Genomic DNA, 142878 nt, shown 5'->3' with positions numbered 1-142878 from the left:
CTATATTGTCAGGGAGGTTAATAGGGAGTTGAGTGTGGAACCTAGAGACTTAGTAAGACAAGGAACAGAGGGGCCCCCAAATCTGCAAACAAAATAACAAAAAATGGGCCAGGGTGCAGAAACAAAGCCATTTCCCAGAATGGGGCAGGGTATCTAAAACTAGCCCACAAACTTCTTTAAAGTTGCCTCTCAGAAGCAGTTGCAGAAGACCAGGCCCAGGGACATGCACAGAACATCCACCTGTGACTGCTGTGTGACCTTCCACCAGGGACAGTGAGGGGCTACAGCCCCAGCCAGGAATCGAACCTGGGGAGTGGGAGACTGTGCAGGTGCGACACCCCACAGTAAGTCCTGCTACGATCCCAGAGGCCTCTAGGACAGGAGCCATTTTGGAAAGCTACTGCGCGTGCACCTTAGTTAACATATCCCTGCCTGTGTCTATGAATAAACATGAATCTTTTCCCACCCAAGAACTTTTAAAAACTGGGGCTTGTCTTTTGTTCTGGGAGGTGAGAGCATGCATTTTTCTAGGCCTTCATCATCTCTGCTTGCAAGCGTCTTCAATAAAGCTTTGCTTGTGTGGAAAACTACGTGCCTTACCTGCTCATTCTTGACCAGTGAGAGGCAAGACCCTTATTCTGGTAACATTCCTACCCCAGGAAGGCAAATTGTATCTAAGAGGCGCTGTCTGGCCTGGAGCTGCCATAGCTGATTGTGCAGAAAAGACTGAGAGAAGCCTTACTCCCCTTTACACCTTCCTTAACTGATCAGAATCATTTTTTTCAAAGCACTACAACTCCGACCACGGCCAAAATGCCTGCGAAAACAGGCACCCTAGTAGTGGTGTTCCAGGAGTCAGATGAAGACGCTGAGATGAGATGCAACATATGGGGGTTCAACGGGACTGAATTTCTGAACCCATCCTACTCTATCTTACCAGCAGGTTGGATTCTGGGTCTTTAAACATAATTCCCTGTTCAGGTGAAGATGCCAGACCATGCCTAAGCTACCAACCTTGCCAGCCTGGACCCTTACCCCTCATTATGCCAATCCTGTTCAGGCCTCTGTGCTCAGTGTCGTAGGAGCATCTGGCTTCTTCTCCTCAAGGGACAGTCACATTCACTCAGCCATGACAGCTTCCATTCCTGCTAGGCGGCACCCTCTGTGGTCTGAGCTCAAGTCTTCCTGGCTCCTAAACAAGCTCAATGTGGTAGAACAGGGGAAGAGACACAGGGCGTGGCACAGCAGCACCACTTCCTGTCAAAAGGTCTGATGGCTGGTCACATTTACTAAGCGGGTCCTGAGGCACAGAAGTGGAATGAGGAATGGGTCCTAGGCTGCCCTCATTCCAGGCCCTTCCCCCCTCCCTCCTGAGACACCCAGAACCCAGTCATGTTCCTCAAGCCATCCTCAACCCCTGAGGTGGTTCAGCCTCAGCCCTTCCCGAACATTCAAGGATGGATAGGAAAGGATGAATCATGGAGTTTCATGTTTCATGAAGCCCAGGCTGCCAGAAAAAGGCTTCACTGAAAACTCCCTCAGCAACATTCGAGTGAATTAATCTCAAGGTACAGAAGGCTCTAAAACAACATTGTCCAATAGACCTCTTTGCAATAATGGAGATCTTTTTGCACTGGCCAGTACAGTAAGCTACTAGCCCCATGCAGCTCACTCAAGCACTTGAATTGTGGCTAGTGTGTCTGAGGAACAGAATTCTTAGTTTTACTTAGTTATAATTTAACTTTCAATAGCCACATGTGGCGGTGGTTCCTGTAGTGGGCAGTACAGCTCTAAAAGTCTTCTACTGTGAGAGAGGACTCACCAGGGTGGATGCTTCTGGCCAAGCAGCAGCAGCAGGTGACAGACATACAAGAGGCAGACACTACAGTGATGTCTCCCAGAACCTGGAGATCAAGTCACTCTACCCCTAGTCTTCCCAGGAAAACAGAACTGATGTTGTCAATGTATTGTTTCTGTTTCCATACAAAAGGATTATTCAGGAACTATTCTGGTATTTTAAAAATGTAACTTTCATACTTTGGACTTGTTACCAGGAGGGATCAGTCCCTGGAGAAGAACATTATGCTTGGTAACGTAGGACCCCACCAGTGAAAAAGAGGAAGACTCGCAATGAAATGAATTGACACAGTGGCTGCAATAAAGGGCTCAAGTATAGCAACAACTGTGAGGATGGCACAGGACTGTTGTGCATAGAGTTGCTATGAGTTGGAGCTGACTCGATGACACCTAACAACAAGAAAGTTCAATTCATTGGTATGAAAAAATTAAACTTTTAAGTTTAATTGTTAAATGTTATCATTGGGCTTGTGAATACAGGAAAATTTTAACATTTTTAAAGGGGCTCTTACAATTGACTAACCAAGTTGTAAAAAACTTTTAAATTGTGATTAGAAATTTAATATATTTGATTTTTTGTTTTTATAATTTATTTTGTTGTTATTGAGAATATACACAGCAGAACATATGCCAATTCAACCGTTTCTACATGTACAGTTCAGTGACATTGATTACATTGTCCCAGTTCCGCAACCATTCTCACCCACCTTTTCTGAGCTGTTCCTCCCTCATTAATGTAAACTCACTGCCCCCTAAGTTTCCTCCCTAATCTTTCAAGTTGCTCTTGTCAATTTTATCCCATATACATATATATCTGAAAAAAGCATAATGCTCAAGGCAGACATTCTTTACTAGTTAAGCTAAACCATTGCTTGATTTTAAGAAAACTTCAGGGAATATTTTTGGTTTAAGGTCTAAAGATTATCTTAGGGCAATAGTTTCAAGGGTTCATCCAGCCTCCACAATTCCAGAAATGCTGGATTCCATGAGAATTTTAAATTCCGTTCTACATTTTCTTCCTTTTGATCAGGATTCTTCTGTAGAATCTTTGATCAAAATGTTTAGCAAGGGCAGACGGGCGCCATCAAGTTCTTCTGGCCTCATGGCAAAAGAGGCAGTTATTCATGGAGGCAATTAGCCACACACTTCCTCCTCCTATTCCTGACTCTCCTTCTTCCTCTGGTGTTTCAGGAAAATAGAGATCAATTGTTGTGTCTTGGATGGCCCCTTACAAGCTTTTAAGACCCCAGGCACTACACAAGGAACTAGGAGGAATAGAAGCACTGAACATGTTATTAGGCCAGTTGACCGCGATGTTCCATGAAACCATGACCCTAAACCTCCAAACCAAGGAACCAAGTCCCATGAGGTGTTTGGTTGTACATAAGCAGTCTCAGCAGCCACTCTTTTTTTTCCCATTGTTGTAAATATATCTATCACACAACTTTGCCAATTCAAGTTTTCATGGGTATGTACAACCTATTGACAGCAATTACATTCATCAATATATCTGATTTTAAAACTATCCAGTTATTTGATTAACAAAGAAAATATCTCCAAATACTTAAGTATCACTTAAAATCCAATAAACTAAAAATTAATATGGTAAATATATTTTTTAAAGAAGACATTTATTATGAAAAATTTCAAAAATGTAGAACAGCAAAGGATAGTATGACAGACACCCATGTATCCATGTATCACCATATATCCACTACATAGATCGGAAATTGCTAACGTTTTACCATATTTGCCATATTCGTCATATTTAAATTCCAAAATTATGAAATAAATCCAACCATTATGTTAATATCTTTGTGTTAAGAAAAATTGTGCAAGTATTTGAAATGATTAAAGGAGCCCTGGTAGTGCAGTTTAAATATAAACCTACTCAGGTGTAGTGGTTTCAATTGTGTCCCCCGCCAAAATATCTTTAAGTCCTTACCCCGTACCTGTGAATGCAACCTTGTTTGGAAATAGGGTCTTTGCCAACATAATCAAGTTAAGAAGAAGTCATACTCTATTAGGGTAGGCCCTAAATCTGGTGACAAGTAGAGAGAAAGTTTTAGATACATAGGCACAGAGGGTGTTCCCGCAAATTGCAGGTTTCAGCCGCCTGCCTCAAAGCCAATACTGAGACAGGAGGAGGTAAGCAGTAAAAGAAAAAAAGGGCTTTATTGAATACCGGTATTCAAGAGACAGAGGGGGTTAAATTTCTCCCAAATTCTGTCTACCCTAAAGGGTTGATGGGAGGGTTTTATATGGGGAAGATCAGGGTTACCTAGTGTTTTGAGCACGTAGTCCACGTCACAAAACAACTACAAAATAACTCTTTATTAAACTAAGGATATGCATATCAGGCGTCTGGACTCTAATCAGTATGTTTGTAACAGGCTGAAAAACTCTCATAAGAATCTCTCAGCTAGTGGAACTGTTTTGCCAAGTCAAATGTGGCTGAGATAGGCAACAAGAAAGAAAGTTGCAGATTAAAAATGCCAGAGAGCCTTCCTGTGGGTTTACAGGCTGAAGGCCGTTTCTCAAGAGAACAAAGAAAGAAGAGAGACCAAGGCCACAGGAGCTGAGAGAGCTCCACACCCCTTTGGAAGAGACCAGTGCAGCTGGTGCAGTTAAAAAACGTTTAGAGATTAGAGCATCATCATGGCGTTAGTCATGTCAAGCTCTCAAGCACCTATTTTGAAGAGGGGAAAACATGTAGTAAGGTATTAGGGTGTTTGTTATGTTTAAGAGTGGCACAGGCTGCTCAGCTATATTTTGAACAGAGCCTGCACCATTTTCTAAGGACTAGAGATTATTCACAGTTTATACAGCTATACTAAAACAAATGAGAAAATATATTCTCTCTAACACTAAAACACTAAAGAAAATGCATTTTCGCTACTTCAAGGAGACACAGGGAAGGCTCTCATGTGGTGAAGGAGGCAGAGATTGATGACAAGAGCTATAAGCCAAGGAATGCCAAAGGCTGCTAGTAACCACCAGAAGCTAGGAGAGAGGCAGGGAACAGGTACCCCCTCACAGGCTCCAGAAGGATCTAACCCTGCCAACACCTTGAGTTTAGACTTCTGGCCTCCTGAGCTGAGAGAATAAATTTCTGTTGTTCTCAGCCACCTAGTTTGTGGTAATTTGTTATAATAAACCAACCAAACCAAACTCTTTGCTGCCATGTTGATTCTCACTCACAGCGACTCTCTAGAACAGAATAGGACTGCCCTGTAGGGTTTCCAAGGAGCTGCAGGTAGATTTGAACTGCCAATCTTTAGTTAGCAGCCGAGCTTTTAACTACTGCCCTGCCAGGGCTACAATTTGTTACAATATCTCTTGGAAACAATACTCCAGGGTTAAGAGACATTAGCTGCCATGTAAGTGTGTCTTCCAAACAACTGCGGGGTGGGCGGCCTCTCCAAGCAAATCTCTGAGGACATCTCCTCAGCTGGCTATGGTCGCATACTAACCAGAGATTTGTGGTCAGAAAGTGAGTCCTAAGCTACAGATATGAAGGATGATTTCTTCTCAGATTCCAGCTGCTACTCTTTTATATTTCTGTGCCATTAGCCTTCTAAATATCCACCCAAGGGGTGTTCTCCCAGCCGAGACCCCTGCAGGTAACCTGCACTTTACCCAATTGTCTCTCATAACTAATTTGCTGCAGGGCTTGGCTGTATAAATCACCTCCAACTGGACTCTGCATTTCTCTAGCCTGACAATCAGGCTTAAGGACATTCTACTGACAGATACAAGTTGCAGTCCAAGGGCCCGCCAGTTGCCAATGAGTTGACTCCGACTCAAGGTGGCCACGTGGGTGTCAGAGTAGAACTGTGCTCCATAGGGTTTTCGATGGCTGACTTTTTGAAAGTAGATCAGCAGGTCCTTCTCCTGAGGCACCTCGCAGTGCACTCAAACCTCTGAACGTTTTCTTAGCCCAAGCTATCGGTGTTGAAACATGTCTGAAGAAAGAATGCTCAAGGAAGGGGGTGAACAGTGAAGACTCATGAGGGACTTGAGGGAAACAGAAAACAACATCCATGGGAGTGGATAGCCTAGACCCCAAGAGGAAAATTCAACTCTGCATCCATCAAGTGTGTGGAAGAGAGAGCCTTATAGGCTGTGTTAGGTGAAAGGGTGATTCATTAAAATTATCGCCTGGTTCGGACTCACCACGTCATCAATGGATAACAAAAGTAATCTGGTTTCTCATGTTAAATTTCTTATCACGAAGCAAGTGCCTCATCCAAGCTGAACCTTGAATTCCAGTTCTCTCATCAGTTAACATTCAGCCTATAAGGTAATCGGCGTAGTGTTTGTCGTGGGTTGAATTGTTCACTCCCAAAGTATGTGTCAACTTGGCTACTCCATGATTCCCAGTATTGTGTGGTTGTCCTACATTTTGTGAACTGATTATCCCCCATTTTGTGATGTGTTGTAAATCCTAGCCTCTACGCCGATGGCTTGGAGCCCTGGTGGTGCAGTGGTTAAGAGCTCGGCTACTAACCAAAAGGTCAGGTAGGCAGTTTGAATCCACCAGCCGCTCCTTGTGAAACCCTATGGGCCAGTGCTACTCTGTCCTATAGAGTTGCTATGAGTCAGAATCTTTTCGAGGGGTATGGGCTTTTATGCTTGTGGTTATGGTCCCATTTGGGAATGGGTTGTCCATTATGTTAATGAGACAGGATTAGGTCATGTTAATGAAAATTAGGGTGGGATTCAACCCCCTTACTCAGGTCACTGCTCTGATCCGATGCAAGGGGAGTTTCCCTGGGGTGGAGCCTGCATCACTTTTCATCTTACAAGAGATAAAAGGAGAAAGAATTGAGCAGAGAGAGGGGGATCTCATACCACCCAGAAAGAATAACCCGGAGTGGAGCGTGTCCTTTGGTCTGGGAGTCCCCGCGCTGAGAACCTCCTAGGCCCAGGGGAAGATTATTGAAGACCTTCCCCACAGCAGGCAGACAGAGAAAGCCTTCCCATAGATCTGACACCCTGATTTCAGACTTCTAGGGTCCTAAACTGTGAGAGAATAAATTTTTGTTATAGCAACACTAGATAACCAAGACAGTGTTCCTATTCCAATCTCTTGTGATCTTGGTTAAAGGGAGCCAGACCTGTTCCCACCTGCCTCTCAGTTGCGTTCAGGCCAGTCCCTGCTCTGACAAAAGCAGGACCTAGCCCTCAGCCTCAGGATCTGACCACATGCCTAAGTACTGAGCCCTTGTGAAGTCCTAAAGAGTATTGGCTTTTCTGGCCAAAGGATGGGGGCAAGGAATGCAGGGGTCACAAGGCTGAACCCACTCTTAAAGATTCCATTAGAAGGGACAGTTACCTAATAGTACTAGGAGTTTCTTCCTAGGCCCTGGGTACTTCTGAAGATAGTGTTTATAGTCCTCATTGATAAAGGCATGGTGGTGGTGTGCCAAGCCTTTCTCCTTCACCCTTTCTACCATATCCTGGGCCTTGGGAGTGTCAGCATGCATTCCAGCTAAGTGACTCCTGCTGTAAGAGAGGTAGACCTGTCCCCTCACAAACGTGTTTCCAGAAGCTCTCAGAATTGCCATCCTCCTGGGGATCACAGCCCAGAGCCATCTGCAGAATGTAAGGCCCTGGTATCCCAAAGCCCCTCCAAAGGAGTGTTATTTCAGGCCAGAGTAATAAAAGATCCCATTTCCTTTTCCCTGGGCAGCATTTGGGCAGAGAGAACCTGCCACCCTTTCATCACAGAAACCTTAAAGGGAGGTTAGACTCCCTAACAGGTTCTAGACTTAAAAATGGGGATGAATGGGAGTCCGTGGGATCTACCCCTCCTGATCTTGTCCCCACCTCATTTCAGAGCTCATTTTCCCACTCACTCTGGCTGTTGTGCTTCATGGTGTCCCACAGCAACACTCTGGATTCCCATCTGAAGAGCTTCATATTCTTCTCCAGCTCCTCCCACTCCTTGGAGTCCTCCAGGACCTCCCATAGACCTCATCTTTGAAGGCTCTGGCTCCTAATGTCATATTTCAAAAAGTGGTTCATTCACTTATGCAAGGAACTGCTTCTGGACTGAGCTATGCTCACGTAGAGAATGTGAATACGAGCATGCAAGAGAGATGCTCTCTTCAGAAATGAATTCTCCAGCATGGGTGGTGGCAGCAAGAAGGAGTTGTCTCAAGATGGCAGAAGAGCCCACCTAGAGCCACACCAAGGACCTCTGATTTCTGTTCAGTGAGAACATGGTATCCCGTGATCCCATGGCCACCCCAAGGACCTCTGATTTCTGTTCAGTGAGAACATGGTATCCCATGATCCCATGGCCAGGACATATTTTCTTCCCAGTTGGATGTCTTGGTGAAATCATTCCTTACTTAATAGGCATAGGAATGGGTGGAGCTTTGGTTCTGATTCATCCTTCCAGGATGTAGAAACAGACTAACCTATATTAATAGAAGTAGAACTCTGAGGCCATTGGTTCCAGACAAACCTTTCTAAAATGCAACTGATCAAATGGCTCTCCAGTACAACCTGCTCTCCTGCTCAAAGGTCTTCAGTAGCCGTCTCTCATCTCCTGAAAAGTGTTGGCACACTTGATGGCATAGGACCTAAGGCCTAAAGCCAGGTGCAGCCGTGACCTCATCCATAAATGGTTTCCAGCTCTTGGTTTCTTAGTGCTGCTATAAAAGAAATACTGCAAGTGGGTCATTTAAGAAATTCATTTTCTCATAGTCCAGGAGGCTAAAACACAAAAACCAAATCCGTTGCCGCTGAGTCAATTCTGACACATAGCAACCCTACAGAACAGAATAGAACTATCCCATAGGGTTTCCAGGGAGAGGATGGTGGATTCAAACTGCCAGGCTTTTGCCTAACCAAGCTCTTAACCATTGAGCTACCAGTGATCTTCAGAAGGCTATAAGTCCATATCCACTGCACTGGTTATAGGGGAAGGCTTTCTTTCTCTGTGGGCTTGCGGGGAGGGGGAAGGTCTTTGTCTCTTTTAAGCTTCTGTTCATTGGTTCCCTGGTGATCTTCCTTTGGCCTGGAATCTATTTTCCCCAATCTGTTTGTGCTTCTTTCTCTGTGCCTAATTTCTTTTTCAATCACAAACACACCCTGTACTGTTACGGCCTCATTAATGTAACAAAGAAAACTCTATTCCCAAATAGGATTACATTCACAAGTATTAATCACAAGTATTAGGGGTTAGGATTTACAACACTTATTTTTTAAGAACACAATCCAATTTATAACAAGCTCCAAGATTCTATCTTTGCCTTCCCCTCAACTGTAATCTCAAATTGTCTGAGTTCTATTTATCATTCAGGGGGAGAAAAGAAAAATGAAATAAAATTTTCAGAATGCCAGCACTGAAGCAAGGATCCTGCTAAGCGGTTTACATATGAAAATCATATTTAAGATTCTCATCTTTTTGTTGAAAAATACTTTGCCCCTATTTTGCAAATGGGGAGATTGGAGTTTGGTAAAGCTGAGTTTGAATAACTCACAGACATAAATAAGTTTTTGCCTTAATCACTTAAAGACCACTAACGAAAGCTATCCTTAGAGAGAGAGGCCATGCCAATTTCAATAGATGGTACTTTTTATTCTACTTTACTCCTGACCTTTTTTTTTTTTTTGTCTTGCAATGCATCAGCTGGAAACCCTGGTGGTTAAAAGTTCAGCTGCTAGCCAGAAGGTGAGCAGTTCGAATCCACCAGGTGCTCCTTGGAAACCCTATGCAGCAGTTCTACTCTGTCCTATAGGGACACTAAGAGTTGGAATCCACTCGACCGCAGAGGGTTGTTTGTTTGATGCAGCCACGGGTATAAACTCAGGATGTTAGGAAAACTTTTTTCCCTTTTCATCTATTCGTCCACACAAGAAAAAAAATACTGTGCACTTTTAGGTGACCTTCACCACTACCCCACTCCTCTCCAAACCCCTTCTCCCAACACCTCCCTCCCTCCCTTTGACTCACTACTTGTGGTGGGGGGGGTCCCCTCCCAGTGGCTCCATCCGCCCTCTTACTCTCTTGCCCAGAGCAGGTCTCCTGCTCCAGCTGCCTCTGCCCAGCTCTTCCCAGTTTAGTCGCGGGAGAAATCCTGGACACATCCCGAAGAGAGGCGCGTAAGGAGCAAGGGACTTTTATTTATTTTTATTTATAATTTATTTTAAGGAAGAGGAAGGTGCCTCGCGGAGGAAGAAACAAAAGAGGCCTGGGAAAAGACGGCGCCTGCTGGAAACAGGACGACACAGGGGCATCCGCAGGCGCGGGCTCGGCCCTGGGCACCCGGGAAAGGGTGGGAAGAGAGCGAAGGGTGGCTACTCCAGGATTCACTTGCTCTGCCTCCGGAAGGGAATCGGTCCTTGAGAGGCCAGACCATGTCTCGGGGAGAAAAAAAAATAATAATAATTAAAAAAAAAAAAAACCAAGTCATTTTGGTGCAGATTAAATTTTCCCAAAGGAAGCGCTGCTGGGAGCTAGCGGGTGTGCTCCAGAGGGCGTTGTAATTTCCTTTCAGATGCCAGGAGATTAGCGCCAGTCTGCGAGCCTGCCCACGCTGGCAGCCACCTCTTACTTGCTCAGGGCCTGCACCACACCCACTAAGCAACTCCTCCCCAAAAAGTGGAACAGGTTGGGAGTGCTCAAATCGTGATCACTGGACCTCCGGACCAGTGTCGCCTGGGAACCTGTTAGAAATGTGAATTCCCAGGCCCAATCCCAAACCTACTGAATTACAAACTCTAGGGGTGGAGCCTACTAATCTGTTTTAAAAGGTCCTCCAGGTGATCTGATACACCATCAAGCTTGAACACCACTGCTTTTAAGGTTTCCTGTCATACTTGGGGAAACCCTGGTTGTGTGGTGGTTAAGAGCTACGGCTCCTAACCAGAAGGTCAGTAGCCTGAATCCACCTAGGCACTCCTTGGAAGCTCTATGGGGCAGTTCTACTCTGTCCCATAGGGTCGCTATGAGCCGGAATCGACACCATGGCAGGGGGTTTACGTTTTTTTTTTTTTTGATCATACCTGGAAAAGGTCCCTGGGTGTTACAGATTGTGTTTGACTACTAATCTAAAGGTTGGCAGTTGGAACCCACCCAGCAGCACTGTGGAAGAAAGGCCTGGCCATCTGTGGCCATAAAGAATGTAGCCAAGAAAACCCTATGGAGTGCAACTCTGCTCTGTAGGGTGAATCAACTCCGAGGCAATGAGTTTGGTTTTGTCATACCTGGGGAGCATCATGGGCTGGGCAAGACTAAAATTCCATGAAATCAGCTTCCATTCCCTGCCCACCTCTTGCTTCTGATGTTATCATTTCCGTATCGTTCCAGAAGTTACTCAGCCTTGCATCTTCAGCTCACACCACATCTCAGCTCAAACCTCTGACAGCCTTTGAAAATTCTACTACTTTTTCGTGTGCCAACAGACTTGGGGCATACTGCTATCATAGCAGCTGATTTACAAACTCCATACACATTTATAGGAAAAAAAAAAAAAAAAGAAACCAAACAAGTAAAAAGGAGAAAATATAAAGCACTTTCAATCTGACCATCTAGAGATAAACCTCATTAACATATTTGTGTTATTTTCTTCCAGTTTTTTTTAATAGATTAGAGCTACAGCTAAGATATAGATATATGTGTATATGTGTGTGTATAAACTTTATTTTCAAGAGAAAATGGAACCATACTGTACACATGGTTCTGTGACAGTTTTTTTTTTTCTTACTTCATACCACAAAAACTTTTCTCTGTGGCTAAAAATTCTTCTGCAACATAGTATTTCAGTGTATGAATATGCTATTATCCAATCCTCTATTAGGGAACTCTGGTGGCATAGTGGTTAAAAGCTATGGCTTCTAACTAAAAGGTTGGCAGTTTGAATTCACCAGGCACCCCTTGGAAACCCTGTGGGGCAGTCCTACTCTGACCTATAGGGTCACTATGAATCGGAATCTGCTTGATGGCAGTGGGCTTTTGATTTTTTAGTCCTCTGTGGTAAACAAATGAATTATTTCTAAATTTTTCAATATTATAAACACTATTGCCATTGTGATCCATATCTAATATTTAACCTAAGCATATTACAATATTTCCTTGGCCTACGCCTCTATTCATAACGGAATATCATTGCTGATGTCAGATGGATCCTGGCTGAAAGCAGAGAATACCAGAAGGATGTTTACCTGTGTTTTACTGACTATGCAAAGGCATTCAACTGTGTGGATCACAACGAATCATGGATAACATTGAGAAGAATGGGAATTCCAGAACACTTAATTGTGCTCATGAGGAACCTTTACATAGATCAAGAGGCAGTTATTCGGACAGAACAAGGGGATACTGATTGGTTTAAAGTCAGGAAAGGTGTGCATCAGGGTTGTATTCTTTCACCATACCTGTTCAATCTGTATGCTGAGCAAATAATCCAAGAAGCTGGACTATATGAAGAAGAACAGGGCATCAAGATTAGAGGAAGTCTCATTAACAACCTGCATTATGCAGATGACACAACTTTGCCCATTGAAAGTGAAGAGGACTTGAAGCACTTACTGATGAAGATCAAAGACCACAGCCTTCAGTATGGATTGCATCTCAACATAAAGAAAACAAAAATCCTCACAACTGGACCAATGAGCAACATCATGATAAATGGAGAAAAGATTGAGGTTGTCAAGGATTTCATTTTTCTTGGATCTACAATCAACAGCCATGGAAGCAGCAGTCAAAAAATCAAAAGATGCATTGCATTGGGTAAATCTGCTGCAAAGGACCTCTTTAAAGTGTTGAAGAGTAAAGATGTCACCTTGAAGACTAAGGTGCGCCTGACCCAAGCCATGGTATTTTCGATCACATCATGTGCATGTGAAAGCTGGACAATGAATAAGGAAGACCAAAGAAGAATTGATGCCTTTGAATTGTGTTGGCGAAGAATATTGAATATACTATGGCCTGCCAAAAGAACAAACAAACCTGCCTTAGAAGCAGTACAACCAGAATGCTCCTTAGAAGCAAAGATGGCGAGACTGCGTCTTACGTACTTTGGACATGTTGTCAGGAGGGATCAGTCTCTGGAGAAGGACATCATGCTTGGCAGAGTACAGGGTCAGTGGAAAAGAGGAAGACCTTCAATGGGGTGGACTGACACAGTGGCTGCAACAATGAGCTCAGGCATAAAAACGATTGTGAGGATGGCTCAGGACCGGGCAATGTCTTGTTCTGTTGTGCATAGGGTCACTATGAGTTGGAACCGACTCAACGGCACCTAACAACAACAACAACAACAACAACATGCCTCTACACTTGCAGTTGCTAGATCCAAGACTAGGGCTTGGATCCCAGAAAGACTGTGCTTATTTAACTAAAAACAGCATTGTGTTTATTCCCTAACAAAAATCCCTAAATCCTTGCTAATAGTCTCAAATATCAGATAAAAATGTCTTTCAAACATTGTCCAATTGTGTTACCTTGCATTGCTTAGACTACTTTTGAAGTTATTTTTTTCCATTTGACTTCTTATTAATAAATTGCCAGTTCATGTTCTTAGTTCGTTTTTCTTTGGAGGGAAGGTTGCCTTACTTAAATGATATGTATAAGCTCTTTATAGTTTACAGATATTAACCCTTTGCCATATGTTTTTGTTAGGTGCTGTCAATTTGATTCCGACAGAGTAGAAGTGCCCAGTAGGGTTTTCTAGGCTGTAATCTTCACAGAAGCAGATCGCCACGTCTTTCTCCCACAGAGAAATATTCATCTTCCTAGGTCACTGCACCATTGCAATGTCCTACATTGCTGGCTTCAGTCTCTACCCCTTCCAATCTATTTCACACATCACTACCAGGCTGAGCATAGCTCCTAGCATGTTGGACTCCTGCTAAATACTATTTAACTCAAACGATCTATCTAACCTTATCTTCCTTATATAAGTCTACCATCCAATAAACACAGCCCACGATTTTTCACTTCTGTGACTTTGCTGAATCTGTGCTCTCCATCTTGAATTCCCTCCTTATTCTCTGCACATCAAGGGCTGCGTTCCCTCAGATGTCTGCATGTCCTTCTCCCCATGGAGTGAGTCTGACCTCTGAGAGCTCATCACATGAAACACTTATACATCATCTACCATGCTTTATAAATTATTTGTGTATACACCTTACCCTGTTCCTGTACCATATATTCATTTATTTATTCTTTCTTTCATCCCATAGATAATTAAGGATCTGAAATGCTTGAGGAAATGTGCTCTTACTAGAGGAGTGTTGATGGAGAAATCAGACCTTCAGACCTGGTGCTTGACCCTCAAGTTTACTGTCTAGTTGGAGGGATAGACTTGAGATATACATACATACATACATATATATATATCAAGCATATATGTGTGTGGATGATCATATATACATATATGATTACATTTATAGGCATGTGTAGATCATATATATATTATCTGTTATTGATTGAATAGTGTACTCTGAAAAGATTTGTTGAAGTCTTTACCTGAGAGCCTGTGAATGCGACCTTGTTTGGAAATAGGGTCTTTGCAGATATAATTGAGATCATGCTGGATTAGGATGGGGTCTAGTCCAATAAGATTGGTGTCCTTAGAAGAGGAGAAAAGACAAACACACAGGGAAAATACCATGTAGTGATGGAGGCAAGCCAAGGAATGCCAAGGATTGCCAGAAATACCAGAAGCTAAGAGAAAGGTATGAAACAGATCCTTCCTTAGAGTCTTTAGCGAGAGCATGGCCCTGCTGATACCTTGATTTCAAACATCTAGCCTCTAGAACTGTGTAAGAATAAATTTCTGCTGTTTTAAGACATCCAGTTTGTGGCAATTTGTTACAATGGTCCTGGGAAACTAATATATTACCCATGAAAGGAAAGTTAAGGATTACAGGAGGATGGATAAGAGGGAGACCAGACACCTGCTAGGGAGATTAGGGAAAAGCGCATTTCAGCTTACATCTGAAAGATGAGCAGATTTAGTCAGGGAAGATAGAATAGGGATGGGCGTGGGAGTAATCCATGCAAAAGAAATATCACATGGGAAGGCCCAAGGCCTTAAAGAGAGCTTGGCTTATTTTAAAACACCTAAAGAAGGTGGCCAGTGTGGCTGGAAGTCATGAGCAAGGACAAGATTAGGAGGCTAGAGCAGAGGCTGAAGCTGGAGAGGTAGAGGGAAAGCCGTGTAGTCTGTGATGAAGACTTGAATCTGAGGGCCACGGGACTCTGTTTGAGGGTCTCTGACCACAGGACATTACAGCATTCCTCTCAAGGTTTCTTGTTAAATATTAGAGCACCTTGTGGTCCTACTGCACATGACTAGTACATCACTCATACTACACGTGACTGACCACACGATTCTGCAGCATCCAAACTAGCCTATACCTTGCTCAATGAGAGGAGCTCAGTGATCATGCACTTGGAGGTCTCAGCAATGTCAGATTGATACAATAGCCTCTAATTGGTTATTCTCAGTTGTTGTCCTTATTTTGTGGCAGGACAGTACTTCTTTGTGGATCAGCACTTGTCCACAGACCACGTTTTCGGTTGTGCAGGTGTAGCCTATCTATTTGGGTCTTCTTGATATATTCAGCCAAACTCAGTCCTAACTGATAAAAAAAAAAAAAAACTGATACACCTACAATAATCAGTCACTTCAACTGACACATGTTTACAGGGTGCTTATGAGTCAGAATCCAGGGGTTTTTATTACAGCATTTACTAATGAACATCAAAGACTATAGCCTTCAGTATGGATTACACCTCAACATATAGAAAAAAAAAAATCCTCACAACTGGACCAATAAGCAACATCAAGATAAACAGAAAAGATTGAAGTTGTTCAGGATTTCATTTTACTTGAATTCGCAATCAACGCCCATGGAAACAGTAGTGAAGACATCAAATGACATATTATATTGGACCAATCTGCTGTAAAAGACCTCTTTAAAGTTTAAAAAGCAAAAATGTCACTTTGAGGACTAAAGTGTGCCTGATCCAAGCCATGGTACTTTCAGTTGCTTCATATGCATGTGAAAGCTGGGTGGACAATGAGTAAGGAAGACCGAGAATTGGTGCCTTCGAATTCTGGTGTTGGCGAGGAATATTGAATATACCGTGGATTGCTAGAAGACTGAACAAATCTGTCTCAGAAGAAGTACAGCCAGAATGCTCCTTAGAAACAAGGATGGCAAGGTTTTGTCTAGTGTACTTTGCACATGTCATCAGGAGGGATCAGTCCCTGGAGAAGGGCATCATGTTTGTTAAAGTAGAGGGTCAGCAGAAAAGAGGAAGCCTCTCAACGAGATGGATTGACACGGTGGCTGCAGCAATGGGCTCAGACCTAGCAATGATGGTGAGGATGGTGCAGGACCGGGCAGTGTTTTGGTCTATGGTACATAGTGTTGCTGTAAGTGGGAACTGACTCTATGACACCTAACAACACCACCATTACTTACCAGGCACTATTCTAGCCTAAAACAAACCAAACCAGTTGCCATTGAGTGAATGACAGCTCACAGTGACCCCATGTGTGTCAGAGTAGAAATGTTCCCCTTAAGGTTTTCGATGGCTAATTTTTCAGAAGCAGACTGCCAGGCCTTCAGAGGTACCTCTGGGTTAACTCAAACCACCTATCTTTTGGTTATCAGTGAGCATGTTCACCACATGTATCCCCTAGGGATTCTACATAATCTGGTCTTAGTCTCCCTCATCTGTCTTATTTTTTTTCACTCCTTCATTCAAATTCTTACTCTATTGACACCAGACTCTTCATCTATTTATAATAGCATCCTTCAGACCTTGTTGCTCCTTCTTTGACTTCAACCTAGCCTGGAAAAATGTCTTTCAGGTAGAATATACTAGGCTAGTCACTGGCACCATAAAGTGTTTTTCTTGGGTTGAAATCCTTCACCCAGTTCCCAGCTACCTGGTGTACTGGCCTCTTGGGTGATAAAACAGTGACAAGATGACTCCAGTTACTCTTCCTAAAATGGGTTTGCCTGTCCTATCTCCACCTCTTTTACATGCTCCTCCCTCAGTTTGAGGTGTTTCTCTCTTCTTTTTCCTTCAAACTCCTCCTAGACAGGGAGCGCAGGAACCTTGTCTATTTTGTTTACCACTTTCGCCTGCCATGACTATGCACACAATAAATATGTGTATGCTGAATAAATGAATAAGTAAATGAATGAATGTTCAAGATGAAATTGGCTCCTCTATAAGCCAACCACAACCCACTAGAAAAACTTACTGGCTCTCTACTCTGTGTTCCCAGAGCTCCTTGTAGATATCAGTATTAGAGAATGAATTGCACTGACTCACAAATATATATTAATGTATAATAATATATTTAGCTCCCCCATTAGATTCCTCAATGTCTGGGGTCATCTGTTTTTTTTCTTGATAATTCTACCTCTAGTTCAACATTACCAAAGAAAAACCCTGTCTTCTGCTGAGGTTGGGCTAGGGCAATCGCCTGAGTGTCTGTATGGTAGGGAGGAGATCTGGGCATCAAAATGTTCCTCTCGCAGATTTCTAATGAATTCTCCCGTTTTTTTTTCCCAGCCATATCCCTGGTGTCATGTAGGGTTTTATCTTAGAAAATTAATGGAGAGATACTCAGGTTTGAATGCATAAACTCACTTCGTTTATTGCAAGATAATCACGTCAAGGCATGCAAGTAAGACCTCACAACATTCTTTCAGGACTGAAGAATCAGAATTAACAATTTCAATTACAATGTTAGTTCAATGGTTAGAGTTCAAGTCTTTAGACTTCAGGCTTTTACCTTTAATGAGAGGTTTTGGGAGGAAGGCTTAACCATGGCTCCAACTTGGCAGAGGTCCCTCCTACCTAGGGTCCAAGGTCGGCGGTGGTGAACAGAATCTCCGTTCCATCTCTGCCTTCTCTCAGTGAGTGAGCAGAAATTTAAAGTTTATTTGTGAATTTGTCACATTCACTCCACACAAGAAGGGCCAGGGTGATGTTATGTCTTTTCTCCAGAGTTAGTGTTCACCTTTTCTTCAAGGTCAGAAATTAGGGAGGCTGTTTAGATTTATGTTTTCTTGTGTTACAGCATGCCAGGTCAAAGTGAATTTAAAAGTTGTTTACATACGTCACATACTTCTATGTCTAAGTTCAAAAGTTTTCTCAATAACTTTCTCATGGCGTGTAAGTTACTGATGATTCATAGTTAATGTTAGTGAGTCTCCCAGAGGTAGGCATATTTCTAAGTTTATGAGAGCTTATACATATGTATTTTGAAAGCATAATGTGACTTATACCTTATGGGATTTGAGATCATTATAGAAACATAGGAAACGCTGGTGGCATGGTGGTTAAGTGCTACAGCTGCTAACCAAAGGGTCGGCAGTTCAAATCCACCAGGCGCTCTTTGGAAACTCTCTGGGGCAGTTCTACTCTGTCCTATAGGGTTGCTATGAGTCGGAATCGACTCGATGGCACTGGGTTTTTTTTTATAGAAACATACAGAACACCTGGCATCAGAGATACCTGGTGTCTAGCGTCCTGCAGCCGGAAATGCATTTGTGTCTTATTTGTTGTTCTCTCTGCAGTTGTAATATTCAGCCTTCTCTGGTCTAACGAGTAATCTAGCTGCCCTCCAGCTTCCAAAATTCTGTTTATATCTCTCATGGGGTGTCTCTTCTCCTTTCTCTTTGTATTTGAGGGTTTATGCCTTCTTTGTAAATCCTATTACTCTCATTTGGGTGGGGCTTAGAGAAGGAGCAAGACTGACGTGTGTTGAGTCATCATGCGTAACCACAAGTTGGTTCCTTTAAGTAAATACTAATAGTAAGAGATGTGATAGTGGTAGGAGTAAACGCTATGTTCCAGGAACCATGATAAACCCTGTGAGTACGTTGTCTCATTTCATTTTCAAATTTATCTTGCTTTCAAGGAGTTTATAGTCAGGCTGAGGAGATATGCCATAATACGTTAAATAGGCAAATAGCAATGACCTGGAATTCTATTGTATTCATGAGCAATAGCAGTGATATACTTCCGATCCTCTTGACAATGCTATTTCTTAGAACAAATATCATCTACTTAAGAGCCTAGGGCCCTGCTTGCTTCTTCCTGGCCCTCTGCTGTACTATGGACTTCCTCCAGCTTTTCTGAGCCTTAGTCCTCTCGTTTATCAAATGGGGGTGATAATTTCTGATCACCAAATCATACTTTATGAGAACAACCTCTCACAACCGTTAACAGAGATAGATAGCACTGTTGTTGGTGATAGTTGCTGTGGACTCAGCTCTGATCCATGGTGGCCTTAGGTATAACAGAACAAAACGTTACCTGATCCTGTGCCATCTTCATGATCATCGGTATGCTTGAGCCCATTGTTATGGCTGTTCTGTCAAACCATCTCATTGAGGGTTTCTCTCATTTTCACTGACCCTCTACTTTACCAAACATTATGTCCTTTTCTAGTGATTAGTCTTTTGTGATGACATGTCCAAAATATGGGAGTTGAAGTTTTGCCATCCTCAATTCTAAGAAGCATCCCAATAGACACCATTAAAGCAAAAAACAAAACCCACTGCCTTCGAGCCAATTCTGACTCATAGTGACCCTATAGGACAGAGTAGAACTTCCCCATAGGGTTTCCAAGGACTGGCTGGTGGATTCGAACTGCCAACCTTTTGGTTAACAATGCGCTCTTAACCACTGCACCACTAGGGCTCTGTACACCAATGCTGTTTTTAGGTGCCGTGGAGTCAGTTCCGACTCAAAACGATCCTATGTACAACAGAACGAAACACTGCCTGGTCCTGCACCATCCTCATAATTGTTGTTATGCTTGAGCCCATTGTTGCCGCCACTGTGTCAATCTATCTCGTTGAGGGTCTTCCTCTTTTTCTCTGACCCTCTATTTTACCAAGCATGACGTTCTTCTCCAGGGACAGGTCAGGCCTGGTAGATTAGGAATAAGCTGTATATAATACGATTTGGTTTAGAGAGTCATCTAAGAGCCTGGAGTCATATTAATATTAATAGAATAATATTAATAATTAGATGAAAAATCATGTTTGATAAATGAAACCCTTAGCACATTGCCAGGTATATAATCAAGGTTAACCCAGTGTTTGAGAACCTTGGTGGCGCAGTGGTTAAGTGCTGCTCTGCTAACTGAAAAGTCGGTGGTTTGAACCCACCAGCCTCTCTGTGGGAGAAAAATGCGGTGGTCTGCTTTGATAAAGATTAAAAGGAAATCCTATGCAGCAGTTCTACTCTATCTTGTAGGGTGGCTATGAGTTGAAATTGGCTCGATGGCAATGGTATTGGTTTTCTTTTGTGTGTTAGTTTTTTTTGTTAATTTACATGAGGTAGGGCTTTTGAATACTTTCCCAAATACTTGGAAACCCTGAAATGGGAGAATGGGAGAAGAGACATCCCATGAGAGATAGAAACAGAATTTTGGAAGCTGGAGAGCACGTAGATAACTTGTCAGACCAGAGAATGCTGAATCTTACGCCTGCAGAGAGAACAACCTATAAAAAACAAATACATTCCTGGCCACAGACCTCTAGACACCAGTTGCCTCTGTCCTACAGAGCCGCTATGAGTTGGAATCGACTGGATGGTAATAGAAACCCACTGTTTACCATTGGTATTATATTAAAAACAAACAAACAAACCAAACCCGTTGCCATGGAGTCAATTCCGACTCATCGCGACCCTATAGAACAGAGTAGAACTGCCCCATAGAGCTTCCGAGGAGCGCCTGGTGGATTCAAACTGCTCACCTTTTGGTTAGTAGATTTAGCTCTTATCCACTACACCACCAGGGTTTCCATAGGCACTAAAGGGCTAACCAAAAAACAACAACAACAACAACCAAAACCTAAAAAACAAACTCATTGTTGTCCAGTTGGTCTGACTCCTGGCATCCTTACGTGTTTCAGAGTAGAACTGTGCTCCATAGGGTTTTCTTGGTTGTAATCTTTATGGAAGCAGGTCACCAGGCCTTTATTCTGGGGTGCTGCTGGGTGTGTTTGAACCTTCAGCCTTCCTGTTTGCAGCCGGCTTCTTTAACCATTTGTACCATCTAGTTATCATTACTTCCCCTGTTTAATAATTGGGGGAGTGAATGAATCAACCAACTTGAGGTTCTCGCCCACTTGGCAACTTAATTATTTTATAAATAGTACTGACTCCAAAGTACAGATCAGCTGACCTGACAGCCAGCCTCCTACTTGCCGGCCCTGGGCTTTTACTCTAGACTCATGGCTTCTTACTACTGTCAATTGTGGGTGATAATCATTTCTGTTCACCAAGAAACTATATATATGGATGAGTTTTGAAATCTGCCAAGTGATGCAGTGTCAACCCAGAGTTAATAATTGATCACACAGCCAGGCAACCTGGGCTTCAGCTGTCACTCCAGTCAGTTTTAATTTGGAGCACCATCTAGTGCCTATGGGTACAAACAGCATGCCACTTTGTAAATGCTTTCAGCTGGGCAGCGAGTGTTGCGCCCAAAGCAAGATCTGTTAGAGGTAATTGTTATTCTTCAGCAATTCTATTCGCCTTAGAGATTTTAAAGGTAAAAAACAGTCTCTATATGCCATTCATTCTCTAAAACTCTTCAAAAGTACTAATTAGCAATCTGGGAGTTTTTAATTAAATTAATTAATATAGCGATTGCCTAGTGGTTAAGAGCTACAGCTGCTAACCAAAAGGCTGGCAGTTTGAATCCACTAGGCGCTCCTTGGAAACCATATGGGACAGTTCTACTCTGTCCTATAGGGTCGTTATGAGTCGGAATCAACTGGACGGCAATGGATTCTTTCTAGTTAGTTATGTTTTCAATTCATAGATGAGAAAACTATGGGTAGGATGGGAGGATCTTCTGTTTGACTTTTACACAACCTGCACTTTAGTACAATCTTCTTTTGGGGTCTTGATTGGGTTCCATTGTATTTAAGGGAATGTAGTTTACAATTGGAGTCCCGGGGTGGCGAAAACAGTTAAACGCTTAAATGAATAATTTCTTTCATAAGGATCAGCACAAATGTAGTTCTTATGAGGTGGAGGTTAAAGACGTCCCAAATGTCAAACTTTTCCTAATTGCCGTACCACTCCATGATCTCTTACATAAACTACTCCTCCTCCCTCCAGTTGTCTCCTTCCCATCTTTGGGTTCCATAATTTGGTGCAACATCTCACAAAACTCACAAACCATATTAAGGAAATGGCTCATGTGGTTGGGGAAGCCGGCAAATCCCAAATCCGTGGATCAGGCATAGGCTTCTCCTGACTCATGTGGTCTCAGGGGCTGACAAACCCAAATCGGCAGGCCAGATGACAGGTTGCTGGCTAACAAGGCTGTGTAAGCTGGTCAGTCAGGTCAGACGATAGGCTGCTGGCCCACAGGGTTGCATAAGCTGGCAAATCCCAGAACTGGCAGATCGGATGGCAGGCTGCTGGCTCAAATCCCAAGAACCAGAGGTCAGACACTGATGGGCTGGATGCAGGATCCAGATGCAGAGAGGGAGAGCCATGCCAGAGCAGCCACATGTACACAATGGATGCAGGTCACACCTCAGTGCAGGGCATGACTTGAGTAAGGGCGGGACTTGAGTCATGCCCTCCTGTAAGGCTGTAACTTAGATACAGCCCACACTAATCCTGCCTCACTAACATACAGAAGTTACGATTTAAGACATAAAATGAAGGATAATTACATCAATCACAAAATGGAGGATAGCCACACAGTAGTGGGAATCATGGCCTAGCCAAGCTGACACATAACACCAACTACCATACCTTGTTAAGGTTCCATACACCTTAATCGTTCCACCCAATCATAGTGTGGGAGTTACAAAGACTATGGCTAGAAGGGCCATTTTAAGTAAATCACTTCACTGCAACACTGTACTACTAGCCAAAAGGTTGGTGGCTAGAATCTACCCAGAGGCACCTCAGAAGACAGGCTTGGCAATCTGCTTCTGAAAGGTCACAGCCTTGAAAACCCTACAGAGCCGTTCTACTCTGCATACATGGGGTAGCCACCAGTCAAAATTGACTCGACGGCAACAAACAACAACCGTAGTTTACAATCGAGGTCCCTGCGTGGTGCTCACAGTTTGAGCTTGACTACTAACCTAAAGGTTGGCGATTCAAACCCAACAAATGGTGCTGTAGAAGAAAGACTTGGCAATCTGCTTCCATAAAGATTACAACCAAGAAAACCCTATGGAGTACTTCTAATGTGTAACACTACTCTATAGGAATGGGTAACAGGTAGTTTACAATTAAGGTACTGGTTTGGTCCTAGGCACATAGTAAAGTCACAAACCCCTTATATCTCTTTAAGTAGATACAAAACCAACCAACCAACCCACTGCTGTTGAGTAGTTTCCAACTCATAGCAACCCTATGGGACAGAGTAGAACAGCCCCATAGTGTTTCCAAGGAGCAGCTGGTGGATTGAAACTGCCAACCTTTTGGTTATTAGCTGAACAGTTAAGCACTGTGCTAAGAGTTGAAATCGACTTAATAGCAACTGATTCTGGTCTTTCTTCAAAACCACTATTACCTACATTTTTCCTACCTTTTTCCTCTGTAAGCATAAAAACCAAAAAACCAAACAAGCCGTGTAGAGTCAATCCCTATTCCTGGTGTTTCGGAGTAGACCTGCTCTCCGTAGCATTTTTATGGCTGTCACCTTTCAGAAGCAGATCACTGGGCCAGGCCTTTCTTTTGTGGTGCCCCATGGGTAGGTTTGAGCTACTAGCCTTTCAGGTAGCAGTCGAGCACTTAACTGTTTGCATTACTCAGTTCTCCTCTGTGGTGTAGAGCTTGCCTTATTAACTTTCGTATCTCCTGCACCCAGCACAGTGCTGGGCCTGTGGAAGTGCTGATTAATTCCTTGTGGAATGAATGGAATACCCAGCATTAATCTTCTAGACCACCTGACAATTAAGTTTCTCCTTGTAGATAAGCAACAAGGAAAGCCACTTATTTGTTCCTTCCATATTCTTCCCTGTCTTTGGATTTATTGCAATCTCATGGTTTCCCAGTGCTTGTCCTGAATCTATCTATTATCATCTGTCAAGTAGAAATAATAATTTCTGCCTACCAAAAGGGAAACCTTGGTGGTGTAGTGTTTAAGTGCTACAGCTGCTGACCAGAGTCAGCAGTTCAAATCCTCCAGGCACTCCTTGGAAACTCTGTGGGGCAGTTCTACTCTGTCCTATAGGGTCGCTATGAGTCGGAATCGGCTCCACGGCACTGGTTTTTTTTTTTTTTTTTGCCTACCAAAAGAGATGGAAAGCTGTTAGGGAATATAATGCACATTTTTTCCAGTTGCCATTGAGTTAATTCAGGCTTATGGAGATAATCACGTGCATTAGAGTAGAACTGTGCTCCATAGGATTTTTAATGGCTGCTTTTTTGAAAGTACATCACCAGGCCTTTCTCCTGAGGTGCCTCTGGATGGACTCGAACCACCAACGTTTCGGTTAGCAGCAGGGCGTTTAACTAGAGGTTAACAATTACATAGAGGCCAGAAGAAATTTGGTAACTCAGTGGTTAAGTGCTCGGCTTCTAGCCAAAAGGTCAGCGGTTTGAAAACAGCAGCTGCTCTGCGGAAGAAAGATGTGGCAGTCTGCTTCCATAAAGATTACAGCTTTGGAAACCCTATGACAGTTCTACTCTGTCCTATAGGGTCGCTATGAATTGAAGCCACTCGAAGACACCCAACCACAGGCTCCAAAATCAGCGTTGGTTGTTTCGGAGTGCCATCTAGTGCCCATAGCAACAAACAACACGGGGTACTGTGGGCAAGGGTGTATCTGCATGAACGTTGCCCTCCATCTCTCATAATGGCCTTTGACATTTTTTTTTTTCTTTAATCCAAAGCCTTTATTTGATGGAAGAAAAAAAGAAAGCACAGAGAAATTATGACTTTCTCCAGATCACACAATTAATTACTGGCAGAAGTAGACCTAGGATGTGATTTCCCTCTTACCATTTCCTTGGTAAAGCGCACTGCAATTTAAAAAGCACCGATCATAGCCCTCATCTCGACTAACTAAACTAATGTCACAAAACCCAAATTTGGCAACTGCCTACGTCTGCGATGCGTGTTTATAAGGCCGGAGCTAATCAAAGCTGTTGACGCGTAGCTATAGAAGTCATAATTTGGCTAAAGTTAAACTCTCAAGTACTCTATGTGTATAATAAGCATATTGCTCCTTTGCTAATTTCCTTCTAGTACTCACTCTTTACTGTTCCCACTTTCATTATGTAATAATTCGTTGAATGTTAAGCAGTTAGTTGACTTAATTACCTTGGCAGATTTTCCTATAACTTTTGGTTAAACAGTAGCCTTTATGCACAGTGAGCAAGGAGCCCTGGTGGCACAACAGTCAAGCGCTTGGCTGCTCACTGAAAGGTCTCTGCAAGAGAAAAGATCTCGTGATCTGCTCCCTTAAACGTTAAAATCCAAAAAACCCATTGCCTTCGAGTTGATTCTGACTCATAGCGACCTTATAGGACAGAGTAGAACTGCCCCATAGCGTCTCCAAGGAGCACCTGCTGAATTCGTACTGCCGACCTATTGGTTAGCAGCCTTAACTCTTAACCACTACACCACCAGAGTTTCCCCTTAAAGATGACAGCCTAGAAAACTCTGAGGGGCAGTTCTATTCTGTAATACAAGGGGTCCCTATGAGTCAAAACTGACTCACCCGCACCCAACAACAACCACCTCAGTGAGTAGCCCTGAATAGAAAGGAACTCTGAGTCATGAGATAGGAATTTGTGACAGTTGTCACTCATTTGTTTCTAAAAGAACTTGAGCAATTCATAAATGAGAGACTCTTAGTACATTTTCTGTATTCCTTCTGTCTTTCTGCCAGTGTGTTCACCCTTAGTTTCTGTTTTTTTTTTTTTTTTTTTTTTAATAGTACTTCAGATGAAGGTTTACAGAGCAAACTAGTTTCTCATTAAAGAATTCATACATGTTATTTTGTGACACCTGGAAACCCTGGTGGAGTAGTGGTTAAGTGCTACGGCTGCTAACCAAAGGGTCGGCAGTTCGAATCTGCCAGGTGCTTCTTGGAAACTCTATGGGGCAGTTCTACCATGCCCCATGGGGTTGCTATAGGGTCCCTGTGAGTTGGAATTGACTTGACAGCACTGGGTTTTGGTTTTTGGTTTATTTTGTTGCCAACTCCACAACATGTCAATAATCTCCTCTTCTCAACCTTAGGTTCTCCATCACTTTGCTGTCCCTTCCTGCCTTCTTGTCTTCGCCCCTGGGTTGGTGTGCCCCTTTAGTCTCATTTCATTTATGGGCCTGTCTAATCTTTGGGTGAAGGGTGAACCTCAGTAGTGACTTCATTACTGAGCTATAAGGGTGTCCGGGGACTATACTCTCGGGGTTTCTCCAGTCTGTCAGACCAATATGTGTGTTTTTTTTTTTAGTTAAAATATTGTTGTACATTTTTCTCCAGCTCTGTCCAGGGCCTTGTGTTGTGATCCCTGTGACCTTTGAAATTTTAACGGTGAAAATTCCTTCCATTTAAGACTCGCTGAAAATATTAGTAAGTCGTTAATAGTTGAGGATGTATTTTAATTTTCTGCACTTTATAGATAAGAAAAACAAGCCCGTGAGCAACAAAATCCTATTAAAATTTGCCTAAAGGAAAAAATTTAGGCTAAAGGTGTGGTCCTCCCACTTGGAATTCATGGTATCAAGATAACCCAAAAAACCAAACCCATTGCCCTCAAGTCGATTCCGACTCATAGCGACCCTATAGGACAGAGTAGAACTAACCCACAGAGTTTCTGAGGAACACCTGGCGGATTTGAACTGCCAACCTTTAGGTTAGCAGCCATAGCATTTAACCACTACACCACCAGTGTTTCCGGTATCAAGATAGCCACCAACAAATTGAGGACAGCCTTAAAATATTGCAATGCAATATATCGTGTATTCTCGTATTTACACACATTGTGAATATTAAGGGTTTTTAATTTTCTTTCCCACCATATTCTTCAGGCTCTGGAAACACTGGTGGAAAGGAGCATTTTGGCTCAGGTCTAATGGCCTAATTGTTGGCCATTTGCCTGCAAAATTTAAAAAGAGAACAGGAAACTTCCTCTGGGCTATTTGTAAGAATGGTTTTAGGGCAGAAGCAAGGAAGCTGACTAGAGGGCATTTAAGATGCCAGTCTTTCTTATACTGCCAGTCTCCTGAAGTCTCTTCCTGTCCACTTTTTCTCAGGCTGGCCTATGCTGTCTATCTCCTAGTGGATGGCAGCACTAGCACCACACTCTTTGAAACGGGCCCTGCCAGTGGTGTGGCAGCCTCATCCCTTGGTGAGTCTGGAAGATGCAGGTTTTAATCACTCCCAGCTGGGGCCTATGACAGGGATTTGTTTATATTAGGTTAAACTCATATGCACACACACAAAACAAAAAAACAGTGGCCTTTGAGTCAACTCCAACTATGGTGACCCCGTTTGTGTCAGAGCAGAACTGTACTCCATAGAGTTTCCAAGGGCTAGTTTTTAAGAAGTAGGCAACCAGGCCTTTCTTCCAAGGCTGTATGGACTTGAACTTCCAACCTTTCAGTTAGCAGCAGAGTGCATTAACTGTTTGCATCACCCAGGGAATTAGCTAAATCCCAAAGCAGACAGAACCCTCCTCTGGTACGCTTTAGAAGGAGAAAAGTGGTAGTAAAGTCAGCCGTCAGCCCCTGTTCCATACACCTCTTCCAGAAACTCCTCTCAGTCTCCTTTGAGTGCATCATGCTGTTTGAGCTTCTCCAGCTCCATCACAGCCTTTTGGATGTGACATTCTGCTCTGCATATTTACCTTTGTCCATCAGTGTTTCCAGAGCCTGAAGAATGTGGTGTGAAAGAAACTTAACTAATCCCTAATATTCATGATGTGTGTAAATACAAGAATACACAATATGTCGCAACACAATCTTTAAGTCTGTCCTGAATGTATTGGTGGCTACTGGAGCCTTGGTGGTACAGTGGTTAAGAGTTTGACTGCCAACCAAAAGGTAGACAGTTCAAATCTACCAGTCATTCCTTGGAAAGAAACCCTGGTGGTGTATGGGTTAAGAACTACAGCTGCTAACCAAAAGGCCAGCAGTTTGAATCCATCAGGTGCTCCTTGGGAGCTCTATGGGGCAGTTCTACTCGGTTGCTTTGAGCTGGAATTGACTCAATGGCAATGGATTTTTATCTTGATACCGTGAATTCTGAGTGGGAGGACCACACCTTTAATATAAGTTTTTTCCTTGGGGCTAATTTTAATAGAACTTTTGTTGCTCACAGCCTTGTTCAGTCTTACTCCAAAGCCTGACACTCCACAGGACACCTACTGGATCTAAGATCGCTTAAAGTTGAAGGTCCGAAAGTTGGTAGCTTCCACTTTTCAGAATGGCTTCTAAAGGTTCTGATTCAGAAATGAACCCATAGAACAAACAAGTCTAACTGACTAACCATATATAAAAGCATAATTTTCAAGAAGTTAAACATGACTCTCATACAAGTGTATCACTAGAGAGCTTGTGCACGTGTCAAAAAATGATATAAGTCCCTAATGAGGGAACAAAAAGGATGGCCAAGCTAGGTCAAAGAGAATAAACCAGACTTAAATGTGTATCTAGTCAGTGAAAGAAAGAACACTGGAAGATGACTGCAAAATTGGTAAATACAATCAGAACCCATAGGGTTCTCTCTTCTGGAAAGAATTCATTTGCCTCTCTACTGGACCAAAAAATGAATAATTTATTAATCTCCTGTAAGTGAAGAGGAAATTAATAAATCATTATTATTTTTTTGTCCAGTAGAGAGGCAAAGTGAATAGGAAAATCTGGTGGTGTAGTGGTTAAGGGTTTGGCTACTAACCAAAAGGTCAGCAGTTTGAATCCACCAGGTACTCCTTGGAAACCCTATGGGGCAGTTCTATTCTGTCCTATAGGGTTGCTATGAGTCGGAATGGACTCCACGGCAACTTTTTTTTTTTTTGGTATAAGTGAGCATGGAATTTTACATAATCTGTCTCTAATTGGAAGTAAATAATAACCAAAAGTTACCCTCCCTTAAAGCCAAGCTGTCCAATATGGTAGCCACCTGGGGCCAATGAGGACTCGAAGTGTGGCTAGTTTGAACTGAAATGTTCTGTAAATGTAAAATGTGGATTAATTTTAGAAGATATAGTGTTAAAAAATGTAAAATATCTAATTTTTTTGAAAATAATGATTAATGCTGAAGTGATAATATTTTGGATAGTTAAATAAGACATAATATTACAATTAAGTTGACCTTTTTAGTTTTTTCAATGTGAGTACTAGAAAATTAAAAATTACATATGCGATTCACATTGTATTTTATTGTATACTGCTGCCCTAGAGCATCAGATAACATGTAAGCGAAACTTTTAGACAATAATCTAATACAACCTCAAAGGACAAGCAGTAGTAGTTTTGTCGTATTTCTAAGTTTTGAATAAGTTTTGGATAGTTTTTCTCAGCAAAAACGAAAGGAATCTGAAGAAGGGTTGGAATCCCTGGGTGGTGCAAATAGTTAACATGCTTGACTGCTAACTGAAAGGCTAAAGGTTTGAGCCTACCCCAAGTCACTTCATAAGAAAGGCCTGGTGACCGACTTCAGAAAAGTCACTCATGGGAAACCCTAAGGAGCAGAGTTCTACTCTGGTCAACATGGGGTCGCCAGGCGTTCAAATTGACTAAACGATAACCGGTTAGATTTGGTTTAGTTAGCTGCCCTGATGACTTGAAGTCTGGTCTTCAGATTTGCAGGTAGAGAGATGTGATTTGATTGATTTATATCCTGATGATTTATAAATTGGGACACCAATTTATAGTGAAGAGAGATCCAGTGACCTAGCAATCAAGACTCCACTCAGCTATTTTCCTGGTGGATAATTTAACTAAATGTCAGGAGAAGGGAGCTTGTTACACATAGAATCAGTACGAAGTGGTATGTCCTTTTATTTTTTTAATTTTTTAGCAAAATATATTAATACGATGAAGGCGCTTCACCTATTTGTACACTTTGAATAATGTCTTACAATTGCTAGTGGAAAAGTGTGTCTAACACACTAATGGACAGTCAGTCTAAGGCGGTTTTTAAGGCTGTTAGTTCATCACTAATCTTATTAGGCTGCTAATTCCCAGAGGGCTGTTTTTAAATGTTAAATGAATGTTATTCAGTGAAACCATGGGGTCATTCTTAGTTAAAGAGAAGACACCCCATGTTTTGATTTATCACTCTGCCTTATTTGTAAAGCCCCTTTTAACTTTATCACAATGGAAGACCAGCGTCTTTAAGCCATATTTTCTTCTGTAGACACATATTTGAACAGGAATTTCTGGTGAGATGTAGTATTTCCTCTGTCTCTAAATCTATAATTATACTAAATACACAGGTACAACGTTTACTCAATCTTTTCTCTCAAGGCAAAATTTGCAATTGCTTGTGACAAAAGAGCAAAATACGAAGCAGCAAACCTAGCAGCAAAGCAAACTTCCGAACAGAATACAGACGTCCAACTTTAGAGTGGATGAGAAGAGGTGGTATCAGTCTCATCAACAACAGATGGCATAGCTGTTCCTATCTTCTAGTACTTTTCCTCTATTTCTCTTTAAAACTTTCTGTGTTTTTCTAGCTCCAGTCTATGGTTCATCTTATAAGTAAAAAGTATGCTTTATGAACGTCAGTAACTTTATTTTTCCATTCTGTATGTTTGAGCTGCCAGGTAGAGAGTGTCCTTCTATATACTATGATATTGTAAGATATTGTTACTGGAAGTAACTTAGAATTTTCATGGGGTGAAATCCATTTCTGTATTTCAGTATAGGAACGTAAATAAATAAACACTTCTTACTTTGAAAACAGATTATCTCAATAACTCTAGTGCCAAGTCTGTTGTGAAGGGGGGAGGGTTTCCCTTTTTCTCTTATTATCACTCTTTTTGAGGACCAGAACCCCTGCTTTGCACAGACCAGAAGGGACCCTGAGCGCTTTTTATAAATAGCTCAATTTTTTGCCTTTGGAGAAGTGAAAAGGCTGCCCCGCCCCCATGTATGAAAAGACGGAGTTGATAGAGTTTAAATGTCTTCCAGTCAAGGATTTAAGTCTCTAACCCCCCACCATCAACGACCACCCCCCAAGGTTTATGTACCCTCTCCCATCACGCCCTAATTGCTCTGGACTGGTCCCGGAATCCCTGTCCCAGTCCACAGTTCCTGTGGGTCTATACGCAGAATTCACAGAGGACCTGTGTTACTTCCCTTGCGAAGAAACAAAATTATCGTGAAACTTGATGTGGAAACCATTCCGTTTTAGTTCCTACAAGAAGGGAAGCATGTGCCCAACCACTCCTGGAAAGAAGAACTTTCTGGGGCAAAGGAGTGAACAGGTAATTTAGAAGAAAAACAGAAAGTGGTGTCTGACTGCCCTGGACTTCGCACAGAGTTGGGGGAGTTGGGGCCCCCTGGATGCGTTGTGTTTGTGGTTGCGGAGAAAATAACTGGAGAGCACGAAGCCTAAGGCTTCTCGGACCCTTTCTCGACCAAACTCTGGTGATTTGGTGCAGGGCATTTTGCTATTTTCCCCCTTTTGTGAGGTGGAACAAACACAACTTGGGCGCATCGCGGCGGCTCGGAGTCTGCCAGCCAGGCGGGCGACCAGAGCACCAATCAGCGCGCGCCTGCGCTCTATATATACGGCGGTCCGGCCCGGGTGTCTCTCCACTGGCTCTCTGCTACTTGTTTTCGAGTTCCAGATCTTCATCATGTCGGAGACAGCTCCCGCTGCCCCTGCTGCTGCGCCTCCCGTGGAGAAAGCCCCAGTGAAGAAAAAAGCTGCCAAGAAACCTGCGGGGGCGCGCCGCAAGGCGTCCGGGCCCCCGGTGTCCGAGCTCATCACCAAGGCGGTGGCCGCCTCCAAAGAGCGCAGCGGCGTGTCCCTAGCCGCGCTCAAGAAGGCACTGGCAGCCGCTGGCTACGATGTGGAGAAGAACAACAGCCGCATCAAGCTTGGGCTCAAGAGCCTGGTGAGCAAGGGCACCCTGGTGCAGACCAAGGGCACCGGCGCCTCCGGTTCCTTCAAACTCAACAAGAAGGCAGCTTCCGGGGAAGCCAAGCCCAAAATCAAGAAGGCTGGCGCTGCCAAGGCCAAGAAGCCCGCTGGGGCAGCCAAGAAGCCCAAGAAGGCGACCGGGGCGGCTACCCCGAAAAAGAGCGTCAAAAAGACCCCGAAGAAAGCGAAGAAGCCGGCGGCTGCAGCTGTAGGCAAAAAAGTGGCTAAGAGCCCAAAGAAGGCCAAACCTGCCAAGCCCAAGAAGGCCGTCAAGAGTGCAGCGAAGGCTGTCAAACCCAAGACAGCCAAGCCCAAGGTTGCCAAGCCTAAGAAGGCTGCACCCAAAAAGAAATAGGCTGTTGGTAAACGCCTGCTTCTAAAACCCAAACGGCTCTTTTCAGAGCCACCACAGATCTCAAAAAAAGAGCTTAACACTTCAATCTCCGACTCGATGGGGTCGTTTATGGGAAGGCTAAGGGTAGCTTGCGGGGGAATAAATTGTAAGGATGTTGCTGAACCCTCTTACCTCCTCCCCGGCTTGCCGATAAGGTGGGGTAGGCAGGGCAGGGTGGAGAGAACAGTGGCGGCCGTGAAGTTGTCCCTTCTACCTCTCGATCTAAAGCTTTCCCTATTCTACCCCGCTCTTGGTTAGCTTCCTGGTCAGCTGTTCCGAGGCTCGGCTGTTGCTGGTGTACTTGGGATATCCGCCAGCCCCGCCCCGCGCCAGTGAACAGCAAAACAACCAGAATTAAAGGAAAAGCTAGTGCTTTGGTCTTAAGGGAATCCCGATTGGACTAGAAAAAAATCATTCAAAAGTCCCGCCCTACGAACGGGTTGGCCCACACCTCCAGCCCCTGATGATAAACCTGAATATAATTGGATAGTGATAGACCTCCTGTCTAGTCTCTGTTTTGGTTCATTTGGGTTTAGAGAATCTGCCCCTTTCACTTGTTGCAGAAATGGGTCTGGTATTTCCATGTTCTCGAAAGTCAAGACACTGTTTCCTGGGGGCGTTGGCAGCATCCAACCCTGGGAAGGAAGTGGGTGGAGGCGTCTTTGTTTTGCGAAACCCAAAACCGCTGCCGTCGAGTCGATTCCGACTCCTAGCGACCCAGGAGCTGGGTTCCAAGGCTGTATGTAATCTTTTTGGAAACAGACTGCCACATCGTTCTCCCCGTGGAGCAGCTGGTGGGTTCGAACCGGCGTCGTTTCGGTTAGCAGCCGAGCAAGTAACCGCTGTGCCTCGAGGGGTCTTGCATTCCTCTGCTAATTCTCCTTTTAGGTGCCAACAAAGGACCTCTAAAAATAGCAGCTACAGCAGCAGCTATGACCCTTCCACCAGGGCGAGGCTGGACTCTGATCTTTCCGTTCCGAGTATCCTGCAGTTTTGCAATAGTGTAGTGAATTTGTGTGTATCAAAAAGAGAACTCTTAAGCGGCCATTTTGTCCCGCCAGGCCGGCCACCCATCCACACTTTAAATAGACTTAAGTATCTGGATATTGAGGTTGCTTTAACCGCATATTTGCGCAGTCCAAATATTTCAGCGCAGAAGTATTGATTAACTATTGAAAATATATGTATGGGCGGGGGGATGTCTGATAAAGGCCTTTAGTTTTCATTAGCAATACTCTGAATTCTTTTCATATCCACGACTTTCCTCTTGAATACGGAAAGTGCAGTTCTGCTTTTTATTCTGGTGCACACACATTTTCTTGAGATCCAAGTTCTGGGGACAGGGACTCTGGAGACCTGCAATTCAGTTCTTTATCCATTGTCCCACCGACCAATCTAGTGTGCGTTAATTTCCCCATTATAGCGGTGGTGCTGACCGTGGGGTTTACCTAACCGCTCACTGCAAATGAATTGAGACATTTTAATACTTTTTAAAAACAGTAAATAAGAAAATAAGGAACACCTCTTTACTGTCACAATACAAAAAAAGAAAAAAAATTCCGTTATGCTTTCTTTTAGTAATTTTGTGTTATTTATTTCATTTAAGTTTTCTGTATTTTAGTGTAAAGTTTAGTATACAGAGCCACCCCTCCCTCCCCGATCTTTTATGAATTCCTCCATCTCTGCCACCCTTCTCCATTTGAGATGCCAACTTCCTCATAGGCTAAATTCTGTGGACTGGTAGACTAATTCTCAGCTCTCTATTCTGTTCTTTTGGTTTCTCTGGCCATTCCTAAAGTGAGACTGCCCTGTTTCAAGTACTGTTTACAGTGCTATCTTCAATGCTGACTGAGAAGAATACCTCTTTTAGTAGCTACTCAAATAATGATGAAATGATTAATAACTGAGATGTTATAATACGTTTTTAATAGTTGATAAGGCTAGTCACCTTTCATTGCTGTTTTTCAGAATTTTCCTGGTTATTCTATTTGTTGTTTGACTATTCATTTTTCCATATGTACTTTGTACTGCCTTCACCTCCTACCCCCATCATTCATAAAAACCCTCAATACTCTATTGGTAGTTTGTTGGAATTGTGTTAAATTTATAAGTTAATTTGGGGAGAACCAGTACATTTATGATGCTGATTTTCCTATTCAAGAACATTTTATGTCTTTCCAGTTGTTCAAGTATTTTGTATTTGTTGGGAGAGTTTTAAATTTTCTCAAATCTTCTTGTTTCTTATTACACATTGACCTCCTTTATTGTTGGAAGTGGAGATAGAATAATTTTAGATACCTTGAGGTCGAGCATCCCATAATGTGCACATCAAAGATCCCCAGTTATGAGTGAATTAACAATCTGCAGAAAAGTACTGTCCATAGCTATGGACGGTGAGCACAAATGCAGCTACGTATATAATTTCAAACCATTTAGAAGTCACATGAGAAAGGAAAGAGATGAAATCAATATCAATTTTAATAATGTTATTTATTTAAACCAGTGATATTTTACTTTTTTTATCCTTGTACTAAGTCTTTGGAATATGGTGTGTATTTTACACTTAGAGCACATCTCAATTTTCACCAGCCCCTTTCAGGTGCTAAGTTAACCGGCTATGGTTTCTGGTCACCATAAGGCCATGCAACTATAAAATACTCTCTGGTCCCAAACATGCTAGTCTTCTCTGACCTCACCTTTGGTCCAAAGCTTGAGAGCCAATATTTCTCAATATAAACTATCTTTTGTGTACAACAATTTCAGAGAGGAGGGATGACTGACCTTAAACAATGGCTGATTGGTCCAGATAGAAACCATTGGACCAATTTGAGTCAATCAGATTTTCTATTAAATATTGAATTAAGTTACAGAAACTCAGGTGGCCTGTTCTCAGGGCTGAGAGCTGCCTTCTTAGTCATCACGTGGAAGAAATCAAGAGATCTGATGGACAAAAAGAGTAGCATGGAGCAAAAGTTCAATAAATAAATACATAAAATAAATTAAAAGCAGAAATGAGAGAGCTGGACAGTCTGGGTTTCTGACATCTCCTGAGTTTCCAGTTCTTTGGGCCATCTGAACTCTTATCCCAAGATCTGGGCCCACCTCACTTAGCTCAGTTTGGGTTAAGTTGCAGTACCAGATGGCCTAATTATGACAGTCCAAAGGTAATCACAATTAGTTTTATAATAATGACACCATACGCTTCTTATGTCCCTTTACTTTTTCAAATACTTTCAGGTTCATCCAGTCACTTGATCTTCACATCAACCCTATGAGTTAAATAGGGGAAGAATCAACCTAAGCAAAGAGAGTCAATTCTCTAATTTTCCTTCAAATCTCTTGGGAATGTCCAAGAGGTTGGGGTCTCAATCTGTTGGGTTTATATACTTTCAATTGATTCTAATATTGAATGTTTCCTGCAAGCATATTTACTTTAGATGCAAGATGTCCCTTACTTTCAAATTAAATGTACCCTTCAAAATCAATACTTGTACGTGTACGTTTGCATTCACACACATATATACATATATATTCACCCTTCATATATATACACACATATATATTCACCCTTATTGGAGCCCTGGTGATGTAGTGGTTAAGAGCTTAGCCGCTAACCAAAAGGTGGGCAGTTCAAATCCACCAGCTGCTCTTTGGAAACCCTATGGGGCAGTTCTCTGTCATACAGGGCAACAGGTGGGAGAGTTCATTCACAGAGAGCTAAAAATTATTACAAAAATCTCTAGATTTACCAGTTCTTTAGATACAATCTTCAACAATATTTTTGCTCAAATCTGTCCATGTTCTTTAATTTTGTTCCATTCACTTATAATTGTTCTGATAATTGACTGGCTTAAGATCACTGAGCCACAAAGTTGAATCTAAAAATTGGCTACTTAGAGAAAAACACAATTGATCCTTGTCTCAATTTTATTTAGTTTATACGACCTATACTTTAATTTGACAGTGTTAATTTTTATCATTTTCAATTTTTCATTCAGTTTTATAAAAAATATTAACAATGGCAAAAATAAACTTAAAGAATTGTCCAAACACTGCTAGGGAGCCAAAAATGGCAATGAATGCTCCATAAACTAAAGCGCTGACAGATAATTTAACCCCCAAAATGCTTTTTCATAGTGTATGAATTGTTCTAATTGACCATGTATGATAGAAGTGTGGATAATACAGAAATTTAGAGTTACTTGTAATGCATTACTCCAAACTTTATTTTTATTTTTTGTATATACACAGTGCTCTTGTGGCTGACAATTTAAATGTCCTATTACCTCCCTCCCCAGGCAAAGCTCCAGGTTTTTCTTCTGTTTTCCCTGAGGATATGTAGAAGGTGACTTTGTGGCTGAAATCCATGCCAGAGTTGAACAGGTCCAGTGCCAGACAGGATTACATCATTAGAGGATTTCAGAAGGGAGCAGGGATTTAGGGCACAGTGACAACAACAGCATTGAGAGGTAACATTTCTTGAGCACTTACAAGGTGCCAAACACTAGTGCTGAACACTCTACATTTATTTTCATACACTTTCTCGTCACAGCACTTTGAAACAGGTGCCGTTAACAAAGAACCAAACCCCTTTCTGTTGAGTTGATTCTGACTGACAGCGACCCTATAGGATAGAGTAGAACTGCCGCACAGTGTTTCCAAGGGGTGCAAGGCTCTAGGGAAGGCGACTGCCACATCTTTCTCCCCATGAGCTGCGAACCACTGACCTTTCTGTTTGCAGGCAATCACTTTAATTACTGCACCACCAGGGCTACTACTCCCATTTTAGAGATGAAGAAACTGAGGCTTGGTGATGGTAAGAAAAGTGCTCAAAGATGTAGAAAATAAGTTTCTGATCCTTGAGCCAGTGTGATTATCCACTATAAATACATGTTAGCACTGTTCTTTAGAAATATAAGGGGAGCCACGATATAATTTAAAAAATTTTAGTAGCTACATTTAAAAAAAACTAAAAAAGCAAAACAAAACTCATTTTAATCCACTTTAGTTGTAATATTATAAGTTTAGCTTGTTATCAATATGAAAATATTAATGAGTTTTTTTTTTAATTCTATATCTTTAAGATCTGGTCTGTATTTTATTCTTAAAGCACATCTTAATTTGGACTAGCAACATTTCAAGTGCTTAACAGCCACACATGTCTAGTGTCTTGGAGAAACCAGCTCAATAGTAAATAAATATACTTGTTCTGGAGCAGAATCTAGAAGTTTCTAGGGAAACAATTATTCTGACCTTGTTCTGAAGCCCTTGGAGCCCTGGTGGTGCAGTGGTTAAGCATTTGGCTGCTAACCAAAAGAAAGGCAGTTCGAATCCATCAACCGCTGCTTGGAAATCCTATGGGGCGGTTCTACTTTGTCCTATAGTGTCACTGTGAGTTGAAATCAACTTGAGGGCAATGGATTTGGTTTGGTTGTTTTTTTCCTGAAGCTCAGGGAGCGTCCCTAAGACCACTCTACCCATTTCACTTCACATCTGTTCTCTGGCCACACAACCGGATTTCGCCTAGGCTACGCCACCAGGCAAATGGTTTGCCCTCCGCTATTAATCTAAAGGTTGGCAGGTGGAACTCACTCATAGAAGAAAAGGCCCGGTGATCTGCTTCTTTTAAGACTACAGCCGAGAAAACCCTACGGAGCTGCTCTACTCTGCAGCACATTAGGTAACTATGAGTTCAGATCACGGGATGGTAACTAACAACTAGGTCATCACAGCCCCTTCCCATCTACCCTGATGCAGCCCTATGGGGTGTACTCCCACTTCTGAAATCGAGTTAGCCTTTAAGAGGAAACTCTAGATCTGATAAATCCCATGTTTGGGTAATCTTATTGATTAGAAGATATTAAGAGTGTGAGTGTGGCGTGAGATTGCCTGGGATTAAATCCTAGCGATGATATTTGCTAGTGGGATGACTGGCCAATTAACCAAAATATCTCAGGCTAAAGTTCCAGCTCTATAAAATGGATACACTGAGAGAATTTGCCATACAGTGTGTAGTAAGGATTATACATAATAATTCAGGCTTCGGATGGTACTTGACCCATGGAAAACTATCAAGGTTAGAGCTACTACACAGACTTCTCTAATGAATTCATCTCTATTATCTCACTTTTATGGTGACCTTTATAAAGGAAGGTCATTTTCAGGACAGAACGAGCCTATAAAACCCTGCAAAATTGTTATCCCAGGCAACTCATTTTAGCACTGAAGAGTTCAGGTTGCTTAGAGGTGACCTTATATCCTCCTCACTAATCTTTCTCCTCCTGATATCTCTGAGAATGGTACCACCAGCCATACCCAGTACCCAGAGCCTTCGAGTCGATTCCGACTCATAGCAATTCTATAGCCATAGCATCATGCAAAGCAGCGATACATCTGAGGGGTCTGGGAGTATCCCAGGCCAAAACAAAACAAAGCAAAACAAAAACAAACCCTTTGCCATCAAGTCGATTCTGACTCATAGTGACCCTACAGGACAGAGAAGAACTGGCCCCATAGGGTTTTCAAGGACCGGCTGGTGTATTCAAACTGCCGACCTTTTGGTTAAGCAGCCAAGCTGTTGACTACTGCACCATCAGGGTTCCAAAAATGCTCATAGTCAGCAGGAACCAAACCTGCACAGAGAAACCCCAATGGATTTCTAGCCCATCACCTTAACCACTAAGCCCCGACTACGCAGACACTCCAGACCAGAGATACTCAATTAATTCCTAGGGTGCTCACATCGAAGTGTATTGGACCAGACTGGCAGGGGGCAGAGAAACCCCATGTATAATTTTGAAAAGCATAGCCAGTTCTCATGAGTCAGAATTGACTCCATGGCACTGGGTTGGGGAGGGGTAATGGAAGCATCAGGCTCAGCAATTTTTTTTTTTTTCCCAAGGCCCTGGGAAAGGCCTTAACAGTGCGTTTACTTGGTCTTAATAGTTTTTGGGTTGTTTTTAATTTCGCAATAATAAGGTATTTTACTTACAGTTGTTTATGATGGTTGCTGATTTCCACTCAGTCTTCCCTTCCATTACAATTCACCTTGTGTCTGATTATATTGGAACGTTGGTGAGTGTATTTGGGATTTGTGTAAGAGAAAATTTAGTTGGAGATACGTTTAGTTTGGGGTTAATGAGGTAAGTGATTTATAGGCGTGCTCCTATATAGCTCAGTTTTTGTTAACTAAACTGATGAAAGAATGGCTTCAAAGAAAACTACTATTTGCTGGGATACCTGGAATGCTCACAAGAAGATGCAGGGCAAGATGTCACAGCAAGACATCCACATACCCGTTGCGCCCCCCACTGGGAGTAAGTGCTTAGTGCACAGGAGAATTAAGATTTAAAATATACTGACCCTGTAGCTAATCTGTGAAGAGTTCTCCCGATTTTTTTCATTCACATAGGAAAGAAGCTTGATACAGGATTTCCTAAATTGGAAAAAAATCCTGAAAATTACTGGACACCCAATAATGTTTTAAAACTGAAACTTCTAAATTGTCAATAACAGAAAAGAAGCTGTGATCAAACATGCTAGGAAATATCTTCCCATTGTCCATGTAGAAAATACAAATTAATTTTGAAGACATAATCTGAGTATACAGACAAAAATACAGAAAAACACTGCGGTGTATTCATAAAATATCCTCTTTCTGAATATTGTGGATACGAACTTTTTATAAATTGGAATGTGAACTTTCCATCCTAAGGGAACACTAGATTTTACAAACTTTAAAAGCCCTAGGGTGTCCCCGCCAATCTACTTCAGCGAGACAGAAGCTCTGCAGTTTAATACCTCGTCAGCCATCAAACCTTAACAGATAGTGGCCTCTTTTAAAAAGAAACGGTTGTCTTTGACTCAGCTGAATTAAGCTTTCAGTGGGCATTTACATACATACAGGTGGCTAGTAAGCAAAATAGGTAAATTAAGAGTACAACCACTTTTAAGTGAAAGTGTGGGTGGCTCTGAAAAGAGCCTTTTTTAAGTCAAAGGGAAAAGTGGCAATTTACGCCCTCTCCCCGCGGATGCGGCGGGCCAGCTGGATGTCCTTGGGCATGATGGTGACGCGCTTGGCGTGGATGGCGCACAGGTTGGTGTCCTCAAACAGCCCCACCAGGTAGGCCTCGCACGCCTCCTGCAGCGCCATGACGGCCGAGCTCTGGAAGCGCAGGTCGGTCTTGAAGTCCTGCGCGATCTCGCGCACCAGCCGCTGGAAAGGCAGCTTGCGGATCAGCAGCTCGGTGGACTTCTGGTAGCGCCTGATCTCGCGCAGCGCCACGGTGCCGGGCCGGTAGCGGTGAGGCTTCTTCACGCCGCCGGTGGCCGGGGCGCTCTTGCGGGCAGCTTTGGTGGCCAGCTGCTTGCGGGGTGCCTTGCCGCCGGTGGACTTGCGGGCTGTCTGCTTGGTACGAGCCATCACGGAGAGACTGAAGACAAACAAAAAGTCTAGCAAACTGGTGGTAAAATTGCCTTTAAATATAGTTTGAAGCGACCTGATTGGCTTTATGAAGTTTCAAAAGTTCCGCGCGATAAAACCATTGGCTGATGGCTGACTGGTGATTGGTTAATAACTAGAGACTGTGATTGGATGAACTATTCCACTTCATCATCCGGGATTCCTTTTGTTAATCTCAGATATTTGTAGGGGATTAATTTTCTAAAGTTCTAGTTCTGCCCGTCTCCATGTACTGTGTGCATGAGGAACCCTTTAGGGATCTTGTTAAAATGTAAATTCTGATTCCATATATCTGAATGGGACATGAGATCATGAATCCTTAACATGCTTGCAGGTTATGTCAATACTGGTGGTCCCCACATATTAAGTACAGTTTTATCGTCTGCACTTAACCGTCTGTTTTCTTTTCCAGTTAAATTATCGCGAGTCGCCTGGACTGACACAAGCCCTGGTCATTGTAGCTCCCCTAATCCTGAGTTTGTGAAACCTTTGTGATCTACATGTCAATGTACCTGGGTGGAATATCTGGCGAAGCAGTTAAAGCGACGGTTTCAGATTTGGCGGGTACACACAGAATAGCAACAAATTGTCACTGGTTAATGTTGGACAAGATTATTTTTCTAGATTCAGAATTTGAGGAACTAACACTGCTTTATTATTGGTTAAGGACGTGGTGAATTTCCTTACTTCGTTTTTCGAGCCCCAACATTTCTCGGCCCCGCCTGTTTTGTAAAACACCTTATTTTGCTTGTTAGGTTTCTTTTTATACAAAATATTCTGAACGACCTACTTTCCTGGTGCTCTTTAAACTAATGTATCTTATTAGTTACGACACAGGCTTTTCTTATGTTACTTTTAAACACTACGTAGTTTAGGAATATACAAACACAGAGTTATCAGCTTCTCTCTTGAAAGTGTGGATGGCTCTGAAAAGAGCCTTTTGTCTAGTTGAGAACAAGGAAGTGTTTTTACTGCTTATTTGTGGGCTTCACTTGCCCTTAGCCTTATGGTGACTCTCGGTTTTCTTGGGCAGCAGCACGGCCTGGATGTTGGGCAGGACGCCACCCTGCGCGATGGTGACTTTGCCCAGCAGCTTGTTGAGCTCCTCGTCGTTGCGGATGGCCAGTTGCAAGTGGCGCGGGATAATACGTGTCTTCTTGTTGTCGCGGGCCGCGTTGCCCGCCAGCTCCAGGATCTCGGCCGTCAGGTACTCCAGCACCGCCGCCAGGTACACCGGTGCGCCGGCTCCGACTCGCTCGGAGTAGTTTCCCTTACGGAGCAAGCGGTGCACTCTGCCCACCGGGAACTGCAAACCGGCGCGGGAGGACCGAGTTTTGGCTTTGGCGCGAGCCTTACCACCCTGCTTTCCCCGTCCAGACATCGCCCTTTACACTAAAACCAACACGCAAATTGAAAGTGTTTTAAGCTGGAAAAACGCACTTATAGGCAATGCAGGGCTATGAATGTACCCTGCCTGATTGGTTAAAATAGACAGCCTTGTTTTGTCCAATAGGAAAAGAAAGTGTGTATTGCTTATTTGCATAAACACCGTACTTGGCAAAGTGTACTACTATCCAATCAGAGGTGAGAGTTCGTAAACCCTCATTTGAATTACGCAACTATAAAGAGAGGGCTCCAGGATTTTTCCTAACTTCGGTGGTGAAGAGGTTGTTAAGCGGTTCAGTTCCAGTTCTGAACAGTTATGCCTGAGCCATCTAAGTCTGCACCAGCTCCTAAAAAGGGGTCTAAGAAAGCTATAACTAAGGCGCAGAAAAAGGATGGTAAAAAGCGCAAGCGCAGCCGCAAGGAAAGTTACTCTATCTACGTTTATAAGGTGTTGAAGCAGGTCCATCCTGACACCGGGATCTCATCCAAGGCGATGGGTATTATGAACTCCTTCGTCAACGACATCTTCGAACGCATTGCTGGGGAAGCTTCTCGCCTGGCGCATTACAACAAGCGCTCGACCATCACGTCCAGGGAGATCCAGACGGCCGTGCGCCTGCTGCTGCCCGGGGAGCTGGCCAAGCACGCGGTGTCCGAGGGCACCAAGGCCGTCACCAAGTACACCAGCTCTAAATAGACGGGCCTGCGTAGGTTTTTCTTAATTCAAAGGCTCTTTTCAGAGCCACCTACTTTCTCGGAAGAGAGCTGTAATTGCGATCATTGTGCATAAGAGAGAAAAGCTGAGGTACTTAAAGACCAAGTTAAACTGACAAATTTTTTCTGCTGCTCTAGCTCCCTCCGAAAAAGCTGTTTTAACTTTATTAAACTCGTATTTTCAGTGTTTGATGCAATCCTTGGGATTTTTATTTATCTATACTCGAGAACGCTCTTTCTCTCCTGCGTCCCAGCTCTTTCCTGCGTCCCAGCACTTTCCTAGTGGTGACTGGAAGGTCCCTGGAGAATAACGGAGTGGTTAAGACGTTTCCGTGCGTAGTTACCCCTGAGGGCGTGGTTAGCCAGGCTCTTGCCCCAAGAGTGAGGAGGAGGAGGATGTCGGGTCGTTTTCGCCCGAAACATGAACTCAAGATGTCAGACGTGGCTGCCTGCATTGGGGCACAGGCAAGGGAGATCTCCGGTTGTTTTTCTGGGAAATTCTGGAGCGTCTACTCGACCTCTTTGCCATTGCACAGCCGTTTAAAAAAATTTTTTTTAATCGAATGCAAGAAATCCGGACCTCATTTCATGTATCACTTACCGTTAGGGGCTTGTCACCAGAATAGGGCGGGATAATGGCTAGAGCTCCGGGAGGACAAAGGGTTTGAATTTCCCTCTATTTCCCATCTGGCGCCACCTTGTGTCTGACTGGGAAGATCTCAGTTGGAGGGGCCCACTGCCGGTTTTTCTTGTAGGCTCTTTAGCAAGAATCTAGAACCTCAAAAGTACCGATTTTGAGTGCAGGGTACGGGGAAGGTAGGAAGACAGGGAAAAAAGACAGCTGCCAATTAAAAGGAAAAGTATGTTCAGTCTGTTTACCAGTCTCTTATGTAGATGACATACAGCAGTGTCTTTGGAGAACAAAGCAAAATTTAAAGAATTTCTCAAACAGGATCTTTTAAAGGAAAGTAAAAATCACCTTCTCCAGGATCCCAGGGAAGATGTCAGCCTCAGTATGAGAAGCACTTCCTATCCCAGTGTATGCAAGATATTATGAGACATTTGTCTTGAAAATGAATAATGCTTGTTTTTTTTTACATTATAACAATGGTTGCCCGCCCCCCAAAACAAGAAGTAGTGAACTCAGGCTGCAGTTTAAGGATCACTGTCCTGTAGGTTCCTCCCTTGGAAGGCTGACACGTAGGTAGTAATATTGTATCTTAACATCTGTTGAGGAAATATAATTTAAAAAATCTGCAAACTCAGAAAAGATCACAAAGTTGGAAGAGAAAGAACACAATTTTATTATTGAATAAGCATTAAGCCAGGAGGGGATGCATCACAGGGAATCTGCTTTAGATATTGCAAAGACAAAGAAATCTCACCCCTCTATGTGGCTAAGTGGATGCAACCTGTCTTAGTTATCTAGTGCTGCTAAAACAGAAATACCTTAAGTGGTTGGCTTTAGCAAAGAGAAATTTATTCTCTGACGGTTTAGGAGGCTAGAAGTCTAAATTCAGGCCACCAGGTCTAGGGGAAGGTGCTCTATTTCTGTCGCCTCTGGGGGAAGGTCCTTGTCATCAATCTTCCCATGGTCTAGGAATTTCTCAGCACGAGTACCCCAGGATCCAAAGAAAGCACTCTGCTCCCTATGCTTTTTTCATGGTGGCATGAGGTCCCACTCCTCTCTGCTCAATTCTCTCTTTTATACCTCAAAAGAGATTGACTCAAGATACAACCTAATCCTAAAGATTTAGTTCTGTCTTGTTAATATAACTGCTTCTAATCCTGCCTCGTTAATATCATAGACGTTAAGATTTACAACACATAGGATAATCATATGAGATCACAAAATGGTGGACAATTGCGCAGTACTGGGAATCATGGCCTAACCAAATTGATACACATTTTGGGGGACACAGTTCATTCCATAACACAACCCATTACATACATGTTCTCAAGATAATCAATTAATAATGTCTCATATCTTTACGGTTGGAGGTAGGTTTGTAGTTTGGAGCTAAGTCTGCAGGCATGCTCATCTCCTCCCAGAAAAATGGGAGATGGGAGCACTATCTTTCTTGACATTTACATTTCAAAGAAATGGCCCACAGGTCCCTTTGGAAATATTCCTGAGTTCTGAAATTGGCAAGAAGCTTATTTAATATTTGATTTTCCACATTTTCAAAATAATCTCTTGAGGTAGGGATTATTTTCTCTCCAATTTGTCCTTCATAAGTTTTGCCTGCTTGCTTTCTTTTGTTCTTTTATTTGTTTCTCTCTTTCTCCTTTCAAATAAGAAACTGAGAATGTTTTATCTAAAACTTGTAACCAAAAAGATCAGCAGTTAGAATCTACCAGGAGATCCTTGGAAACCCTATAGAGCAGTTCTACCCTGTCCTGTAGGATCACTATGAGCTGGAATCAACTTGAGGGCAATGGGTTTTTTGGTGTTATACCCTTAGTTGAAATGCTGGTGGCGTAGTGGTTAAGTGCTACGGCAGCTAACTAAAGGGTCAGCAGTTCAAATCCACCAGGCGCTCCTTGGAAACTCTATGGGGGCAGTTCTACTCCATCCTATAGGGTCGCTATGAGTCGGAATCGACTCGACGGCACTGGGGTTTGGGGACCCTTAGTTGACAAGCCCAAATTACATTCCAGGCTTAAACTCAAAACTAGGCCTTTCTGCCATCGCTGTTTTATCTGGCTGATCTTTACAAGTGAATTAAGAAAAAAAAAAAAAAAATCACGTACCTGGGCTGGCTGGTAGGCCTTGGGTCTATGAGGGGAGATGTGAGAAGCCAGAAATTTTCATATTTACAAATGTCAGTTGATTCTGATGAGGTTCCAACTTTCGATACAGCAAGGACAGTGGACAAGTCCATCAGCTTGAGGGAAGTACTAAAAAGGTTTATGTACCCTTTTCCTAGTTAACTAACACCCACATTTTCTCCAGAGCTACAGTCTCAAGGTGTTGAAGCAGGGTCCACAATAGCCAGCAAAAGACCACATACATGGTCTGTCAGTGCATAGGAAAAGTTTTACTCACACAGAGAAGAGACAGAGCATGAGTGGCTTCACTAGTGGGCACCAGCCTCCCATGGCCAGCACGTTCATCCCACATATGGCCACTGCAGGGCAAATGTTCTATGTTCACCTCTCTTGTACCATAGTACATAGTATGAGAGAGCTCAGTTCCATCCCTGCTGTGAACAAATATAGAAGTGGGGTTGACCAGGTGCTTTATGTTGATTGTGCATATAAGAGAGACAGAGAACATTACTGTGTGTCCAGGACAGGGGCAAGACTTCTCTGATAAGGAGAAGGAACTGGGAGAGAAAAGGCGATCCAATTTTCAGCTTGTCAGAGGAATGTTCTGGTCCCAAAGCCTTTACTTAGGCAGCCTGGATGGGTGGTGTAGAGGAAGACCATTCCTCTACCACAGGGTTAAAATAAAAGAGACAGAGAGAGAAATAACCTACACTGCATGCCCAATTTTTTCGGTCATAGTAAGTTTTGACTACCACCCTATCCAATAAAGAGAATCTGAAGAAAGGAGGAGCTGAACTGATGGAGGGAGGGAAAAGAGGAGATACCCTTGGCTGAGCTGTGGGCGCTCAGAACCAGATGGAGGGGACTTGGGAAAATTTTGATTTGGAGGTAGGGTGACAGAATTAAGAAAGGAGAAGAAAGGCTCAAAAAGAGACAGATGACAGGAGGTTCGGAGACACCTTATGATTTGAGAAAAAAGGGGTGACAGTCAGGAGATAAGGACAGCCCTGCCCAATGCTTCATGGCAGGTGAAAAGGCATAGACTGTTCTTAGTTCTGTCTTCAGCATCCCTTAGAAACATTTCATTATTTTCCCTTGCTTTTAATTTCCATTAGATGATACATGTCTAAATCTGAGAAGAGGGACTATATGAAAGAGATCATGGTGGCAGGATTGCAGGAAGACTCATTAGCCACTGGTAATATGCAGATGATACAACCTTGCTTGCTGAAAGCGAAGAGGACTTGAAGCTTTTACCAGTGAAAGTCAAAGACTGCAGCCTTCAGTATGGATTACATCTCAACATAAAAAAACAAAAATCCTCACAACTGGACCAATAAGCAACATCATGACAAATGAAGAAAAGATTGAAGTTTTCAAGGACTTCATTTTATTTGTATCTACCATCAACACCCATCGAAGCAGCAGTCAAGAAATCTAACCACATATTGCATTGGGCAATTCTGCTGTAAAAGACCTCTTTCAAGTGTTAAAAAGCAAAGATGTCATTTTGAGGTCAAAGGTGCACCTGACCCAAGCCATGGTATTTTCAGTCACCTCATATGCATTTGAAAGCCGGACAATGAATAAGTATGACTGAAGAAGAATTGACACCTTTGAATCATGGTGTTGGTGAAGAGAGTACTGAATATACCATGGACTGACAAAAGAATGAACAAACCTCTCTTGGAAGAAGTACAGCTAGAATGCTCCTTAGAAGCAAGGATGGCGAGACTTCTCACATACTTTGGATATGTTATCAGGAGGGACAGTGGCTGGGGAAGGATGTCATGCTTGCTAAAGTACAGGCTCATTGAAAAAGAGGAAGACCCTCACTGAGGTGGATTGACACCGTGGCTGCAACAATGGGCTCAAGTATAACAAAGATTGTGAGGATGGAGCAGGACTGGGCAGTGTTTCACTCTGTTGTACATAAGGTCTCTATGAATCAGAGCCGACTCGACGGTGCCTAACAGAAACATGTCTAAATGAGTTTTTTTTTTTTTTTAAACTTCCTGGAAAAATAATGCCTGCTTATTATTTAAAAAAAATAGTAATAACCACTACACATAATTGTAAATAAACAAATAAAAGTCAATGGACATTCCATCATCCAGGACTTTTTGTCTGCTTCCATTGGCATTTTCATGTTGCCAAGTTCTCCAGCACACAGTCAGGGATATATGAGGCAAGAAGAAAACAGAGAACTCACCACCCTGTTGTCCTGAGGTTCCTAGCTGGTCTGATTTCTCTTTACCTTTCAGATTCCTTTTACCTTCATTTCATATAAAATTAGGGCAAGGAATAGGAATTCCTTGGATGGTGCAGATGTTTAAGTGTACAGCTACTGATTGAAAGGTTGGTGGTTCCAACACACCCAGAGGTGCCTAGGAAGAAAGGCCTGGTGATCCACTTCTAGCTCATTGCCGTAAAAACCCTATGGAGTACAGGTCTGCTCTGGAACACATGAGGTTGCCATGAGTTCCAATACACTGGACTGAAACTGCAAAGGGTGAGGTAATAAGGGGAAGTAAGGCATTCCACCTTGGTCCAGAATCAGAAGTCAAACATCTGGCTCGAGACTTTTGAAATAATTCTTATTCATTGTTTCTAAGAAAACAATATAAAAAGACAAAATGACTATTTTTAGATGAATTTCACAAAGAACACATTCTGCGTATGAATAGCCTTTTATACTCAATAAATACAAATAAAATTGGATGTTGTTATGAGCTCTGCTAAGTGAAAGGTTGGTGGTTTGAACTCACCAGCCATTCTGTGGAAGAAAGATGTGGCAGTCTGCTTCCATAAAGAATCCAGCCTTGGAAACCCTATGGGGCAGTTCTACTCTGTCCTACAGGGTGGCTATAAGATGACGTAGGCATATAGATGGCAGCAGGAGACAGCATGGTGGCCTTCCCAACCACAGAGTGAGAAAGCTGAGTGCCTTTGGGCAGAGACTGAAGGCCAGGGAAAGGCATATCTGTGAGCACTGCTGGGAAGAGGCTTTCCTAATGGAAGAACTGTATTGTTAGTGTTCCTGAACCTGAACTGTAACCTCTTACTTCCGTAATAAACCCTATAATCATGAGTATTGCCTGTGAGTTCTGTGTGGCCTTTGCAATGAATTATGGAACCCAGCAGAGAAGTAGAGAGTGCCATGGGAGGGAGAGTTGGTGTCATAATTGGTAAAGATGGCAGAGAGAAGAGGCTTGTGTGGCCTCTGCCTCATAGGAATCAGCCTTGGGCTGTTGATGTTGATTTTCCTTTCCCCTTGTGAAGTTAGAGTAGGTCAGATGCCGCCCCCAGGCCATTTTTACACCAAGGAACTGATGAACTCAGGGCTTACAGACCTGAGACAAGGCTCTTGCCTCAGTGCCCATAGAGAAAGAACCTTCCTCTAAAGCCAAAAACAAAAAAAACCCAAAAAACCAAACCCATTGCCTTCAACTCAATTCCAACTCATAGTGGCCCTATAGGACAGGGTAGAACTGTCCTGTAGGGTTTCCAAGGAGCACCTAGTGGATTTGAACTGCCGACCTTTTGGTTAGCATCCATAGCTCTTAACCACTACACCACCAGGGTTTGGAGCAGGTCCCCTGATTTTGGAGAGTCACTATGAGTCAGAATCAACTCGACGGCAGTGGGTTAGGTTTTTTTTTTTTTTTTTGGTTTAGCTTCCTTTAATGTCTGTGAGAAAATAAATTTCTGTTCTTTAAAGCCACCCACTAGTGGTATTTGTTACAGCAGCAAAAAAAAACTAAGACAGATTTAGTGATTATGATTTTTTTTTTTTTTTTTTAACAATGGCTTTTGAAGTACTGGAAGCCTCTTAACTGGCTTTATTAGAATTTCTGTCAGATGAATGCCACATTCCAGTTGATTTGGAAAAGGTAAACTTGAGCTATCTTTGAAAATATATTATCATTTTTAGGCTTCTGTTTCAAAATGAGGGATCTTATTGTCCCCTGTTCTTATTTGGTGTTTTGTAATGTCTATAAGGTAAACATAAAAACCAAAGTATTCATGGTTCTAACTCTTGCAGTGTAAGCTGAGTCTAGTCTGGAACACAGTCACTAAAAATTTATATTTATTTATCTGTGTCATGATCGTGTTATACACCTGACCTTTCCCCCTCCATATACATAAACATATACCACATTGGGAAGCCCATGGGAGTTCTAGAACCATGGACATGCAATGGATGTTCTTTGCAATAACTTTGTAATAATCAATAAATGACTTTGTAATTCTTTCTCTTGTTCCCCCTACCTCTCCCCATGCACTTCACCCACACTCTACAAAAGAATATTTTGGGGACTTTGGTGGAGATGACATTAACTCTATAGATAAATGTAGGAGTCATTGCCATTTTACAGTAGTGAATGTGTCCATTTGGCATTGTTTACATCTCTCCGTTCTAGATCTTCTCTCTTTCTGACAGTTAATGATTCTATATATTTCTTTCCTATGCTTTCCAAGTGCTTGGATGATACTACCACAGCCCAGCCTTGAGTCTTCTCTTCCATTCCTTAGCCTGCCTTTGTCAGTGGCCTCAGTGAGACTTAATTCAGCTATTGGATTGATGTCTACAATCGGGTCTCAGGTTTTCAGTTCTTTCCACAGCTGAAGTCCACACATCTGGTTGAGAGCCAGAGAATCCAGGTGTATAGTTTGCTGTCATATCAACAGCATATAGAACGACACACCATCATATTGCTCTTCACATTTCTTCTTTTCTCATTCCCACTTCTGTTAAGATTAATATAGTCTTAAATCTGTGAAGATTGTTGACCAGTCCTTATCCGGTATTCTCTGTAGTTTATCTGTCACTGAATCTTTCAGGTTCTTACTTTCAAATAACTCTTCTTCCTTCCTGTCCTTCCCCTCTTTTCATTCCAATGCCACTGTCTTTGTTCACGCATTTCCCACTCCAGCCTGAACGCCTAATTCCAGTATCTACTTTCCAATTCATTTGACTTCTGGAATAATTTATTTTCCTTATATGTCACTTTTAAACTTGTCTGTTCCTGGTTCTCCCTAGTAAAAACAGGAACATGGGAGGAAATGCCCTCTTTCTTCAGCTGGATGTTATTTTGTTTGCATTGACTCCTGGCACCAAGCCAGCCATGTTCAGACCATGAGGAGACAAGCATTAGCTATAGCCAACACACTGAGCCTGACCTGGGTCACGATGACGTTGTTTTAGAGTCAGACCAACTCTGGATCTCCCAGGCTCTGAACATCTTCTTATGCAAGGAAATAAATATCCTTATTGTGCAAACAACCTTTGGTTGGCTTTTTTTTTTTTTTTTTTAATGAAGCCATTCATCTACTCAACAAAAATGTATTCAGAACCTCTGTATTAGGCACCTTTCTAGGTGCTGGGAATATAGTAATGAACAAAACAGGCAAAAATTTCTGTTCCCAAGGAACTCAAATTCTAGTACCTGGAGCCAAAGCAGTCCTGGCTGATGCCTAGTAAGATTCTGTGATCATAACATGAATACTTCCTCAAATGTCACAGTGCAAAATAAAAACAAAAACAAAAACAAAAAACAAACCAAACATACTGCCATCGAGTTGATTCTGACTCATAGCGACCCTACAGGACAGAGTAGAACTACCCCATAGGGTTTCCAGAGCTGTAAATCTTTAGGGAAGCAGACTGCGACACCTTTCTCCTGCAGAGTGGCTGGTGGGTTCAAACCGAGTCAGCAGCCAGACATTTTAATCACTGTATCATCATCAGGGCTCCTAACTGTGTAATAAACCAAAGGAGGCGGGGTGGGGGGGAGCCAAACCCAGTGCCGTCGATTCGATTCGATTCCGACTCATCGCAACCCTAGAGGACAGAGTAGAACTGCTTCATAGAGTTTCTAAGGAGCGCCTGGTGGATTCAAACTGCGGACCCTTTGGTTAGTAGCCGTAATGCTTAACCACTACGCCACCAGGGTTTCCAAGTGTGTAACAGGTACCTAATATATTACTTGGAAATCCTGGTGGCATAGGGTTAAGTGCTACAGCTGCTAACCGTAAAGGTTTGCAGTTTGAATCCACCAGGTGCTCCTTGGAAACCCTATGGGGCAGTTCTACTCTGTCCTATAGGGTCGCTATGAGCCGGAATCAACTCTACGGCAATGAATTTCGTTTAATATGTTACTTACGGATTGGTTAACAAAAAACAAATATGGGCACTGGTGGGAGAGGGGGCTGTATTTAGCATTGTTTAAATATTGTGAGAGAAGGTAAAGATAAAACATTCTAATACAGTGCTGACCAACGGAAATAGCCACGTATGTCATTTTAAATTTTCTAGTAGCCTCAATAGTATATTTTATCTAAACCACATAGCCAAAGTATTATTGCAACATGCAATTCATGTGAACAATTATCAATATTTTACATCTTTTTCATACTAAGTCTATTTTACATTACAACACATTTTATATCACACTTACCACATTCCAAGTTCTCAGTAGCCACATATGGCTAGTGGCCACTGTTTTGGATAGCTCTCATCTGGCTAGAGATCTGAGAGAATATGCTTGGAATTACACATTTATTCAAAAGCAGAAGCTCTTCCTTTCTTTGTTCACCCTGGTTTTCACCTTTAACTCCTTCAGGGAATTTGTCCCACTTCATGGTTCAAGGTAGGCTTGTATATCTCCTTCCTTATGTTTCCATCTCACCACATCCAGTGAGTGGCTGGGTACCTCGCACCACCAGATTTGTCTTCGGAGTAGCTCTTTCTTAATAATTACCTCAGTGCTAGCTAGTTTTTCCTCAAGTGTGTTCAAACTAAACTATACTTCTTTGACTTATTTGAGCAAAAACTAGATATTCACTCTCTTGTCATAGCTTATAGACACCAAAAACCAAATACCAAACCTCTTGCCATCAAGTCGATCCCAACTCACAGAAACCCTATAGGATGGAGTAGAACTGCCCCATAGGGTTTCCAAGGAGCAGCTGGTGGATTTGAACTGCTGACCTTTTGGTTAGCAGCCTGAGCTCTTCACCACTGTGCCACCAGGGCCCTTTGTAGACACCAGTGCATGTCCAATTATCTCACTTTCACTCTTCCTGAACTTGGAGTTATAACTGGTGAAAAACTACTTTTCCTTGCATTTTATATGGAATATAATATTCCTCACCATCTTTCCTGCAAAAGCTGTATTCCACAAGATTTGTTTTCAAAGGCTAGTGTCTATCTAGTGTTTACTTATTTTGAGGCTCTTACTGACAGGATTTTGTTAAATTGTTCTATTCATATCAGATGTCAAATGCTTCTTGACTCTGACTTTGGGTGACTTCAAGTGACTGGTGCATTTATTTTCCTTTATGACTCAGTGGAATATAGATTCTTGATGTTGTGACTGTCTGTTCTCACCCTTTTAGCTTGGGTTTTCAAAGCAACCCTTAATCTAGGCTTTTTTTTCCCCCTAATGTAACCCTGTGTATTTCTACTATTCCATAACACAGCCTACTGTGTCTTCAGGAAATTAAAACAGTTTTACCTTCTCGTTTTTGGCTCCTAACATTTCCCTGGCTTTGAATACATTTAGCCTTTTATGATATATTTATTCTACCTACCTGGCCAGCTTCTTCATATCCTTCAGGTCTAAACTCAAATGACTTCCTCTTGGTGACACTTTCCCTGTCCATCCTGTTTGCCTGCCTTGTCCCCACCTCTCCTTGCTTTTTCTCCATTCATCACCAAAATATATATATATTACACATTTATTATGCACTTACCTTATTGTGTATCTCCTCCTACTGGAATAGTATCACCACAGGGCACAGGTTGTGATCTACTTGGTTCACTGCTTTACACAGTGTGAATGAACCCTGATGGTGCATTGGTTAAGTGCTGAGCTGCTAACAGAGGGCTTGGTGGTTGGAACCCACTAGCTGCTCCTCGGTAGAAAGATATGACAATCTGTTTCTGTAAAGATCACAGCCTTGGAAACCCTAAGAAGCAGTTGTAGTCTGTCCTGTAGGGTCACTATGAGTTGGAATTGACTCGTGGGCAGTGGGTTTGGTTTTTTGTTTTTATATACACTGGAACCCTATCATGCTCAGTTATGGTATGGTAAATAAACACTCATGCACATTTCCCTCATGAACTTTTTCTTGACCCTTCTAATTAATAACTATTGCCCCTCCTTTCTGTATTTGGAGTCATGGTGGTATAGTGGTTAAGACCTACAGCTGCTAACCAAAAGGCCAGCAGTTCCAGCCCACTAGCCACTCCTTGGTAACTCTATGGGGCAATTCTACTCTGTCCCATTGGGTTGCTATGAGTCAGAAATCCACCCAAGAGCAATATTTTTTTCCCTGTATTTATTACTGCTGTTGATGGTGAAGTTTTTTTTTTTTTTTTTAAGATAAAGTAGAATATTGTTAGAAGAAAAATTCCTAGGTGTCAGAATATTTGTAAGAGAAAGCTACAGAAACTGAACAACTTTATTTTCTTGCCAGGTTTCCTGGATGAAACTAACCAAATGAGGGTTCTTGTCCTGTCCTATTAGCTGGTCGAAATGAGGCGGACACCACACCACCAGTTGCAAGAGAAACAGAAAGTGGAAATTTATTTTGCACAAACAAGAAGCAACATGAGGTTTAGAAGCCCAAAAGACCACGTGTTTGAGGGGGTTGGGGAGCTTTGTCACTTACAGTGGTGTCTGGGGTTGGGTTTGGTGCCCAGAACTCTCCACCTTCAGCCCTCCCATATCCACATTTGGAGGTCCGGATGTTGAATCATGTCAGTGATGTTCAGGTCCAAGGACAGATTGAGGACACAGCTCTCCAGGTCCTAGCGTGCACCAAAATCCTGGTTCGCACATGAGCAGGATTCTGGCACCAAATTCGAACTGTGGTTAGGGCCGCAGTGTGGTCGGGCCAAACTGCAGTTAGAAGCCTTGGCTTGGCGGGCTGCTGGGGGGAACATGGTAGAATGGAGGGAAGTCTTGGCGGAGGCGTCAATCCCCCATCTACCAGGTTCCTTTTAATCTTAAAATGGGTTAGGGCCGAAGGTCTCATCTTCTATAGCTTCTTCTTGCTGCCTAGGTGAGCTGGCATAGGACCGGGCTCTAGCTGGAACCTGTTGGGGTAGATGGGGTGATATCCCCATCACAGCATCATCTGCAGGTAGAACTTTGGGAAGACACAAACTTTACTAAAAGATTAAACAAACAAGGCCCAAATACAAACAGCAGGACCCCCACAGCCAAGGATCTTAGAGGGGGAAGACACCATGTTAAGTTTGGGATTGCTGCCTTTACTGTATATCCCATATATCCTGTGGAATTGGGCCTGGTTGAACTGGTGGGGCGGGGGGGGGGAGGGGGAGGTGGGTGGTGAAGCAGGCCCAGTGACCTTTTAAGTGGAGGGTGTCGAGGTGTTTATGAGATAATTATCTTGCCATTCTGGGGGCCCAGCTCTTCCTCCAGAGAGACACAGGAAATAAGCAGGATATAAAGGCACATATAGGCGGTAAACGTAAACAGAGTCAGGTAACAACCTACCCAGTCACCAGGGGATGACAATCAGCTGGCACAATTGTCTATCACTTGAAATCCTCTGAAGCCTGAGTTTCGCAGTTATTACTGTCCTGCCAATTCTTACTGTTCTGCAGGGCCTGTTGGTCGGTATCCTGAGTAGAGGCTGGCTCAGTGTGAGAGTGGGGGATCCATACTCCCTTTCTGGTGATCTTGATTGCAGTGCTGGGGGTTTGTTCTCCTGCCAGGTCTGTAGTGCTCCAGGTCTTGACACGGAAAGAGAGACTGCAGGTTGTAGAAGGGTCCATCATGTCATGAACTGGTAAAAAGAGTCAAGCACCCCTGCCACAGAATACAAGCTTTGTGCATGTCTCTAGCCTCCAAGGTATTCTCAGGACCCAGAGTAATCACGCCCTCCCACAAGTTACAGAGGAGAAGACGCCCATACATAAGCTCAAAACGGCTTACCTTAAGTTTGGTTCGAGGTGCAACCCTAGTCCTGAACAGAGCCAGGGGAAGGGCCTTAACTCATGTTAATTGGATCTTCTGGCAATGTTTGGCCAGATGGGCTTCAATAGACCGATTCACCTTTTTTTCCGTGCAATCTTCTCCTGGAACATATTCCTGCTTGTTCCTCTCCGATGCTGCTGAGGTCTTGTTTTCTCTTTTTTTGCAAATAATGGACTTTAATACTGAGGGAGACCTCTTCCCTCTCTTCCTACTTCCTGCTCACCTTCTTTTGCTTCTTCTTTACCTTCTTTCCTCCTTTCTTCCTATTTTTCTTTCTCTCGATATTTTACCTTTTTCCTTCTATGCCTTTTCTTATTTCCTTTTCCGTTTTCTCTTCATTCTTCCTGCTTTCTACCCTTTTACTCCTCCAAGACTCATTAACTGTTTCTCCCCTGTCCGTCTCCTATTTCTGCAATTATCGTGAATGGCCCATATAAAGGTCTTCTGTAACTTGTGGCAGTTAGAATCAGCCACTACTACTGGGGTCATGGTTCTTCTCGCCCAGTTGGCCTCTAAATTGGCCTTTTGGTGGCCCTGGGCCACTACTGTTTCTTCTTGCTGATGTCCTTTGCAGTGTACCACAGCCAGAGCAGCAAGGAGTGACACCGCTTCAATGAGTTGTAAAATCTGTTGGCCCTGTCTGATTTCTTTACTGGCCCAATTCAGAAGCTCCCTCTGCTTCCACAAAGCCCCATATATGTGTAAAACTGGCAACACGTACTCGGAACCCGTATAAATGGTCACTCACTTGGACTTGGCCAGCCGCAAGGCCGGGACCATCGCAATTGGTTCAGCTTTTTGGGCCGAGGCTCTGTTTGTGAGAGTGTTTGCCTTGAGGACCTCAGTGCAGCTGACAACTGTGTAGATTGCTCTCTGTTGGCCACCCTCGACAAAGCTACTTTTGCCTGTGAAGACTTCTAAATCAGCATCCACTACAGTTGATCTTGTGGGCCTGGGCAGCTGGCATGGATCAGGCCCACCGCCTGGACACAGTCCTGGTGGATGGAGTCTCCCAGGGGCGGAGTGAGGAGAGGGGTGGCCGAATTTGGAGCGACAACAGGTCGAGCCACCATGCTGGGATTATCAACCAGAGAGGCCTCGTGTTGAATTGCTTGGTATTCGCCCTTTCTCTTGGGACACTCTCTTTTCCAGTGGCTTTCCTGCTTACAATATACACACACTGGTTACTTCCCAGCAGCGTTTGGGGTCTGGCCCTGCAAGTGCCCACGGTCTTCTCCTCTCAGAGGGCCCATTCTGTACTTCTGTTGGTGGTAAGGTAACCTGGCATTTTCTGCTTTTGTCTTCCCTGTGGTTACAGACCTTGAATGCCGTCTCGCCTAGGTGTCTGATACTCATAGTTACTCCCCTCTCTATCTTACAAAGTTGTTTCCCAATGTCTGGGGCACACTGTCTTATAAAAATACTATTGACCATTTGAGCATTTGCTGGGTCCTCTGGATCCTGATCAGTAAATCCTTTCGAAAAAAGCTGAGAGATTCTTATCTTTATGCTGTTTAATTTTATATATCTTGTTCCAATTTAAGAGCCTAGGCACTCTACCTTTAAGGCCCACTAAAAGACAGTCCTGATACAGGGTGAGCCTACCTTACTCTGCTGTGCGATTGTGTTCCCAGTGGGGGTCTTGGAGGGGGAAGATGTTTTCAACTGCATCTCCAGTTGGCTGAGCGTCATGTCGCCTTTGAGTTCTTCTGGGGCCTTGTCTAGGACCATCTCCCTCTCTTCTCGGGGGGAAGAAGGTGCTTAAGAGAGATTGACAGTCTGCCCATGTGGGATCAAAAGAGTTAAAGACGGCAGTAAACAGTTCATACATTTTCTTTGGCTTCTCTCGACATCCTGAGGTGTTATTCTTCCAGTTAATCAGGTCTGCTGTACTAAAGGGAACCTGAACCCGATCCATGTCCCTGTCGCCAATGGAGTTGTTTGACAGAGGGGATACTGGCAGGAGGCTGGCTCTCCCTGTTGGCTCTGTTCTGGCTTTGGGACACCCTGGGCCACATTACTCCCTTGATGGGGTGTCCCCCACCTCGTATAGGGTGACAGCAAGGGAAGATCGCCAGGACATTTGGACGGCCCTTGCTGTTTGATTCTCTGTCCCTTCCCTCCCGGCACAGGTTGGGGGGCGGGGAGAAGTAAGCTGTGCGCGCTGCTGGGGTCCAGAGGGTCGCGGTGGACTTTTTCTTTTTCCCTACGATCACAGCTGAATTAAATCCCACTTCTCTAAAGTATACCCTAAGGGTGAACACTCCGGAATGCTTTAGTATTATCCATGTTCTTACTCCTATACACTCGCACAAGGACAAACAAAAAACACTCCAGTCGTACTCAAACGAAAGGAAGCCCCCCCCCCCGCCAACCTAGAGGAGCATCCATGAGAAAGACAAAGAACACTAATACAAAAAGGACATCCTCTGAACCAAAACCACACACAGAACCAAAACCTGAGCCTAACCAAAATCAAGGACCCAAAACTAAGTTGCCCGTTTTCTCCTGTTGGAGAGCAGAGGTAGAGAGAGAGAAACGGAAAGAGAAAAGGAAAGTGTTCTGAAAGAAAGATCTTTGCCAATGGCAGGGTGATCTCTGGAGTGACAGGACAATCTTAGCAGGGCTTTGATCCCCCCTTACAGCTCAGGCCTTGAGATGGCTTAGTCCTGCCTCAACCCCTCCCACCATCGCTGATGTTAGGGCAACCTGATACCCTTGGTTTCAGATGGGGTGAGGGACACCAGCTAGGCTGAGGAAGGGTCCACGGAGCCAGGACCCCCACTTCCCTTGTTTTACAAACCTTGTGGTCGGGTCTTAGGGCTGCGCTGTCGTCACCCTCTTCTTTGCCTTGCTCCCCAGGGGGACTGTAACCCCTCTGGGGGGGGAGCTTTAACCCCCCTCAGGTGACCAGAGGAATAACCAGGTTCCGCATGCTTACCTTAATTCAGAGGCCTTTCCCATCAAGTTTCCAATTTCTGTTTCCAAGGTGAGGTGGGGACCCAGCAGACCTCATCCTAGGGCGGGGATCACGGCGGCCACCTGAAACTCCTTACCAACCAAGTGGGGTCGTGGCGAGACTTAAGGGTTTGGGGGTCCGGATGCTCACTGCTCAGGTTTCAGAGTTTGCAAGTCCTGGCAGAGTTGCCAAAATCTGTAACCCAAGCATTCTTGCCCTGTACTATTAGCCGATGGAAATATGAGGGAGGCCACACCACCAGCTGCCAGAGAAACAGAAAGTGGAAATTTATTGTTCGAGCAAACAAAGAGCAACATGGGGTTTAGGGGCCCAAAGATCACGTGCTCACTGTCTGAAGGAGTTGAGAAGCTTTATTATTTCCGGTGGCATTTGGGGTTTGGGTTTGGTGCCTGGAACTCTCCGCCCTTAGCCCTTCCATGTCCACATTTGTAGATCCGGATGTTGAATCATGGCGGTGGTGTTCAGGTCCAAGGACAGATTTAGGACACACCTCTGCAGGTCCTCCCCTGCACCAAAATCCTTGTTCCCATCTGCGCAAGATTCTGGCACCAAATTCAAACTGTGGTTAAGGCCGCAGTGTGGTCCCGCCAAACCGCAGTAGAAGTCGTGGCTTGGCGGGCTGGGGAGGGGTGGGGGGAGGACGGAGTCTCCAGGAGGCTTCAAAACTATAGTTCCCGACAGAGGGCTTAGGAGCAGGTTTTCTCAGGCCTAGGTGCTTGTTCCTTTTACCATCCTGTTTGGGAATAAAGAGACCCTTAGGCCTGAAACCTCAGAAATTTCCGAAAGCATTCTCCGCCTTCTCCAGGACCCCATGTGCTTCTATCTCATGGGCCATAAAAGGAAAAACAAAATTTCTCGTGGAAATCGCTCTTGATTTTAAGTTCCTGAATGTGAGAGGCTAAACGAACAAACATACAACGTGAGAGGTTAAGACTACATAAAGATTCTGTAATATCCTCTGTGAATGCACTGCTTTATAATACCATAATCTCAATTTGTGTGCAATGGATGGGTTATTCTTCCATTTCCTGAAACAATCCTGTGACTCTTTATAATCTCGTACTTCAGTGTTGCCAACCCTCTAATCTGAAGGGGTACAGTACATTAGGGAGGAAGATGGGGAGTTTTCTGAAAGAACTAGTCTGATGTGTTGTAGCTAAGTGAGAAAAGAGAAGGGATGGGGGTTGGGAAGGGCATACGGGAAGGGTGAGAGATTTTACAGCAATTATTTGGGAGTCCTTGGCGTCTTAGCTCAGTGTTGCGTTGGGCAAGGTAAATAACCTTCTAAGTCCGTTTCACAGTCTTCAAAATTGGGATAATACTCACTGTATATACCTTCAAAGTAATCCTGAAGGCATTATATGTAAGATATGAGAGTAAAATAGACTTGCTCTGTTAGGTCACAGGCTAGCTCATGCAGTCTTTGCGTTCGTATTTTTGTTTGTAATTTAAGGAGACTTGTAAAGAATCACTTAAATTGTTCTCCCTCTCTCTTTTCCATTCTCGTGAGATTTAAAAGAGTTACAACAATGTCTGGAACAGAAGTGCTTCTTAATTGTTTACTTAGTAATTGTCTGAGTCTATGTAGGGTCGCTAGGAGTCGGAATCCACTGGAACGCAAAGTTTGTTTTTTTTTTTATTATTCCTTTCCGAAATTGAGTCAGAAGCCCGATAAAGGACCAGTAGCCAACGTTCAGAACAATACGGTAATCCCTACACTCCAGATTACGTTAAGAAGGGTGTTTTAAGAGAGCATAATTATTTCAGTTTTTAATTATTAGTACTCAAGTAAAGGCTCATCAACTCGGATTACCGATTGGATCAAACATAAACCTCACACAAGAACGAAGGGTTATATGCAAATGAAGGATGCAGGTTCTGATTTTCTATTGGGTATTTGACAATAGCCAATGGGAGAAGTGCACACAGCATGCCCCCTATCAGTATAAATACCTCTCTTGTGTAGCAACGTAATTTATTTTTTCAGGCATTGTCGGGTTGGCTGTTTATATTGACCGGCAGTTATGTCAGGCCGTGGGAAGCAAGGAGGCAAAGCTCGCGCGAAGGCTAAGACCCGGTCTTCCAGAGCCGGCTTGCAGTTCCCTGTGGGGCGTGTGCACCGTCTGCTCCGCAAGGGCAATTACTCCGAGCGTGTTGGTGCTGGTGCTCCCGTGTACCTGGCAGCGGTGCTGGAGTACTTGACCGCCGAGATTCTGGAGCTGGCGGGCAACGCTGCCCGCGACAACAAGAAGACTCGAATTATCCCGCGCCATCTGCAGCTGGCCATCCGCAACGACGAGGAGCTCAACAAACTGCTGGGCAAAGTCACCATCGCGCAGGGCGGTGTCCTGCCCAACATCCAGGCCGTGCTGCTGCCCAAGAAGACTGAGAGCCACCACAAAGCCAAGGGCAAGTAAAGCATTCTATACGTGTATTTCCACACTGACGAGCAAGGAAGTAACAAAAGGCTCTTTTCAGAGCCACCTACGGTTTCTGTTAAAAGAGCAGTCGCGCTGCGGACATTAGTCCTTTTCTCAAAAAGGCTTTGCCACAGATAAAACCATTAACTTTCGGGAGCACATTGCTAGGTCTTTTTTTCCCCAGTGGAAGTACTTGCTAGAACATTGGGTGTGAGGTAGAAAAGCCATAAACAAAGTTCAGCGTAAGAAGCTTCAGCCTTAATGGGGGTGAGGGGCAGGCAATTAGATTTGTAGCCAAGCGGAAGGGGTAAACACAAATCTGTATTCCAGAAGTGCCTTACGGAAAGTTTTCCAGTAAAAAAGAAATTTGCCAGCTCGGGAAAGGACAAGTAACAGCGAAAGCCTTTTGATTTTTAACCGTTGCCCTCCATTTCCTGATAAAGATTAAGGAGCACGTTATGCCCTACCTTATGTTCAACAGTTTATAATACATAAGGTAAATTACACACCTTAACATTTAGATCATAAATTCTCTGTGTCTTCCGAAATGGAGTTTTTTCCCTCACTGCACGTGAAGGTAGCATACCCAAGAGAGTAATTATAGATAGCTATGCGTGTGAATGGCCGGCGAAGTTTTTTTTTTTTTTTTTTTAAATAGGCCATACGCAAATCCCCCCAATTTCATACAAGATATCTTCGAGAGATTGCTTTTTTAAAAAACAGTATTCACTGGAGGATTTCGTAGTCTTCGGATTTCTACACTACTTCCCAATTTTAAAGCTTTTGAAACGTGCAGTGCAAGATTATTTGTCCACAGTCGAGAGACAAGAGAATGGTTAAGTAAGATGACATCAGAATAGACGGTGACGCGAGGGCGTGATTCCTTCACCAACCGGAAAGCAGCTCTTAACCCAGGTCGCGTATGGCGATGGACCAATCCAGAGAAGGCGCGGGGACTTTTGAATATTCTCGGGCCCATTAGTTGGTTGTCTGCTTCTATAAAAGAAGGGTAGCTCTTTCATTCCCTCAGACGCTTCTGTCAGCACTCTAGTTTTTACAGCCCTAGTTATGGCTCGTACCAAGCAGACAGCTCGCAAGTCCACCGGCGGCAAGGCGCCCCGCAAGCAGCTGGCCACCAAAGCTGCCCGCAAGAGCGCCCCGGCCACCGGCGGCGTGAAGAAGCCCCACCGCTACCGGCCCGGCACCGTGGCGCTGCGCGAGATCAGGCGCTACCAGAAGTCCACCGAGCTGCTGATCCGCAAGCTGCCTTTCCAGCGGCTGGTGCGCGAGATCGCGCAGGACTTCAAGACCGACCTGCGCTTCCAGAGCTCGGCCGTCATGGCGCTGCAGGAGGCGTGTGAGGCCTACCTGGTGGGGCTGTTTGAGGACACCAACCTGTGCGCCATCCATGCCAAGCGCGTCACCATCATGCCCAAAGACATCCAACTCGCTCGCCGCATCCGCGGGGAGAGGGCGTAAACTTGGACTTTGGACTTTTTTTTTTCCCAGTAACCCAAAGGCTCTTTTCAGAGCCACTCAACTTTTCAAAACGGAAGCGGCTGTAGCAGATTATGCACATGGGATATGGTGATAGGATTAAGTAAAAGCTACTAAATTGTTTCAGTAGCCACATTGTCAGTAAGTGGTGTGTGCCCTTTATCGTATGAGGAGAGAAAACGAACAATGGGATGGTTTCTCCTAGAAGGCAGGAGATTTCCACGTTCCCAAAAGCTATATGGAAAGTGCATCAAGTTGGGCTAGTCTTGTTAAAATGCCTAGTTAGTATCAAATTTAAACATGAGAAGAGTATTCAGTCCTGTAATTTCATGTCCTAAAATATAAGGAATAACCTGTGAAGTCCTCCCTGATGCCTACTGTTTTTCTTTGTAAAGGATTTAAGGTAACTTTTAAAGTTGAAGTGTAAGACTTTTCAATATTAAAAAGCCTTCGCCCTGATACTTTACCTAGGTATGTATATATATACATATATGTATATACATATATATATACAAATTCCTTTTACTTTAGACTACCCATGGGAGGGGTCTGAGAGGCACCAGTGTCCTTGTCCTAAAATAAGGTTACTTTCTCCCCGACTCAGCCCTGGGAGGGGTAAGGCCAAGTTTTTTTTTTTTTTTTTTTTTCATAGATGCCCTTGTTCTCACATACTCTACTTGACTTTTTTCCTCAATATTTTTTGCGTCTGTAGGAGAAAAGGGAGTCCTGGTGATGTGGTGGTCAAGAGCTCAGCTACTAACGAAAAGGTCGGCAGTTCGATTCCACCAGGCGCTCTTCGAAATCTTGTGGGCCAATTCTACTCTGTCTTATAGGTCTCTATGAATCAGAATCGACTCAACGGCGATAGGTTTGGTTTTGCTTTTGGGTAGGAAAAAAGGTGAGTTAAATAGTAGGACTGATAGGATAGCATCAAGCTGCTGGTAAAAATGCCCATTACTACCAGAAGGCAGTGGCTTAGGTCGGCAATTCCAGGAGCTGCAGAACATGAATTCTGGCTTCAGTCTTCACTCCCTTGCACCCCTCAACACAGCAGCCGCCACGTGTCAAAGAGAAAAAGGTAAGCACTCTTTTAGAATGCATCATCCTTTTGGAAAACGTGGTGGTGTAGTGGTTAAGCATTCAGCTGCTAACCAAAAGGTCAGCAGTTCAAATCTACCAGGCACTCCTTGGAAACTATGGGGCAGTTCTACTCTGTCCTGTAGGGTCGCTGTGAGTCGGAAGCGACTGAGGGCAATGGATTTGGTTGGGCTTTTTTTTTAGCCTTTCTGGGGAAGGATTCCAGAGAACCCTGGTGGTGCAGTGGTTTAACGCTTGGCTGCTAACCTAAAGGTCGGCATTTTGAACCCACCAGCCTTTCCCTGGAGGAAAAATGTGGCAGTTTGTTTCCCTAATGATTTATAGCCTGGGAAACCCTATGGGGGATTTCCATCTGTCCTACAGGGTCCCTATGAGTCGGAATCGACTCAGTGGCAATGTGTTTTGTTGTTTGTTTAGGAAAGACTCTGGAAGCTGGCAGAATAGAGCAGCATTTGAATGCTAAGTTCCCCGTGTTCAACCCCAGCTTTACTATTTACCTACTCTCTTACTTTTTGCCTTGGTTACACAGTGGTTAAGGGCTCAGCTGCTAACCAAAAGGTTGGGAGTTGGAATCTACCAGCTGCTCCTTGGAAACCCTGTGGATCAGTTCTACCCTGTCTATAGGGTCACATCTACAGGGATGTATTTACTTATTTTGGTGTGATCTTAGACAAGTCAGCCTCTCCATCATTGGAAAAATGGGGTAACACTGCTTACCTTATAGGGTTGTTGTTGGCATGATATGAATAGATTTTGGGGCACATAGCATTGTATAGTTACTATTAATTTTCCCAGGGGCTGTGTATAATTTTACCTTACGCTTTAGGATTTTTTTAAAAATTTGAAAAGAAAATTCAAACTAGCCTCTGAATTTTCTTCTCAGGTGGAATTAGGTAGGTGCATAGATTCCGCACAGTTTAGAAACGAACTTCAGTAGATATTTAAAAATCAAAGAACAGAAGAAATTGACAGCTGTGAAAGAAAATGTAGTGAGCATTTTGGAGAGCAGTGCCAGCATTTTAATATAATTGCACGAAACATCTATTTGTATTCGAGGTGTGACTAAATGGGCTCTTGACAAAAAAATCTTGTTTAATGTACAGATAGGTCCCTGGTTTCTAAAATGGTTTGCACTCAGTTAACCCAGGGGTTGTTGGTTTGAATCCACCAAGAGGTATTTCAGAAGAAAAGCTGTCGATCAGATTCCTTAATAAAGTTTATAGCCAAGAAAACCCTATGGAGCTCAGTTCCACTCTGTACAACATGGGGTCACCATGACTCAGAGTCGATTGGATGCTGAGAGGTTCGGTTTGGTTAATGGACAGATCATAATGTATATACATCTATTAAGAGTTAGTTGTTGCAAGACATAGGAAGGACTTTTCTTGCCCAGGAGTCTATATGGTGATTTGTGAAAAAAAGATGACTTGCAGAGGAGAGGAGAAGGTATAGTTTGGGGTATATTTTTCTGATGATCTTTAGTAGTAGCCTTTCCAGTTTTTCAGGTATTAGGGAGATTAACACAACAGTGAGAAATTAGTGTAGAAGTTTGAACTGTACTGTAGGCCAGACTGCAGGAAAGGCCTATGGTCTTGATTTCCAAGGCACTTTGGGGAGAAGTGCAAAGCAAAATTTTTGGACAGTCATTTTTAATATGTCATGTATGAAAAACAAAACACTGAGTCCATCAGTATCTTGTAATTTTTGAAATGCTGTGATAAAAAATACAGTTCTCACTAATGTGTGCATATTTGCTGTTGGTAACGTTGTCGTTGTTAGGTGACATTGTGCTGGGAGTAAAAGCTTGAAAATGAGATCCCAAGGCAATATCCCTTCAAACCCAAGCATGCTTTAAGTAATAATAAGTTCAAAGAAAAGTACATTTATGTAGGCATTGTTTGCACCAATCTGTCCTAACGCTTTGCTTGCGTTAACTAATTAAAATCTTTACAAAACTTTCCTAAGTACTATCATTATCCCAGCTTTATAGGTGAAGAAAATGAAGGCAGCATTGTAAGGACCTATCCAAGGTCACACAGCTAGTGCGCTCATACACCTCTGAATGAAAAGAGATAGTGCTTTGTCAATAAAAAGAACCATTGCTATCGAGTTGATTCCAACTCATCGCGGCCTTATAGTACAAAGAACTGTCCCATAGGGCTTCCAAAGAGCGGCTGGTGGATTCGGACTGCCAGCCTTTTGGTTAGCAGCCGAGCTCTTAACCACTGCGCCACCAGGGGTCCATTTTTATTAAAGTAAAAGCACGTATTAAAATCCTCAGCCTAAAACACAGCTCAGATTCAAATAGCAGTGCAGTGAACAGGAGCAAGAAATCGAGGGATTAAAATTATGTCCCCTCCCTCATAGCCTGTGAGTCACTCACTGCCTGGGAGGCGGAGGCGCTGTTTCCCGCCTGAGCTTTCAGTTCTCAATGAGGTCCGTTGCTTCATTATAAAGTACTCGTGGCTCAGCGTTCAGTCACTGCGTTCTGTGAGCTTCTGAGTAGAAGAACTTAGTCATGTCTGGCCGTGGAAAGGGCGGGAAGGGCTTGGGTAAAGGGGGCGCTAAGCGACACCGTAAGGTGCTCCGGGACAACATCCAAGGCATCACCAAACCCGCTATCCGGCGCTTGGCTCGTAGAGGTGGTGTTAAGCGTATCTCTGGCCTCATCTATGAAGAGACTCGTGGGGTACTCAAGGTCTTCCTGGAGAATGTGATTCGCGACGCTGTCACCTACACCGAGCACGCCAAGCGCAAAACGGTTACTGCCATGGACGTGGTCTACGCGCTCAAACGTCAAGGTCGCACTCTTTACGGCTTTGGAGGTTAAGGTTATGTACCTCCTTTTAAAAAGTTTTGTCTTCCCAAAGGCCCTTTTAAGGGCCACCCACTGATTTACAGGAGGAGCTGTGCTCTAATGTGTTTTGCGGTATTCAGAATTTAGAGTGCCAAAGCAGCTGCGTTACAGTGTGGACTAGGCATACCTATGCGTGCCTTGAGGTTTTACAGTGTTTGTGATTTACTCGGAAGTAGATCCCCGGGTCGCCTGAAGCGCCTCTACCTGGGCTCAAATCTCAGTTCCCAGGTTTAAATGCAGCCGAGTAAGTTAACCCTTTTTTGCCCCTTATTGCCTTTACCCCTTGGTTTGCCTTCAGTGGCCCGCCCTCTTCCAGTCAATTGGGTAGCGCACTGCTGAGCGCGGAATCTTTAGCCAATCAGAGAGCAAGAGCACGAATGGCATTGGGGCTGGTTTAGAAGAAGAAACTGCTGAGGCAGCTGGAAGTCCTTGTCTTTTCACCTCAGTTCCTGTGGCGTTTGTCAGGGCCATAAGCACTTTACCCCTTTGGGTTCCGGTCTGCCCCGCGCTGAATGGAATTGGACTATTACATACTGGCTATGGTTAATTTGGAAACACTGGTGGCGTACTGGTTGAGTGCTACGGCTGCTAACTAAAAAGGTGGACAGTTCGAATCCACCAGGCGCTATGGGGCAATTCTCTGTCCTATAGAGTCGCTGTGAGTGGGAATCGACTCGACGGGAACGGTTTTCTTTTTTTAATGGTTAATTTGGAGGGAGCCTGTTAAACGGTAAGATCATTTTTAGTATTAGGGTTCAGCCAATGCACAAGGACCGCGAGCTTGCAAGAGTACTGGCCAGCGGCTTGCAGGCGGGCAGTTGGATTAAAATACATCAATACAGAACGTCGGGTGTTTATTCCCAGTGTTTCTGCCTTTGGACATGTCAGAGAAGATCTGCAGTCTTTTGGCCTTATTAACTGTTGTTCCTACACCCAGCTCAGGCTGGTCGCACCCCAAACCTTCGTCAGCTCGGTCTGCGTCAGCCCAGCTTGCTGAGAAATAAGGCGCCTCCTGAATTTGAGCCTGGCATCACGACGTGCCATGTCCCCACCCCTCGCCCCCAAACTCCGTGATCTCAGTTTTAAAGGAGCCTTGGTATTGCTGATTTTTGCTTAAGAAGTTTGTAAGTCCCCACTTCCTAGATAAAGGGAATGTGTGTGCTACCTAATTCAGGTCTCTGATTCTTCCCTCTGAATTCATTCCAACGAAGGCCTCTGGCAGGGCCTTAGGCTGAAGCTGTAAGGGGGAAGCCTCCTCTGAGGCAACAGTTGCTCTCATCTCCTCTCACACCTCCCTCCTCCCCCACCTTTTTCCAGCTCTCTTTCCCTCCCCTTTTGTAAAGTGCACATTTGTTTATTTTTACTACGAATATTTTAAACTCTACAAAATGGTTATGAAAAGCTTAAAAAAAAATGATGTTCCCAAATTGAGAAATCAACCAGCTGAATATTCAGCAAATTAAAAATGATTTAATGCTTGAGAAATGTATTAATGACTACTTGGGCAAAAACAGAACTTTGTTGCCTGGTTATTCTGTTTGCTAACAGGCCTCTCTCTGAAGGAGATATTGAGTGGGCAGTTGAATAAATGAAATTCTTGAGTTCAGGTGAGAGGTCTGGACTACAGATAAAAATGCAGAAGTTAGTGGAAACAAAGTAATTGTTGATCAGAAGTGACTGGATAAATATGGTATGAAAAAACCCACTGCCGTCGAGTCAATTCCGACTCATAGCGACCCTATAGGACAGAGTGGAACTGCCCCGTAGAGTTTCCAAGGAGGACCTGGTGGATTCGAACGGCCGACCTGTTGGTTAGCAGCCGTAGCACTTAACCATTACGCCACCAGGGTTTCCAAAATTATGGTATGCATATGTGCGTATGTGGAGTCCCTGGATGATGCAAATGGTTAATATGCTTGGCTGCTAACCAAAAGGTTGCAGGTTCCAGTACACCCAGAGGTGTCTCAGAATAAACGCCTGGTGATCTGAAAAATCATTGACAAACTTGTTGAGCACAGTTCTAGCCTGACGCACACGGAGTTGCCATGAGTCCAAATCAAATGCACAGCAATGGCTACGAGATATATGTTGTTGTGTTCCATTGAATCAGAATCATAGCATCCCTACAGAACAGCGTAGAGCTGCCCCATAGGGTTTCCAAGAGGGGGCTGGTATATTCAAACTGCTGCCCTTTTGGATAGCAGCTGAGCTCTTAATCACCATGCCACCAGGGCTCCTCGAGATACATAATCTCCATAAAATAGGATACTACACAGCCCTACTAAAGAAGGGAAAGTTCTGTGTGTACTGTCTCTGGAGTACTTTAGCTTAGTTCTTGGACTTATTTGTTCTAAGTGATGGACATCATCCATGAAGAAAGCAAAAGGTCACTGAAAAGACAGGAAAGAAAGAACAGAGGAGACTCTGAAACTTACTCTTGAGCTTCGAGCAGCTAAGCAAAAGGAAGATTGATAGACATATTATTAACACATTATATAATGTATAATATAACTATAATATTATATTTTGATGTCATAGTGAACAAGACTTTATTGATGGTTAGATGTGGGGTCAGGGGAAGAGAATAATCAAAGGTAATTCCTAGGTTTGTGTCCTGAGCAACTGGGTAGAGACTGGGTAAGGAATAAGATTCACAGGGCTGAAGGGGTTGGGAATCAAGAATTCTATTTCAGACACGTTATTCTTGTGACACCTTTTAGAGATGTAAATGCGAGATGTTTAGTAGAGAGTTTGTTATATAAATCTTGTGTTTAGGAGAAGTTTGGGATTAGAAATGTAGATATGGGAGTCATCAACATACATAGGAGTGACGTTATAAATTAAATAAGATCTGGTGTGTGTAAGTGCCTTGTACACAGCAGGTAGTAATGAAATGCCTGTCTTTTTCCTGTTCCTTCCCTTCTACCATTGCACCTCTCCCTACCCTCCCCACACCCATGCAGCTTTCATATTTCCACTGGGATCTGTCAATGCCCTCCAACCAAACCCACTAAAACCCAGTGCCGTCAAGTTGATTCCGACTCATAGCGACCTATAGGACAGAGTAGAACTGCTCCATAGAGTTTCCAAGGAGCTATGTTTCCAAAGTTGCCAAAGGCTATGAATTACAATGCAGTTGACAAGCTGGGTTTATTAAGTGGTTACAACAAGGGAGAACATGATATGAGGAATTGTAGAATGTCTCAGAGCTTGTTAGAAAGGAACTTACGATATCTGGACTCGTGTTAGGTGATTTTGAGAAGAGGTCTAGGAAGTTAATTTCTGCTTTAATTACTAGATGAAGTCAGGAAAGAGAAGTACTTCTATGATTGGTGTATTAGTTTTCTATTTTGTACCGTAACAAATTACCACAAGCTTAATGGTAAACAACACAAATGTATTAACTTACAGTTCTGTAGGTCAGGGGTCCAACACAGGTCTCTCTGGGCTGAAATCAAGGTGTTGGCAGAGCTGTGTTCTTTCTTGAAGGCCCTGGGGGAAAGAATCTATTTCCTTGCCTTTTCTTTCTTTTATTGGCCACCACATTCCTGGGCTTATGGTCCCCTTCCTCTATCTTCAAAGCCAGCAATGGCTGGTCTAGTCCTTTTTACACCTAATCTACTTTGACCTCCTCTTCTGCCTTCCTCTTCCACTTTTAAGGACCCTTGTGATTACACTGGGCCCACCTGAATAATTCAGGATCTTCTCCCCACCTGAAGGAGGATGATTATCAGGTGGAAAACAGAATCCAAAAATTTAGAAGAAACACTAGTCGAAGCTAATATGCAGAGGATGAAATCATCCCTCTATAAAAAGGATACTAGAAAGAAAGAATTAACTGAAAGAGGCATTTGTGACTATCTCTTCAGATAAGAATGTCTCCCTATTAACCAAACTAAAGTGAGTTCACATCTTTCCTCCAGCTCTGAGTTTCTGAAGCCCAATCTACTTACTTTAATGCATAATTGGGCCAGGAGACATCTTTGCTTAAAAACTCTGTTTAGCTACAATGACTAGGACTGGACAAGGCCCACACATCTGTGTGTAGTACACAAGGTGCTTCACAGAGCAATGGGGCCCACTCTGCAGCCTCATTTCCTGCTACCCTGCCTGGAGGTTGTCTTTTTTTTTTTTTTTTTTAATGGCTTTTTGAGTAAATTTACATATTCATTTTAAGTGTATAATCCAATGAATATTAGTGTATTTACCTAGTTGTACTATTATCACCACAATCTAATTTTAGAACATTTTTATCACCTTAATTTCTATTTTTCTCAATCAACTGCTCCTTCCTCATCTTCTGGGTCTGATGTAGAGCCTCAAACACCGGCTTCCGATTTAAATCCTACTGAGCGTTCTTTAAGGATAAAACAGTCCTCTTGTTGTAGAGAAGAATGTGCGTGCTGTTTCAAGTTAAAACAGAGAGGTTTATTAAGGGTTTGAAACAATTACAATTGGGGAGCCATAGAGCCCACTGAAAATGGAACCAAATAGTCCCCGGGCAGCGCTGTTATACAAGTATTCTTGTGGTGTAAAATCAGGACACAAACCATAGGGGCGGTAATTACAGGAAAATCAGTGAGTATGATAATAATCACACTCTGATTGGTTACCGATTATTAATAGTATAGTTAGTGATATTACAGATAGTTTCACAGGATGCTTTTATCATGCCCACAAGGATGCTTACACGTGTTTTGACTATCTTACAAAAATATCTTGTTGGCAACAGCACCCAGACAGCACTCTTTCTGAGTACTTGTATTTTGAAGGGTGTAGATGGTCACTGGAAACCCTGGTGACATAGTGGCTAAGAGTTTGGCTGCTAACCAAAAGATCAGCAGTTGGAATCCACCAGGTGCTCCTTGGAAACCCTGTGAGGCAGTTCTACTCTATCCTATAGGGTTGCTGTGAGTTAGAATTGACTCGAAAGGAATGAGTTTGATATTTTTTTGTAGATGGTCACTTGGTCAAGACCCCTTGGGGCATATGGTTTTATATTCTGGTTTAGACCACTGAGGAAAAAACATGTTTTTCTCAAAACATAGCTGTTTAGTCTAGAAATGCAGATTAAAATTAGATGGCATAATTAGCATATTATACCTCTGTCTCACTGACTGCTCTGAAAGTTGTCTTTTTCTGAGATACTCTTCAAGGTCGATGTGAGAATTTAATGAGATAATGTAGTCATTAACTGAATAAAGCTCAAAAGCACCTACTATGTGCTAGGCCAAGTTTAGGTAATAAGAAATAAACCAGAACTATTCTGAAGTATCAAGGATCAAGGTCCACTAGAGAATACAAACTCTAAAAAGCCAATAATTATTGTGAAGTTGATAAAATTATAGAAGTTTAATCTATAGGTACAGTTTGTGCTTGACTACTAACCTAAAAAAAAAAAAAAATTTTTTTTTTTTTAGGTCAGCAATTAGAACCTAGCCAGTGGCACCACGGATGAAAGGCCTGGCCATCTGCTTTGGTAAAGATTACAGCCAAGAAAACTCTCTGGAGCTCAGTTCTATTCTGTAACACCTGGTGTTGCCATAAGTCCAAATTGACTTGATGGCAATCTTTTTTTTTTTAATTACTCAAGATACAAAGGGAAAAATAAAAAAGATGCAAAAGAGTGTCTAGGCTAAGAGTACGAGAAATCTTGGCAGGTTAGGAAGAAGTATCCTGGAACAGTCATCCTTGAATTAGAATTTGAAAAAAGAGCAAGTTCAGGAGGGCAATTAATGGCTGAAAGTATAGCTTATGTAGTAGCTGGGAGATCTGAGAAACAATGAACTGTTTGAGAGTAAGAATGGGTTTCTTCAAGTCTGTCTGTGTTATTGGGAGTGAGGAATGGCGTGGGATTTAGGAGAAAGAAACAATGTGATCATTGTGAATGTCTTCTTATGATTTTTAGAATTTTAGCCCAAAAGGTAAGGGAAATTACTTAAGGATTTTGAGTGTGGCAGTAGTTTGCTTATCAGAAGGATAATTCTGGCAATAATATGGACAAGGAATTGGAGGGTGGCAGACTGGTGATGAAGAGATCAGTTAGAGCTTCCAGTAGCTCCGGGGAGGAATGGCAGATGGTATTGTGTAGTGGCTTAGTGTCAGGGAGCCCCTAGCTCCAGACTGATCCAGCCGATCAACCAGAAGGGGACCATGTCATTTATTCTCCAAACTGGAACACTTTGAGAGTGAAAGGAGGGTTCCTATTAATAAAAGTTTTATTTGTAATGAAACAACACTCTTAATACTTAAACCAGGTCCAAATCAAGCCCATTGCCATTGAGTCAATTCCAACTCATAGTGACCCTAGTGAGTAGAAGTGCCCACAGAGTTTTATTCACAGGCTGTAATCTTTAGAGGAGTAGTTTCGCCAGGTCTTTTCTCTGGAGTGTAGCAGCTGGGGGGGTTTAGATTAGCAGTCAAGTACTTAACCGCTGCCCCATTAGGGCTCCTATTAAACCAGGACAATAGGTGTAAAATGAGCCTTTCCTGGGTAACCAACCAAGACTCATTATGCTCATCATACTTATCAGTTGTGTGGTCTTGGGCAATTCAATTATCCTCTCTGAGCCTGCCTTTTCTATTTATTATGGAAACCCTCGTGGTGTAGTGGTTAAGTGCTATGGCTGTTAATCAAAAGGTCAGCAGTTTGAATCCAGCCAGGTGCTCCTTGTAAACTCTATGGGGCAGTTCTATTCTATCCTATGGGGTCGCTATGAGTCGTTAATCGGGGATTATATGGACAGTTTAGGTTTTTGTTGTTGACTTTTTTTTGTTGTTCTTAGATTCACTGTGCAAGTGAACAGTGGTAGTTGCAGTGAAAATGGAGAAAGGAGTGAGCACATACATGGGATTTCAAAGGTGGACCATGTGGGACTTGGGGATTGGATGTATGGTGTAAAGATGGATTTGAGGATGGCTTTCGGGTTTTGGACTGAGGTCAATTCAAGTGGTGAGTAGTTGAGGGACATGATGAATTTTGCTTTGGATGCCCTGTCGGATATACAGATAAAGACAACACTGGACAGTCATTGTAAAGGATGGAAGTCATGGATATAAGTGAGATCTCTAGGGAGATATGTGTGACCAAAGGGGCAAGGTCAGAAACCTGGGGGATAATAAATACAGGACTGAGGGAGAGTAGAAAGAAAAATCAGAGGCAGAGTCATGATATATTAAGGAAGAGTCAAAAGGAAGAGTGCTCAGCGGTGTCTAAAACCGCAGAGGTCAAGAGAAAGACAGTGTCCAACTGGATTATCGGGTAAAAGTGGGAGTGGGATGAGAAAAGTCAACTGCTGTGGCCTGTGGAGGGGGAACTGGTACCTGTGAAGGAAAGAAGAAAAGTATGGCTAAGTGCTGAGGGCCGTGTTGCTACTCAAAGAAAGGGAGGTGCCTTTTCTTCCTAAGCCAGATTTTAATTTCCCCTGAATCCAATGCCTGGATATGCTGGTATTGTATGAATCTGGTTTCCTCCCAGCCCATCATTTACTTTTTCTCTTTTTTTAGTGATAATTGCAGTTCTGTTCTCAGGACATGTCTTAAGGCCATGTAGATATCTATTTCATAATCCACAAAAATAAAAACCAAACAAAAACCCACTGCCGTCGAGTCAATTCTGACTCATAGCGACCCTATAGGACAGAATAGAACTGCCCCATAGAGTTTCCAAGGAGCCCCTGATGGAATCGAACTGCCGACCTTTCGGTTGGCAGCCGTAGCACTTAACTACTATGCCACCAGAGTTTCCAAATGAAATCTGCTCCGACTCATACCGAACAAAAGCCCTATACGTCAGAGTAGAAGCACAGCTTACAGTGTCCAAGAAACCACTTGTAACCAACGCAGCACCAGGGCACCAAATAGTCCGTAGTCGGCAGGATTCGAACCTGCGCGGGGAAACCCCAATGGATTTCTAGTCCATCGCCTTAACCACTCGGCCACGACTACAGTTTTAAAGACAAAACAAATTTTCCCTGGGTTTTCCCATCCCCCTAGATGGCTCCCTTGGAGAATGACATTAACTCATCAGTTCTGACTGGATAACAGCCATGGATGGGGTTCGCTGATTGGACAAAGTGTTTCTCTTTGTTCCCTAGAAACGGATGCAAGCTCCTTACAACGCCTGGTCTTTTTCCATTTATTCTTGAGTTGGAAATACTGTTTTTTACTTTATCCAGTTAAGTGGGGCGAGGGAACTAGGTGGGGAATATGTGCGCCTTTGACTGTATACATGCCTCAGGCCAAATTTTGCCACTCAGTTTTAAGTAAGAGGAAAAAAGGTCACTTTTCCTCACTGTGAGCTAGGGCTACCAAATCCTTAATTGCTCGAGTCCTTATATTATGCCTCATCATTACAGCTCTTCTTTTGACCAGTTGGGCGGCCCTGAAAAGGGCCTTTGGAAAATAGACTCAGAAGTGTCAGATAAAAACTTTAGCCGCCGAAGCCGTAAAGAGTGCGCCCCTGGCGCTTGAGCGCGTAGACCACGTCCATGGCAGTAACCGTCTTGCGCTTGGCGTGCTCGGTGTAGGTGACGGCGTCGCGGATCACATTCTCCAGGAAGACCTTAAGCACCCCACGGGTCTCCTCATAAATGAGGCCCGAGATTCGCTTGACACCGCCACGCCGAGCCAGACGCCGAATGGCAGGCTTTGTGATACCCTGAATGTTGTCGCGCAGCACCTTGCGGTGGCGCTTAGCGCCGCCTTTCCCAAGGCCCTTCCCGCCTTTGCCGCGACCAGACATGATCACCCAAGCAAGCTCACAGCAAGTGAGCAAGAAAGACAGAGCTGCTTCTTATATACCTACTGTCCCTCCCTTTTCCTCCTCCACCCCCCGGCGACTGAATGGAAAGCGCGCCGGCGGGAAATGTGACGTCAACAGTCCCCTCCCTTAAACCCGCCTCCAAATGCTGGAACTCGCGAGAGTGAGGCGGAGCCCGGTTTTCCAGCCGGCCTTTGCTTGTTAAAATGGGTTACCCTGTTCTGCTTGAAGTAATTAGGTTTAGGAGTTTAAATATGTACATGTGACATTTTTAAAAATTTCTTTCGAAAGAAGAAACTCTTTAAAAGGCAGAAAGATTCATTCACGAGAAACTTGAAAATTGTAAAAGCGTCAAGATCAAAGAGTATTAATTTGAACGTTCTAGACTTTAAAAAAAGTCTGTACTGCTTTCCACCCACATAGTGCTTTGATATACCTTTGACAGTTTTATTCATCTTTCATAATTGGTGGAGCATTTAATGCATTTGAAATGCTTAAGGACCAGTTTACCCGTCTAATGTTCAGATAAGAGTACACATGTAAACCAGTGAAAGGTTTATGCCAGGCTTTCAAGCATATAGTTGACGAAAACAGTTAAATTTGATGGTAGTGTCTTCTACAGCCATTTTACTTGAAAACGTGGGTGGCTCTGAAAAGAGCCTTTTGAGTGAGGCGATGTTTCCACGAAAACTTAGTTAAAATCATGCTCGCTCTCCGCGGATGCGGCGAGCGAGTTGGATGTCCTTGGGCATGATAGTAACGCGCTTGGCGTGGATGGCGCACAGGTTGGTGTCCTCAAACAGCCCCACCAGGTAGGCCTCGCACGCCTCCTGCAGCGCCATGACGGCCGAGCTCTGGAAGCGCAGGTCGGTCTTGAAATCCTGCGCGATCTCGCGCACCAGCCGCTGGAAAGGCAGCTTGCGGATCAGCAGCTCGGTGGACTTCTGGTAGCGCCTGATCTCGCGCAGCGCCACGGTGCCGGGCCGGTAGCGGTGGGGCTTCTTCACGCCGCCGGTGGCCGGGGCGCTCTTGCGGGCAGCCTTGGTGGCCAGCTGCTTACGGGGCGCCTTGCCACCAGTGGATTTACGGGCAGTTTGCTTTGTGCGAGCCATGATAAACAAGGCAGAAGCAGACGGTTAAGAACTGATGCCAGTACTTTCCCCAGCGTCTTTGCTAGTATTTATAGTTCCTGAGGTGTAGTGATTGGATGAGAAAATATTCAAATATCGCGCGCTATGTTCTGATTGGTCTTTTTTTAAGCGCGCCTTCTGGCAATGGTGCAGTTTCATTGGCTACTATATTCGGCGCTCGGCTCCTTTCACATTTTACCTTCTTTTCTCAACTTTCACTAGTCTGAACGCAATGCGTTTGATAGAGCAGTTAATTTCCTCATAAAACTAGATTGCAGTGATATTGTAGACCCTCAGTTCCGTGAAATCCTTCAGTTCATCGGGGAAAAAAGGGAATATTGCCCTTTCTCCCCCACCCCCGTGAAATGTATACGTCAATGCTATTCTACCTGATATTAGTTTAGAAGTCCGCGAAACCTTTAAAAAAAAAAAAAAAAGGGAGTCCTTTGTGATGTTTTAAGTGACCGAGAACCTTTACCTTTCGTTGAAACCTACAAGTAATAACCTTAGATATCGAAGTAATACACCGGCGTTCGCCGAAACATTTCCTGTAACCTGTGTCCTTTTTCGCTGTTTTCTAATTTCTACACTTAGAGCGCTGTGAAGGTTTTACATCCTGAAGCCTAGAGAACACTTCCCTAGATGTAAGACGGCTGTGGTATTACTTTAATAAAGACAATTTGGCTGATCAGAGTGGAAGGTGCAAGACTTCCTTTTGCGCGAGCAGGCAGCTCAGGAAAGTGAACTTTTAACATTTTAATAATCTCTAAAACCTACATGCCACCAAGAGCGGAAGTATTTGTCCTTTTTGTAGTTCTCGGTCTTTGGCGGCAGGACTCAGCCCTGCGCGATGGCGACTTTGCTCCGCCTTATGCGGCGTTGCGGTTGGCCAGCGGCCAGTGGCGCGGGATGATGGCGTCTTCTAGTTGGTGCCGGCCACGTCGCGCACCAGCTCCAAAATGGCGGATGCCAGGTATTCGAGCACAGCCGCCCCGTGAACCAGCATGCCGGCCCCCAGTAGTTCGTAATAATGGTCCTGACAGAGAGAATAGTGGATTCGAAGTGGGCAAAACCCAACAACTTATTTCCTTATGAGGAAAACCTCACAGAATGTAAGATGTGATCATTTTACACTAAGAGGAGGTAGCACAGATTATCCCTTTTTATTGGTTAAGAAACCTTTACTCAACTGCCAATAAGAAAGCAGATCTAGCACACCTTATTTGCACAGGGGTTCCATTGTTTTTGAAGCCAGCTCAACCGAAAATCAGGAGGCGAAAACCATTATTTCAATGAAACTAGGGTAGAAACCTTCCTTGAGTCAGCTCATTTGTGGAGTTTTTTTTTTTTTTTTTTAGCAGTGTTTGGTGGTTGTTACTGCTGGAAGCGTTTGATTACATCCACAAATAGAAGTCTGTTTTCTTAAAAAGTGTACTCTTCACGAAACCCCTGTACAGGAAGTTTGTATTCGAGGGTTCTGCAATTAACTAGCCTTCAAACAAAAAGAAGCGCAATTTTGTTCTCACTGGCTCTTTTCTAAATTCTTAACAAAAAGAATGTAGTATATTTTAAAACTATAAAGTCCCAAAATGGGTAACAGGAGAAAGTAATAGAGAAAACGGGAGGGAAATGTATCTAGGACCTTTACAGGTAAGCTCCTCTTTGACTTATTAGAATCGGTTGTTGCTACAGTTAGGTGGTTTGAGGGAGGTGGAGACAGTCAGTTTGCTTGCTCTAAGGCCGGACTTGTTTGAGAACAGCAACCGCGCGCGCGCGAATAATACGTGATATCCAAGCTCATGGAAGGGCTAGGAGCTCGGAACCTTGGGCAGGAAAGTGTAATGAGACCCTGGTTCATCACTGCTTTATTCTGTTAGTCTCTGGTTCGCAATGTGAAGTCGCTCAGCTCCTTGGTGCTTCCACATGCTCTTTATACCATCAGACAAGTTAAAGGGTTGCCCCAAAATCTTACTCCTAGGACGTCCCCTCTCGCTTCCCCAATAAGGCGAGATCAACCCCGGTCATAAAGCGTATTAGGAAACTGTGTAGTCCACTCTGCATTTAACTTCCGTGCTCGATTTTGAGCTCTTGATATTTCTTCAATTAAAAAAAAAAATCACCATGTGGTAATAGCATATGGTGATGTGGAACACATACAGGGTGTAAACATTTGGACTTGTTCGGGGTATGTTGTAGGAACGGATGATTAACAAGGGCATAGAAAATTCGTGCGTGAGATATGTTAGGCTGCGGAAATAACATCCAACTACAAAAATTGCATTTGCTCTGACAAACCTTCCACACTTACAGCATGAATGTTAACTGCGGTGTTAGTGATTTCTGGAGATCGAGGTGAAATTGTCGGGTGATTGGAATTTAGATGGCCTCCCTCTATTTGCAAACCAAACCAAAACACACACCACCTGTTTTGGGGGAGGAAAGTAGCACTCTGACGTGGCTGGGCAAGAGAGAACTCGACCCTATCCCACTCACTGTTTCCATCTCTACGTGGGAAAGCCTTGGGACCGCAGGCGCAGCTGTCTGGGTGCGCTTGCGCGTCAGAGAGAAGCGCAATAAGCCTACTCTGCCTCCTGCAGCCATCTGAAACCCAGTGTGCTAGGTGGCCGCACAGGGGGCGCTCGGGGGGCGGGCGTCGGCGCGCACCAATCACGACAAGGTCCCGCCCTATAAATACGCGGCTCTCGGGCCCCTTTGCGTTCTCCTGTCTTGTCAGGTCTCAGTGGTTTTTTCTGCTCTTTCCTGGTGTCGCCATGTCGGAGACCGCGCCGCCCGCCCCGGTTGCTTCCACGCCTCCTGAGAAGGCTCTCCCTGCCAAGAAGGCAAAGAAGCCGTCGAAGGCTGCCCCTACTGCCAAGAAACCCGCGGGACCGTCTGTGTCGGAGCTTATAGTGCAGGTAGTTTCCACCTCTAAGGAGCGCAGCGGTGTGTCCCTTGCCGCACTCAAGAAAGCGCTGGCAGCTGCCGGCTACGATGTGGAGAAGAACAACAGCCGCATCAAGTTGGGCCTGAAGAGCCTGGTGAGCAAGGGCACCCTGGTGCAGACCAAGGGCACCGGCGCCTCGGGCTCCTTCAAACTCAACAAGAAGGCGTCTTCCGCTGAAGCCAAGCCTAGCAACACGAAGGTGGCAGCCAAAGCTAAAGCAACAGGCGCTAAGAAGCCCAAAAAGCCTGTTGGGGCTACCGCCAAGAAAAGTGTGAAGACTCCGAAGAAGGCTAAGAAGCCTGCGGTGGTAAGAAAATCTAAGAGTCCCAAGAAGCCTAAGGTTGTGAAGGCCAAGAAAGTATCTAAGAGCCCTGCTAAAGCTAAGGCGGTGAAGCCTAAAGGAGCGAAGACAAAGGTGACCAAGCCGAAGACTGCCAAGCCCAAGAAGGCGGCTCCCAAGAAAAAGTAAAGTTCTGGTTGGAAGCTTCTTCAATAACCAAACGGCTCTTTTAAGAGCCACCTACATATTTCAGGAAAAGAGCTCTAGTAACAGATTTTTCAGCCACTTGTAAAAAAGGAAAAAAAAAAATTAGCTTGCTTAGCACCAGGATTACTCTGCGAGTTCTTAGTCCTCGCACCTGAGCATTAAATCTTAACCGAGTGGTAGGTCTTCAAAGGTTTTATGGTGGTTCCGAATAAGTCCCTTGCCTAGTTTTCTCTGCCAGAGGCAACTGTCCTGTAATTAGAATCACCTGGGGGGCCTTTCTGGACATACCCGTCACCTTGGCATCCCATACTAATTAGCCACGAAGATCGGACCTCTGCCCCAGACTTGAAGCGTGTAGTACGTGCAGACATGGGTCTACTCCCGTCCTGCGCGTTGTGTCATCAGGGTCTATTGTTCAGGCAGCCTTTTCCAAAACCTGTTGGCCCTGAAAAGTCCTTTTGGGGTAAACAGCGAAACCTATAGTTAAAACGCTTGATGTCCTTGATCATGATGGTGACCTGTTTGGCGTGGATGGGGCACAGGTGGTGTCCTCAAATAACCCCGTCACGTAGGCCTCGCACGTATGTAGCACCTTCGTGGCGGAGCTCTGGAAGCAGAGGTTCGTCTTAACTTGCGCGGAGTCTGTTTGGTGCGAGCCATTGCCCAGACAAAGGAGCTTGGCTGCCATGCAGTTTTAGAGCTGAAGCTCAAAAGCTCTCACTAGCTTTTTCTGCTCCTTTCTAGGAACAGAACTGCCCTGATTGGATAATACTTGAAAATCCCACTCCGTGCCTAACTGGATCGTATTTCATCGCGTGCAGGGCTTTCAACCCTGGTGACACCACCCTACATTAATACTGGGAGCCTTTTCGCAGAATTGCCCCGTAAAGCTTTTGGAATTTAAATAAATTCTGGGGTTCAGATTTTACTAGCTTGTCTATTTTGTTCATACTGAATAAAGATAGCATGAATTGCGTTTACTCGGTGCAGCTCAATTAGTTGTAGAACTTTATATATGCATATACAAATTTATTAAAAACCGGTTGTTTTGTTTTTTCTAATGGTCTTTTCCTTTTTTCCATTGTTCTGCTTGGCTCCTTTCCTCCCCTCACATATGGACAATTCACACTCTTGCTCCCCCTTCCCTAACTCACGTAAACAAACTGGTATGTAGTCATGCATGTTTTCCTTTGAACTCAGACTTACATACACATACCCAAAACATGCCTTGTTTTGCTTTTCGGTCAGTTTGTTTGTTTTTAACAAGATGGTGATATTACCCTTCTCTGCGTCTTGTTTTTCTCTATTAACAAAACCTTTTAGTCAACCGGTCTAATTACATGCTTCCTCATTTTTTAAAGCATATTTCACATGAAGTAGCATCATTTATTCATCCATTTCCTACTGATAGGCATTCACATTGTTCCCAGTTATCGCTGCTCACCATGGTGCAAATAAAGTCCTCAGTCTGTGATTGCTAGGTGAGAGTATGTATTACATTACAGACTACACACATGTATATAAATTTTAAAATACTAAAATGTTTTAGTTACAAGTTTTACAGCTTCTACATTTCCACTCTTGGTTAAGAAGGCCAACTCCCTCCATTACTTATGCAGGCTTCTAGATTTTCTTTTTAAAAATTTATTGCTTTAAAAAAAAAGTTTTTAATCTTTAGTTCATTTAGGATTTATGTGGTATTAGAAACTGTACATTCTTCCATGTGGATGGCCAGTTGTTCTCAATTTATGACACAATCCATCCATTTCCCCACTGAACAAAAATGTACCATCTTTATTATTTATTAAATTCTCATATAATGGCATCTATTTCTCAATTCTTGCTCTTTTGTACTGATCTTTTTGTCTATTCCTTTGTCAATACCATATTAATTTGATTATAATGGCTTTATAATATGCTCTGATATCTAAGGTAGCAAGTTCCCACTCACAGTTATGTAAAATTTCTTGGCTGTTCTTGGGCATGTATACGTCCAATATACACTTTTAAACCACTTTAGTCAATATTCAAAAGACTGTATTTGGTTCTAATTTTAATTGTGTTAAAATTATTTTTGGTTTATTTTGTGAGAAGCTTAGCAGTGACATTTTCTTCCCATTCAAAAATATCTTCCCATTTTTTCAGTTGACTTATGATTTAATTGTTTTTTGTATGTCATGTATTTTCTTAATTGTATTCCTAATTAGTCTACAGACTTGTTTCTATTGTAAATGGAATACTCTTCTCATTTTCTTTCTTTTTTTAGGTATTATTGTTAGGAGGGAAGAAATGTATTGATATCTTCTACCAGCTAACTTTCCAACTTCTGTAATTCTAGTTTCGCTTTCTTTCTTTACCCTTTAGAATCCCTTGATTTTTTCTAGTCATCAACAAAATAATTTCACTTTTTGTTTTCTTCAATGTGACTATCAAGTATTTTCTTTTCATACTGTGTTTTCTAGAATCTCCAAGAAAAGTCAAATAATAATTTTAGCAGGCATCCCTCCTTAGTTCCTGGTTTTAACAGACATAGTGGTATTAAGTATTTTGTTCTTTAGGATAATATTCATTGCTATTATTTTTAGTTTTTTACCATTGCTCTGCTCCCTCTTTATTTTTGTTATTTTTGGCACTTCTGTTGTATTTAAATGGTTCCCTTTTATTCCTATTTTCCTTTGAAATTTTGTTTTGCATGTTGGCTAGATTTTTCTCATATATTGATATGATCATACAGGTTTTCTACTTTTTAAAGTGGTTTGGTGTTTTCTTAGATGTTAAGCTCTCAAAATCAATGTGGCTGAAAGCCTCAACTAGAAGAATGAGGAGTATTCTTCTAAGAGGGTCACCTATAAGAGAGGAACAGGTGTGTGATGGTGGAGTTAGGGAAGAGTGAATCAGAAATCCTTTTGTGAAGTTTGCAGAGCTATGAGATTACATGGTGGAGGAGGGAGTGATCAAGGGATCAAATGCTGTTGGTAGATGAAGGTGAGAACAGTACACTGGGTTTAGTAGCATGGAGTTACGGTGGCCTTCACAAGAGTACTTTTGTGGAGGATACAGCTGAACTGAGTTGGTGTTATAAACTTGAAAGTCACTGGTATATCCACGGAGTTTAAAGTCATGAGGTGACCAAGGAAGTGACTAAGAGTATAAAGAGACGAGAGAGGACAGAGTCCTGAGGCATCCAACATCAAGGGTTGGGGATACTTGGTTCTGACCATTTCTCCTGGATAAATACAAATTATTGCACTTCTTAGTGCTTTCACTTATTTAAAAGTAAAAGGGTTGAATTAGAGCAGTGTTTTTCAAACATGGAATAGAAGAGAACAGAACATATTTGTATGTACCACATCAAAGGTAAATATGGCTTCGTGGAAGTTAGGTTCCAGGCACTAATGTTAGGCATTTGTAGGCATCCCAGGCGCTGGGACATGAAGAAAAATGCATTTCTTATTGAGGATCACAGTAAAAAAAAAAAACTCTGAACACCAATGGTTGGGATACTCCCTATGGTCATTTCCAAATCCAAGAATCTATCATTTAAACTGATGTTCTGATCACAGAATTATATTAGATCTAGTATTAATACAAATTAGCAGAGAGAGATTTGACATCAATCTCATTGATTGTCTTGGGGATCTTCCTAAGATAAGCAGGTGACAAGGGTGACATAAAAATTCTGTTTACTAATTGGTTTATCCCTGTGGGGCTCTAAGAAGAGGGGAGGAAGCAAAGGAAAGCATAGGAGGTTATATGACTTCCAGGACTGACTGAAGATCAGTGGGGCCTCTTAGGAAGAGGTATATTAAACAAAAACAAAAAATGCAACCAGTTGCTTTAAGTTGACTTCGACTCATGGCGACCCGATGTGTGTCAGAGTAGGCTGATTTTTCCAAAGTAGATAGCCAGGCCTTTCCTCCAGGGTACCTCTGGGTAGACTTGAACCTCCAACATTTCAGTTAACAGCTGAGCAATCCAAGCATCCAGCATAGGGGACTGGATAACTAAACCATGGTTCCTTCACTGTGGCACTATTTGTGCCATCCAGAGACTAAGATGGTACAGGCTACAAATAATGGGTTTTGGTAAGTAAATCATACAATAATCACACATAGATGGGAAAAAGACGAAGCGGAAAAATCTCTCATCTTTGATGCTACAGGTTTTATTGTATTGTGAGTAGCCAAAGTAAAAAAGGGAAATGTTGGAGGCAGGGAAGGAAGAGGGTGGATTACTGGTAAATTTTTTTTTTCTTTACCACACCATAATATATTTTTCAAGTATTTGAAAATCAGCCCAGATAAGTGGAAGTCAGCAAAAAAAAAAAAATTCTGCATATAATAACAGAACTAGACTAAAACAGAGGTATGAACTACTAAAACGTTGTTGAGTAAAATTCCATCATGTGTATGTACCATTTTAATCAGTTACCTATTGTTGGATTTAAAAATACATATATATATTTAACAAAAATTACAGTCATTTTCAAGTGTTATCTCAGAATAGATTCCCAAAAGTGAGATTTCTATGTCAAAGCGTAAAAAAGTAACATCGCAAATGACAGGTTTTGGTAAAATTACAACAAAGCAACCTTAAAAACAAATACAAAGACCTAAGACATGTTATTAGACCTCAACTATCATTGATCACATCTTTTTAATTTAATTTTGAACAAACTATATATTAATATGATTAAAAAATCAAAACTATATAAAAAGATGTGCACTAAGAAGTCCACACCTCTGTCCCTTCCATATGGTTCACCTCTTAGTGTTTCTTTATGCAAATCGAGCTAAACTATATATCTTCTTCTATCCCATTCAATTATAGCATAACACATACATGTTCTGTACCACTGTTCACTTAGCAGTCTGTCCTGGAGCTGTGTCTGTAACAGGACACAGAGGTCTTTCCTCACCTCTTTCCACAGGTACATGATATCCATCTTGTGAAGGAACCATGGCTAAGTTATCCAGTCCCCTATGCTGGATGCTTGGGTTGTTCAAGTATTTTGCTATTGTAATCAAAACCAAACAAGTAAATTACTTTACTCGTGTCCTTTTCTGTGCACTGTGAATGTCCTTTGCCCAACTTTTTATTAAGAAATCTGCTGGCTCCTTTTATCTCTGATTCTAGAAGCCCTACATATATTACAGATGAGCCTTTTGCAAAATGAGTTGCAAAATGTTTTTCCAGATAGTCATTTATTTTTTAACTTTGTTTATGATAAATTCTGCTCTGCAGCCTTTTTATTGTTATGTAAATGAATCTGTCAATATTTTCATTCATGGCTTTTAGTTTTGAGTAATAGCTAGAAAGGTCTTTCCTGCACTAAGAATAAATTAACCTATATTTTTTCTTCTATTACATCTGTGGGTTGCTTTATTTTTTACATTAAAATTTTTGATCTACTTGGAGTCTATCCTGGTTTTAGAAGCAGTTATCCAGCTGGCTCAACAGCTTATTAAAAGTTCATCTTTACCCCCAAAGATAAAAGTGCTGTCTTTAGTGTATACAAAATTCTTGCCTTACTTGTACCAATACCACACTGTATTATTATTACTTTATCAGTGTTCCACCTCATTTTTCCTCAAGAACGCTTTGGCTATTCTTAGCTCTTTGCATTTGCATATTAAGTTTGGACACTTTATTTCTATAATAAAACTTGTTGGAGTTCTGATTAATATTGCACAAATTTATTGATCAATTTGGTGACAACTGACACCATTAAAATACTGAGTGTTTCAACCATGAGTACAATATATTCCATTTCTATTTAATTTTATTGTTTAATTTCAATAATGTTTATACTTTTCTGTGTAAAGATCACGTATCTTGAAAATTCAAATAATTCATGGGAAAACTACAAGCATAAAGAATAGCAGAGTATTAGGTTTAAAGGCAGAAAAATCAATAACCTTCTTATATAGAAACAATTGCTGAGTAGAATAACAGAAGAACAGATTCCATTTACAAATGGCAAAAAATAAAATACTTAGGTGTAGATGTAACAAGAATGTCTAAAACTTATGTGAGAAAAACTATTAGAATAATGCTGAAAAATGCAAAAATAGGTTGCAATAAATGAAAAACATTCCATATTCTTAGATAACCAACCAGTTGTCATCCGGTTTCTGACTTACAGCAACCCCGTGCATTTGAGAACAGAACTGCACTCCATAAGGTTTTCAACAGCTGTGACTTTTCAGACGCAGATCGCCAGGCCTGTCTTCCCAGGTGCCTCTGGGTGGATTCAAACCGCCAATCTTTAGGTTAGTAGCCAAGTGTTTAACCATTTGCACTACCCAGAACCACACGTACTTAGATATGAAGACTCGATTTTAAGGATATCAGTTCTTCTTAAATTTATAATTTATATGCAATCCCAATTAAAAAAAAAAAAAAAAACTATCACCTCCCTCAGCCAATGCTTTGATTTGATTTGATAAAAAGTTCATTTAGAAAATAAACAAGCAAGAACAGCTAGGAAAAAAAACAGAAAGAACAATTGAGGGATGGGAGGTAGACTACTATGTATTAAAACGTATTGTAAAGCCTCTATAACTAAAACAGAGTGGTAATGGTGAATGAATATATAGACAGTCTGATGAACCAGCACAAAATCCACAAAGAGACCCAAGTGTATATAAAATTTAGTATAAGACGGCAAAACAAATCAGTTAGGAAAACCCTTTTAATAAATGATGTTAAATCATTTAGATAGTAGTATTAAAAAAAAAAACAAATTGTATCTCTTCCTCCAACTATATACAAGGATAAATTCTAAAATGACCTAAGCATTAAAAATATAACTATGTAATTATTAGAAGAATATATGGGTTAATTACTTTATAAATGAGTGGGGAAACCTTGCCTAACTGACTCAATATCTAGAGCATAAAAGGAAAATATTATTAACTTTGACAACCTTTACCTGGCAAAAAGCACCCTAAGTAATAAAGACAATTGACAATCTGAGAAAAAAAATATTTGCAAGCAGTACGTAAGTAGGAAGTCCTTTCTTGCTTTTCCAGCCATTCAGGCTTCCTCTTGTGCCTCCTATTGACAAAGACTAGTGGGGAGGCAGTTGGCAAAGCAGAAATGTGGTTTGCAAGATCCTAGCTATAGCATCACTGCAAAATACAGAAGAGATTGGATCTTAAAAGCCACCACACGGCGGTATCAGATCGCCTCTGCTGCTGTTCCCTGGATGCCTCATCATTCCTTGGTGTTCCCTCTAAGTCTGTCAGCGCCTTTGTAAATAATCCCTTCATTATGTTCTTTTCGGTTAAACATTCTGGTTTAACTCTGACCTCTTGGAACCCTAATATGGCACTTAGACTTTATAGGACTGAAGGAGTAAAAGATGGCATGTGCAGTTCAGTCAGGAAGTTGGCATTCTACCATGATGGCTTCTATTGTTCCCATGAAGGTGGGATTAAGATAAGAGCTGAAAGTGAGTGCTGGGAGAGAGCAGGAGGGGCTCAAAGCTTCGAGAGGGAATATCTGGAATACCTTCCATACAGAATGTAGGTTCCATGAGGGCAGAGACTGTCTTATTCACCACTTAATCTTCAGTGCCTATACTACACAAAGTCGGTGCTTAATAAATATTTGTTCAATGATTTAAGCAGAAATAAAACAAATCTTAGAAGGTTGGTACTGGTGGGCAGTATAGAGAACCCAGGTGAAGCTCATGACCATGGATTTATATGGACCAAAAAATTCAAGATTGGGAGCTTTTCCCCAGCCATGCTGGAGTACAGGTGTACCATGCCGGGTATGGGGGTAGGAAAAAGTTACATGTGTGATCTTGCCTGTGCAATAGAAAGACCATGAGGCAAAGGACTTGGAAATACTGCAACTGAAGTAAGGAGCAGGGGAAGCTTGCCACCAGGGAGGGAAAGAAGTGGAGATGGGAGGGGACAGAGACCTGCTATTTCCCATCTATGTCCCCTCGGTATATTCCCACATGATAAGTGAATTCAGTTTTCAACCATCACTAAAATTTTGTTCTTCATTTTATGGTCATTTGTTCCACATCCACAATGAACTTTTATTACTTCTTATAATTATGCAACTCACCAAGAGTTAAGAATCCATGGCTACCACTTTGAGCTGGCAGAGAAGTCATGATTCCCTACTGAATGCCAGTATCTTAGCTTAGGTGACTCAAATTTGGGCTTTGGCAAGATCATAAACAACTAATTATCTTGAATTTTCAGATTGAAGAAAGAAATTGAGGGACGAACAACCCTAAAACTGGAAACCCTACTGCCTTATCACAGTTGATTTTTACATGGGGCAGGATAGAGTAAAACCGTTTTGTACAGATTCAATACATGTTGATTCTTTTAATCCCTATTCTTAAATTGAGTTCCAGTCAGTGTTCCTCCATCTAGGCAGCCCCTTTCTCCATCCCGCAATTGTCTTTCATCGTATATCTCTACCAACCTATCACCCAGGGCACCTAACACATACTCTAGGATGGGGATCAAGAATGTTTCTAAAAGGTAAAGTTCAGGATGAGATTTATAGCTGAAGGGAGCCTTCCAGGAGACAGTAGACTGATACGCCTTGAATACAAAGTGGACATAACAGGGTGACACTGGAATATCACAGTGTAGGTCTCCCAAGAGGGTGGAGTGTGGGAAAACTAGAGGGAATTGTTCCCCTGGAACCAGAAGAGAGGGAATTATGGAGCCAGAGTGTTTCAGTGTATTCCCAGATTTGCCCAGCAGAGGGAGCCCCTGGCAGATGATGGGCTAACCATACAATTAGAAAAAGCTGAAGCTGGGGGCTTTCCAAAACATCATGCCTGCTATTTCCAACTGTTCGGAGAAAAGGTTAAATAGCCAATTATTAAAATATTCAGAACAAAGTATCAACAGCTATATTTACTTTTCTACATTAACTTCTAACCTTTATAAATCTGTTGAGTATATTTTCCATAGTTTGTCATATACACTCAATTTTGTATTTTGCTTTTTCTTTTTTGATTTAAGCCAGCATTTTTGTTAGCTTTCTGTGTGTTGATAATAATCATTTAAATACTATATAATTCTTCAAACCTGCTGGTACAGCTAAATTTACAAAGCCACTCATCCGTTTGGTTAGAACAAATTCCAGAGTATTTTGGCTGCTATATTAACTTTGGACGCCCTGGTGGTGTAGTGGTTAAGAGCTACGGCTGCTAACCAAAAGGCTGGCAGTTCAAATCCACCAGGTGCTCCTTGGAAACCCTATGGGGGGACAGTTCTATTCTGTTCTATAGGGTCGCTATGAGTTGGAATCAACTCGACGGCAATGGGTTTGGTTTGGTTTTGGTTTATACTAATATTTCCAAAATTAGGTATTTGCTTCCAAAATTAAGAACTGATTCCTTAAGATATGTTCCAAGGTAATGGCCATTTATGAACTTTTCATCATATTACCGTATTGACTTTATCAGAATTTCTTAATTTACAAAGCCATTCACTGTATGTGGTTTAGGACATTAACCTGTATGCTTAACTTTAAAGGCTAATTGAATGAATAAAATGCTCCCCTCAAGCTTGTTTAAATTTGTATTTATTATGTGGAAGTGTAAAAACAAAATATCAAAGGCAACATCCCCTGCCCTTTTTTTTTTTTTTCCAGAAGTGCCGAGTTTCTCCTTTACCAGAACCAGCATTTAATCAGCAGATGACTATACTGTCTAGATTTGTTAGGCTAAATACTTTAAAATTCCCAAAGCAGATGTATTTTCCTCTTTCGTATTATTGTTCTCTAAATTCCCCATATCCAAAGAAAACATAAGAGCCCTCCATGTGCTATAAACACGGTTTTTGCCTGTTATCAAATATGACACACTGGTGGTCCCTTAGGCTTAAGCTCATTTGGTCTGTGAAACATTACTTGGATTATTCCATAAGTCACTAGACAATGGCTGGTCTGAAAAATTGACACCTTACATGTTACCAGTGGAACAGCAGCAAACTTTTATTAAGCTTCTTTAGTAAAAGAAGCTTATTTGTTATGTTTCTCTGTCTTCTATCTACTAAAGAAAAAACAGAACCTTCCTAGTGGTTAAAACAAAATTTTTGCTCCATCCCACAATTCTCTCTCCCGTATTTCAGCAGAGCATAACAATGAATACTTTTGATTCCGTGTTGGTGAAGTTTCTACTGATGGCTTTGGTTTTCTTCATGAACAGGGCAAAGGTCATATGGTAAGAATAATGCCCAATATGGTGGCAAAACAGAAATGAGTGTAGAGGAGGAGATTTGCAATAGCCAGTGTGGAGAATGGGGAATGGACTGACTAATATCTCAGCAGGTACAAACCATGACTCTATGGCAGTACATGGTATTTCTCTAGCACAGCCCAGCTGCCTAGGGACAGATGTGGTTGGTGGGGCTGACCAAAATTTAAAGTTCTGTTCAACTGGTGAAGTGCAAGAATAAGGGGACAAGAGAGATAAGGATATCAAGAGATGCAATGGATGGACAGACCGTGATGTCTTGGCAGAATAGGGCAGGAACTGAAGAGAGAGGGCAGTGCAGAGATGGGGATAAGACAGGGATCATGGGACTAGAAGGGGTCAAACCACAGGGCGATGCAAATAACAGAGTGAAAGGTCGATAAGGATGAGACTGTGGAGAGGAATATGCAATGTTGAATTTATTTACTACTTCAGAGAGATGTTGGCTAGGGCTTGTTCCAGATGATGGCTGGATTCCAGGGGGGCTGATTCTGAGTTGTGGCTCTGATGGAGCGGAACACGGGAGCTGAGCAATGAGGAAATGATAGTCCAAGAGGGCACTTCTCAAATTCCAGTGTGCAAAATCATCACATGGGGTCCCTGTTAAAATCCAGATTCATGGGCCTCACCTGAGACCTTATTTTATCGGAATGTGGAGAGTGAGGCCCAAGAAGCTGCATTTTGTGGTTCAGGCCTTAGAGGAACTATATTCCAAGGTGTTGGGTGGGCTTTCCACATGAGCACTGAGTTCACCCAGGCTGGGGATAAGGCTAGGGTAGAACAACATGAACTAGGTGATGAGGTCTATACCGAATGTGGGCAAGTGACCAGGTTGTTTGACAACAGTGAGAGAGCCACAGGGTGACAAGGCTGAATGGCCTGGCTGCAAGTAGAGGGCTTTTCCCTCAGGGTGGGAGAGTTTAAGTGTGGAAAAAACATTGGGGAACACTGAAGACACACCCCACCTCTCAATCCCAAAGCTGTGGGATAAGGGGAGTATCTAACTTGCAGGAAGAGAGCTCCTCAGAAAACAACACTCTCAGGGGAAAAGCCAGGATTCTGTCAAGGTCTGGAGCGTGTAGGAAGAGACTAAAGCAAAGAAATTTTCTCTACCACATCACACAATATCCCACAGGCTCCGGACTGGCTTGGTTGGATATTAACACAGTACTTAGCCAAGGCAGTATTTTCAGCACAGAACTGACGGATAAAATGATGTTCAGGTCAGATGACTCTGATGATGACGAATCACACCAAAAAAAGAAAATAAATGGAATAACTGAGGCAACTTTTGGCTTTGGTTTTTAAATCAACTTCATCGAAATATAACTTATATACAGTAAACTGCAGAGTTTTGACAAATGCATACACCCATATTACTACCACCTAACCAAGATACAGAATATTTCAATGATCTCAAAAAGTTTCCTTAAGTCCCTTTGAAGTCAATTCAGTTAAGACCTAAATAAGTGGAGAGGTATGCCATATTTGTGGACTGGAAAGCTTAAACTGTTAAGACATTAATTTTCTTCAAATTGCTATACAGATGTAATACAGTCCCAATAAAAAATACATCTGGTAGAAACTGGAAACCTAATTCTAAATTTATATGGGAATGCCAAGGACTAAGGGTAACCTAAGCAATCTTTAAAAGAAACAAGTCCAAGGACTTTATTAAAAACCTACAGTAACCAAGATAGTATGTATTGGCATAAGGATAGACACATAGATCAATGGAACAGAAGCACAAACTCAGGAACAGACCCACACATCTATGGTTAGTTTTTTTTTTTTTTTTTTTGAATGCTAATTTGGTAAAATAAACATTACATAAAATTTGACATTTTAATCATTTTTAAGTGTTCAATTCAGTCACGTTAATTACATTCACAATGATGTGCAACCATCACTACTATCTATTTTCAGAAGTTTTTCATTCAAAGAGAAACTGAGTGCCCATTAACCAACAACTTCCCATTCCTTTCTCCTCCCAGCCTCCAGTAACCACTCATTTACCTTTGGCTCTATGTATTTACCTACTGTAGATATTTCATATAAGTGGGATCATATAATATTTGTCCTTTGTGTGTGACTTATTTCACTTAGCGTATGATTTTAAGGCTTATCCATGTAGTTGCGTGCGTCAGACTTTCATTTCTCTTTACCACTAAATAATATTTCCTTGTATGTATATACTACATTTTGTTTATCCATTCATCTGGTGACGGACACTGGGTTGTTCCCACTTTTTTGCTACTGTGTATAACACTGCAATGAACTTTAGTATACAAGTATTTGTTTGGAGTTCCTGCTTTCAAATCTTTTGGATATATACCTAGTAGTGGAATTGCTAGGTTATATGATAAACCTACTTTTAGCTTTTTGAGGAAGTGCCAAAGTTTTCCACATTGTTTGTACCATTTTACATTCCCGTTAGCGATGGATAAGGAGTCTAACTTCTCCACATCCTCACTAGCACTTGTTATTCCCAGGTTTTTTATTAAATAGCCGTCCTGGTGGATATGAAGTAGTATCTCATTGTGGTTTTACAATACATATATCTGACAAAGGACTCGTATCCAGAAAATATAAAGAATCTATAACTAGATTAATAAGATGACAAACAAGCCAATTAAAATAATGGGTAAACCAAAACCATAATGAGATACCACTTCAACCCAAGAGAATGGCTAAAATTAAAAAGACTGACAATCTCCAGTGTTAGCAAGGATGTGGAGCAACTGGTACTCTCATACACTGCAGGTGGAAGTGGCCAATCTTGTCACCACTTCAAGAATTTGGCTGTTTCCTATAAAATTAAACAATTACTTATATAGCCCAGTAAACTCTACTTAAGAGAAAGAAAATATGTCCATACCATGACCCGTATACATGTGTTCATATCAGCTTTTTTACAATGCTATAAACTAGAACCACCCCAAATGTCCATCAGCAGGTGACTAGATAAACGAATTGTAATATACCCATATCATGGAATACTACTCAGCAATAAATGGGACAAACTACTGATCCATGGAATAACATTGATGAATCTCAAGAACATGTTGAGGGAAATAAGCCAACACAAAAGAATGCTTATGATATAAATTCCATTTTTATGAAATTCTAGGAATGGGAAAACTAAGCTGTTAGTGAGAGATCAGTGGTTTCCTGGGCCAGAGTTGTAGAGGGCAGGGCAGTGACTGCAAAGGGGCAGAGGGGAACTTTCTAGGTTGATAAAAATGTTCTGTACGTTGATTATGTCACTAACTATATGAATGTAGGTCCCTGAGTGATGGAAACAGTTTGCACTGGACTACTAACCTAAAGGCTGGCAGTTTGAACCTACCCAGCAGTGCCACAGAAAAAAGGCCTGGCAGTCTGCTTCCATAAAGAGTACAGACAAGAAAAACCTACGGAGCAGTTCTATTCTGTAACACATGGAGTCATCATGAGTTGGACCCAACAGCAACAGTTTTGGTTTGTTTTGTTCTTAATACATATTTATAAAACTCATTGAATTGTACAATTAATAAAACTAGTTGCCATTGAGTTGACGCAGACTCATGGTGACTTTGTGTCAGAGTGGAACTGCACTTCATAGAGTTTTCAATGCTGATTCTTCTGAAGTAGATCACCAGGCTTTTCTTTGGAGGAGCCTCTGGCTGGACTCGAACTTCCAACCTTTTAGTTAGCAGATGGGTATGTTAACCATTTGCACCACCCAGGGACTGCATATAATTCATGCAGATACCTTTTATTGTGTAAAAATTATTCTTCAATGTTAATTTGTTATTCAATATATCACTGGTTGAAATGGAAAGTAACTATTAATACCTTGAAAGAATTAAGTTATTTATAATAAAAATTAAAGAATACTATAGAAATTAAAGGGTGAAATAATGGCATGATTAATTAAAATAGAAAACAACTTACAAATTTTATCTTAGCCCGTAGCTGCCTCCCTAACTAAAGCCACCTTTGAACCTTCCATGTTCCATCATTCTGGTTGTTTCATATTTTCCTAGTTTATCTGTCACTAAACAGCTATTGGATAAACTCAGTCATATGGGGATTTAAAGACGTTATATGCTAAGTCTAGCAGGTACATTTTAACTTCTAAAGAAAAAATGAACAAAAGGAGGAGGAAAGAAAGAATAAAGATATAACAACAAAATTAAAAGCCAGTTCTTTCAAAAGCACTGATTTCTGGCAAAAATGACCGTCTTAGTTATCTAGTGCTGCTATAACAGAAATATGACAAGTGGGTGGCTTTAACAAATAGAAATTTATTTTCTCACAGTTTAGGTGGCTAGAAGTCCAAATTCTCTGTCAGCTCTGGAGAAAGGTCCTTGTCTCTTCTGAGCTTCTACTCCTTGGTGATCTTCATGTGGTTTGGCATCACTCTTCTCCCATCTCTGCTAGCTTTCGGTGCTTGTTTAATCTTTTATATCTCCAAATGGATTGACTCAAGACCTACCCTAATCCTGCATCATTAATTTCAGAGAGAAAACCCATTTCCGAGTGGAATTATAACCACAGGCATGGAGGTCAGGATTTACAACACATATTTGAGGGGGACACAATTCAATACATAACAATGATGAAAAAGAAATAAAAATTTTAAAAATGGGGGAAAATCTGCATTTGTTGCAGTCTGTAACAAATTCTAGTGAATTGCTTTTGAGAATAAACACATTCCAAAATTTACACAAAAGGAAGAAGCCTCAAAATAATTAACTTTGAAATACAGGATCAAAAGTGGACCAGCCCATGCAGATAACAATGTCACAGTAATAACATGAGCCTCATATTGGCAAAAAAAAGAAAGAACATTTGAAGATAATCAGGAACTCAGAGTCAGGCTCAGGTGGATAAGGGGACTAACATATTCACAAGAAAAGGAAGCAGTGCAGAGATAGTTTGTAGATGATGCCAGGAAAACTGGCTCACTGAAAGACAAAAATTAAACTGGATCCTGACCTACCATCACATACAAAGGTGGACTCCACGTGAACAAAAGTCCTAAAAGGGTAAGGTAAAACTCTACAATTTGTAAAAGGAAAGGAGACCATTGTGCAAACTAAAGGGATTGGGAAAAACTTCTCGAACTAAACCCCATAAGCACAAGCCATAAGACAAAAACCAATGACTCTGATGATATGAAAATGAAGATTTTCTGTTCAATTAAGGAAGCTAGGACGAAGTTAATTCACCACCTCCCGGGTTCGAACCCCCTTCCCCCGCTTTGGTCTCTTAACTCACCACATTCTCTCCATGTCCCTGGGCGGGACTCAGGTCCGGAGTCACCATCTCCAACACCTGGAGATTCCTTCAAGAGCGGCTGCATCCTCAGAGCTCTTGTCCTTAACAGGAAAGAGAGCTGCGTCTGCGGAGGCCGCTGAAGGGCTTCTTGGGGTGCTGCGTACAGATCTCAGTCCCTGAGACTGTGAGAAAGGTCCCTAGGACTCAGACCATCCTGGGTGAGGGGCGGAGAAGTGACCTATCACGTGAAAAGCGCTGGAAGGAGGGGCGGCGGGAAAAGTAAAAACTGGCCACCTGTGGGGCGCGCCCAGCATAGCTGGAGGCACTAGGGGGCGCTGGTGCCCGCGCAGGCCGGGGGCGGGGCCAGCGTGGTGGCGGGGCTCCTGCGGCGTGAGAGGCGGCTCCAGGCAATCAGCTGCGCCCCGGCAGGCCATCGCGAGAGCGTTCAGCGCAGCTGACGCCGGAGTCCTGCTTTGGGCGATCTCCTCCTCCCGACCCTGGACCCAGCGGATGAAGTCCTGCTCGGAACCGCTGCTTTCTGCGGCTTTGCTCACCTCTGTGCGAGTGTTTCATAAATAACTGAATTCCGAATGTAAGAATCGCCTCTGAGGAGAGATGGGTTGTTTTATGGACAAACAAAACAAACATAAAAAAAAAAAACTTTGTAAAAAATAAACCCGTAACCGTGATCTTCCAGGACCTTTCCTGAACTCTAGCAATGACTACGGCAGGGAAGTAAAAGCAAAAACCAAACCCGTTGCTGTCCTGTCGATCCCGACTCATAGCGACCCTATAGGACAGAGTAAAACTGCCCCACAGAGTTTCCAAGAAGCGCCTGGCGGATTCGAACTGCTGACCTTTTGGTTAGCAGCTGTAGCTCTTAAGCACTACACAAGGTTTCCAGGAAAAGGCTATGCAACTTAAATTCCCTCGAGGGCTCAAGGAACAGTGTCCCCGCCGTTTTCGCAGACCCCGTGGAGCCTCGATTTCCCCGTAGGCAGCCTAGCCAGGAGACTGCCCTCAATCCCAGGCGCAGGCCCAAGTGACCGAGGCCTGGACTCAGTCCTCCGACTCCTGGTCCTGCCGGGATGGCGGGAGGCCACAGCCCAGGGCAGTGGCACGGGTCCTTCCTCCCACCCTACTCCGGATCGGGTACACCGGGTAGTTGCAACACCTTGCCGCTGCAGAAATGATTTCTTATTTCTATAGCTGGCCTGCATCCCAATCAATTTCTTATTTTATCTTTAGTACATCGTTCCTTATGGTTTCCAAAAGTTTGCTTTGTTAATTAAAAAAAAAAAAAAAAAACTTTAGTTGAATGCTTATTTTATCATTCTTTCTTGTTCAGCAATTTAAGTGTTTAAGGGAAGGATACAGAATTCCCTCTGAGCACAGTGCTCTAGGGCCTGCCAATGTTAGGGATGCCGCCTGGATTGCAGGATGCCGAGGTAGAGATAAAACCCCCAAACCAAACTCAGCTGCCATTGAGTTGATTCTGACTCATAGCGACCCCATAGGACAGAATAGAACTGCCCTACAGGGTTTCCGAGGAGCGGCTGGTGGATTCAAACTGCCAACCTTTTGGTTAGCAGCCTGAGCTCTTAACCACTGTGTCATCAGGGCTCCAAGGTACAGTTTAGTTTAGCAATATTCATGCTGTGCCTTCATTTACCCTGTGTTCGAAAGTGGCCTTTCTCACTTATCAAGTGGGTCCTAGGCCCCAGACCTGGATTAGTGTGCTGGGTCTGTAGGGGCAGAGAATAAATAAGACAGGGGTTTTGTTTCTAGCTACTACCCAGCCTGTATTAATATGACTATAATGTCCGAGGCTGGGAAATGTTGGTGACTGTCTGAACTCTTCTCTTTCTTACTTTGGGCAGAAATGGATGCCCAACCATGCCTCTGACATCCAAATATGGCTCTTTTGCTTTATTTCCTTTATGCCCAGAGTGATTTCTTGAGGGGAGTTTGCAATTATCATATGTTCATTTTTCTTGTTGCACTGGATAGTAGTCTATCATCTGGGGAGGCTTAAAAATTAACGGACATTCATACTTTACTTCCTTTGAGAAGAATTACTATATAATTGGTGATGTCAGAGGACCTTAACATCAGCAAACATCAATTTTTGTACTTTAGATGAAGGTTTACATAACAAACTAGCTTCTCATTAAACAATTAGTACACATATTGCTTTGTGACATTGGTTACCAACCCCGCAACATGTCAACACTCTCTCCCCTTCTTGACCTTGGGTTCCCTATTACCAGCTTTCCTGTCCCCTCCTGCCTTCGAGTCTTTGCCTCTAGGCTGGTGTGCCCCTTTAGTCTGTTTTATGGGCCTGTCTAATCTTTGGTGGAAGGGTGAACCTCAGGAGTGACTTACTGAGCTAAAAGGGTATCTGGGGGCCATCTCTTGGGGGTCCTCCAGTCTCTGTCAGGCCAGTAAGTCTGGTCTTTTTTTGTGAGTTAGAGTTTTGTTCTACAATTTCTCTAGCTCTGTCCCGGACTCCCTATTGTGATCTCTGTCAGAGCACTGGGTTGTGGTAGCCAGGCACCATCCAGTTGTACTGGACTCAGTCTGGTGGAGGCTGTGGTAGTTAAGGTCCATTAGTCCTTTGGACTAATCTTTCCCTTGTGTGTTTGGTTTTCTTCATTCTCCCTTGCTCCTGACCGGATAAGACCAGTGGAATATCTTAGTGGCCGCTCACAAGGTTTTAAGACCCCAGATATCACTTACCAAAGTAGAATATAGAACATTCTTCTTATAAACTATGTTGTGCCAATTGAGCTAGATGTTCCACAGCCCTCAGCCCAGTAATTCGGTCCCTCTGACAGCAAACATCACTTTTTATATCAACTATAAATTACTATGAAATTTAACAATTTAGTGACTTTTTCTTGTCATTGGTAATGTTGTTTGTGTGTTGACTGACTTTATTGTCCTCCGTTGGCCCACTCTAGTAGAATATGGAATATAGCTTTGAGAATAAACCTCTAGAGAATTAAGGTCTATTTGATCATATCTGAATAAAAATAAAGACTGTCAACAATCATTTCAGCAACGAGTATTTGTTAAGGTTTATAAACATTTCAAGACAGTTGGCTTTAGCACATTCTGGAAAACATAGAATTCTTTTTGAGAACTGAGTTCCCTGTCAGAATTTATTTTTACTCTTAATTGCCTTCCTATTTCAAGCATCTCGTTGTAAGCTAATTTTAACTTCTGTCTCACACTTTACTTTGTTATTGCCTACATCATCTAGGATTGCAGCTCAGATTACTAACCAGCCTGCCAGTGGTTGGAAGATTAACTATTTTAATCTTCCTGCTCTATTACACAGTAAAAAAAGAAAGAAAGAAATAAAACAAAACCCGCTGCTATCAAGTCAGTTCTAACTCATAGTGACCTTATAGGACAGAGTAGAACTACCCCATAAGGTTTCCAAGGCTATAAATCTTTACAGAAGCAGACTGTGACATCGTTCTCCTGAGGAGCAGCTGGTGGTATCAAACCGCCAACCTTTCAGTTTGCAGCCAAGTGCTTTAACCACTGCACCACCAGGGCTCCTTTTTATGCAGTAGGCAGAGACAATTGCAACTTTCTCTCATCCCCTACATACCCGTTCAAATGGCCTCAAAACAGGGAGAGAACACAGGCTTCCTGGCCTCTGGGTCAGTCATTGACTTTTCCCTGCCCATCACTCAAGAACTTTTGGAAATCAAAACCCTGAATCCACTGAAGAGGGATAGACAAGACAATATATGGTCATTGCTACTATCTCACTTTCCCTCAGTTCAGGCTGACAATCTGTGGTATTTTTACAGTCTTTATATATCCATTCATTCCATGCATATTTATTAAGTGCACTGGGGAAAAAAGCAGTGAAGAAAGCAGTCCAAATCTCTCCCCTCACGGGATGTACATTATGTTCTCCGTGCTGGTTAAATCAAGACGGAGACTTTACTTCTTTCTTTACTCATCTGGAGGAGGTAGGAACAAAGGAGAGTATTGATAAACTTGGAAATAGGGCCGGAGTGTATCAGAGAAGGAGGCCTTTGGGAAGGTGAAAATGTGGGAACCGGTGGTCATGTTATAAAAGGATACAACTCCACCCTCACAGTCCAGTAAAACCCCCACAACCAGGGGCTTCTCCTTTAGATGAAGGTAAACTGGGAGAGAGGTAAGTGCTATATAGCCTTTCTTTTTGCACAGCCTGATGGTCCAGAATCCAAACTCAGGCTTCTGCTTCATGCTCTTGTCTCTCTGCACATTTTCTATACAAACTCCTAAGTCCCACCCAGTTCCTTCTCCCACATCTACTTCAAAGTAGTGTCTTCCTGAGGTGAAACCCTCACAGCCCAGGACACAGGGGAAGGCACTAAATCTCTTGGAAGAAGTGTCAAGATTGTCCTGGGAGCATCCACGAGTCACTTGTCTCCGATCCTCAGACAGAATTAGTTCACGATGAGCTGTATCTGGATCCAGAGTCACACTGACTGCAAAGAAAGACAATATTTTTTTGGTGTTGAAAGCATAGTTCATTTTCAATAAAATCAGCCTGTGTTTGAATCTAAGCATTGTTTCTTACTAGCTGTGTAAGCTTTGGCAAGGCATTTAACTCTCTGAGGCTCAGTTTTGTTAAATATAAAGTCGAAATTGTCATACCTGTTGCAGAGCATGATGGGGAGGAATGAAGGAGCTAACATACATTTGGTGCCTGTAAAATTCCTCACACATGGTAAGTGGCCAATAAATGGTAGTAATAGTAATATCATCATTGTCATCATCTTCATCATCATCACTGACTTAGTCACTCAGAGAGCTTAAGGACCAGAACTACCTAGAGCTGATATGGTTACTGTCCTCTCCAAAGACCTTCCTCTCCCTCGTGGATCTTCCAGTAATCCTGGAATACTGGGACAGAAAGGAGTCCTTCCCCATGTCCATTGATAACTACCAACACTGAGGATCAAAGAAGGAACCTGACTCAGCTAATGTCATAGCTTGTTATTGGAAGACCCACAGTTCTACCTAGACCTCAGACACGCACCCAGTCCCATGACTTTTAAGTGTAAGCTCCTCTTTCTTACTTCAGATAAGGTTCAATAGGGATTAGTTTAAGGTAATACACAAAGGACCAATACACATTAAAAAAAAAAAAAATTGGCTAGAATCAAGCAAGACAGAAAAAATATGGTAAACCAAAATATTTTAGCAATAATATATAATAATAAGCAATGCAACTTTAAAAATGAAAGGTAGTAATAAAATGTTTTAGCAAGAGAGTTAAGAAGTCTATGTGTTACTGGGCTAAACACTGATCAGCTGGACTGTGGCAAGAAGAGAAATAAAGTATTCTGAAACATGTCCTGTTCTCTGTTTGCCCCTCCAGACCATTCTCCACCTTTTCTACCCCACTCTGTCCCAAGGAAGGCTGACCTCTGTGGATATATCAAACAGGCTCCCTTCCCTTTGACTTCTGTGTGATTCAGCCACTGGAAAGCATTAGAAGACACCATGGGGTCAGAAGGAAGCAGAGTAAGGAGTATTTAGTACCACTGTCCCTCCCTATTAGCTATGATTTGGATGGTCTGTTCTTCTATCTTGGCTATAGTTGCCTAGAATTACAGCTCCCTATGCCTGTCACTTGAGGCCCAGGAAAGGTGATGTCTCCCCACTATCAAAGCCCTGGGTTCTTCACTCTCCTTGTTGATTCCTCTCTTCCTTACTTTTGAAAATAACTCCTTTATTACTCTATTGGCACCCTTTATCACTAGTCTGCCCTCAACAAAGTTTGGGGTTTCAATTTACATTCCCTGAATGATCCAGGAAAACTCAGGTTAAGAAATTAACAGGTTTACAAATTGGTAATACCATTTAAAGGACAAAATGTCAATTGGACTTTAAAAATTCCATCTATATATTGTTTATAAACCCACTACCCACTGCCATCGAGTTGATTCCGACTCCTAGCGACCCTATAGGACAGAGTAGAACTGCACCATAGAGTTTCCAAAGAGCGTTTATAAGTGATACATGTAACAAAAAAATACAGAAAGGTTAAAAGTTAAAAAATGGATAATATATTTATATAGCTGCTATAGCTATTCAATGTTGTCAAAAGATATTAAGTGAAAGCATTATTAAGGATGAAGAGGGTCACCTCATAAAGATAAAATGTACTATCTGCTAGGAAGATACCACAATTCTAAACATGCATGCCCTAATATAGCCTCTAAATCTACAAATCAAAAATTACAGAATTACAAAGAGAAAGACAATTCTACAATCACCCCTATGACCGTGAAATATTTTAACAGCCTTCTCTCCATAATGGATAGATCATGGCAGATGAAACAAATAGAAAACATGAAAGATTTAACAAAAAACAATCCAGATCTAACAGTCACATATAAAATCCAGAAACTAATAAGCAGATAATATGCACTTTTTTCAGGTATTTTGATGCTGTTAACTGCCCTTAAGTTGGCCCCAACTCATGGCGACCCCATGCACAAAAAGATCAGACTACTGTGATCCATAAGGTTTCTACCACATCATCTCAGGTTAGGTAAGATTTTGCAGCCAAATGAGTTATGAAAACACTCAGTTTTCAGAGCTTTTTGAATTTTGTAATTGTAGATAAGGGATTGTGAAAGTATGGCAAGTACCATTTAAGAGAATCAAAGGAGCGGGAAGCTGAGCTTTTGAAGTCGGTAAAACGTGGTTTTGGTTACAGTTCTAACATTTACCATCTCTGTTATCTGGGCCAAGTCCTTAAAACCATTTGGATCACAGCCCATAATACTCACCTTTCTTGCACTGCTGACAGTTGACTGAAATAAAAGTGATAGATGCTATAATTGCAGCTAATACCACGATGTGGTTTTGATCATGTGCCAGGCACTGTGCTAAGCATTTCCACATGTTCATGCATTTAATTTTCATGATAATCCAATGCAGTAGGAATATTTAATGTTTCCATTTTTCAGATTGGGAAACTGAAGCAGTGATTTGCCTGGGGTCCCACAGCTAATACATGGGAAAGCAAGGATTTGAAGGGTCTGCACAGATAACCGGTATGCTGTGCCTCCTGTCTGAGCATTGGAACTAACAAGGAAGAGTGTGACGGCTCCACTGAAAACAACAAACGACCTCTCAGGGACAGGTCATGAACTCAGTTACTGCTTAAGTTCTCTTCTGTCCACATAGCGCGTAGAGATTTTTGAGTTCACTTACCTTGATGGCTTCTTAGCATTTTCTTCACATCAAAGTAAAGCTCAGGAACATTGTACATGTTGTTAAGCTCCAGGGAGATGGGTTCTGGTGTTTCTAGCTTCACAGCCCAACTCCTAAAACAAGCAGAGTTCCAAGACTTCTTCAGTGCTGCATTCCATTCACCTCTATATACCCCAACCCTCCCCTCCTACATTCATACAACACTTACCTCTTCAAAGTGTCCTTCACATCCTATAGAGGAAGAAAGACAAAAGGTGAGTGTGGGAACATCAGTATTTCATGGGGCTTGGCATGTGGAGCTGTTCTCTATAAACCCACTTTCCAAAGGTGTAAAGAGAACAACTCCAGCCTTAGGTATTGATGGATGCCCAGAGATAACGGCCACATCCCAGTCCCCTTGGAGATTCCACATGGTAGGACATTTACCAACCTCTGAGTCTCTTAATTTTCCTTTCTGAAGTCTGAGGGGAGCTGTAATGTTCACAATCACGTCAACCTGTGGGCTACTTGGAGAAGGGGCCAGAAGCTTTGCCCATGTCCCCTTTGACAAGACTTGCTTTTGGTGATCCAATTTCCTTCTGAGTGAGCCCATATTGGAGATCTTTTATGATGAAGGTCGTTAGTGGTGAATCCATGCACAGCCCCTGACTGGGTCACTAAAGTGATGGCAGTAGGTGTCACATAGTGGTGATACAGCCAAGCTACACTCTCAACCCTACAGTGTACTACTAGTAGGAGCCAAGTGTAACAGTCCAAGGTGTTAATTTCAATGTGCTGGACCCTTCATGCAGCTGTAAGGAGACCTTGTAATATCTCTGGAGCAAGGGCTCTTCAAGCAAATAAGGGAAAAGGTTCTCTCTCATTTTGGCTGCCCCACTTTATCATCACCACTCACCTGGAAGAGTATTTCAGGAGAGAGTCTGAATGTCAGGGTTCTGTGCACAAAGCCCAAGGGGAAAATGGTGGAGAAAGTCATTCCATGGTTCTGTTGGGCTCACCAAGCTACATCCACCCAGATGGGCTGTATTTTTCTAATTATCACAAGGCTCCCCTATAGACTAGTAGAGGCCATCCTGAAGATACTGATGCATATTTAAAAGAAACATTACTTTAAATTTCCCCTGCTAATATGCTGCTTTTGAGTAAGGCGGGCAGTCCTTACAAATTTTTTTCATGCTTCCTTACCATTCCCCTCTTTAATAGATCAATCACAGATACTTTCTTTTCCTCCTCCAAGCCCACAGCCTCACCTGTAGCAATTCCTGGGGTGAGCCCTGACATTTATCCTCCAGATCCAGGATGTAGCTCATAAGTTCACAGCTCTTCAGCTCCAGGCTTTCATCATTGTCCTTCAGTCTCCTTAGAGTCTGTTCTTCTTCCCTCTCCAGCTTCCACAGACAAAGCTTCTCCTCTTCATGCAAGAAGATTTGGAGATTCTGAAAGTCAGACTGTATTTTTTTTCTCTGAGCCTCTATCTTCTCCTAGAGACATGAAAAAATGCTCAGTAATTGTGGCAGTATTTTTCCATGAGCCTCTTGAGCTAGAAGAATGTTCCAGGTTCCCTGTAGCAGAGTCATGTCTGGGACGCAAGCACTCAGCTGTGTGACGGGTTATCCCCGATTCTCCACAATCACATTATTTACTTCTGTCTTCTCCAGCCAACATACAGGAGAAGGGTGGGGGTCAGGGTACTAGATAATTTTATTATTGAAATAGGGCCAAGTTCAAACACTTTATCAGTTTTGAGGATAAAAACCAATTTTTATTTGAATTGTAAGAAGGTATCTCTGAGTCTGAGGGAATTTCCTGAAGCAAAAGTTTGTAATGAATATCAACAAAACTGGATTTTAAGGGAACCAGACTGATAGAAGAGTCCATCATTCTCAACTGCAGGAGGTCCTGGATTGGCATGCTTTTATTATGAATTAACTGAGAAATATTTATCCATCAGTCTAGGGTCAAATGGTCATTTAATCATCCCCATGTGTAAGACTGGCAGAAACCAAATGATATACCTTATGGAGCTCAGCTTGCATTTTGGGGACGTAGAGTTACAATTTCCAGTAGTGCTTACTCAATTTATGCAGCACTTCAATGCCTGTGATGCTGTGGTAGAAGGTCATTGAGTTAGGATGAAGTGGAGCTTTTTTTCTGTAGAAGACGGGTACAGCCTTAACTCTTGTATTGATGGGGTTTCCATATATTTTGGTTACAGTCAAGTCCCTTCCCTTTCCCCAAGATCCCTGAAATGAGGGAAGTAAGAGTGTCCTCTGAGAACTAAACTTTAACCTTAAGACCCTTGGTGTCAAGGGTCAGGGAAGAGATCGGAAAACACGCTTGAAAGAGGCAAAATAGGGCTGTGGGATTTAACTGAAAGCTGATAGATTATGTAAGTATTTCCATAAAGGAATGTGGTTGTGAGAATGGGGAAGCTGGCTAGCCCTGGTAATATCCTCAGAGACCCCATCTTCCTGCAGTTACAAGTATGTAGGTTCTTGCAGCAGTTAGGGTCCTCATTATATATTAAATGGGTTTCCCACATCAGCCTCATGAGCTTGAGGAATATGAATCCTACCTTGGAGTGAGTCTGTTTCTAGAATGATCACAAACTCAGATTTTTACCTTTCATTTGGTTATTTGAGCCTGAAAGGCTGAAAGCCAGCTCCTGTACTGTAGTAACTGCCAAGCTAATAAGGTTGAGGCCTTCAAACCAGTAAGGTATTTTGAGGTATTTAAAATTCAAATCTAGTCAAGGCTGGTTCTAGGTAAATGAACACAAATTCTACTTCTGCTCACAGAGGTATCAGGAATTCTAGCCTACTGTTGAAGAATTTAAGGTGTGGGGGGTAAAAGCTAAATTCCCACGGATGTAAATAAATAAAAACAAAAAATGGTTTCTTCTGCTATTTGGTCTGGTTTAGTGAGAATAAGCCATCATTGTCTGCCTCAACTATCCCCTGGGGATGAGCTCTAGGATGGAAAATAGCTTGAGATCGATAAACTCAGATTCTTACCTTCCATTCGTTTATTTGCTTTGTCATCAATACTTTCAGATTCACACATTCATCGTTGAGTTGCCTCAAGTTTGTCACAACTTTCTCAAGTTTTTCCTGAAGGAAAAATTCAGTGAGTAAGGTCAATTCAAGCTGCCAATGCTTCATTAGGCATCTAAATGTGTCTGTTCCCATGGGGAATCCCAGCTCCTCAAGATATGTTAGCATAACAGTGAATATTTATTGAGTCCTATGGTTTGACAGAGTCCTTAGGTGGTACAAATGGCTAAGCACTCAACAACTAGACAAAGGGTTGGCGGTTGGAACCCACACAGAGGTACCTCAGAAGACAGGCCTGGTGATCTGTTTCTGGAAGTTCCTGGCCCTTGAAAACTGTATGAAGCAGTTATACCCTGCACACACTGGGTTGCCATGAATCACAATCGACTCAACTGACGACAACAACACAGTTTGGCAGGGAGCATGCTAAGGGCTGTAGTTGCAGTAATATATTTGATCCCCTCAGCAACCTGAGCAATGGATAGGATTCTTAACATTTTTTCTGCAATAGAAACTGAGGATTAGAAAAGGTTTAAGTAACTTGCCCAAGGCACTATTAACTACTCAGTGGTTGAGCTGTGATTCCAACTTCCATTGATGCCCAAGTGTTTGGCACGCATAGAACTTTGTAGGAGTTATGGGTGGGTCAGGAAGGAAAGACATGCGTGATGGCTGGAGTTACTAGAAACAGGTAATGGAGGAAGGGGCCCTGTTATCTTTAAAAGGATAGTATCATGAAATCAACTTAAAAAGATTCACTTACTGTGTAAAGCTTGGCACAGTGGTTAAGAGCTTGGCTGCTAACCAAAAGGCTGGCAGTTCGAATCCACCAGCTGCTCCTTGGAAACCCTATGGGGCAGTTCTACTCTGTCCTATAGGATCACTACAAGTTGGAATTGACTCAATGGCAATGAGCTTATGGGTTATGTCAAGCTTTTAGTTTATTTTAAAAAATAGTTGCTCTCATTTTCATAGAAAGCAATTTGAAGCTGAACCAAATTGCAAATTTTGGTCAACACTGAAAGAATTGGCTCCTGTCCTTCTGTAAACCCAACAAGTATACTTTTCAATTTTCTAGCATTCTCAAGGAAGGGCCCTATGTAACTAACAAAAGCCTGCATTGCCCTTGTTATATCCCAAGTGCTATTCTGAGCTTTACATATACTATTAATGTCCTTAAAGCTCAGAACAATCTCCATTTTACAGATGGGGAAATCAAGGCATGAAGACATTAAAGATCTCTTATTACTGCTGTGAAAATAAAATATTAAATAATTTGTCCAAAGTTATCCATCTAGCAAGTGGCAGAAGTAGAATTTCAACCTGAGCAATCTGGCTCCTGAGTCTGTGTTTATAACCATTACCCTGAGCTGCTCCTCTTCTTACTATGTGGGGGGAAAGTAATTAAAATGTGAATATTCACATTACAGTTATTATCTGTTCCATGAAGCTTAAGAAAGAGCCACTGTGTGTTGAACGGTATTGACATGTCCTTATGAAGAATCAGGAGCTTTAATATAAGACCACCTCCACACCCATGGAGCAGGGAACAAGGAGTCCCACAATGGGGACAAGATCTTCTAGGCAAGACAGAGAAGGAATGTGGCAGTGGACTATTCTCACGGCTCCTTCATTTTGCCACGCCAAGGGCAGCTGTCCTTTGCGTGATCTTGCATGAGAAATCCAGGAGTTGCCCCAAATCACTCCCTCTCCTTCATCATCTACAACCAATCATTTCCAAACCCTTCGATTTTCTTCCTGAATCTTGCTTGAAACTTCCCTCTTCCCTTTCTTATTGGAATAATTTGAATTTTACTCCTTGATAGTCCTTATGCTTTATCCATGCCAGGATGATCTTTTCATTTTTGGTGTTTCATTATTCTCAAGGTTACGTATTTTATATGTTGAATGTTGTTGTTGTTAGTTGCCATTGAGTAGATTCTGACTCATGGCGACCCTCCGTGTGCAGAGTAGAACTGCGTTCCTTAGGTTTTCAAGGCTGTGACCTTTCAGAAGCAGATGGCCAGGCCTTTCTTCTGAGGTGTCTCGGGGTGAGTTCGAACTGCCAACCTTTCAGCTAGTAGTCCAGCGCTTAACCGTATGTACCACCCAGCCATTTGCTCCATCCTCAGAGTGATCTTTTCAATGACAACCTGACCCATCATTTCCCAAATGAACATCTCCTAGTGGTCTGTACCATGATGGGCTAGGATACAGACTCCGAGCTGATAACAAGTTTCTGGGCCCCAACCTTCTTTCCCATGTCATCATTTGCCTTTCCCTACACACAGTCCCCATCCTTGTCACCATGAGTCAGGAAAGCTCTCACTGCCATGCATTTGCATGTGCAATCCCCTCTGCCTGGAATGCCCTCTCTTTTCTCCATCCCTCTATATATGGTTAACTTTTGTGTCCTTCAAGAGTCACTTCTTCCAGGAAAGCTTCCCTGATATCACTCCCTATTCCCTGCTCCCTCTTGTCACCCAAAACAGAGGGTGCCAGGCAGTCTTTTTTGCAGGTTTTTCTTCCCTACTAAGGTCCTTGGGTAGCACAAATGGTTTGTACTTGACTACTAACCTAAAGGTTGGTGGTTCGAATCCACCCAGGGGCACTGTGGAACAAAGGACTGTGACTTCCTTCTGTAAAGACTATAGCCAAGAAAACCCTAAGGAGCAGTTCTACTCTATAACACATGAGGTCTCCTTTGGAATCGACTTGAAGGCAACTTTTTTTTTTTCAATGTTTCCTCCAAGAATGTAGAAGCCCCAGTGGCACAGTGGCTAAGAGCTAGGCCGCTAACCAAAAAGTCAGCAGTTCGAATCCACCAGCCTCTCCTTTGAAACCCTATGGAAACCCTGTCCTATAGGGTTGCTATGAGTTGGAATTGACTTGACAACAATGGGCTTGGGCTGAAAATGTAGGCTATCTAAAAGGTAGTGTGTCTTTTTCCCCTGTATTTTGATACCCTACAACGTGGGTCCCATTGTGGTTTTTTTAAACGGTATACCCAGTGTGAAGCCATAAAACATGCAGATGTGGGTTTGACCACAATGTGTTCTAGGACAGGGGGAAGTTCACTCTATCCAGAATGGATAGAGACAAGAGTCTGACCATCTTGCTGAAAGTCAGGATGGACAGTCTGGACTTGATTTAGTGAGGACCCATCAAAACTGTTTTTCAGAAGAATGACACAACGAAAGCTGCACTTCCGGATCATAATCTTGGGTTTCAGACTAAACAATCTCAGGTCTTGGAGAACAGCATGAGACCAGGCCTTGGCGAGCCTCTCTGGCCCCCACACTCACCTTGTACCCCTGGCTTACATCTTCGACAAGAGCCGTGGTGTGCCCTTTGTGCTTCGGTGCCCGCTCACAGCGCCAGCAGATGAGCTGGCCCTCATCTTCGCAGAACAGGTGGAGTTGCTCTCCGTGTTCTTCACATACCATTTCACAGTTCATCTCCTTGATGGCCTCAATGAGGCTTCCCAGCTGCTTGTTGGGCCGGACGCTCGCCGTTTGAAAGGGGGCTCGGCACTGAGGACATAAGAACTTCTCTTCCTGTGGTTTCATGTGCCTTATGTTCTCAAAGAAGCCCACTATGCATAAGTGGCAGTAGCTGTGTCCACAGCTGATGCTCACTGGGTCAGCCATCAAGTTTAAGCAGATGGAGCAGGTGGCTTCCTCCCTCATCTTTTTTGCAGGTGTGGCTGAGGCCATGGCTTTTATTAAAAACCTTGAACAGTGGATCTAGAAGCAGAGATAAAGCAGCCAGAATTTTCAACAGTGATGGAAATACACCTCACATGAGCCTCTGTGTGATGAGTTGGCTGTCACTGGACTGCACGGGTCTTAAAGTCTTCTTTCTAGAGAGAAGAAATGGACTAGAATCTAGAAGATGCATAAACATCTAGCTGTGTTGTCTAATATGGTAGCTATTACCACATATAGCTGTTTAATTAAAATGAAATAAAATTAAAATTCAGTTTCTCAGTCTTAGTAGCCACATGTGGCTGGTGGCTATATGACAGCCCAGATCTAGGACATTCCATCAGTGCAAAAATTCTCTTGGACCAAGTGCTGAGACAAATAGAGGAGTAAGGAAGGTGTCCTCACAGAAGTTGCCCCAAGAGAGAGAAATCAGTGAGGGAGTGTGAAACTTTCACATCCTAGTGAACATCAAGAATTCTCTTTTTGACTGGTAGCAACACTGGAGTAATTAAGTGGTCTGTGAAGTTTCTAGGAAACCCTGGTGGTGTAGTAATGGTTAACTGCTATGGCTGCTAAGTAAGAGGTGGGCAGTTCGAATCCCCCAGGTGCTCCTTGGAAACTCTATGGGGCAGTTCTACTCTGTCCTATAGGGTCACTATGAGTCAGAATTGACTCGACAGTGGTGGGTTTGGTTTTTGGTTTTGTGAAGTTTCCATTGACATAATCAAGTTTGAATCCCCCACGCCCAGATCTCTCTACCCTGCCCTCACTCCAAGATGAAAAAAATTCCGGAGATTAATAAAGTCTCAGTGGAGACCCGCCAGGGGAATATGAAAATAACCAAGGCAACTAGAAGAACCGGTTTGTCCTTTTTCCAACCTCCCTCCTGCTACTTCTGGGAAAAAAAAAAACAAAACCCAACCCCATTGCTGTGGAGTGGATACTGACTCATAGCAACCCTACAGGACAGAATAGGAGTCTCCACAGGGTTTCCAAGGCCGTAATCTTTACAGAAGCAGACTGCCACATCTTTCTCCCGTGGAGCAGCTGGTGGGTTCAGACTGCTGATCTTTCAGTTATCAGCCAAGTGTTTAATCATTGCGCCACCAGGGCTCCTTTCATGGTACTTAGGGAGAGAGTACTAGAAAGAGAGATAGAGAGGGGAAGGGTTAGTCTGGGGAGCAGAGCTCCCAGAGAACTAGGGCCTTGACTGTCCCTTCTCCAGGTCAGGACTGCCTCCCAGAAGTCCAGGGTGATTGGAGCACAGGGAGTTCGCAGAACTTGTGGGCAAGCGTGGCCAGGACGTGGGGGAGGTGGGAAAGGAGGCAGGTGGGGGCAATCAAGCCTCTGTGGGATCCCTGGTGCTGGACCCCCTAATGTCCATCAGTAAAGACCCAGCCACCAGAGACAGCAAAGGAATCTGACCTCTCACCCCCTGCTGCAGCTGTTTCAGGAACCTAGTCCTGTTTCCCTCTTCCCATCCCTGAGAGTTTGGGAGAAAAATCGAAAAGTGACCTTTCCTTTGAACTGACTGAGCCTGGAATTAAAAACAGGATTTTGACTAAAGTTAACAGATCTATGGAGCCCTGGTGGCGCAATGGTTAAGAGCTCAGCTGCTAACCAAAACATCGGCAGGCAGTTCCAATCCACCAGCCGCTCCTTGGAAACCCTATGGGGCAGTTCTACCCCGTCCTATAGGGTCCCTGTGAGTTGGAATCGACACAACTGCAATGGTTTTGGTTTACCGGATAGGTGTTTTCCCTCTGATAATCAGGACCGTTCTCTTGGAGCCACACAGAGTGTCATCTTGGAGAATTCTATTCCTCGGCAGATGATTTCTATCAAAGGATACACGAAGCCCCTCTCTGCCCGGGCTGCTGCGCTGCTAGGGAAGAAGTGCCTCCCCTCTTCTGAAGTCCCAGGGTGCTGTCCTGGCCTTCAGTCACCTCACAACCCGGATCTTCTGAAATGTGGCACGGAGGGCTGGTGAAAGAGAAAGGAAACACGAGTGAGAGCTATAAGGAAAAATTCTGACGATTTTCAGATTTGGAGAGGCTCTCGCACCACGAAGCGTACCTACCCCACCCCTCACCCACACACACACATTCACACACGCAGAAATCATATCCCTCCACCAAGAAAACCTGGGCCTGGGCCTTTCCCAAGTTCGTTGCTCCACAGCCGACCGTCACATATTCCCTGCTAGTCCCCTCTGTAGCGGCCACTTTCGGAGTGTGGGTAGAGAAGTTAACTCAGACCGGGTTAAACTCAGAAGTGAAACCACTGTGGAAGGCGGAGCCCCAAAAGATCCCGGAAGGAAACAGTGAAGTTGAAGTGGAGGGAAAACAAAAAAGCTAGCTTTATAAACTTACTTCCTCAAAACGCTTCTCACAGCAGCGCTCAAGGGAGGGCCCAACGTCCGCTGGCAGGAAGACTTGCTGGGTCTGAGCACTCTGATTAACTTTGGCAGAGACAGATCCAGAAAGTAAAGCTCGTCCTCCGAGGCAGTTCTGAGCCATTCGGTTTGGGACTTTCGAATCCTGGCAGTTTCTTGAATTAGCAGTTTTCCTTTCACCGGTGATGTTCCTGAGTTTCAGTTGGTTGCATCCATGGGGCTAGATGTAGGCAGGAGAATCCTTCCAGGGAATTGGGCAGGGAAGAGTTCATCTGAGAAACAAGAGTCCAGTTTGGGATATCTCGACCTATTCCCTGTTTGTTTTTCCTGAAACACAGCTCTTAACAAGCTCCTCAGATAATAGCTGAACAACTGCACCCCCGAGCAATTACAACTCTACCGGTGCTATTTTTATTCTTTTAAAGCTCAGCTTTCTAGCACCTAGAAAGATTAACCGAGGCCTCCAGAGCTTTACGCAAGGATGCCCCAGCGGCCTCTCTCAGACTTCACACCTACCCCTCTCCCCTCTCTCACTCTGCCCAGCCATGTGGCCTTCTTGCTATTCCTGGAACTGGCCAATTAAACCCCCCTCCAAGGTCTTTGGGAATCCCTGGGTGGTGCAAGTGGTTACCTGCTCTTCTGCTAACCCAAAGGCTGATGGTTGGAGTGTGCCCAGAGGTGCCTTGGAAGAAAGGTCTGGCAATCTACTAAACAATCAGCCATTGAAAACCCTATGGAGCAGAGTTCTACACTGACACACATGGGGTCGCCATGAGTTGGAATTGACTTGATGGTGACTGGTTTTGGTTTGACCCAGGTCCTTTGCACTTACCATTCTGTCTTCCTGAAATGTGCCCTCACCCTATAGTTACACAGTTGGCTCCCTCACTTAACTGAAAGCCCACTGCCATTGAGTCTATTCCGACTCATAGTGACCCTACAGGACACAGTAGAGTTCCCCATAGGGTATCCGAGAAGTGGCTAGTGGATTCGAGCTGCTGATTTTTGGTTAGCAGCCTTAACTCTTAACCACTGCTTTAGTTTCCTGTTAAAGGTCACCTTGTTAGAAAAGTCTTCCCTGACTCTCTGCTAAAACCAGCATCCAACTTTACTCTCTCTACCCACCTACCCTGTTTTATTTTTCTACCTAGCGCTCATCTAGCTAACACAACAGTGAATTTGTTTATTAACCTGTCTCCACTTAATAGTCTGTTCTGTGAGGGAGGTATTTTGTCTTGTTCCTGGCTGTGTCCCTGTCATATAAATGAACTAAAGATGGCTTCTGTGGAATGGCCCCAAGTTGTTTACTTCTTTATAGGAAGTTGAGACTCGTTAGCCCAAAAAAAGCCTGCTGGCACCAAACTCAAATATCCAAATATTCAATTGTTTCAAAAAAAAAGTCCAAATAAGCAGATTTTTAGCCACCTAGAGCCTGCCTGCTTTACATACCCCGTACAACTGCAGCCAACATCTGCTGGCCTTGTAGTTATGAGACTACAAAGATGCTGCTGCCTTCAGAGCCCTCTGACCCAGAGACCACCCAGCTTGTTGCAGGCGGACATCACATAGGAACACATAAACTACCCCCTTCCCTTTCACGGGGTTTTTCGTGCCGTCTTTCCTTAAGGTGCCTCTGGCAGACCTTCTGCTGTGGAGACCTCCGCTGTATGCAGCTGTTAATACATTGGCCCCAATAATCTCTTGCTGCATAACACTGCTATCTAGTAATTATATATTTTTCCTTGATCAGTCCTGAATTCTCTCGACTTCACTACAATCCCCTATGCTGAAATAAACTCATTGCCTTCCAGCTGATTCTGATTTACAGCAATACTCTAGGACAGGGTGGAACTGCCTCATAGGGTTTCCATGGCTGTAATCTTTATGGGAGCAGACTGCCACGTATTTCTCCCACGGAGCCCCTGGTGGGTTCCAAACTTAGAGTGTAATAGATTCTCAGTAAATATAGGGCTGCCAGACTTAACAAATAAAAATAGAGGAAACCCTGTTACATTTGAATTTCAGATAAATGACAATTTTTTAGCATAAGAGTGTCCCAACTATTGCAAATTAAAAAAAAAAAAAATTTTTTTTTAATTAAAAAAAAATCTGAAATTCAAATGTAACTGGGAATCCTGTATTTTGTCTGGCAACTCTAAATTCAATATTTTGAGACAGTAAAGCTATCACATGCCTTTGCTAAAAAGGTTAGTTTATGAATGCTTCGAAGGTCAGTGGAGCAAGGGCGGGGGTTTGGGGACTATGGCTTAAGGGGACTTCTAAACCAATTGACAAAATAAATTCTATTAAGAAAACATTCTGCATCCCACTTTGAAGTGTGGCTTCTGGGGTCTTAAATGCTAACAAGCAGCCACCTAAGATGCATCAATTGGTCTCAACCCACCTGGATCAAAGGAGGATGAAGAACACCAAGGTCACAGGATAACTATGAGCCCAAGAGACAGAAAGGGCCACATGAACTAGAGATTCACATCATCCTGAGACCAGAAGAACTAGATGGTGCCCGGCCACAACCGATGACTGCCCTGAGAGGGAGCACAACAGAGAACCCCTGAGGGAGCAGAAGAACAGTGGGATGCAGACCCCAAATTCCCATAAAAAGACCAGACTTAATGGTCTGACTGAGACTAGAAGAATCCCTGCAGTCATGGTCCCCAAACCTTCTGTTGGCCCAGGACAGGAACCATTCCCGAAGACAACTCATCAGACATGGAAGGGACTGGACAATGGGTTGGAGAGAGATGCTGATGAAGAGTGAGCTACTTGTATCAGGTGGACACTTGAGACTGTGTTGGCATCTCCTGTCTGGAGGGGAGAAGGGAGGGTAGAGGGGGTTAGAAACTGGCAAAATCGTCACGAAAGGAGAGACTGGAAGGAGGGAGTGGGCTGACTCATTGGGGGAGAGTAAATGGGAGTATGTAGTAAGGTGTATATAAGTTTAAATGTGACAGACTGACTTGATTTGTAAACTTTCACTTAAAGCACAATAAAAATTATTTTTTTTAAAAAAAAGGCTAGTTTATACTTTGGCCATACAGTTACAGCTGTGGGAGGGGTGGAGATAGAAGCAGATGTCCATCTTCTGTGCTCTGGTGCTTTGGTGTGGGTGTGAGTCCAGCTGGTGGCAAGTGGAAATCCAGAAGACAAAACCAAGAGAGCGCCTCTGAGATGGATCAGTAGAAGAGCGTAGAAGGGACTCCTACAACATGGGAGCCAGCAGATTTTTATTAAGCATGTACTGCAGTAGGCATCATGCTAAGTGCGTGGGAATAATTCACATTATCCAGAGGGAAACAGATCTCAGCTATACCCAGTGCCGTCAACATCTATATCTCAGCTATAGGTGTTAAAAAATACTTTTGAAGGTAAAGTATGAATCTCACACAGATATAAAAATGATCGTGTTTTAAAGATTTTCTTTATTCATTGGTTGACACATTATGGCTTCTGGATCAAATCTAGCCAGTTGTTTTTGTATGGCTCTAGAGCCAAGAATGCTTTTTTTTCAAGTTTGTAAAAGATGATACAATAAAAAACAAAGATTGCTAAGTGAGGAACCTTTATTTGTCTTCTTAAATAAAGACAACATAAAAAAAAAAAAGACAACATAGAGCAAATGAAATTATTCTGGAAAGAGAATATTTGCTACCTAGGCAAATTAGAAAGGAAAAGAATAACTGTTCCTATTTTAGGCAAAAGCAATAAAAAATAGGCCAAGGAAACAAGCCCATCATAACTGAGCAAACTTGGCTAACATTTTAACACATCTCAGAACTTTTCAGTCAGGTATTACAAGCCAACACAAATAAAATTCATTTCTACATTTTGTCCTTTGTTATACTCTTTCATATTCTGGAGCAAATTGACACTTTAGGACAAATCTCAGGGTGTCCATAAGGTCAGAATTCATGTAATAATATTGCTAAGATGTTATTAACATGCAACGTGTTCAGCATTGCTCTCTTTGAATGAATTAAAAATAAGCATTAAAAAATGTCTCATTTTTTTAAATTTCCAATGCAGTAATCATAAATAGTTGTAACCTACAAAGTAAAAGCTCTTTGGGATCCTCAGAAAGTTTGAAGAGGCTTGGAGACCAAAACAAACAAAAACAAAAAACTCCCCAAAGATGAGAATCATTGCTTTAAGGCAAAATTACTCTTTTCTTTGAAAAAATAGCATATACATAGTTTTGTTTCTCTGAAAATATTGCTCCTAAATTATATTCTCTCAGAAAACCCTGGTAGCATAGTGGCTAAGAGCTACAGCGGCTGACCAGAAAGTCGGCAGTCCAAGTCCACCAGGCGCTCCTTGGAAAGCCTATGGGGCAATTCTTCTTTGTCCTATATGGTTGCTGTGAGTCAGAATTGACTCAATGGCAACATGTTTGGTTTTGTTTTAAAAATGTTCTCAAACACTTATGTTAATTATAACTTTTAGCCAAAGTCACTTTCATTTCACACAGTAAATAAGGTGGTGGATAATTGAAAACTCAGTTACATGTTTTGGCAGACTAGCAGAGCTCGTGAATACACACAGCACAGCTTTATACAACCTCACACACCCCTTATACAGTTTCTCAAAGTAGCAAAAACAAGCACTTCATTAACATGGCCCCAAAATACAGTCTTTCTATAGAACATAAAAGAAACACAAGAATATAAACTTAAAATTGTGCTAAGTAATCAATGTTCCCATGCTGTATCTTACTTAGAAATGACCCAGGCATCCAATGTATATCCATTGATTAACTCAATTTAATATCAGTTCAAGGTTTTAAGTTACCTAATGATCTTCATGCAGACATACTACGTAAAACATAATTAGTATTGAAATAAAATTTGTCAGCATCGTGAATCAATTTGGTTACACACAATTTTACATTTTTAATAACCTTAACATTAATACAAGTAATGCTAGATTAATTGATCAGCAAAATCTATATAAGTTGAGGAGGAACATACCCCAGTAGAATAAAAACGTACAGCTGTGTTATACTTAACAAGGAATCCTGGTGGCATAGTGGTTAAAGTGCTAGGCTGCCAACTGCAAGGTTGGTGGTACGAGCCCACTAGCCTTTCGATAAAGATGAGGCAGTCTGCTTCTGTAGAGATTACAGCCTTTGAAACCCTATGGAGGCAGTTCTACTCTGTCCTATAAGGTTACTACGAGTTGTTGTCGGCTCAACAGTAATGGGTTATGATACTTATCACGGAAAAATCAGAGAAGACATAGCAGTTTTTATTAAACCAATACATATTAACTTAGACTAATTTGCCAAAGACCTACCTAATACACAGGCAGGTGATACTCTCAGTCATTTGGGAGTTGATTCTGGTCTCATGGCATCACATGCACGAACATAGGCACAACTTACCAAATTACAGAAAATTTAAGAAAAATGATGTGATGGATTGAATTATGTCCCCCCAAAATGTGTATCAACTTGGTTAGGCCATGATTCTCAGTATTGTGTGGTTGTCCTCCATTTTGTGATTGTAACTTTGTGTTAAAGATCATTAGGGTGGGATTGTATTGCCCCTACCAGGTCACATCCTTGGTTCAATGTAAATGTAGTTTCCCTGGGGTGTAGCCTGTACCAACTTTTCTCTCTCAAGAGATAAAAGGAAAGGGAAGCTCGCAGAGAGTGGGAACCTCATACCACCACGAAAGCAGTGCCGGGAGCAAAGCATGTCTTTTGGACCTGAGGTTCCTGTGCTGAGATGCTCCCAGACCAAGGCAAGACTGATGCATCACAAGGACCTTCCTCCAGAGCTGACAGAGGAGAGCCTTCACTGGAGCCGGCACCCTGAATTTGGACTTCTAGCCTACTGGACTGTGAGAAAATAAATTTCTCTTTGTTAAAGCCATCCACTTGTGGTATTTCTGTTACAGCAGCACTAGATTACTAAAACAAATGCTTACTCTTATTTTGATCCCCACTGACACCAAAAGGTCAGCAGTTCAGATTTACCAGCTGGAAACCCTATAAGAGCAGTTCTACTCTGACCTATAAGATCACTATGAGTCGGAATAGAACTTGACAGCAATGGGTTGTTTGTTGTTCTTTTGTCCGTCTGTCAGTTTGTCATACTGTGGTGGGTTGTGTGTTGCTGTGATCCTGGAAGCTATGCCACTGGTATTTCAGGTACCAGCAGGGTCATCATGGTGGACAGGTTTCAGCAGAGCTTGCAGACTAAGACAGACTAAGAAGAAAGGCCTGGGAATCTACTTCTTTAGGTCATAATACATTAGTGGATTTAGAAATCAATTTTTATGGGTCTCAACAAGAATTTAAAAAAAAAAAAAAAAAAGAAGACTAGTAAAGAAAATGTGAGAATCCATGGCCAATGAAAACTCTTTGGAGCACAACAGAACGTTGCTCGACCCACTCATTAGGATGAACCAGTCACTGAAGGACAGCATGTTTGGTGAAGTTGAGGGCTTGGGACATCTCGGGAGACCCTCAGTGAGACGGATTGGCACAGTAGCTAGAATGGCGGACTGGAACATGCCAGTGATCACGAGGCTGACACAGGACCAGGCAACATTTTGTTCAATTGTACACAATGTCTCCATGAATCAGAGTTAACTCAATGGCAGCTATCCACCTGTCTATCTCGTTCCATGGATTCTCACATTTTCTTTACTAGTCTTTTTTTTTAATTATTATTCTTGTTGGGTGCCACAAAAATTGATTTCTAAATCCTCTAATGTATTACGACCTAAAGTTTGAAAAGCACTTAACTAGAGGATTTGAATAATGATCCCACTAACAACGAAACAAAAAAACCCACAGCTGTCGAATTGATTCCAACTCGCAGTGACCCTATAGGACAGAGTAGAACTGTCCCAAAGGGTTTCGAAGGAGTGGCTGATGGATTCAAACTTCTGACCTTTTGGTTAATAGCCAAGCTCTTAACCACTGCATCACCAGGGCTCCAACGATCCCACTGGAATCCTTAAAAGGCTCAAATGAGGATGATGACTTTGACCTCACAACTCCAGGCTGGGAAATGTCATGCTTCCTTATTTCTCTAGATTACATCAAACCCGACTTAGCTCCTATTTGACAGGGTTGAGAGAACTGCTTCTTGTTCAGGTTTCGAGGGGTGCGGAGCATTCCTCCACCTGACCTGGGGTTGAGAAGATGGAGGAGAAAATGATGATCTTCTGTCTGTTATAGCCTCCACTGAGCAGCCTAAGACAGTGCAGTCCCCTCCAAAGCAAAGAGTTTCACCTTCTCCCTCGATGCCGGGTGAGGCACAGTCCAGCCCTCGTACCTACCTAGGCGTTTGGGACTCCCACAACCCCTGCTGCACAGGGACAGGGCATGGATTTCAACTATTCTTGAAAAACAAAAATACCAAAGACCCTTAAGCGACTTACACCCCTCTGTGCTCAGTCTGGAAACTCTGGTGGCCTAGTGGTTAGGTGCAATAGCTGCTAAGCAAAAGGTTGGCAGTTTGAATCCACCAGGCACTCCTTGGAAAGTCCATGGGGCAGTTCTACCCTGTCCTATAGGGTCACTAGGAGTCGGAATTGACTCTATGGCAAAGGATTTTTAATGGTGCTCAATCTAAGCCTGTCCCCACTCAGAGGCATCTGCCCTCTGCCCTTTAGCTCCAAGAGACCCCAGATTTGCAAACACAAAGATCTTTTCATTCTGTACTGGTAAGCCCACACTTTTTGCACTCAGCTGATCTTGGAAGGGAGGGGGAGGCAGTAGGAAATAAAAAGAAGGGGCACATCAGTACCCCAGTAATTCATCTTGCACAGAGTATCTGAAAGCAGGAAGCACGCAGAGAGTTACTTCCTAGACTCTGACTGTAGATCTTTCTGCTTTTGCCACCAACTCCTTTGGGACCCATAAGCCTTCCTGGCTGACATTAATTTTTTGTTGTTGTTGTTGCTCTTTTTAGGTTGTATATTGTTTTATAATTGCTCTGAAGGGTGTGGTGAAAAAGTGTGGTAATGGCTTGGGGCTCATCTGCATCTCAAAATGCTTCCAAGCTAGCCACCTATTCCTCTCTGTGCTGTGGCTGTGTCTCACATGCCTCCTCAATGCCCATCTGCAGGACTCAAATGCTTTTCAGTAGCCAGAGCCAGCAGCCCAGGGCAGAGAAACTAGCCACTATGGCCACAGTGAGTGGTCTCACTTTGGCACCCTGAGACCTGTCAGATCAATGCTCTGTGGAGTAAAGGCTGTGGGGTCAGGGCCAACTACTTAGTAACTCAGCTCCAGCTTCTCCAGTTCAAAATAGGAGCAAAATTTCACCCCTGCCCAATTTAGAACTATTAGGGGGAAAAACAGATTTACCATCTCAAAATAGGACTTTGTCACATTTATAGTTCCAGGTGAAAGAGACATTTATAATATATGCACAATAAATATTTGCTTCAGAAATGAATATATGTAGTGGCACAATGGTTAAGCACTTGGCTGCTAACCAAAAGTTGGCGATTAGAACCCATCAGCGGAGAAAAGACCTGGCGATCTGCTCCTGTAAAGATTACACCTAGGAAACTCTACAGGGCATTTCTACTCTGTCATAGAGGATTGCTGTGGGTCAGAACTGACTTTATTGCACCTAACACCACCGCCAATAACAGTGGTCCGAGGGAGTTGGTAAGAGTTAAACTTGGAATCTGGGAGCAGCCCGGGTCCAACTCTGGGCAGCGGTCCAGGTGCTGATCAGGTGCTGACTTGAACACAGGAGGTCTGTGCTGAGGGCAACAGACCTAGGGAAGGGAACGTGGGGGAATTCAGCCCAACTCCAGTCCTGCTAGTTCAACAATTTAGGCTGGAGGCCAAATTGAGAAACAGGTTCCTCACTTCCCAGCCCTAAAGGGAGTCTCTCTTCAGCACTGTGATTTCCTGGGTACTCACAATGTCTTCTGACATTTTGCAGTGACTTGGGGTGTCCTGTGCTAACAGACCGCATGCATAGTACAGAACATACCCACTCCCAAGGCAACTGGAACATGGGGAGAAGAAAAAGAATGAGCCCCTAATCCCTGATCCTACAATGATCCTTTGTAGATCCCCTTGACTTTCACTGTTGTAGATGTGACTCCGGACCCAGACCCAGCTCAACCCAAATTTATCTTATTAAGGGATCAGAGAAAAGGAAGACAGCAAAAGTCAAAAAAAAAAAAAAAAAAATTATCACTACCAAAAAAGAACGCGAAAAAAGCAACAACTTTATGACAGGATTTCTCTGTGGCCGCTCCCCCGCCTCGCACCTGTTTCCTGTTACATGAGGGAGGGGCTGGTTCATGCAGTGAGAGGAAGGTCTTAGCAGAGAAGAGGGAATTCCTTTGAGCTTTCTAGGGAAGCAAATATTTGCATAAGAGTTTTCCAGGTGAGAAAGCATGTACAACAGAAAATACATATGAAAGAATATGCCGGTTTGAGAATCAGAGATTATATATTGTGACTAGAAGAAAGGGTCTTAGGATTTGATCTCCACAAAGAATTAGGGTTTGGAGATGTATCTAGACACATGGTATGATAGTTGTTGTCTTGTGCCTTCGAGTGGATTCCAACTCATGGCAACCTCATGTGTTACAGAGTAGAGCTGCTCCATAGGGTTTTCTAGGGTGTAATCTTTATGGAAGCAGATCACCAGGCCTTTTTTCTGTGGTGCTGCTGGGTGGGCTCCAATCACCAACCTTTAGGTTAGGAGCTGATCTCAAACCACTTGTACCACCCAGTATTGTTCACTGATGAATGCCAAGTGTCTAGAATAGTGCCAGACATAGTGACTATGGAAGAGTAACTCTCTGAGCTGCACTAAACACACAATACAGGAAATGTTGGTGTATGTGTGTGCATGCACTTGTGTGTGTGGGGGGTGTGTGTTGGGGTGGCAGGAAAGTTAACATGGCAGGTGGTACCAGAAAGTACTGGATCCATGGTAGTCACTGCTTTCCCAGAGAACTACTTCTCTTCCTCCTGTAGGATATATTGATGGTTTGGAGAAAGTGAAAATGGAAGTAAGAGGCAAGCTGGGCCTCTAGGAAAGGGAGCTTAGAGGAGAATTAAGAACTACAAAGTACAGCTGTGATCTTGAGGACAACTCTTCAGATGACCAAAGAGAGGAAAGTAAGCCCCATTTAGAGGTAGGAAAAGAGGACTAAGAATTCTAGGTAAAAAATTAGCCTGGGAGGAGATTGTTCTGACCTATTCAGACTGAGGGGCATGACAAACAACTTCCCCAAAGGAAGTTTTAGCATCCTTTGCATATAGGTTGAACCTACATTTCTCAAGACATATACGGCTGCTTGATTGAAAGAAGCCAGCTCTGAGGGTGGGCTGGGACTTGGGTGATTATCCCTGGCTGGACAGCCCTGGTGGCGCAGTGGTTAAAAGCTCCACTGCTAACCAAAAGGTCAGCCGTTTGAATTCACCAGCCACTCCTTGGAAACCCTATAGGACAGTTCTACTCTGTTCTATAGGGTCGCTATGAGTCAGAATCAACTCGATGGCAATGGGTAACCAAGCCAAAGCCAAACCCTTTGCCATCAAGTCGATTCCGACTCATAGCGATCCTATAGGACAGAGTAGAACTGCCCCATAGAGTTTCCAAAGAGTGCCTGGTGGATTCGAACTGCCGACCTCTTGATTAGCAGCCATAGCACTTAACCACTACGCCACCATAGGTTCCATAGAGGAAGCTAATTGATTTAGGATTCCCCTTTACAAAAAAAGAACACAAAATTACAAATACAAAATTATGTACAAGAGTGAATATTTATTTGGAATGAGAAAAGACGTCACACAAGTGTATAAATTTTAAAAACTGGCAAATGTCTCAAATAGTACAGCATATAAAAAATAACACAATTCTATTAATTTACTGCCTGACACACCTCTAGAATACTTTTTTCCTACATGTTTTGGCTGCATGTTCTTGACTACCTCTTTATATGACAACAATTTTGTAATGTTTTCTATAGAAAGAATAAAAAGATAAGTCACTAAGTGGGGCATAGAACTTCTTGAATTGAGAGAAACTGTTAGCCAGATGTCATTAGTATTTTTATTGTAGTAGCATATTATGAGTTTTATATTTTATCCAGAGATCTCAGTATTTTGTAATAATCACCAAAAATTTGAATATTTTTGAATATGTTTATATGACTCATTCCTTGTGATTAATTGGGTTGTCAAACAGGCCAAGAGCTTGTTCATTAATTCTACTGGCAACTTAACACTTCTTAATAAATTACTCCTTTTGGTATGACTTAAACTTTTTTTTTTTTTTTTGGAAACCCTAGTGGCGTAGTGGTTAAGAGTTTGGCTGCTAACCAAAAGGTAGGCAGTTCGAATCAGAATCGACTGGATGGCAATGGAGAAGAGGGAAGCATTTTTATTACAATTTGCTTCTTGGTGTGAGAATAATTTCTACTTGTTTCATCAATCATCTTCTATCCCAATACTTGAAAAATTTTGAGATTATTTGCATATTTTTCATAGCTTTTAAGTAAGTGTTCTATATCAATGTAGCATTGTTGTTAGCTGCTGTCAAGTGGGCCCCTGACTCATGGTGACCCTATGCACAATGGAACAAAATGTTGCCCAGTCCTGAGCCATCCCCATGATCAGTTACAGATCAGACCATAGTGATTCATAGAGTTTTGGATGGCTGATTTTTGGAAATGGATCAGCAGGCCTTTCTTCCTAGTCCTGCAGGAAGTTTAGAAGCTCCTGCACCAATCCTAAGTGGATCATTTTCACAAAGTCAACACATCCCTGAGTCCACGACCTAGATCAGGAAATGGAGCACTCCCAGCACCCAGAGGTCTGTCATTCACCATGCCATTTCTGCCTAAGCCAACTTCTATCACCATAGATTCATTTTGCTGGTTTTGAATTTTTCTTAAACAGAATCATATAGTATGTACTGTTTTATTGCTGACTTCTGTCCTTAAACATAATGCTTGTGAGATTTATCCATATTGTTGCAAGTAATAATTGTTCCTTCAGATTGTTGTCTTGCACAAATATACACAATTAATTTATCCACTGAACAGATAATGTTCATTTGTGTCATTTCCAGTTATTCGCTGTTATGAGATATGTTGCCATAAACATTATTGTACATGTCTTTTGGTGTCCATTTTTAGGAGTAGAATTGCTGAGTAGACAGTAAGTGTGCCAGGTATTTTCTAATCTAGTTGTAGCATTTTATACTTTCACTATTATTATTTGAGATTTGCAGTTGTTATACACTCTTACCAACACTCTTTAGCCATTCCAATTGTGTGGTAGTTTCATATTATGGTTTCAATTTGCATTTCCCTGTTGACTAACATAGGTGAACACTTTTGAAATTTTATTGGGTCTTAAACCTAAACCAAACCCATTGCCATCGAGTCAATTCCAACTCATAGCGACACTAAAGGACAGAGTAGAACTGCCCCATAGGGTTTCCAAGGAGCAGCTGATGGATTTGAACTGCCAACCATCTTATTAGAAGTCCCTGTTCAAAATTTTATTCTATTTTTCTATTGAATTGACTGCTTCTTTTACTGATTTTTAGATGTTTTTTCTGTATCATCAATATTAGTTCAGACATATGGATTGCAAATATCTTCTCCACTCCGTTTGCAAAAAATGGTGCCGTTTGACGAACAAAACTTTTTAATTTATAGTTGTCCAATTTATTGATCTTCTCTTTATGGTTAGTGGTTTTTGTTTCCCATAAAATAAATCTTGTCTAACCCAAGGTTATGAAGATATTCTAATATATTTTTGTCTAGTAGTTTTATTGTTTTACCTTTCACATTTAGATCTACACTGTATTTAGAATTGAATTTGGTATTTAGTGTGACAAAATGATCAAGGTTAATTTTTTATCATGAGGATATTCCATTGATCAAGCACCATTTATTGGAAAAGCCCACACTTTCTGTACTGCACTACAGTGTCAGATATGTTATCAGTCAAGTGTCCTTAATCTCTATTCTGTTCTATAGGTCTATTTTTCCATCCCTGTGCCTATACTATACTGTCATAATCACTATCACTTTATAATAAGTCCTGATATCTGAAAATAAATGCTCTTCAGTATTATCAAGATTGCCTTGGCCATTTTTTCCCCCCACCTCCTGGCCCCACAAAACTCTTTTGGGATTTAGGTTGGCTTGCATTGAATCCATAGATCAATTTTGAGATAATTGACATAAACACATAGATCAGCAAACTATAATTGAGAGTCTAGAAATAAACCTATACATTTATGGTCAATTAATTATGACAGGGATGTCAAGGGAATTCAGTGGAGGAAAGAATAGTCTTTTCAACAAATCTTGCTGGGGCAACTGGAGATCTATACGCAAAAGAATGAATTTGGATGCCTACTTTACCCTATATAGAAAAATTAACTCAAAATGGATCAAATACTAAATATAAGAGCTAAAATTATAAATCCCTTAGAAGAAAACATAGTGGTAAATCTTTGTGACCTTGGGTTAGCAATGGTTTCTTTGATAATGACAAAACATGAGCAACAAAGAAAAAATACGTAAAGTGGATATCACCAAAACTAAATTTTTTTTTTTAATGGCCAGTTGACTTTTTTTTTAATTGTACTTTACATGAAGGTTTACAGATCTAACTAGTTTCTCATTAAACAGTTAGTACATATATTGTTTATGACATTGGTTAACAACTCCACAACATGTCATTACTCTCCCTTCTCAAACTTGGTTTCCCTATTACCAGCTTTCCTGTCCCCTCCTGCCTTCTAGTCCTTTCCCCAGGGCTGGTGTGACCCTTTAGTCCCATTTTGTTTTATGGGCCTGTCCAATCTTTGGCTGAAGGGTGAATCTGAGGAGTGACTTCGTTACTGAGCTGAAAGGCTGTCTGGGGGCCATACTCTCAGGGTTTCTCCAGTCTCTGTCAGGCCAGCAAGTCTAGTCTTTCTTTTGAGTTACATTTTTGTTCTACATTTTTCTCCTGCTGTGTCTGGGACCCTCTATTGTGATCCTTGTGGGAGCAGTTAGCGGCAGTAGCCAGGCACCATCTAGTTGTACTGGACTCAGTCTGGTGGAGGCTGTGGTAGATGTGCTCCATTAGTCCTTTGAATTAATCTTTTGCTTATATCTTTCGTTTTCTTCATTCTTCCTTGCTCCCAAAGGGGTGAGACCAGTGGAGTATCCTAGATGGCTGCTAACAGGCTTTTAAGACCCCAGGACTACTCACCAAAGTAAAATATAGCACATTTTCTTTATAAACGATGTTATCCAATTGAGCTAGATGTTCCCTGAGACCATGGGTCATACAGCCCTCAGCCCAGCAATTCTGTCCCTCAGGGAGTTTGGATGTGTCTATGGAGCTTCCATGACCTTGCCTTGTACAAGTCATGTGGTCTTCCCCAGTATTGTGTACTGTCTTTCCCTTCACCAAAGTTACTGCTTATTTTTGTCTATTTAGTGTTTTTCCATCTCCACCCCTCCCCTCCCTCGTAACCATCAAAGATTGTTTCTTTTTGTGTGTAAACCTTTTCATGAGTTTTTACAGTAGGGGTCTCATGCAATATTTGTCCTTTTGTGATTGACTTATTTCACTCAGCAAAATGCCCTCTAGATTCATCCATGTTATGAGATGCTTCACAGATTCATCATTGTTCCTTATCACTGCATAGTACTCCATTGTGTGTATGTACCAGAGTTTGTTTATCCATTCATCTGTTGATGGGCATCTAGGTTGTTTCCATCTTTTTGCTGTTGTGAACAATGTTGCAATGAACGTGAGTGTGCATATGTCTATTTGTGTGACGGCTCTTTTTTCTCTAGGCTGTATTCCTAGAATTAGAATCGCTGGATCATATAGTATTTCTATTACTAGCTTTCTAAGGAAGCATCATATCATTTTTCAAAATAGTTGTATCAGTTTGTATTCCCACCAGCAGTGCATAAGAGTTCCGGTCTTCCCGAAGCCTCTCCAACACTTGTTATTTCCTGGTTTTTTTTTTTTTTTTTTTGATTCGTGCCAGTAATGCCAGGGTGAGATGGTATCTCATTGTGTTTTTGATTTGCATTTCTCTAATGGCTAGTGATGGCAAATATTTCCTCATATGTCTATTGGCTGCTTGAATGTCTTCTTTTGTGAATGTCTGTTCATTTCCTTTGCGCATTTTTTAATTGGATTATTTTTCTTTTTGTTGTAGAGGTGTGGGATTTTCTTGTCGATTTTAGAGATTAGAACTTTGTCTGGTTTGTAATAGCCAAAAACTAAAAAAAAAAACAAAAACTTTTTTTTTGTGCTTCATAGCAAAAAGACAACTCACAATATGAGAGAATGTTTTTGCAAATCATACCTCTGATAAGAGACTTGTACTTAGAATATAGAAAGAATTTTTATAACTCATTAATAAAAAGATAAATAACTCTATTTCAAAATGGACAAAGGATCTAATTAGACATTTCTCCAAAGAAGATATACAAATGGTCAATAAGCACACTAAAAGATATTCAACATGTGCATTTGGGGAAATGCAAATCAAAATCACAATGAGCCACTAGGGTGGCTATAATAACCAAACAGACAAACAAAAAACTGCGCAATAACAGGTGTTGGTGAGGATGTGGAGAAATTGGAACCCTTACACACTGCACGTAGAAATGTAAAATGGTGATCCACTTTGGAAAACAGTTTGGCATTTTCTCGAAAAGGTTAAATATAGAATTAGAATATGACCCAGCAATTCCACTCTTCTGTATGTATATCCAAGAGAATTAAAAACATATGTTTATACAAAAACTGGTATGTGAATGTTTATAGAAACATTATCCAGAATATCTACAAGTGGAAACCAATGTCCATTGAAAGATGAAGGGGAAGTATAATGTGGTATTGTCATACAATGGAATGTATTCAGCCATAAAAAAGAATGACGTATTGATACAAGCTTGAACATAGATGAACCTTGAAACCATTAGGGTAAGTGAAAGAAGCCGGACACAAAAGGCCACATATTATATGATTCCTTTTATATAAAATGCCCAGAATAGACAAATCCATAGAGACTGAAAGTAGATGAATGATTATCAGGGTCTAAAAAAAGGGGAGAATGGATAGTAACTGCTAAAGGATATGGTGTTTCTTTTTGAGGAGATGAGAATGTTCTGGAATCAGCAGTGGTGATGATTGTACAACCCTGTGCATATATTAAATACCACTGAATTGTGCATAAAAAAGGGAGAACTTTATGGTATGTGAATTATATCACAATATGAAAAATTAATAGAAAAAAATTACCAGGCATGCAAAGAAGTTGGAAAAAGTCTGCAATGAGGAGAAAAACCAATCAAAACTTACCCAGAATTAATACAGATGTTAGAATTAGCAGACAATAATATTTAAATAGCTGCTATAACTGTATTACATATGCTCAAAAGTTAAAAAGAGATCTGAAAGGTTTTTTAAAAGATTCAGATCGAACTAGAGATGAAAGCTATGACAAGGGAGACAAAAATACACTGGATAGGATTAATCGTAGATTAGATATTTTTTGGTTTGGTAGATATTGCAAAATAAAACAGCAGAGAAAGAAGGCATAGCAATAGAAACTATATAAAGTGAGAGAAGAGAAAATAAACACAAACAAAAACAAACAGGGCATCAGTGAGCTCTGGGATACTTCAAACCTCCTAATGTACAGGTAGTCCCCGATTTACAACAAGGTTCCCTTCTAATGACTCCCTTGTAATTTGGTTCTGACATAAGTTGAATACCTCATTTTTTTTTTTTTTTAGTTTTCATCATTATTGCCTTTTAGTATCAGTATATTTACACATCTCGCAGTTTTGAACAGTAAATCATAAAATTGAACATCTGAGAGTGAACATCTGAGAATGATAACATTAGCAAATTATAAGCTACAACATACTACTTATGATAAGATGTACCAAGGCAAAACAAACCAAAACCCACAAAAAATAGATGGTGGTAACTTCAATACATCGTAAGTTGGGTGCTACTTGTATCTGTTCTGAAGGGAAGGAGGTATGGGAGGAGGGTCAGAAAGAATATTTGAAGAAATAATGGTTGACATTTTCTAAAATCTGATGAAAACTATAATTCAAGAAGCTCAATGAACCACAATCACAAGAAATATGAAGAAAACAACACCAAAGTGCATCATAATCAAAGCATTCAAAATTAGTGATAAAGAAAAAAATTCTTAAAAGGAGCCAAGAAAAAAAGACAGAGGAACAAATCTATAGATGACAGATATCTCACTGAAGCAAGAAGACAGTGGAACAAAATCTTCAAAGTACTGAAAAACCTAGACTTCTTTACCCAACAGAAATATTTCTTAAAAATGAAAGGGAAATACAAACTACTTCAGAAATATAAAAGCTTAAGAAATTCATCACCAGCTGATTAGATCTACAAGAAATGTTAAAAGTAGTCATTCAGGCAGAACAAAAATGATGCCAAATTGAAATACGGATCTACACAAAGGAATGAAACCACTAAAACTGCAATTAAATGGGAAAATAGATAAAATTTTAAAAATATTATTTAAATCTCTGTAAAAGGTGACTCCCTGTTTCAGCAAAAAAGTAACAAAGTAGTGTGGGGTTTATAACATACGTAAAAGTAAAACATATGACAACAACAGCAAAAAAATAAGAATGGGAAGTAGAAATATTTTATCTTACATGTGAAGGAGCCCTGGTGGTGAAAAGGGTAGGTGCTCGACTGCTAACCGAAAGATTGGCAGCAGTTGGAACCCACCCAGCACCTCTGCAGGACAAAGACCTGGCAATCTGCTTTTATAAAAATTACAGCCAAAAAAACCCTATGGGGCAGCTCACCTCTGTCACATGGGGTTACTGTGAGCCAATGGTACCTGACAACACCAATTCTGTATGTAAAGTGGTATACCACTTGAACATGTGGTGTGAAGATAGGTTATAATAAATTAATGATATATTCTATAAACTCTAAAGCATCTACTAAAATAACGAAACAAAGAATTATGGCTAATAGGCCACAAAAGAAAATGAAATGGAATTATAAGAAAATTTTCATGTTGTCCAATAGAAAGGAAACAAAGATAAAAAAGGGAATAAAGAACAGATGGGTGAATAGAAAACTAATGGCAAGTTTGTAGACTTAAATCAGCACATATCAATAATCACATTTAATGTAAATGATCAAATACCTCAATTCAAAGGCAGAGGTTGCCAGATTTGATTAGAAGCAATATCCTACTATACGCTGCCAACAGGAGACTCACTTTAAATATAAAGAGACAAATAGTTGAGAACACCGTTACTTCTCACCTGGTTTACTGTACCCTCTTCACTCATCTTCCTTTATCCACTTCTGCTTTCTCCCTCCAACCTATTCTTCACATTGCTGTCGAAGTGACTTGTGTAAAAGTGATTCTGATTATGTCAGTCCTCATCCTCATCATGGCCTAAAGGGCTCTCCCTGGTGTGGTCCTGGCTATGTTCTCAACCTGATCTTTTGCCTTTCATCTCTCCAGTCTCTGCTGCAGCCAAATTGGATTTCTTTTAGTTCTTGAACATATCCTTGCTATGTTCCTTGTCCCGAAATTGTCTTTACACCAAACTCAAATGTAGAGAGGCTTTCCTTGACACATCTAGGCTCTGTTAGTTCCCTCCTATACAGCCTCATGTTGTTGTTGTTGTTGTTAGGTGCCGTGGAGTCGGTTCTGACTCAGAGCGACCCTATACACAACAGAACGAAACACTGCCCGGTCCTGAGCCATCCGTATAATCGTTGTTATGCTTGAGTTCATTGTTGCAGCCACTGTGTCAATCCACCTTGCTGAGGGTCTTCCTCTTTTCCGCTGACCCTGTACTCTGCCAAGCATGATGTCCTTCTCCAGGGACTGATCCCTCCTGACAACATGTCCAAAGTGTGTAAGACGCAGTCTCGCCATCCTTGCTTCTAAGGAGCATTCTGGTTGTACTTCTTCCAAGACAGATTTGTTAGTTCTTTTGGCAGTCCATGGTATATTCAATACTCTTCACCAACACCACAATTCAAAGGTGTCAATTCTTCTTTTGTCTTCCTTATTCATTGTCCAGCTTTCACATGCATATGACGCGATTGAAAATACCATGGTTTGGGTCGGGCGCACCTGTCTTCCAGGTGACATCTTTGCTTTTCAAAACTTTAAAGAGGTCCTTTGGAGCAGATTTACCCAATGCAATGCGTCTTTTGATTTCTTGACTGCTTCTTCCATGGCTGTTGATTGTGGATCCAAGTAAAATGAAATCCTTGACAAATTCAATCTTTTCTCCCTTTATCATGATGTTGCTCAATGGTCCAGTTGTGAGGATTTTTGTTTCCTTTATGTTGAGGTACAATCCATACTGAAGGCTGTGGTCTCTGATCTTCATCGGTAAGTGCTTCAAGTCCTCTTCACTTTCAGCAAGCAAGGCTGTGTCATCTGCATAACGCAGGTTGCTAATAAGTCGTCCTCCAATCCTGATGCCCAGTTCTTCTTCATATAGTCCAGCTTCTAGGATTATTTGCTCAGCATACAGATTGAATAGGTATGGTGAAAGAATACAACCCTGACACACACCTTTCCTGACTTTAAACCAATCAGTATCCCCTTGTTCTGTCCGAACAACTGCCTCTTGATCTATGTAAAGGTTCCTCATGAGCACAGTTAAGTGTTCTGGAATTCCCATTCTTCGCAATGTTATCCATAGTTTGTTACGATCCACACAGTCGAATGTCTTTGCATAGTCAATAAAACACAGGTAAACATCCTTCTGGTATTCTCTGCTTTCAGCCACGATCCATCTGACAGCAATGATATCCCTGGTTCCACGTCCTCTTCTGAAATCGGCCTGAATTTCTGGCAGTTCCCTGTCGATATACTGCTGCAGCCGTTTTCTGAATGATCTTCAACAAAATTTTCCTTGCGTGTGATATTAATGATATCGTTCTGTAATTTCCACATTGGGTTGGATCACCTTTCTTGGGAATAGGCATAAAGATGGATCTCTTCCAGTCAGTTGGTCAGGAAGCTGTCTTCCATACAGCCTCATAGAATCTTTCATAAAACAGAATTACTAAAAAGTGTTTAGCGATTTTTGCTTACCTCTAAACTCTTCATTCCAGGATAACGCTGGGTACATTGATATACCGTAACCTCCACACAAGCCCTTACCCTCTTGCCTTCTGTATTTTTTGGTATCGAGGATATATCATCTATAACTTATATATACTATAATAAATATGTTTCTACCAACCTGTAGCTTGCTTTTTCACCCTCTTAATGGTATGCTTTTGTTTAGAAAATTTTTGTTTAGAAAATTTTGGTCTACCCCAGGGTCTTGAAGCTATCTTCTTATTTATTTTTTTTCCTAAAAGCTTAAAAAAAATTTTATCTTTTGCATTTAGATCTACACTCCATTTTCTGTATGATGTGACATTTGTTTTTTAATAGTTTTATATCTAGTTGAGTAAGCCCCATTTATTGAAAATATCATCATTCCCCCCACTATACTGAAGGCTGTGGAGGCGGAGGGAGGGGGGTAGAGAGGGGGCACTTGCCCTCAGTCACAAGTGCATGGGGTGCTGGAGGAGGCCCCAGAATAACATTGTGAGGTGCCATAAACATGAAAGGCCCCTGACTAAGGCAGTGGGACAAGAGAGGGGAAGGCATTTCTGATGACCTTCCCTGCTACCAACGTCTACTCATCTTGAAATTGTGGGAGGGAAGTGCAACTTAGAGATTGCCCCAGGTGCTGTTACCCTCACTACGTCCCTACAAGGGTCACCTTAATTATAAAGAAGGTGACCATTTATGTGTGAGTCTGTTTTGAGGATCCGCTTTGACCTATAAGCTTATTTATCTGCCTTTGCACTAACACCTATGCTCTCAGTTGTTACAATTTTCAAAGCTTGATATCTGGTAGTTGAAGTCCTCCAGCTTTGTTCTTCTTTTTCAAGGTTGTCTTGATTCCTTATTCATTTTATTTCTACATAAATATTAATATCAGATTATGGATTTCTACTAAAAACCTTTCTGTGTTTTTAATTGTATTGACTTAAAAGATTAATTTTAGGAGGAAAGGAGAATGAAGAACACCAAAGATACAAGGTAATTTTGAGTCCAAGAGACAGAAAGGGCCACATAAACTGGAGATTACATCAGCCTGAGACCAGAAGAACTAGATGGTGCCCGGCTTCAACCAATGACTACCCTGACAGGGAACACAACAGAGAACCCCTGAAGGAGCAGGAGAGCAGTGGGATGCAGACCTCAAATTCTTGTAAAAAGACCAGACTTAATGGTCTGACTGAGACTTGAAGGACCCCAGTGGTCACGGTCCCCATACCTTCTGTTAGCCCAAGACAGGAACCATTCCCAAAGCCAACTCTTCAGACAGGGATTGGACTGGACAATGGGATAGAAAATGATGCTGGTGAAAAATGAGCTTCTTGGATCAAGGAGACACATGAGGCTATGTTGGCATCTCCTATCTGGAGGGAGATGAGAGGGCAGAGGGGGTCAGAAGCTGGTGGAATGGACACAAAAAGAGAGAGTAGAGGGAAGGAGTGTGCTGTCTGATTAAGGGGAGAGTAATTAGGAGTATATAGCAAGGTGTATACAAATTTTTGTATGAGAGATTGACTTGATTTGTAAACTTTCACTTAAAGCATGATAAAAATTAAAAAAAAAGATTAATTTTACAATGTTGAGCCTCCCATCCATATTAAAACCTGCATATTCCTGTGTTTATTTAGGCTTTCTTTAATTTCTACCAATTTTATCTTTTGCAGTTTTCAGTGAGAAAGTCTTGTACATCTTTTTGTTTGTTTCTTTGTTTTATTGTTTTCTTCAAAAGTTTATTTTGAAAAATTTCCAACCTATGCAAAAATTTAAGAATAATTACAACTAACATTTAGATGATCTTAATCTAAATTCACTTGCAAATATTTTACTCTGTTTTCTTTCTTTTTCTGTGTGTGTGTGTTTCTTGTGAACCATTTAGAAATATGTCGCAGATGTCGAGACACTTTATTCCTAAATGCTTTTACATTTATCTCCTAAGAACAAAGACATCATGTCACATAACCACATTACCTTTATTACATCTGAGAAAGTTAACATTCATACAATAATATTATGACACACAGTGCGTATTTAAACACTTAAAAGTAACTGTTCCAAAAATACACTTTATAGCTTTTTTTAAATCTAAGATACAGTCCAATCCAGGCACATACATTTATTTAGTTGTTGTGTCTTTTAAGGCTCCTTTTATATAGCTGTTATTGTTAGTTGCCATCAAGTTGATTCCAACTCATGGCCACCCCATGAGTGCAGAGTAGGACCGCCCCATAGGGTTTTCAAGGCTGTGACCTTCCAGAAGCTGATCACCAGGCCTACCTTCTGAGATGCCCCTGGGTGGGTTCCAGTCTCCAACCTTTTGATTTGTAGTTGAGCATTTAACCATTTGTACCACCCAGGGACTCCCCTTTTATGCATAACGGTCCCCTATATTGAGTCTGGCCGGTTGTCTTCTAATATAGAATGTAGACCATCTGAATTTGTCTTATTGTTTTCTAATCATAACATTAAGGCTACACTTAAAAAAATTTATTGTAGTAAAATATATCCTAACAAAAAGTTGCCATTTTAGCCATTTGTAAGTGTACATTCACCACTTTGTGCCACCATCACTGCTGTCTATTTCCAGAAGTTTTTCACCATCCCAAACAACTCAGTACGCCTTAAGCAATAACTTCCCACTCTCCACTTCCCCAGGCACTGGTAACCACTAATAAACTTTTGTCTCTATGTATTTGTCTGTTCTAGGGATTTCATATAAGTGGAATCATATGATGTTTGTCTTTTTGTGTCTGACTTATTTCATTGAGGAGAGTGTTTTTAAGGTTTGTTCATGTGGTGCCATGTATCAGAATTTCATTTCTTACAGATGTTGGGTGGAATATTATATAAATATCAATTAGTTCAAGGTGATTAATAGGGTTGGTCAGATCGTCTATGTATTTATATTTTATGTGGTTATTCTGTTAATTCACTCCTTGGGAACCCTATGAAGCAGTTCTACCCTGTTCTATAGGGTTACTATGAGTCAGAATCGACTCAATGGCAATGGGTTTGGTTTTTTTTTGTATTCCATAAATTGCTGAAAGAAATGTTGCAAAATCTCCAACAGTGATTTTAGACTTGTCTATTTTTCTGTTTAATTCTTTCAATTTTGCTTCATGTGTTTTAAAGCTCTATTATCAGACTTACACGTATTTGTGACTTTTATATTTTCTTGATGAACTGACCCTTTTACTAATACAAAATATCTTTTCTGGTAATAATACTCTTTGTCTTCAAGTTTACCTGTTGTTAATATGGCCATCCCAGCCTTTTAATGTTTACTGTTTATATAGTATAGCTGAAGTAGCAAATATACTTTTTCTTAAGTGTGTTAATATTAGGGAGAACATATTTTCTCATTTGTTTTAGTATAGCTGTATAAACTGTGATTTATCTCTAGTCCTTGGAAAATGGTGCAGGCTCTGTTCAAAATATAGCTGAGCAGCCTGTTCCACTCTTAAACATAACAAACACCCTAATACATTACAACATGTTTCCCCCGCTTCAAAATAGGTGGTTAAGAACTTGACATGACTAACGCCATGATGATGCTCTGAGTAATCTCTAAACATTTTTTAATTGTACCAGCTGCACCAGTCTCTTCCAAAGGGGTGTGGAGTTCTCTCACCTCCTGTGGCCTTGGTCTCTCTTCTTTCTTTGTTCTCTTGAGAAATGGCCTCCAGCCTGCAAACCAACAGGAAGGCTTTCTTTCTTGCTCCCTATCTCAGCCACAGTGGACTTGGCAAAACAGCTCCACTAGCTGAGAGATCCTTATGAGAGTTTTTCAGCCTGTTATAAATATACTGATTAGAGTCCAGATGCCTGACATGTTTATCTTTAGTTTAATAAAGAGTTTTTGTAGTTGTTTTGTGATGTATAAGACCATCTGTGGACTACGTGCTCAAAACATTAGGTAACCCTGATCTTTCCCATATAAAACCCTCCCATCGACCCTTTAGGGGAGACAGAATTTGGGAGAAATTTAACCGCCTCTGTCTCTTGAATACCGGTATTCAATAAAGCCTTCTTACTGCTTACCTCCTCCTGTCTCAGTATGGGCTTTGCGGCAGGTGGCTCGAACCCACAATTTGCAGTAACATAGCTTTCTCTATACATTTATTTTCAACGTATCTTTGTCTTTATATTTAAGGTGTTTCTCTTCTAGCTAGTATATATTCAGTTCTTGCAGTTTTTTTTTTTTTTTTTAAATCTATTCCAACAATCTTTACCTTCTGGTAGGAATATTTAAACCATGAGTACTTGACATTCACATTTATTTTTCTTCCTGTAGTATGCTGGCTAACAACCCCCATACGATATTGAACATCAATAGTGGTAATTGGAATCCCTGTTTCAATCCTATTATGGGTGACATTTCTAGTGATACAGTTTTCTTTTGCATTTAAACGTATCGTTACATTTTGTGTGATTTAAAAGGAGGAAATATTTTTCGGGAAAATACCATGACCACATCTGCCAATTTTGTTACCATCTCCCTTTCACATTTTTACATATCTACATAAACCAAAAACAAACCAATCTCAGTGCCGTCGAGTCGATTCCAACTCATAGCTACCCTATAGGATAGAGTAGAACTGCCCCATAGAGTTTCCTAGGAGCTCCTGGCAGATTCGAACTGCCGGCGCTTTGGTTAGTAGCGATAGCACTTAACCACTACGCCACCAGGGTTTCCATATACATAAAGGGCACATTATTAAATATATTTTACATGGCTTTCTTAGAGCCATCTCTGCTTACATGTTGACCAATAGATGGCACTCTTCCATCTTTGGTGGCTTAAGCCCATGAGGCTTTGCCTTTAAGAAAGCATAAATACTTCTTTGACCGGTATTAAAGAAATGTGCATTTAGTCTGGCTCACATGGATGATTTTAAATGATTAGAACTTACAATGTTAATTATATCCAAACAGTCATTTTAAAATCGATTCGTTTATTCCTATAATGAGCATATTGAACAGCTTCTCTACGGCAGCCCTAGCCTTCACTTAAGAATGTGATTTACTTCCTGTAAGAGTTTCCAGAAAGCTGAGATGTGTTAAAAACAAAACATTACATTTTAAATGCTATAAGAAAGCTAACAAAAAGTGTTGGGACTGAGAGAAAGAATGCAGGTTCTGAGCCTCCCTCTTCCATAAGAGCCACCGAGCCTGGAGTGTCCCCACAGCCAACCTGCTATGCGAACCTCAGGAAGGGGTAGGATGGTTGTTGAAGATATTGGGCCTTTAAACCCTGGTAAATATCTGATCTCTCAGCAAAACTGTTCAATTTGTACTTTGTCCTCCAGACTTGCTGGAGCTGAAAAGCCTGAAAGATTTCACCTCAAAGACCTCCGTTTGAAATTTCTATCTCCTTTGACCTCAATGCATAAACCTTTTCGCTTGTGTACACATTTTGACTAGCCTACTCACTTTTTTTTTTTTACTCACTTAGATGTTTTAACTTAGATGATAAACAGACTCTTTTGAATAGATAAGGCATGCTCTGTACATCTTGCTCTGTGCATGACCTCCTGGTATGTAAAAAAAAAATATATATATATATACAATTTTCTGTTTTGTCTTTTACTCAGCCTTTTTTTTTTTTTTTAGCTTTCCATACAAATTCTCAGTTTGCTTTCTTTCGAGAGAGTACTTTCTGATTTCACTGGGATCCTGCCGCCTGATTCAGGAATCCTTTTGAAACGAAATAAACTATGAATTTACTCATTGTCAGAATATTCTTTTAACAAGACTAAGTTGGTAGAGTGCAGCAAATTGAGGTGAATTTTGGGGGCTTTGTCCTGGTGGCACAGTGGTAAAGAGCTCGGCTGCTAAACCAAAAGGTCAGCAGTTCAAATCCACCAGGCACTCCTAGGAAACCCTATGGGGAAGTTCTACTCTGTCCTATAGGGTTGGTGTGACTCGAAGGTAACAGGTTTTTTGTTGTCCTTTTGGAGCTTTTACGTTGTAAGAAGTTCAGGTGATAATAGGTTAAAACTACACACTCAGCTGAAGGCTTGAGACATGTGTGAGCTCTGTAGGATCTGGTCTAAGGTTTTAGTTAGGAATTCAGACACACCAAGGTATCAAACCATAGGGGCAGCTGCATATCCTCAAGTGCAAGTCACACTTGGAAATTAGGTAGAAAAATGAACTTGGAAGGGATTGAGCTTATGATGAATTGAAATTTTTCTAAGAGGATCTTCTGGCTATGCTCTGAAGAGGATAGAGATTGAGTCTCCAACAGCAGCAATGCAGGATTAATGAGGCCTTGGAAACCCTGGTGGTATAGTGGTTAAGACCTATGGCTGCTAACCAAAAGGTCAGCAGTTCGAAACCACCAGACGCTTTTTGGAAACTCTATGGGGCAGTTCTACTCTGCCCTATATAGGGTCGCTATGAGTTGGAATCGACTCGATAGCAACAGGGGTGTGTGTTTGTGTGTGTAATGTTGCATAAATTAGAGAAGTAAAAAGAGAAGAAACGGAGACTAGCATTGCATGGAGTGGAGAGCAAAGACATGAACCTTGTTGGAGAGTTGCCTGTTATAATGTGAAGTAAAGACTATGCTGAAGGCAATCTGGTAATACATGTTAAAACTGAACAAGTTATTCCATTTACATATAGTAAGAAAATAATCACAGAGGTGTGAAAAGTATATCTTTTATAATGGCATATGTTTATGTTAGCAAAACATTGGAAACAAATCAGATGTTAAGAAATACTAATTGGTTAAATAAATTATAATGCATCTATACAATATATTATGCAGGTCTTAAAAAAGATGTTCTTATGTCCATATACATACATTCAAAATGATATAATGACTTCAATAAGATGTTAAGTGAGGAGTAGATTGTAAGACCATATGGGTACTTGAATCTCATTTTCCCTTTAAAAAATGTATGTCTGAATATGTATACCTTCCTATGCACTAGAATCAATCAGAAATGATAAGTACCAAAGCTATGATTATTTCTGGGTGATTAGTATGAGTTATATTTACACTCTTTTTTTTTTTTTTTTTTACCATACCTGTATTATATTTATTTTAGAGTCAATATTTCACCATTTCAAGAGTAGAGCTTTTGTCATCATGTAGAACCCTTTACCCTCCCCAACCTGTTTGGTAGTTATTTTATATATTACATCTACATACATCAATAATCCCACCAGACACTGCTATAACTTTTGTTTTCAATGTCGTATTTCAAAGAACTTAAGGGGATAAGAATAGTCTACTGTATTTACCCAGATATTTACCTTTTCTGTTGCCCTTCCTTCATTCCTGATTTCCAAGTTTCTTTCTAATATGAGTTCCCTTCTGCCTGAAGAACTTCCTTTAGCAATTCTTTTAGACCAAACCTGCTAGTTACAAATTAATCTTCATTTTTCTTCATTTGAGAATATCTTTATCTCATCTTCACTCCTAAAGGATATCTTTGTTGCATATGGAATTCTGGACTGACAGTTCTTTTCTTTCATCACTTGAAAATATTATGTCACTCCTTTTTGGCTTCCATGATTTCTGATGAAAAATCTGCAGTCATCTGAATCATTCTTGTCCTCTAAATTTTCTTCTGTCTGCCTTCAAGATTATTTCTTGGTTTTTAGTTTTCAGCAGTTTGTTTATGATGTGTCTGGGCATGGATTTATTTGGGCTTATCCAGTTTCAGGTTTTCTGAGCTTCTTGGATCTGTAGTATTTGAGAAGTTTTCAGTCAATATTTCTTCAAATATTTTTTCCTGCATTGTGCTTTCTCCTTTCCTTCTGAGACTGATAGCACAAATTATAGACCTTTCCAAAATTGTACCATAGGTCCCCATGCTCTGTCCATTTTTAAAATCTTATTTTCTCTTGTTCTCTCTAGTTCAGATTGGATAATTTCTGGTAATCTATCTCAAGTTCACTGGCTCTTTCCTCTGTCATCTCCATTCTGCTACTGAAACATCCAGTGAATTTTTTTTTTTTGTAATTTCTTTTCAGTTCAAAAATTTCCGTTTAGTCCTTCTTTATATTTCTTTGAAAGACTTTCCATTTATTTCTAGAGTGTTTGCCATTGCTTATTGGAGCATTAGCTACTTTAAAGTCTTGTCAGATGATTTCAATATCTGTGTCATTTCAGCACTGGCATCATTTTTTTCTCTTGTGAGATGTTATTTTCCTGATTTGTCATATGCCTAGTAATATTGATTTGTGAGGAGTCTAGGCAATTACAAAGGCTTTGCCTGGAAGGTCACATGGGGGAAAGCTGTCCTCTCCACACCAGACTTGGGGCACAGCCAGTGCATTGCAATCTCTGAAGGGAGTTGCAGACAAGGACTCAGGCCCACTGGCTGGCCATCCTCTTACGTATGTCTGCATTTCTAGCCTGGGCACCTCCTGTAAAGGTCGTTTTATCAGGGGCCTTCAGTAGAGGACTTCCTTAAGTGTCTCTGCTGAAGCCTTATCAGGAGGTGAGGGGTACATGGGTGTGGGGGACCTTGAAGACACTTTTCCCACTCTGACTCTGTACTCAGAGCTTTTCTACACTTGTCCTCACCCTGGCCCTCACCCTGGCCCCCGGGTCCATAAAACTGAAGAAGCCTATTGTTTGGGGCTCCCCTGGCAGTGAGATGTTTCTATCTGTGCTGATCCACCTGACTCTTGCCTGGCTACCATTCTTGGAAGAAAATGGAACAGGGGGAGTTGATGCCTTCTCCAGGTTTCTCTTGCTTATACTATCACAGTAAGTAATTAAAGACTTGACTCTCACTTTTATTTTGGCTTGTTGTTTCAATCAGCTACTCCAACAACACCTGGCAGCTCAGCTCAGCTCTCTCTGGCCCAGCTCAGCTTCCTGACAGTTTGTATCTTGCTCATTTTAAATATTACCTTACAAGACTCTGGGTCTCATTAAAATCCTGTTTAGAGTATCGATAAGTTTGTTTTAGCAAACAATCAACCTAGTTGGATTCAGGCTGCATGTTCCATCATCTTTCTGTGGGTTGTTGCTTTCATGTCAATTCAATTTTCAGTCTTTGCAGTGCTATTCAGATCTTTCCCATGTGTGCCACCCAGTGGCCAGCAAGCGTCCTTTATGGTAATGTATCCTGTGGTTCATTTATCAATGTTTTTTATGATATGCTGTTGAAGGAGCCCTGGTGGTGCAATGGTTAAGAATTCGGCTGCTAACTGAAAGGTCTGTGGTTCGAACCAACTAGCCACTCCATGAGAGAAAGATGTGACAGTTTGCTTCCATAAAGATTACAGCCTTGGAAACCCTATGGGGCAGTTCTACTCTGTCCTTTAGGGTCACTATGAGTTGGAATTGACTCAACAGTAATGTTTTTGTTTGTTTGTTTTCAATAATAGACCGTGTTAAGGTCAAATCCATCCATACTCAGCTTGGGAGTGAGCACAGGAGTTCATACACAATTTCATGGGGTTGCTTCCTGGAGCCTCTCTTTCTTCACAAACTCTTTGGTACTTTCCATTTTCTTGGGGCTCCCCTTTTTTGGCCTTTGGCCAGAAAGCTGGGGTTTGTTTACACCACTCTGCTGCATTCTTTCAGGGCCAGTGGACATTTACCCTAGACTTTTGAGACCATAGTTCCCTTGACTTGAGAGAAAAGTTCCCTTACCTTAGAGTTTTGTCTGTGGGATTGTTTGAGGGCTGAGGTGGGAGAGAATTGAGGAAAGAAAAATTATAGGGGTTTTTCCCCAGTATTTGAGTGTTAAAAGCATCCCACTTCCTGGTCCATGAGCCAGAACTAAAGGATTTCTTTTGGATCTCTCTCTACACCTCAGTTCCTGCTTCTGGGTTTTGAGCTGCCTTGAGTCTGAGCCAAGGAATACCAAAGGAAAACAAATAACCAACTCACCCCCAGTTCCATGGTACATCACACTCGGTTCTTCTTCCCACATCTGCCTGCTACTATTTGCAAACGAAACGAAAATATTTCCCAAATTATTGAGTCAAATTGACATTTCGGAAAAATGTTTTATATTTTTCCAGTGAACACGGCACGCTGCAGTGCATTTCTGCTCCTGTGTCCACACACATCTGTTTTAAGGTGGCACAGGAGTTACAGATAAATTCCACGGTCCTGGCTATTGCATGAAAGGCCTTTGTGACCTGACCCCATTGATTCCTCTTCCAGATCTACCACTATTCACTGACTTAGAATTATTTCAGCTTTTCTAAAATTAAAGTAAGTTTTCACTTTTTCTGATTACCAGTTACCAGTTGCCATTGAGTTGATTCTGATACATGGAGACTCTACATGTATCAGAGGAGAACTGTGCTCCATGGATTTTCAATGGTTGATTTTTCAGAAGTAGATTGCCAGGCCTTTTTTCTAAAGCGCCTCTGGGTAGATTTGAACCTTCAACCTTTTGGTTAGCAACCAAGTGATTTAACTATTTGTACCATTCAGGAATGCTTTTCTTACTAAATTTAAAACATACAGAAAAACCTAAGGGAGAAAGTCAGGTTCACCTGAAACGCCTTAGGTGTTCTGGTGACCCTCTCATATTCATTCTCTCTCTCTCCTCTTTATATGCATACACACACACACACACACATAAATGGGTATGTTTACATATGTGCATTCACACAATATGCATATATGCATGCACACATAATTTTATATGCACGGGCTATACATGTGCTTTTTTGCGATCACTTTTTTGTTTTGTGTTAATGTTTTGTCTTATAATTTTTTTTTTTTTTTTTATCAACTCACTGTTTTTCACTCATTCTTCCTCAACCAGATTTCCGAAGTTAGCTCATAGAATCTTATTCAGGACAAATATTCACATATATAGGGTTTTCTTCCCCCATGTGTCTGTCAGTTTGTCGTACTGTGGGGGCTTGCATGTTGCTGTGATGTTGGAAGATATGCCACTGTATTCAGATGCCAGCAGGGTCACCCATGGAGGATGGGTTTCAGCTGAGTTTCCAGACTAAGACAGA

The 142878-nt window shown here is 42.1% G+C and overlaps 10 protein-coding genes, 1 long non-coding RNA gene and 1 other non-coding gene across 14 annotated transcripts; 5 read left to right on the top strand and 7 right to left on the bottom strand.

Annotated features, from left to right (window-relative positions):
* Nucleotides 1-31608: 31608 nt before the first annotated feature.
* Nucleotides 31609-32374, top strand: H1-2 (H1.2 linker histone, cluster member). The gene has a single exon (XM_049885376.1). The coding sequence runs from the start codon at nt 31664-31666 to the stop codon at nt 32303-32305; it is 642 nt and encodes a 213-aa protein (XP_049741333.1). The 5' UTR covers nt 31609-31663; the 3' UTR covers nt 32306-32374.
* Nucleotides 32375-40310: 7936 nt separating this feature from the next.
* Nucleotides 40311-40788, bottom strand: LOC126076811 (histone H3.1). The gene has a single exon (XM_049885416.1). It carries the CDS (start codon nt 40764-40766, stop codon nt 40356-40358), a length of 411 nt encoding a protein of 136 aa, XP_049741373.1. The 5' UTR covers nt 40767-40788; the 3' UTR covers nt 40311-40355.
* Nucleotides 40789-41618: 830 nt separating this feature from the next.
* Nucleotides 41619-42208, bottom strand: LOC126076855 (histone H2A type 1-D). The gene has a single exon (XM_049885511.1). It carries the CDS (start codon nt 42184-42186, stop codon nt 41794-41796), a length of 393 nt encoding a protein of 130 aa, XP_049741468.1. The 5' UTR covers nt 42187-42208; the 3' UTR covers nt 41619-41793.
* Nucleotides 42209-42468: 260 nt separating this feature from the next.
* LOC126076907 (histone H2B type 1-B) lies at nt 42469-44318 on the top strand. Its single transcript, XM_049885612.1, has one exon. The coding sequence runs from the start codon at nt 42508-42510 to the stop codon at nt 42886-42888; it is 381 nt and encodes a 126-aa protein (XP_049741569.1). The 5' UTR covers nt 42469-42507; the 3' UTR covers nt 42889-44318.
* A 9991-nt stretch (nt 44319-54309) lies between these two features.
* Nucleotides 54310-58903, bottom strand: LOC126076975 (uncharacterized). The gene is made up of 3 exons (XR_007517630.1): nt 58632-58903; nt 55208-55465; nt 54310-54836 (listed from the first exon to the last, which is right to left on the bottom strand). It is a non-coding gene; the product is annotated as an uncharacterized LOC126076975 (long non-coding RNA).
* A 1760-nt stretch (nt 58904-60663) lies between these two features.
* On the top strand, nt 60664-61748 carry LOC126076848 (histone H2A type 1-D). The gene has a single exon (XM_049885484.1). The coding sequence runs from the start codon at nt 60695-60697 to the stop codon at nt 61085-61087; it is 393 nt and encodes a 130-aa protein (XP_049741441.1). The 5' UTR covers nt 60664-60694; the 3' UTR covers nt 61088-61748.
* Nucleotides 61749-62069: 321 nt separating this feature from the next.
* LOC126076970 (histone H3.1-like) lies at nt 62070-66747 on the top strand. Its single transcript, XM_049885735.1, has 2 exons — nt 62070-62491; nt 66192-66747. Exons 1-2 carry the CDS (start codon nt 62159-62161, stop codon nt 66513-66515), a joined length of 657 nt encoding a protein of 218 aa, XP_049741692.1. The 5' UTR covers nt 62070-62158; the 3' UTR covers nt 66516-66747.
* Nucleotides 66748-74407: 7660 nt separating this feature from the next.
* TRNAS-AGA (transfer RNA serine (anticodon AGA)) lies at nt 74408-74489 on the bottom strand. Its single transcript has one exon. It is a non-coding gene; the product is annotated as a tRNA-Ser (tRNA).
* Nucleotides 74490-74913: 424 nt separating this feature from the next.
* Nucleotides 74914-75330, bottom strand: LOC126076953 (histone H4). The gene has a single exon (XM_049885679.1). The coding sequence runs from the start codon at nt 75283-75285 to the stop codon at nt 74974-74976; it is 312 nt and encodes a 103-aa protein (XP_049741636.1). The 5' UTR covers nt 75286-75330; the 3' UTR covers nt 74914-74973.
* Nucleotides 75331-75948: 618 nt separating this feature from the next.
* LOC126076814 (histone H3.1) lies at nt 75949-76441 on the bottom strand. The gene has a single exon (XM_049885429.1). It carries the CDS (start codon nt 76413-76415, stop codon nt 76005-76007), a length of 411 nt encoding a protein of 136 aa, XP_049741386.1. The 5' UTR covers nt 76416-76441; the 3' UTR covers nt 75949-76004.
* A 2703-nt stretch (nt 76442-79144) lies between these two features.
* On the top strand, nt 79145-79948 carry H1-1 (H1.1 linker histone, cluster member). The gene has a single exon (XM_049885391.1). The coding sequence runs from the start codon at nt 79205-79207 to the stop codon at nt 79844-79846; it is 642 nt and encodes a 213-aa protein (XP_049741348.1). The 5' UTR covers nt 79145-79204; the 3' UTR covers nt 79847-79948.
* An 18609-nt stretch (nt 79949-98557) lies between these two features.
* Nucleotides 98558-111836, bottom strand: TRIM38 (tripartite motif containing 38). Of its 3 annotated transcripts, none has more exons than XM_049885292.1 (8): nt 111747-111836; nt 111120-111357; nt 108973-109529; nt 105629-105724; nt 103865-104095; nt 102823-102845; nt 102615-102727; nt 98558-99871 (listed from the first exon to the last, which is right to left on the bottom strand). In XM_049885292.1, the coding sequence occupies exons 3-8, from the start codon at nt 109381-109383 to the stop codon at nt 99348-99350; spliced, it is 1398 nt and encodes a 465-aa protein (XP_049741249.1). In that variant the 5' UTR covers nt 109384-109529; nt 111120-111357; nt 111747-111836; the 3' UTR covers nt 98558-99347. The 3 variants fall into 3 exon arrangements, with proteins under 3 accessions (XP_049741249.1, XP_049741245.1, XP_049741254.1); XM_049885288.1 differs by lacking the exon at nt 111747-111836 and adding an exon at nt 111519-111669; XM_049885297.1 differs by lacking the exons at nt 103865-104095; nt 111747-111836 and adding an exon at nt 111519-111670.
* Between the last annotated feature and the right edge of the window lie 31042 nt (nt 111837-142878).

Source organism: Elephas maximus, chromosome 1 (genome assembly GCF_024166365.1).
Source record: "Elephas maximus indicus isolate mEleMax1 chromosome 1, mEleMax1 primary haplotype, whole genome shotgun sequence".
Classification (NCBI taxonomy): domain Eukaryota; kingdom Metazoa; phylum Chordata; class Mammalia; order Proboscidea; family Elephantidae; genus Elephas; species Elephas maximus.
Note: the sequence above shows the minus strand (reverse complement) of the source record. Positions and strands in the feature narration are given on the sequence as shown.

Coding starts and splice junctions, on each gene's coding strand:
- H1-2 (XM_049885376.1), top strand. CDS start 31,664: ATGTCGGAGACAGCTCCCGCTGCCCCTGCTGCTGCGCCTCCCGTGGAG.
- LOC126076811 (XM_049885416.1), bottom strand. CDS start 40,766: ATGGCTCGTACCAAGCAGACAGCCCGCAAGTCCACCGGCGGCAAGGCA.
- LOC126076855 (XM_049885511.1), bottom strand. CDS start 42,186: ATGTCTGGACGGGGAAAGCAGGGTGGTAAGGCTCGCGCCAAAGCCAAA.
- LOC126076907 (XM_049885612.1), top strand. CDS start 42,508: ATGCCTGAGCCATCTAAGTCTGCACCAGCTCCTAAAAAGGGGTCTAAG.
- LOC126076848 (XM_049885484.1), top strand. CDS start 60,695: ATGTCAGGCCGTGGGAAGCAAGGAGGCAAAGCTCGCGCGAAGGCTAAG.
- LOC126076970 (XM_049885735.1), top strand. CDS start 62,159: ATGGCTCGTACCAAGCAGACAGCTCGCAAGTCCACCGGCGGCAAGGCG. Junction 62,492..66,191: donor TTGAGGACACCAACCTGTGC/GCCATCCATGCC, acceptor GCTTCTGAGTAG/AAGAACTTAGTCATGTCTGG.
- LOC126076953 (XM_049885679.1), bottom strand. CDS start 75,285: ATGTCTGGTCGCGGCAAAGGCGGGAAGGGCCTTGGGAAAGGCGGCGCT.
- LOC126076814 (XM_049885429.1), bottom strand. CDS start 76,415: ATGGCTCGCACAAAGCAAACTGCCCGTAAATCCACTGGTGGCAAGGCG.
- H1-1 (XM_049885391.1), top strand. CDS start 79,205: ATGTCGGAGACCGCGCCGCCCGCCCCGGTTGCTTCCACGCCTCCTGAG.
- TRIM38 (XM_049885292.1), bottom strand. CDS start 109,383: ATGGCCTCAGCCACACCTGCAAAAAAGATGAGGGAGGAAGCCACCTGC. Junction 102,846..103,864: donor CACCCCAGGAATTGCTACAG/GTGAGGCTGTGG, acceptor CTTCCTCTATAG/GATGTGAAGGACACTTTGAA. Junction 99,872..102,614: donor AATGCTAAGAAGCCATCAAG/GTAAGTGAACTC, acceptor CTTTCTTTGCAG/TCAGTGTGACTCTGGATCCA.